General features: G+C 43.2%; 1 protein-coding gene across 5 annotated transcripts; it reads left to right on the top strand.

Annotated features, from left to right (window-relative positions):
- The first annotated feature begins 32,137 nt into the window (after positions 1–32,137).
- Positions 32,138–142,372, top strand: OTUD7A (OTU deubiquitinase 7A). Of its 5 annotated transcripts, XM_083412749.1 has the most exons (15): positions 32,138–32,234; positions 51,978–52,096; positions 83,563–83,632; positions 85,450–85,618; positions 96,154–96,308; positions 104,305–104,490; positions 106,979–107,197; positions 110,849–110,950; positions 113,361–113,488; positions 114,358–114,470; positions 124,110–124,237; positions 126,110–126,259; positions 137,777–137,891; positions 138,311–138,395; positions 140,752–142,372. In XM_083412749.1, the coding sequence occupies exons 5-15, from the start codon at positions 96,158–96,160 to the stop codon at positions 142,174–142,176; spliced, it is 2,802 nt and encodes a 933-aa protein (XP_083268875.1). In that variant the 5' UTR covers positions 32,138–32,234; positions 51,978–52,096; positions 83,563–83,632; positions 85,450–85,618; positions 96,154–96,157; the 3' UTR covers positions 142,177–142,372. The 5 variants fall into 5 exon arrangements, with proteins under 5 accessions (XP_083268875.1, XP_083268876.1, XP_083268878.1 ...); XM_083412750.1 differs by lacking the exon at positions 83,563–83,632; XM_083412752.1 differs by lacking the exons at positions 32,138–32,234; positions 51,978–52,096 and adding an exon at positions 82,857–82,914.
- Positions 142,373–144,179: the final 1,807 nt, after the last annotated feature.

The raw sequence follows: 144,179 nt of genomic DNA, 5'->3' as shown, positions 1-144,179 counted from the left end.
CTGCTAACCAAACCCAGTCTCCCACCTGTATGTCCTCCCCAACCCTTCTGTGCTTGTCAGCCTGCAGTTTGTATGCGTGCTTTGCTAGTTCTAACTGCCTCCGAAGCTGTTTGTGAACTTCCTGCAATTCTGACGCTAAGACTTCCGCTCCCTGTGGCTCCCCCTCCCCCAGGCTCTCTAATCCCGGGAAGGTTCTGGGATGCCTCCCGTTGTTGGCGAAGAACGGTGTCACCCCCGTGGACACGTGCTTCGTGTTGTTGTAGGCGAACTCAGCGAGCGGCAGGTAGTCCACCCATGTTGCCGGCTGCTGATTTGCATAGCATCTCAGGTACTGCTGCATGATGGTGTTGACGCGCTCCGCTTGTCCGTTGGTCTGCGGATGTCTCGCCTACGCTAGGTTGATCTTGACGTTCAGGAAACCCATCAGCTTCTGCCAGAAGTTCGAGATGAACTGTCGCCCCCTGTCGGACAAGATAGACCGTGGCAGACCGTGCACCCTGAAGACGTGGTCTATGAACAGTTTGGCGGTCTGTTCCGCCGTGGCCACCTTCGCGCACGGAATGAAGTGGGCGATTTTGGTGAACATGTCCACCACCACTAGCACTGCCGTCTTGCCCCTCGAGCTGGGTAAATCCGTGACAAAGTCCAGGGCCACCCTCTCCCACGGTTCACTCGGGGTCTGCAGCGGTTCGAGCAGTCCCGCCGGAGGTTTGTGCACTGACTTGGCCCTTTGGCAGGTGTCGCACCTCGAGACGTACTCCGCGACTTCCACCCGCATCTTGGGCCACCAAAAATCTCTGGCTACTAATTCTGCCGTCTTCTCTTTGCCAAAGTGCCCGGCGGTGGGTGCGTCGTGCAACTGCTGCAGTACTTTCGCGCGGAGGTCGTCTCCCGGTACGTAGAGGGCCCCTCTGCGGATGAGCAATCCGTCGCGTATCTGGAACTCGTCGTCCTTCGCCGTGCCCTTGTGCACCTCCTCCATCTTGGCTTGTGCAAAGGGGTCTTCCTGCAGCGCTCGACGGACAGCTTCCAGGTCCACGGTTGCTGAAGCGCACGCCCACGCTTCCGGTGCGAAAATGTGCTTGGCCGCTGCTGGTGCCGCCTCTTCGAGGTATTGCGGCTTTCTGGACAGTGCATCTGCCATGATGTTGTTGTCGCCTGGGATGTACTCTATCCTGAAGTCGAAATCTGCAAAGAACTCCGCCCATCGTATGTGCCGCTGGTTCAGGAACCTTGCCGTGCGCCAGTACTCCAGGTTCTTATGGTCCGTGCGAACCTGCACTGTGTGTTTGGCTCCGATGAGGAAGTGCCGCCACGCCTTGAATGCTGCATGAATGGCCAGCAACTCCCTGTCCCAGATGGTGTAGTTCTGCTCTGACTTGCTGAGCTTTCGAGAGTAGAAGGCGCACGGTCTCCAGTCCCCATGCGGGTCCTGCTGCAACAGTACTGCTCCCACGGCTCTGTCTGAGGCGTCCGTTTCAACTCTCATCGGTCTGCTGGGATTCACGTGCAGTAGTTGCTCTTCGGAGGAGAAGAGACGCTTGAGGTTCTGAAAGGACTGCTCCGCTTGCTCCGTCCAGATGAATTTCTTCTTCTTGGAGCTGAGCGTGTCTGTAATGGCCGCTGTCTGCATCGCGAACCCCTTGATGAACTTGCGGTAAAAGTTGGCGAAACCCACAAACCGCTGGACCTCCTTCCGGTTGCGCGGGCTCTTCCAGTCCAACACTGCGCGAACCTTGGCGCTGTCCATGGCGAGCCCCTTGTCCGACAACTTGTAGCCCAGGAAATCTACCTCCTTCCTGTCGAACTGGCACTTCTCCAGCTTGGCGTACAGCCTATGCTCCTGCAGTCTCTGCAGAACTTCCTTGACGTCTCCCTCGTGGGTCTCCTCTGATTCCGAGAATATCAGGATGTCGTCCAGGAAGCAGACGCATTTCTTGTAGAGGAGACCCGCCAGTACGTGATGCATGAAGGCTTGAAAACAGTGAGAGCCATTTTGTAATCCAAAAGGCATGACTCTGTATTCATAGGTGCCCAGGGGCGTGAACATGGCAGTCTTCCATTCGTCGCCCTCCCGTATGCGAATCAGGTTGTACGCCCCTCGCAGGTCCAACTTCGTGAAAATGCGTCCTTTCCTTACCGTTGCAAGCAGGTCGTCTATTTTGGGCATAGGAAAGGCCGTGGGCTTGGGCTTGGAATTCAAGATCCTGAAGTCTACCACAAGCCTCTTTTGGGGCGTGTCCTTCTTCTTCACAAAGAATACAGGACTGCCCCCCACTGCCTTCGACTCCCGGATGAAGCCGCGTTTCAAGTTGAGGTCTATGAACTCCCTGAGTTCTTGCAGCTCGTCTTCAGACATGGAATACAGTTTCCCGGTTGGCAGCGTCGCCCCTGGCAGGAGGTCAATCTTGCAGTCATAGGGCCTGTGGGGAGGCAGCTTGTCCGCTTCTTTCTCGCAGAAAACCTCCAAAAACGCTGCATACTTGAGTGGCACTGCTTGCAGCGTGCCTAATTGTAGCTGCTGGTCATCCTCTTCCCCTTCCGGGCTAGGCAGGATGCAATGTTCCGCACAGTAAGAGGAACCGAAGGTCAGTTGGCGCTGGTACCACGCCAAAGCTGGGCTGTGCCTGTGCAGCCAACTCATGCCCAATACTACAGGCGTGTCCGACAAGCGGGTGACATTGAAGCTGATGACTTCTCGGTGATTCCCAATTTGCATCACCATGGGAGGCGTTTGCTGCACCACTTGCCCCCCCAGCAATTCCCTGCCATCCACCGTGACAACCTGTAGAGGCAGCGTGGCTGGCAGTAGTGCTATGTTGTGCTGTTGAATAAAATCCAGTCCTATAAAGTCTGCGTTACTCCCAGAGTCAATGGTGATTGGCACTTCCATAGTGAGTCCATTGGGCAATTGGAGAGACGCTGTAAGCTGCACCACTGGTTTGGGTGGGAGGGGGTCTGTGGGCTGCAAAATTGCTGGGGATTGCTTCATTGACTTGTCTGGCTGGACCCCAGTGCCTCTTCTTCCAGCCAGACTCCGTCGTTTCCCTGCTGTGTTTCTCTGTGCTGAGTTGCGTCTGTGACTGTTGCAGAGGCTGCAGTGTGCTTATGGAGCCTCTGGGGACACTCTTTCGCCATGTGCTGAGCACTGTCGCAGATGTAGCACTTCCTGTTCCCTCTAGGAGGCTTCGTTTTGACTGCTCCCGGTGTTAGGGCTCTGGTAGCTGACTGAGCCCTGGCACCTCCAATCTCCATCGGTTCTTCTCCCCCTCCCTGCGAGGGTGTGGATTGCGCACGCGCTGCATCTTTGGGATAGAGGGGAGGTGCTCTGGCTGGCGCCCTTCCCCAACGTCCTTCTTCTCTGTTCCAAGGACGTTCTTCTAGACGCACCCCAATCTCCAGCGCCCTCTGGACCACTTGCTGAGTGTTCTTTGGTCTCTCCCCCCTTGCAATCTCAGCTTTCACATCTGCATTCAAGCCTTCCCAAAAGAGGTCTCTCACTGGAGCAGAATCTTTCTCCCATCCCAGCGCATGGATTAATCCAAAAAAGCGTGCATGGTACTGCCTCACACTGGCTCTGCCTTGTTTAAGCCCGTGTATGTCTCTTCTGGCAATATCAATGTCTATCTTTGATAAAAAACACGAATCCATCGCTTTAATGAAAGCCTTCGCATTTTGGAGCGCCGGATCATTATCCCTCCATAAATTCCTCAGCCACGTTTTGGCCTCCCCATGCAAATGGGACAAGATAAACCCCACTTTCTCTCGCTCATCTCTAAAGTCTTTTTCTAGCAGATCCAGCGCAAACAGCAGGTCTGCTCGGAAGTTAGGGTACTGCTGTAAACTCCCGTCAAAATGAGATACCAGGCTGCCTCCCCTTCTCCCCAGTCCAATGCCCTCTGATTTGGGTCCCGTTTGCCCCAGTGTAGAAAGCACTTCCAACCTGGCTCGGAGATCTCTGCAGGCGGCATCCATTTCCTCTTCCCTTTTCTTGGAGGCCAGCACCTCCGCGTTGAGTTGAGTCACTGCATTTCGCAGTTCTGTTAGTTGCTGTTCTGCAGTCATCTTGCCTGATTTTTGTGAGCTCTCGAAGCACCACTCCTCTGCCCTCGCTGCGTCGACTCACGTTGCGAGGTTCTTGGTGCCAAAACTTTTATGGAGATGGAGCTTACTGTCAGAGCTGGCTCCTGGTCCCAGCTCACAGAGGACCAACGCTAGCCGGTAGTAATGTACCAAAGTCTTTATTGAAGTATAGTTTCCATTTCCAAGCCTCAGAGCCCCAGCTCTACGTCTAGGCTCTAGACCGGCGAAGCTCCATCTGAATCTCCACCCCCTGTACACCAGTTTAAGACTCTAATCTTACTCCACCTCTTCCTTCTCTCCTTTCTCCTCTGGGTCCTGCTACCCCCCGGGGTCTCCTCCTTCCTGTACTCTTCCGACGCAGACGTTGACCCCCCTGACTCCTCCCGCTCTCTTCGGCGGGCTTTAGGACTTGGCTCCCTACCCGGGCTGCCAACTGTGCCGCCCTCCTGTATATTTGAACTTGGCGCGCGCGTGCGTTTTACCTTCCTCTTGACCGTTTCCTCGCTCCCTGACGGAGGCGTGGTCAATCCTGCCTCATGTTCTCCTGCTGGTAGCGCGCCGCCTGATCCCGATGCCTGGGACTCCTCCCCCCTACTGCACTCTGGTGTGGACGCTGGTCCGGATTTCCAACTGCTGCTCTCTGAGTCTCCTCTGGCCCCTTCTTCCCGAAGTGCCCCCCTGGGCACTCCCCTTGCCCTGACCATGGGAGCCCCCTTTTGTGAATCCTCCGATTCACTGGAAAGACTCAGAGACCGCGGACCGCTGTCATCGCTGACATTTCCTTCGGACTCCTCCTCCTCGCTCTCCATTTCCTCCCTATCCTGTGCCTCTGCTCCTGAACCCCTGACACTATGAATACAATTAATACATTTTTAAAATGCAGGTTGTTTACTCTACCACCTGCACCCATACACCATCCTGCCTGGTGTATCAGGGGTGTTAAGATCAGGGGGCGGCAACATTTTTGGGGCATGGGCCAGTTCGCGATCCTGCAGATGCCACAGTGGGCCAGTGTGTGTGTGTGTGTGTGTGTGCGCGCGCACGCACACATGCATGCATGCATGCATGCACAAACACCATTTCCAGCCCTCCTTCCAGCACGTAGGAGGCATGCACAGCTTCCCATTGGCTGGAGGAGCTTCTTGCAGCCAATGGGAAGCCGCCCAGCATCCCGGAAGGCAGTCCTCGCTCTGGTCCACGCGCGGGCGGCAGGGGTCCATGGGCTGGTTAAACAACCCCCACGGGCTGCTTCCGGCCAATGGGCCTTAGGTTGCCTGTGCCTGCTTAGGATGTGTTTTGAGGGCCCACCTCCTAGGAACGCGTCAGAGGAACAGGTGGGATTGGAGGATGGTTAAGCGGACTCCCTGCCCGCTCCTCAGCAAGGCCTCTCCTCTGTTCATGTTTGGTCTATCTAGCTCGGCATTGCCAACTTGAGGGTCTTTTCCAGCCTTCCCTGAATATGTCAGGATTTACACCTTGTATTGCTGCATGCAAAGCAGATATTCTACCAGTGGCCTACAGCCATTCCTCATATTGTAGTTGTAGTAGTATTATGACGTCCTTCCCTGCTCCCCTTTTTAGTTTTCTTCGTAGAACATTTTCTGTAGAATTGCACCATCTGGTGGTGGAAGAAACATGTTGCAGTCAGAGATGCAAAAATTGATAAAATCATGGAATTTTAGAACTGTAGAGTTGCAAGGGACCACAAGGGTCCAAACCATCTGCAGCGCAATGATCTTTTGCCTAACGTGGGGCTCAAGCCCACAACCTTGAGATTAAGAGTCTATTGACTGAGGTATTTTAGGACTGATATATTTGGCACAAGGTCACCTTTTTTTGGTCTAGGAGAATGTTTTTTAAAAGATATGGATGTGGCAAGGGTCACTTTCCAGTTGAGGCCGCATGGAATGTATAAGAAGTTGATGTATTCAAAAGCAAACCACGTTGCATGGATTTCTTTGTTTCTTTCCACAGTAATCATAGATGCAAAGTTAAAATTGTCTTAAGTTGGGAGGAATGGCCTGACTTGGAATAGGGAAGCTTCATATGTTCCATGATCTCTTGACCATGAGATCACATAGGAAGGGTTGGTTGTTGTTTTTTAAAAAGAGGTTTACAACTGTTTTCAGAAGCTTGTTTTGGGAAGAAAGAGCAAGATATAAATTTAATAAATAATGACAGGAAGAGACAAAAACAGGATACAGGTTTACATAAAATTTATGTGTGGCAATGGACATGTCCAGATGCCAATTTAGAAGTCATTAATAAAATTTTGCTGTCCACCACTTTGAGAACCTCTGGGCTAAAAAGCTGTAAAAAGAGACCAGAACATGATCCTTCCACCTACAGAAACCTTGTTACGGCTTTTACTTCCTCTAGATAGTTAAGTTTGACCGTCTTCGCAGCACTCCACCAGGACCAAGGCCGACCCCTGCGGGGCTGATCTGAGGACCTCACTAAACTAGCCAATCATAGACAGCATTAACACTTTAAAGAGTGTTCTCTCACCTTGGAGTGGGGAGAGAGAGACTGGGATGAGGTGACCTGCTGTGCGCCTGCTCAGTCTGCTGTCCAGGTGCTGCTGTCCATCGATGGGCCTGTTCATGGCCTCCACACTGCATTCCATTCTTCTTGTTCCTTATCTTTAAACTGGTAGCTTATTTCAAGTGTTCCTTTTCATGGAGGGATGCTACTTTGGGAACTCCACCAGGGATCCCAGCCATGTTAATTCAGCCTTGCCTGATCTTCTTCCCATCCCAGCTCCTAGCATTTTGAAATCCAAAGTTGCTGACATGCATTCCAGGATGAATGGAATGAAACACAGCAGCATATCCTGCACTAACTTAACATGCCCCTGATACAGGCTTAAAACACAACCTGCCAAGGGGATGTGCAAATGTCCTCCTGGTCGGGGCAGGCCCCCTTGAGCATCTTAATTTGCAGAAATTTGCTGGTGCAGATGCACTCATGGCATCCATCCAGCATATCTTTATTGGTGCATTTCCCAAGATCTGCTCCAGCTTGCCTAAGGTCTGCCTAGTCATTAGTTCATCATTAAAGCACGATGAGGCCTCGCTAATGGGTTTTTGCTGTTCCAGCTGCTGCGCTGAGAGCTTCTTACTAGGTTTTGCTCTTTCCACATCTACGACTGATGTGGCGATGCTCGAGGTTGAGAGGGAATGTTCAAAGGGAGCCAGCAGTCTTTCTTCTCCACTTTCCCCCATGCAATAATAATCAGAGCAGGAAGACAGGAAGATGTGAGCACTTTCCTTTGACATTAGCAAAATGATGGGTTCAGCTTGTCCTGGCATCCCACTGGCAAAGTCCCATTGGCATGAGCCAAAAGGGGTTTGCAGCTGATCACTGCCACTGCTGAGGCCTGTGCAGAGGGCATCTGTCAGAGATTTCACCTCTGACACACATTAAAAACCCTTTATGCCAGAACTTGTGAGCCCCCCAAAAAACAGATTTCTAATAGTTATAATACTTGAACAAAATAAAGTTCAGGGGTCTATTCCCTGCTCAGCCATGATCATGAGCCAGTCACTGCCTCTCAGTCTAACCTACCTTGCAGGGTTGCTGTGAGGATAAAATGGGGAGAGGGAAAAACATGTATGCTCCCTTGAGCAAAGTCACAGAATCATAGAGTTGGAAGGGACCCCAAGGGTCATCTAGTCCAGCCCCCTTGTTCCCAGGACACAGCCACACATGCACAAAAGGCCTGCAACTAAGCCAGCTGGAATCACTTTTGGGCACGGGAAGGGGCAGAGGAAAACATAGCTCCCTCAACCCTGTAATGGCCGCTATGAGCTGGCAGAGCTCTGCATATAGTGGTATCTGTTTCCTGAAGGGTTGGATTGCTCTGTTTCTGAGCATTTGATAACTATAAGGAGTCTATTCCACCCTTATAAGTAAATGGTTGCCATTCATGAGGCTTGAATGTGTGTGTGTGTGTGTGTGTAATATAGTTTGTGTACATACATACAATCTCATTTTCAGAGATAAAACCTTTGCACTGCAGCTTGTATCAGCGACGGGAATCCCATGGCAACCTTGTCCGTGTTCTCCTATGATGTTTTCCTTTAAGCAGAATGTAGTGGTTAAATATAGCTTGACAGTCACCTGACATTTTTATGTTCCGCAGTTGTTCATTGCCAGGGAGATAAATATATATGAATTTAAAAAGGTCTGGAATACATTTAATGACTCCCCTTTGCTGGCGCCTCCTTTGATTGCCTTCTGTGTTGGAAAGGACTTGACTTCTTATTCCTGATTTGACTGCACCTCCATGACTGTGGGAAATAGCAGGTTCTTTTGCTCCCAGCTGAGACTGTTCCCACTTCTCCTGAGTGTCAGAAAGGACAGACACTAAGCAGGTGAGATGATTGTTGCTTTCATGGAGGAAATGCCTGTGGGTGAAAATTAACAGGAGGGCTTCCGACCTTCCGTGTTCTGTCTGCAACAATTTTTGTCAACCCAAAAGAGGGAGTGGAAAATAGAAAGAGGCAACCAATGACAGAGGGCCTGGCCTGGGTCCTGGGTGCCTCTTATATGGCTCCTGGGTGCCTCTTCTGCAGGCATAGGCAAACTCAGCCCTCCAGATGTTTTGGGACTACAATTCCCATTATCCCTAGCTAACAGGACCAGGGCCAAGTTTGCTTATGCCTGGTCTTCTGCATAGCTCCATATTTCCTATGTTTTGTTAGGAAAGGAGTTGTGGTCCATCACAGCCTTCCCCAACTTGTGTCCTCCACAACTTTTGGACTACAATGGCCATACAATGCTGGAGCTGATGGGAGTTTTAGCCCCAAACTCTGGAGGACAGAAGGCTGGCAAAGGCTGGCCTTTGGGGCGCCCAGGAAATCCTACCGCTCCAGCCCTTTCTTCCTCGGACTGTGATCAAAACTAAACTTGCAGAAGAGTTGGGGTGCTCCTAGGCAGGTGCTTATTGTGGAATCTGTACTGCCATTGAAAACAGTTGATGCACTGTTGGGACTCCAGATAAATGGCTTGCCAATGTGAAAGCACCAGAAGACTGCATCCATTGTGCCATTGGATATGCAGGCTCTGCACCATACAGAATGTGATGATCTGGCAGCACCTCATTAGCACAGGTTCCCCTGCCTGAAGGGGCACTTTTCCTCCACTTGCAGTTTAAGTGACTGCACAAGTCCCTGCCTTATCAGCCTCCTAAAGGTGAACCATGAACCCTGATGATACAAGATATAGCATGGGAGCTGCTTCTGTAGGTCTCTTCCCACACTGATTCAGGAATATTTCGACACATGAAGCACATAGGCAAGACCAAGAACATGGATGCCTATGACGTGATTATTACTGGGATGAAAGTAATGTCTAGGTGATAAGAGAGAATTTCAAGAGTTGTCAGTCACAAAGAAACTCAGGAAAAAGTGAAGCCTCAACACCACTTCAAAAAACTTTATTTTCCACGGCAGGGACAAGAAATCACTTGACATTGGCTGTGTGTGAGTGTTGCTTTTTTTTCTTTTTCTCTACTTAATCTCCAGAGAAACACTGCAATGTTAAAGCCTATGATCATCAGGAACTCACAAAGGCTGCAGGTGAAACTCTGTGTGGTCTCTCTCTCCCTTTTTAGCCCTGTGCGTCTAAGAAAAAGGAAAGAAAGGAACTCCTGCTGACAAAACTACAAAACTTCTGGTTTTCAGTTCTAAGAAAGAGATGGAAATGAAATAACATTGAGAGATGAGTCATCAGTGAAGCATGAAGCACTGTGGAATTTAGCAGTCAGGCTTAACACTTTTTGTTTTTGAGTTATTGGGAAACTGTTATTTTTAGCTATCACTGATGGGGATGTCAGAAAAGTTGGCTTGCAGAAGACTAGATGAAAAGGAAACTTTTTGCAGAAGACAACACACCTGCTTAGAAACTCATTTGTGTTGACTTCTATATTCATTCATTTCCACAACACTAACCAAAAAATATAAGGCTGGCTCAATATATTTTGCTGCCTGAAGCAGGGTGGCAAATGGCACCCAAGATCAGCTAAGTTATTAAAAACTGGGTGTAATAACAATATTTAATATTTACATTTAATATTTATTTGGGAAACAACCTGCCCAACTTTTCTGTCAGCATTTATGCCAGTGGCTTACAATATAAACAACAAAACAGTAAAAACAGAAAAGAGGAGGGGAAACCAGTGGCCCTCCAAATGTTGGACTACAACTCCCATCAGCTCCAGGAAGCAGAGCCAGTGGCAAAGGAGGATGGAAACTGAAGTCCTGCAATAGCTGGAGAGATGCAGGTTGTGGAAGAGTAGGCCTGTTTCGTGATTAGCCATGTATAGAGGCAGTATCTCTCAGGAACCAGCAACAAGCAGTGACTGCTGCCACTTTCATCCACTGCTTGTGAGCATCCTAGAAGCATGGGTCTAGCCATCGCTTGATACAGAAAGTTGGGCTAGATCAGGCAGGGGAACCTGGTGCCTCCCCCTCAGATTCAGCCAGCCTGGTTGACGGTATCAAGAGATTATGGGAGTTGTGGTGCGGCAACATCTGGAGGGAACCAGGCTCCTTATCCCTGGCATATGTTAAAGTCAAAGGATCAGCTCTTAGAAATGCTCAGCATGAGCATCAAACTCCAAATCCAACTGCCTGTACTTTGAATTCATGACCTTTTGGTAAGGAGGTGGAAGCCAACTAGGCAGGTGAAAGGATGCGGCTAAGTAGCAAAACATCTGTTTTGCATGCAGAAGGTCCCGGGTTGAATCTCTAGGCAAGCATCATGATGGGTCTGCAGACAGACCCAGGAAAGTGCCAACCTCAGCAAGATTGGAAGGTTTGGGAAACAAAGTGCGCAATTAAACTATGGAACTCACTCCCACAGGAGGCAGTGAAGGCCACCAATTTGGATGGCTTTAAAGTCTGGTGTTTCTCTTCACAATCAGCAATATTTAATGTATGAGAGGGAGCAATGAGGAATTGGTACATAAAACATGAATATCCTTCATGTTACTGACTGCTCGACTAATCACTGAAAAAACCTCAAAGCTGGCAATTACCTTTCCACAGACTTTTGTATAATATAATTTATTTAATTTATATGCCACTCTTTATCCAAAGACCCTAGGGCAGTGTACAACATTAAGCATATAATTTATGCAGCATAATACACAGCATAATAATAAAATAATCACAATAACAGTATCCCTCCCACATTTAATGGGCCATCAATAATTTAATAAATGTTTTCACCTGGCGCCTAAACATATGATGGCGCCACGTGAGCTTCTCTGGGGAGAGCATTCTACAGTTGAGGAGCCACTGCAGAAAAGGCACATTCTGCACAATATGCTTGCAGAAAATTGACATTCAATGTAAAATTGGCTAAAGCAAAAGCAAAATAAAGCTCACTGGGTGACCTTGAGCCAGTCATCCCCTCTCAGCTTGAACCTGCCTTGCAGGGTTGTTATGAGGGTAAAATAGGAAGGAGAAGAACTGTGAACACCACTTTGAACTCCTTAGAGCATGGGTCGGCAAACTAAGGCCCGGGGCCGGATCTGGCCCAATCACCTTCTCAATCCCGCCCACAGACAGTCCGGGAATCAGCGTGATTTTACATGAGTAGAATGTGCCCTTTTATTTAAAATGCATCTCTGGGTTATTTGTGGGGCTTGTCTGGTATTTTTACATGAGTAGAATGTGTGCTTTTATTTAAAATGTACCTCTAGGTTATTTGTGGGGCATAGGAATTTGTTCATTCCCCCCCCCTGCAAAATATAGTCTGGCCCTCCACAAGGTTTGAGGGACAGTGGACCAGCTCCCTGCTGAAAAAGTTTGCTGACCCCTGCCTTAGAGGAAATGTGAAATATGAATATTAAATAGATTTCTTTTAACTTTTTTTTGCTACTCAAAGCCCACCTGTGGAATATGTTAAGGGACGTATACAAGGCCTTCAATTTTTTTTTAAAAAAATGGTTTTTATTAAAGATTTTTTTGAGTTACATAAGTACATATAGCGTCTCTGCTTTCGGTTCCTAGAGTCCTTTCTACACGTCAGTTATATTCGATGTAAGACACTAATGTTTTAGACAAGATAAGGTTGGGGAAGAAGAGAGGTGGGCAGAGAGAAGGGAAGAGAGAGAAGAGGGGTCGTGAACATTCGTTATTTTCATTCTTAGTGTACTGTCAGTGTCACATGAGTGTGGTGCTCTTTCTGTTCATTTATTAGAGAGGTGGGGGCCCAGGGCCTGGTTGCTTGCCTTCAGTTGACTGCAGGGAGTTTTGTTTGCGTGTGTGAGGGAGAGGGGTTGTTGGGTCAAGTTAGCCATATCAATTCATATGTTGTGGGTGGGTTCTTGTTGTTGGTTTGTTTGGCTGTGTAATAAAAAGGAATCACACTGGGGTGGAGGGCATCCCCTTTTGTTCGTCCCATGCTAGATTCAATTTGATGGTTAGCTTTTCTAATAAGCCTGTTTCCCATACAGTTTCGTACCACTGGTCCGTCTCCACTCCTGACAGGTCCCTCCATTGTCTAGATATGATGCTCCTGGCTGCTGAGAGTAGGTGGCTGTTGAGTTCTTTGCAGTGTGAGTGTGTGTTACTGTATTAGAAAATATTCAATAGGGCTAGTTCTGGGGTGGCTTCTAATACCTGCCTAGTTATTTTGCATTTTTCCTATAGGACTGCTATCCAAAAGGTTTGGATTTGGGGGCAATCTCACCGCATGTGAAGGTTTGTGCCTGTAGAGGTACAAACTCTCCAACATTTTGGTGATGCTCATGGTGCCCAATTCTGTGGTGTTCGGTAATGTCTATAGATAAGTTTCAAGGTGAGTTCCCTTCTTTTGGCTGACATGGATTTCAAGGGAGGTTTAGACCAGTTTAGTCCACTGAGCAGGGTTTATTTCGCAGCCTACGCCATGCTCCCATTGTTTTTTGATTGAGATGAGAGGGATTCTGGGATTCTGGAGCAGTATTTTGTATATTGTGGATATCATCCACTTGCCATGTGCTTTTGGTGCCAGGAGAAGGTTTTCAAAGGTGGTCAGGGGCCTAGTGGCTGCTGTTCCTACCGCTGGGTTGTTTAAGAAGGCGTACAGTTGGTAGTGTGTTAGCCAGGGTATTTGGGTGTCCCCTAGTTTGTCTTGTATTTCTTGTGTTGGTGTGGGTTTATTATTTTTGTAGAAGTCTGATAGGCGGTATAAGCCTTTGGCTCGCCAAGGTTTCATTTAGAAGTTTTGGGATAGTGGATAGTGGGCTGGGGGGGGTAGTGGGGCTGGGGACAGTTTACCTACCTTTTCCTTCCATGCTTTAAGCATGGACTGTGTGAACCTGTTTAGCACTGTGAGGATTTTCCTTACTTTGTTAGAGGAATGGGTGTGCTGTGATGGGGGTGTTTTCAATTGTGTCTCTCTCCAAGTTCCATTTTGTCTTCTAGCATGTATGGCCAGTGATGTAGTACCATTCTATGTTGGGAATAGTCAGTGGAGACTGAGGTGCATAGGATACATGGTTTTATTTGCACATGTATACAACCTGAGCATTGGATAGAGGGGCTCACATCATCAACACCCCAATAGATATTGCTTTCGTATTCAGTTTCCAGGGAAGCCCCCAAGCCACAGTGTTGGAGTCCAGCGCACAGCAAGATATGTCTCTGTCTCCCAAACTTCTAACATCAGCAAAACTCCCCCCCCCCCATTCTTGGCCTATTGTTCTTCAACCTAGGATGACACAACACCCAGCCAGGTGAGGTGAAAAAAGCCCCCCCCCCATTTGTCTCTATAAAGGTAAAGGACCCCTGACAGTTAAGTCCAGTCACAAACGACTCTGGGGTTGCGGCGCTCATCTCACTTTATTGGCCAAGGGAGCCGGTGTACAGCTTCCAGGTCATGTGGCCAGCATGACTAAGCCACTTCTGGTGAAACCAGAGCAGCACACAGAAACACCGTTTACCTTTCTGCCAGAGCGGTACCTATTTATCTACTTGTACTTTGACGTGCTTTCGAACTGCTAGGTTGGCAGGAGCTGGGACTGAGCAACAGGAGCTCACCCCGTTGCGGGGATTCGAACCACCGACCTCCTGATTGGCAAGCCCAAGAAGCTCAGTGGTTTAGACCACAGCACCACCCGCGTCCCCATTTGTCTCTACGGTGAATGGTAAATGGCAGTACTTAGCTGGCCAACCAAGCCATTACCTTCATGAAGGAACTGATTTGGTTGGTTTCCTCTAATAGAGTCTAACCTCATGTACACAACATCACAGGTTTGGGAGGCTCCTGCGGGTATCATCCCTCCTCCCAACTCATAACATAGCTTGGAGGATATAGTCTCTGTTGTAGATGGGGTTGATGCTGTTCAAGGGCTGTGATGTGAATGTTTCCCTGCTTTTATGGCACAAATGAAATGTAGCATGATAGAGTCACAGCAAGATTCTGTTGGGAAAAGTAAGCACTGAGCCCATTAAATGAATTGATTAGAATACTTTATTTTAGCTAAGTGGGACCGATAATGTGCAGAAACTCTCAGTCTGTGCAAGCTGTTAGGAAGACAAACATTTTGGTAATTAAATATTGTGTTGCGGTAATTGATTTTCTGATAACTGTGCCGTGCAAGATAAATTTGGAAATATAGAACCCAAGACTATTCTCATGGGATGTGGGAGAAGGATATTTATGGTTTGTGGATTTTGTTTTCCTGCTTAAAACTTATCAGTGAGGTTTGCATATTAAAGCTTCCCACCCCACCTACACACTCCCAAATTTAGATGAAGACATTATGAACACTGTTGCCTCAAAGGCATAAGCAAGGATAATTAACTACGAACCCCAAAATTTTGGTTCCCTTCCAAACCTGTGCCAAGGTTTTGCAGTTGTTTTGCAGAATTTTGCAGTGAAATCTCTTGTGTTTTGCAGTCATTGATACATCAAACCTGGGGTTCGTAGTTAACACCCAAAAATTCAGCATTATCTGATTCTCTCCAAACCTGTGCCAAAGTCTGGCAATAGTTTTGCAGGAAGCACATCAAGGCCAGATAACCAAACTTAGAATAATAGAATTGTAGAATTGGAAGGGACCTGAAAGGTCACCAAGTCCAACCCCTGCAATAAAGGAATCTCAGCTACAGCATCTATGACATCCCACAGTGCACCTGAACTATCAAAGGTTTTCTGTGGGTTTTAGGTAAGGAGGTACAGAATCCTCACCGCCATTAAAAAGGTCATTAAGTGGTATAAGAGTTGTATAGGGCATCTTCAGTTTCATTGTAGACAAAATCCTCCAGCATCTCTAAAGTTAGGTATGTGTGCTATCAGGGGACTGATTTCAGCTTACTCTCATCTCCAGAGATGGTTCAATTTTCAAGATTTCCCCGGTGCTGATTTCGGGGGCCCTGGGTGCTCCAGCCCCCACCAGCTTCCCCATGAAGGGGCTAGGCACCCACAGTTTTTTTTGTGGGGCTGTGTACACTGACACCTGCATGCCCATCAGGCACACACTCTGGCAGGTGTGCTGACATCAGATGCACAAGCAACAGCAGCGTGCGCAGCCCCAGGCACCCAGAGTCCTGGGGAGGCCTGTCCCATGACTTAGCTGGCTGCCAGGCTTGCCAATGCCCTTGTTTTTTAAAAATGATAATATCATAGACTCATAGAAATGTAGAGTTGGGAGACCCCAAGGGTCATCTAGTCCAACTCCTTGCAATGTAGGAATCACAGCTAAATAATCCCTGACAGATGGCCATGCAACCTCTGTTTAAAATCATCCAATGAAGGGGAGTCCACCGTCTCCTGAGGAAGTCTGTTCCACTCTCAAACAGCTCTTCTTACCACCAGACAGTTCAAATGAATGATAAATAGGCTGGGAACATACATTTAATTGATTTGGTCATTAGTTAGATTAATGGTCTTTAAAAAGCTTAATTGGCTAAAATGGTGACCTGTTTCCAGGCAGATTTTTTAAAAAAATGATGGAATGCAAGTGCTTATAAAAACCTCAGATACTTAAAAGAGGCACAACCTCATCTAAAAATAAAGTATGTTTCTTGCTTTGGAACTATTGTTTTTAACCATACAAAAATTTCATTGATAATCAATTAAGTGGCTAAAGATGCAGCCTTATACTAAACAACTTCTACCAAAGTTGATGGGACTTACTTCTCAGTATTCATGAACAGGGCTGCACAGTATGGTGGTAACCCTATAACACTTTCTTTGAAGTAAGTGGAACTCGATGAAAGGAGTATGAGTTCAATTCTGGTACTAAGTCCAAGGGTGCTTCCAGACTGTTGTCATTTGGTGGGGGGTGGGCAGATTCAAACACATACTGGCAATCTTAAACTGCATAATTAAAGTTGTTTTGGTGCTCTTGTGTAGCAAACCTGCTCCCCCAGCTTAAACGTTCTGTCATAAGGAAAATGTGAAGAAAATGCACGACAAAGCATGGGATAACAATTTTTTGAGGAATATCATGTAACCTCCCAAACCAATCAGAATGAATAAGTAGCTGCTGTCATCTAGCCTCCCCCAAACTCTATGCTGACAGATTATTTATTTATTTTATTTAATAAGATTTATATACTGTACTGCTTGATTGCAAAACAACAACCTCAGAGCAGTTTACAAAAAGAAGAAAACAAGAAAATTATATCAGTAAAAAGAAGTTATTCAACAATAAACTGAAAGCAGATTAAAACATGTATCAACATCCTACACATCTGGGGAGGCTTGCCCCAGCCAAAAAAGCTCAACAAGAACTTTGCTCAAAACAAGAAAGTTTGCTCAAAAGAAACAGTGAAAGAATGGTGTCTCCTAGAATCATAGAATCATAGAGTTGGAAGAGACCACAAGGGCCATCGAGTCCAACCCCCTGCCAAGCAGGAAACACCATCAGAGCACTCCTGACATATGGTTGTCAAGCCTCTGCTTAAAGACCTCCAAAGAAGGAGACTCCACCACACTCCTTGGCAGCAAATTCCACTGTCAAACAGCTCTTACTGTCAGGAAGTTCTTCCTAATGTTGAGGTGGAATCTTCTTTCTTGTAGTTTGGATCCATTGCTCCGTGTCCGCTTCTCTGGAGCAGCAGAAAACAACCTTTCTCCCTCCTCTATGTGACATCCTTTTATATATTTGAACATGGCTATCATATCACCCCTTAACCTCCTCTTCTCCAGGCTAAACATGACCAGCTCCCTTAGCCGTTCCTCATAAGGCATCGTTTCCAGGCCTTTGAGCATTTTGGTTGCCCTCCTCTGGACACGTTCCAGTTTGTCAGTGTCCTTCTTGAACTGTGGTGCCCAGAACTGGACACAGTACTCCAGGTGAGATCTGACCAGAGCAGAATACAGTGGCACTATTACTTCCCTTGATCTAGATGCTATACTCCTATTGATGCAGCCCAGAATTGCATTGGCTTTTTTTAGCTGCCGCGTCACACTGTTGGCTCATGTCAAGTTTGTGGTCAACCAAGACTCCTAGATCCTTTTCACATGTACTGCTCTCAAGCCAGGTGTCACCCATCTGGTATTTGTGCCTCTCTTTTTTTTTTTTTTTTTTTTTTTTTTTTGCCGAAGTGCAATACTTTACATTTCTCCCTGTTAAAATTCATCTTGTTTGTTTTGGCCCAGTTCTCTAATCTGTCAAGGTCATTTTGAAGTGTGATCCTGGCCTCTGGGGTGTTAGCCACCCCTCCCAGTTTGGTGTCATCTGCAAATTTGATCAGGATGCCCTTGAGTCCATCATCCAAGTCGTTGATAAAGATGTTGAATAAGACCGGGCCCAAGACAGAACCCTGTGGCACCCCACTAGTCACTCTTCTCCAGGATGAAGAGGAACCATTGATGAGCACCCTTTGGGTTTGGTCAGGCAGCCAGTTACAAATCCATTGAGTGGTAGCATAGTCAAGACTGCATTTTGCCAGCTTCTTTACAAGAATATCATGGGGCACCTTGTCAAATGCCTTGCTGAAATCAAGGTAGGCTACATCCACTGCATTCCCTTCATCTACCAGGCTTGTAATTCTGTCAAAAAACGAGATCAGGTTAGTCTGACACGACTTATTTTTCAGAAATCCATGCTGATTATTGGTGATCACAGCATTCCTTTCTAGGTGCTCACAGACTGTTTGCTTAATGATCTGCTCCAGAATCTTCCCTGGTATTGATGTCAGACTGACTGGGCGGTAATTATTTGGGTCCTCTCTTTCCCCCTTTTTGAAAATAGGGACAACATTTGCCCTCCTCCAGTCAGCCGGGACTTCGCCTGTTCTCCAGGAATTCTCAAAGATGACTGCCAGTGGTTCTGAGATCACATCTGCCAGTTCTTTTCATACTCTTGGATGCAGTTCATCTGGCCCTGGAGACTTGAATACATCTAGACTAGCCAAGTATTCTTGTACTATCTCCTTAGTTATTCTCGGCTGTTTCCTCTGCTGAACTACCTGCAGCTCACGGGGCTCTCGCGGGGCCCCTGCCTGGATCTCGGTATGATCATAGTGTGTTTTAGGGAGCAATTAGGCAGGCAAGGAGCGCTCTTGACTCGAGATGCAGGCCCTATGCATACATCATGGGCCTGACAATAAAATTCACAACCACTTTGTGGAGCTGCCAACATTTTAGAAAACAACTCCTTCAAGAAGGGGAATAAAAATATGGAGTCGGGAAGTTTTTATTAATAGACATTTCTGCACAAGTCTGCTGAATTGTGAAAGCATAGCACCTGCTTTCTGAATATGGCAGCTGAAATGTATGTGGGTTTCTACGAGATCAGACGAGAGCGATTACAGCAAGAGACTGTATTGTGCTGATGGCTAACAAAACTGAACTGAACTGCCAAACAGGGGCAATGCAGCTGCTTTTATGTATTTCTGAAGGCCTGGGCCACTCCCACCCTCAACGTGACTGGCTGTCAAAGACCCCAACCCAGAGCTTAAGAGCCTATGCCAGTAGCCCAAACGCTGACAATACTACGTGATCGGATATCCTTTACCCTTTATTGCAGGCATGTCCAAAGTCCATTTCGGGGGCCTAATCTGGCCCACTGGTTGGTTTAATCCGGTTCCTGTGGCAGTTTATTTCAATCCTTAAAAAAGCTCAAAAACTTCAATCCTAAAAAAGGGTTAACAACTTTGGTCGGCCCTCATGGCCCTTCACTTCATCAAATCTGGCCCTCTTTGAGAAATGTTTGGACACCACTGCTTTACTGAATCAAACACAGGGCTCAGGATCCTACTCCAGACTCCGGCTCAGGCAAACACAGAACACTGCCTGCATAGCAGTAGCCAGACATTTTGAAGAACAGGATCACCAAGGCTCTCCCCCCTCTGCTCTCCATCAGCTGCTTTGCCCCAGCACAAGATCTTTGTCATACTGGCCTGGCAAGAGCTGAACTTGACCAGGGCCTCTGGGCTGTCTTCTTACTGCGGCAGGCAGTGCTCTGAGAAGGAGCCAGAGGAGGGGATATAGTGACTGAGGAAGGGGGAGAGATGAGCTCAATTATTCCTCCCCCCCAAAAGATTAAGGAAACGGGGCCACAGGTCAATGCATACCCTCCAAGTGTCCCTATTTTCCAGGCACAGTGCTGGAATTACAAAAGCCATCTCAGCTTACGATTTGATCCCGGAATGTCCCTCTTTCCCTCGCCATGCTGCTGAGCTTGGGGAGCAGGATGAGCCAGCGTTTGTCCTGACTCTGCAAGGGAGCATCCTGTTGCCTCTCCATGGCTTCTTCATGGCTGCCACTGCCGGCCTCCTCCCTTGGCAGCAAAGAGTGTTGCGAACAGAAAAATCTAGCAACCTAAAAGCAACACAATAGGCTAATAATTTGATTACAACACTTTATATAGCTACAAAATTGTATCTTCATTCAGAGTCAAGTGGCATACAATATATATAAGGTAACACCAACTAATGTGACTTCAGAGAATTTCCCAAAGTACGACCTCTTACCATATTTTTCGCTCTATAACACGCACCTGAGCATAACACGCATGTAGTTTGTAGAGGAAAACAAGAAAAAAAATATTCTAAATGAAATAGTGGATGTATGATTTTTGTGGTTCATGCTGTGGCCACAGACATGTGATCTGACGGTGAGTTTGGGGTAGCCCAGTGCAAAAATCCTGAGGATCCATGTGGAACCATGCTTTGTAACCACGTTTTTGTGCCACTGCGGCCCCATGAAACAGTGGGTGCGTGTGTGTTTTTTGGTGCAGGCTGTAGCCATGGACATGCTATGTGATCTGATGGTGAATTTGGGGTGACCCAGTGCAAAAATCCTGAGGATCCATGTGGATCCGTGCTTTGTAACCACGTTTTAAGTGGGGAGGGAAGGAAAAGCACTCAAGGGACAAGGAGAAGGATGCTGCTAATAATGCAGAAGAGGGGTTTAAGGGGAGAAGAAGCACGCGTGCGGTGGGTGGAGAAGGATGCTGCTAATAATGAAGAAGAGGGGTATAAGGGGAGAAGGCTCCTCTCCTCTCCCGCTTTGCTCCTTTAAAACAAGCAGGCTCTGCTTCTCTCTCTCCTCCCCGGCTCCGCTCGCTGAAAAGCTTTGCTGCTATTTAGCGAGCTGAGTGGGGAGGAGAGAGGGACAGAGAGCACGGTTGATTTAAAGCAGCCAATGAGACAGGAGCCACTTACACCTGTGTAAGCAGCTCCTCTCCCGCTTTGCTGTTTCAAAGTGAGCCACGGAGGAGGGAAGGAAGGGGAACCATGGATCCTCTGCTCACGACTGCAGCAGATCCCCCCGCCATCCGTAGGCATTCACTCCATAACATGCACAGACATTTCCACTTACTTTCTAGGAGAAAAAAAGTGAGTGTTATGGAGAGAAAAATACGGTATTTGCTGAGGAAGAAAGTTTGAAACAGTCGGTTATCCAGGAAGTACTGTCCTGCTGCTGACTCTGGAGCTCCCACTTCTTTCAGCGTGTTCGCTGCTAAATACATGAATAAGTCGTGAATATAACCAGCCGCATCTGTGCTGCGGTTGGGACTTTATACTTATTTTGGAAGGCATGTTGCCTCGAGCTTGAATCATTCTGTTTGATACACCATTGAAAAAGTCCCCTACTTTGGGAAATTCTCTGAAGTCGCATTAGTTGGTGTTACCTTGTATATATTGTTGTTGCTGTTTAGTCGTTTAGTCGTGTCCGACTCTTCGTGACCCCCTGGACCAGAACACGCCAGGCACTCCTGTCTTCCACTGCCTCCCGCAGTTTGGTCAGACTCATGTTTGTAGCTTCGAGAACACTGTCCAACCATCTCGTCCTCTGTCGTCCCCTTCTCCTTGTGCCCTCAATCTTTCCCAACATCAGGTTCACGATCTGTCCTTCCAGTGAGCACTCAGGGCTGATTTCCTTAAGAATGGAGGCGTTTGATCTTCATGCAGTCCATGGGACTCTCAAGAGTCTCCTCCAGCACCATAATTCAAAAGCATCAATTCTTCGGCGATCAGCCTTCTTTATGGTCCAGCTCTCACTTCCATACATCACTACCGGGAAAACCATGGCTTTAACTATACGGACCTTTGTTGGCAAGATGATGTCTCTGTTTTTTAAGATGCTGTCTAGGTTTGCCATCGCCTTTCTCCCAAGGAGCAGGCGTCCTTTAATTTCATGACTGCTGTCACCATCTGCAGTGATCATGGAGCCCAAGAAAGTAAAATCTCTCACTGCCTCCATTTCTTCCCCTTCTATTTGCCAGGAGGTGATGGGACCAGTGGCCATGATCTTCGTTTTTTTGATGTTGAGCTTCAGACCATATTTTGCGCTCTCCTCTTTCACCCTCATTAAAAGGTTCTTTAATTCCTCCTCACTTTCTGCCATCAAGGTTGTGTCATCTGCATATCTGAGGTTGTTGATATTTCTTCCGGTGATCTTAATTCCGGCTTGGGATTCATCCAGCCCAGCCTTTCGCATGATGAATTCTGCATATAAGTTAAATAAGCAGGGAGACAATATACAGCCTTGCCGTACTCCTTTCCCAATTTTGAACCAGTCAGTTGTTCCATATCCAGTTCTAACTGTAGCTTCTTGTCCCACATAGAGATTTCTCAGGAGACAGATGAGGTGATCAGGCACTCCCATTTCTTTAAGAACTTGCCATAGTTTGCTGTGGTCGACACAGTCAAAGGCTTTTGCATAGTCAATGAAGCAGAAGTAGATGTCTTTCTGGAACTCTCGAGCTTTCTCCATAATCTAGTGCATGTTTGCAATTTGGTCTCTGGTTCCTCTGCCCCTTCGAAATCCAGCTTGCACTTCTGGGAGTTTTAAAATTTTTAATAGTTCAGCTGGAATATCATCACTTCCACTGGCCTTGTTATTAGCAGTGCTTTCTAAGGCCCATTTGACTTCACTCTCCAAGATGTCTGGCTCAAGTTCAGCAACCACACTACCTGGGGTGTATGAGACATTCATATCTTTCTGGTATAATTCCTCTGTGTATTCTTGCCACCTCTTCTTGATGTCTTCTGCTTCTGTTAGGTCCCTTCCATTTTTGTCTTTTATTATGGTAATTTTTGTACGAAATGTTCCTTTCATATCTCCAGTTTTCTTGAACAGGTCTCTGGTTTTTCCCATTCTATTGTTTTCCTCTATTTCTTTGCATTGCACGTTTAAGAAGGCCTTCTTGTCTCTCCTTGCTATTTTTTGGAACTCTGCATTCAATTTCCTGTATCTTTCACTATCTCCCTCGCATTTTGCTTGCCTTCTCTCCCCCACTATTTGTAAGGCTTCGTTGGACAGCCACTTTGCTTTCTTGCATTTCCTTTTCATTGGGATGGTTTTAATTGCTGCCTCCTGTATAATGTTGCGAGCCTCCATCCAGAGTTCTTCAGGTACTCTGTCCACCAAATCTAAATCCTTAAACCAGTTTCTCACTTCCACTGTGTATTCATAAGGGATTTGGTTTAGATTGTATCTTACCGGCCCAGTGGTTTTTCCTACTTTCTCCAGTTTAAGCTTGAATTTTGCTATAAGAAGCTGATGATCTGAGCCACAGTCAGCTCCAGGTCTTGTTTTTGCTGACTGTATAGAGCTTCTTCATCTTTGGCTGCAGAGAATATAATCAATCAGATTTCGATGCTGCCCATCTGGTGATGTCCATGTGTAGAGTCGTTGGAAAAGAGTGTTTGTGATGACCAGCTTGTTCTCTTGGCAGAACTCTATTAGCGTTTGCCCTGTTTCGTTTTGAACTCCAAGGCCAAACTTGCCAGTTGTTCCTTTTATCTCTTGACTCCCTACTTTAGCATTCCAATCCCCTATAATGAGAAGAACATCCTTCTTTGGTGTCATTTCTATAAGGTGTTGTAAGTCTTCATAGAATTGGTCAATTTCAGTTTCTTCAGCACCAGTGGTTGGTGCATAAACTTGGATTACTGTGATTTTAAAAGGTCTGCCTTGGATTCGTATTGAGATCATTCTATCATTTTTGAGATTGCATCCCAGTACAGCCTTCGCCACTCTTTTGTTGACTATGAGGGCCACTCCATTTCTTTTACGGGATTCTTGCCCACAGTAGTAGATATGATGGTCATCCGAACTGAATTCGCCCATTCCTGTCTATTTTAGTTCACTGATGCCCAGGATGTCAATATTTATTCTTGCCATCTCATTTTTTACCACATCCAACTTACCAAGGTTCATGGTTCTTACATTCCAGGTTCCTATGCAATATTTTTCTTTACAGCATTGGACTTTCCTTTCCCTTCCAGGCATATCCGCAACTGAGCATCCTTTTGGCTTTGGCCCAGCCGCTTCATCAGCTCTGAATCTACTTGTACTTGTCCTCCGCTCTTCCTCAGTAGCATGTTGGACGCCTTCCGACCTGATCTTCCAGCGTCATAACTTTTATATGCCTGTTGTCTTTGTCCATGGAGTTTTCTTGGCAGGGATACTGGAGTGGCTTGCCGGTTCCTGCTCCAGGTGGATCACGTTTGGTCAAAACTTTCCACTATGACCTGTCCATCTTGGGTGGCCCTGCACGGCATAGCTCATAGCTTCTCTGAGTTATTCAAGCCCCTTCGCCACGGCAGGGCAGTGATCCATGAAGGGGTGTATATATTGTATATATATGTAATTCCAGGACTGTGCCTGGAAAATAGGGACACTGGAGCCTGTCGTGTTGCTTTAGGTTGCCAGGCCTCCTCCCTTGGGCAGCTCATAGTGGCTGCTGGAGAGCAGGTGAGGAAATGGGGGGGGGCCTGCCACCACAAAGGCCCAGCCCCACGGGATGCACCAGCTCTGAGGGACAGGCGAAGGGAAGGGCTGCCCTGGGCAGGAAGAAAGGGGGAGCAGAGTGGAGCCCAAGGAGTCTTGATTTGTTTTGTGCATCCGTGTCTAATCTTGTCCCTTTCTAAAATGTATTTATTGATGTGTGGCTTTCTTTTTGTAAATCTACGAAGAGTAAAACGAATTCTGATCTGGATTAAGGGGTTTTCTCAGGACAAGGGAGGGTTTGTGTGCTGTGTTCCGTCCCGTGGGTGTAGGGGTGGGAGAAATGCTCTGGGGGTTGAGGTGAGGAGAAAAATGTGGCCGAGGAGGGTGAGTTGTGGGGGAGCGAGAAATGTCCCTATGTTCATCTGAGGAATGTGGGAGGTATGCCACAGGGTGGCTTGAGGGAGGGGGGAATGTATGTGCACAGCCCTAATGAGAATTGGGAACAACACTGGCAAATGCTGCTTTTGTATTATGTGACTAATTCAAATGGATCTGTATGCACTTTCTCTGTTTCCTTAAAATATGTGATAGCAGCCTGCTTTTTGCTTTTTTTAAATTGCACTGGAGATGCAAACCGTGGGATGTGAGGTGTGTGTGTGTGTGTGAGAGAGAGAGAGAGAGAGAAAGTCCTTGAGGCTCTGCTTTGAATGAAAGATGCTTCAGTATTTAGGGATTAGTTTGGCCTTCATCTCTGCCAGGTATGAATTCTAAAACAGCAAGGCTTAAAAAGAAAAGACAAAAAACACTTCCTTCCTCCCCTGCATGGACTAGTTCTGCTACTTTAAATGCAGAGAATTGTCACAGAGTATGTTTACATGGTTCCAGTGCAGTGATGGGAAAATGGCCTGTTCATTCATATAATTGCATTCTATCTCTGTGTAGCCTCTCTGCACTCCATTCGGCACCTGAGGTTCTGCACCGGGCTCCCCTGTCTAATGAGGTCTGGCAGGTGGCCACAAGGGGCAGAATGAAAACTCTCTAGAGTTTTGTTTTATCCACCTTCCCCCTGGCCTCGACATTTACAGACCACTTTTCTTTCTTCATTTATTAAATATATAGCCAGCTCTTCTCCCAAAGAAGCCCAGCAAAAAGCAAGGATAAAGCAATAAAAAGAAGGGGACTGCTGCAACCAGTAAGTTGTTTGGAATTAAGACTAATGGCTTTCAAGAAATTTATGCTAGAAATTTAACACTGTGTGTCATTTGCCATTTAACTGTACAGGCACTCCTAATTGCCTGAAAACCTCTTCTTTCTACTTAGTTTAGAGGCCATTCTTTTCCTTGCTAGGGCAGGGCTGACACCATGGGTGACTGGTGCCCATTGGCGCAGGGATGGGGGGGGCGGAGGGCAGAAGGCAAGGATAGAGGCCAACATTAGGTGGAGCCAGAGACAATGATAAGCAGAGCCAACCAATTCTAGTTTTGCACCCATCCTCCTCCACCCCTTGCTGAGTTCTGCAAGTGACAACACCTGACACTAAGGAGGAAGAAATGGATCATCAGTCCTGCCCACTGGCCTGGCTATAAGAAAGAAGGCAGGCAGGTGGGGGCTGGTTGTAAGCACACTGAGCTTGGTGGGGCAGTGCCCCACTTGCCCGAATAGTCTAGTAGGCTCCATTGGTTAGCACTGTTGCTGGGCTACAGCTCTCATCATCCCTAGCTGTAAACCATGAATAGGGTTTCCGCAGAAGAACTTTCTGGTGGATTGTGCCCTGCTAACATTCCAGGCTGCTGGAATGATTGTAGTTGTAATGATGAAGCTGCAAAATTAGTGTTTTGAGACCCCAACTGCTTTTTAAGGGAAAGCATTAGTCAGCCTACTGAGAGGATGCACAGTCCACTTGATTGAACTGGATTCTTTTGGCTTTGTTCATCCTTATCTCCTCAGAACAGCATGGAGAATCCACACTCTACCTGCCCTCTTTGCACCAAAAAGCATACATTTTTATTTTTTTTATTTTGCACAACTACTTACTATTTCTCTCTCTCTACATCAAAGCTTCTGGGATGACAGAGCTCAATTTGCTATGCAAGGATGAATTTATTCATCAGCTCTGCAGCTTTTTCCTGGGGGTCCATTTGAGGATCCCTTCCACTATCTTTCTGTGGACACCCCTTTCCGCTGCTTACCTCATGGAAGGAATATTAATCTCAAAATGCTGCCTGTGGACGTGAATCTTGCCTCACTTGGGGCAAGAGTACAAAAAATACCCTTTTACAGCAGCACTATTCTTTCCTTGACATTTCATCCATTATTATTTTTTGGATCCCTTAGAGTGGCAGCAATTTGACATCTGTGCAGGCAAGGAGATTCCCACCCCCAACTCCTATCTTTCAGGGCTGCAACACACTGTGGACTCACGTTCAGCTTCTGGTCCACCAAGACCCCTAGATGCTTTTCACATGTACTGCTAGAAAGACAGGTGTCCGCCATCCTATATTTGTGCAACTGGTTCGTCCTGCCTAAGTGCAGAACCTTACATTTGTCCCTATTGAAATTCATTTTGTTAATTGGGGCCCAGCTCTCCAATATGTTAAGGTCATTTTGAATTCTGATTCTGTCCTCTGCAGCATTAGCTCCCCCTCCCAGTTTGGTGTCATCTGCATATTGGATGAGCATCCCCTCAATTCCTTCATCCAAGTTGTTTATAAAGACATTAAACAACAACAGGCCCAGGAAGAACCATTAATGAGTACTTATTGCGTTTGGTCAGTCAACCTGCTACCAAACCACCCAACAGTTACCTCATTTTACCTCACATTTTACCAGCTTCCTCACAAGAATATCATGGGGGACTTTGTCAAAGCCCTACTGAAGATACACTACATCCACAACATTCCACTGATCCATCAAGCTTGTAACTTCGTCAAAAAAGAAAAAAGAAAAAAAGAAATGAGATTAGTCTGGCATGACTTGTTTTTGAGAAACCCATGCTGTTTCTTGGTAATCACAGTATCCTTTTTTTCTAAGTGATCACAGGCTGTCTGTTGAATTATCTGTTCTAGTACCTTTCTTAGAATCCATATCAAGGTCAGTAGTTACCTGGGTCTTCTCCCCTCCCCCTTTTTAAAGATGGGGACATTTTCCCACCTCCAGTCTGCAGAACCTTACCTGTTCTCCAACAATTCTCAAAGATAATAGAGAAAGGCTCTGAGATTACAATCGCAAGCTCCTTTAGTACCCTTGAGTGTAGCTCATCAGGCCCTGGAGATCTGAATTCATTGAAAGTAGCTAGGGGTTCCCTTCCTACCTCTTTTCCTATCTTGGGCTGCAGCTCCCTCCTTACACCATTTATTCTGTTATCACCAGGTTGGGCATCACTTTCCTTTTGGGTGAAGACAAGGGAAAAGTATGTAGGTGTTGAGTAGTTCTGCCTTTTCTCTGTCACCTAATAGCATTTCTCTGTGTTCCCCATGCAGAGGACCTTCCACTTGCTTGTTCTTCCTCTTCGGACACAGCCGAAGAAACCTTTATTATTATTTTTACCCTCTCTTGCAAGCCTGAGCTCATTCTGAGCTTTAGCCAGCCTGACTTTCCCCCTGCAACTGTTGGCTACTTGTGTATACTCCTCCTTTGTGATTTCCCCTTTCTTCCATTTCTTATACATACCCTTCTTAGCTCATCTGTAAGCTCCTTATGCAGCCACATTGGTTTCCTTAGATGCCTCCCACTTTTCTTTCTTGTTGGTATTGTTTGCATTTGGGCCTTCAATATTTCTCTTTGGACTCCCTTCCCTTTGAGTATTTCTGACCATGAGATCTCACCCAGTAGCTCCTTCAGGGTTTGTTTGTTTTTTTGAAACCTTCTTAAAGTCCAAGAGTGCATGTCCAACTACATTCAGCTTTTCCTTGCCTGTGTATCATGAAATCCATGTTTCTGAGTGCTTCTACTTCGTCAATCAGTTCCTCCTTGTTGGTGAGGACCAGGTCAACCACATTTTCCCAACTCTGCCACCTACATTTTTTATTTCTTCTGTTGTTTACTACACTATAAATCCTGGCAACCCATATGTTATTTCATAGTTGAAGTAACTATGTATATCTTCAGAAGGAGTGCCTTCCCAGCCTCAAGCCAGATAAGATCAATTGGTGACAGGAAAGACTCCTGTAACGCTAGGGAGCTGTTCATGGTGCTGGAATAAGATGCTTTCAGCTTTCAGTGCCAGTTTACTAGGTCTATCTTGCTCTATGACACCATGGTTTCTTTTCTCTGGCTATCAGTTATTTATTCATTCAAGTGCTTATATCCCACTTAATACAGCAGTGAACTGTAAGGGAGACACAGAGATCTAAATAGAGACCATTATTTCTGGTGCAACACTCCTTTTGCTTGTATTTATTTTTGATTCAGATTTGTCATGGCCAATAGCTAGGACAATAAAGTCATTTTGGTTGGATTTATATCCCACTTTTCAAGGCAAAAGACTTCACAAAGTAGCTTAGTATAGCTTAAATCCCATCCATAAATAATAATATTCAGTAAAATGAGCCTTTACCTAAACATAACCTTAATGCAAATATTTAAAAACAAGTTTAAAATAATACAAACCTGTTGCAACACTTTAAGAACAGGCTAAAACCCAGCACGGCATCTGAAGTAGGCCAGGGTGTTCAGATAGGAACATATAGTATAGGAAAAGCAGGCCACAGCCTTCCTTAGACTTTAAATAATGATGATAATATTGAAAACCATCTGACTTCCCCGTGAAATTTTCCCTAAAATGCAGCCAGAAACTGCTGGCTTTCATTACTACTGGCACAACAGCACTACAGATTTAAGCCATTTTCAGATTGGTTTTACTGTCAGGTCTTGCTTCTCAGCTCATGAGAATGATCCCCAGGAGCACCATTTCAGGTTTAAGTAAAAGGGTATGAAGAAAAGATTAACGGAAACCTACTCAGGGATCCATTCAAGATGAAACTGCAACATAAGCACATGTATTTTTAAGAGCATTTGTTGCATTTGCATTTTAATATCTCATTATCAACACAGGTCACACAGCAGCCTCCCCCTCCCCTCTGCTTGTTTGTTTTTAAATAAAAGGATTCATGCCTTTGGCATTCATACGTAGATAGTTCACAAGCCCCTCCAATGTTTATAACAGTTAGGGAGTATGATTGACTTGAGCAGAGATATAGATGCTCCTGAGAAACAATCACAGCTGGTCTAAAACATTTTTGAGGGGGGTTCCCCCAACTCCTCCTAAATGGCACCCCTTGTTCTGTTTCTTTCTTTCCCATTTTGCTTATTCACACAGCCACTTTTAGGACTTCCTCTGCATCTATTCAGATTACACAAATGCACATACAATTTGAAGAGCACTGGAAGACGCTCTGTCTGCCAGATGAGTAAATTCACGTGGACAATTTTTACCATGGCATTGAAAACTGCTAGAACTGGGGCAGTGTGCAGAAAATTTGTGTGCTGCCAGCAATAGCCCTATCATGAGATAGTGTGAGTTGGACTCAGGGGGTGGATTTGTGGCACCATTTATGGGGGCCAACTTGGAAACAAACAATTTACACTCACGGGGCACAATCCCCTGGGATGTTCTCCTGTCCAAACCTTGCTAAAGTGAATGGGAGGCAGCTTAAGAGTACAGTGAACCATAAAACCCCTTTCTCTTCTTTCAAATGTTCACTCTCCAACATTCCTACCTTTCAGGAGTGACTTGCCACAATGGAATCTGAAAGATCAAAGTTCAAATTCCTGCTCAGACAGTGCACAACTGCCAATGCCATCGATGCAGTATGGAGCAAAGCGTTTGTGGTCAGCATTGTTGCATCTCCTCCAAACCTCTGCCAAATGGTTTTTTCTTTCTTGTTATGTGCCATAAACCCTGGGTTTCTGACACCACCAGCAAGCATGCATCCCGTTCTCCCAATGGCCAACCAGATAACCTGTGAGAAACCATCAAGCAGGATTCATGCACAAGAACCTTCTCCCCTCCTGTGGTTTCCAGCAACTGATATTCAGAAAGATTGGTGCCTCTGGCTGTGGAGGCAGAGCAGAGCCATCAGGGCAGGTATCCCTTGATAGCCCTCTCTTCCTCCATGAATTTATCTAATCCTCCTTTAAAGCCATCCACACTGGTGGCCATCCCTGCCTCCTGGGGGAGAGGGACTGTCGGCAACATCACCTCAAGTGAGTTTCTACAACCAGGTGAAACCGTCAGGCTCCCTTGTTGTTTTTGCCATTGCCATGTGCCATGTGCTGAATTAATCTTGTTACATTTACATCCCTCTTTTTTTAACAAAGGAGCTATAATTTAGGTTTACCAGATGTCCCCATTTCCCGCGGACAGTCCCTGAATTTGTGAATAAGTCCCTGGACAAATTCCATCCCTGGAACGTCCCCGGATTTAATCTAATGTCCCTGGGAAATGCAGCAGCGGCAGTCTCAGCAGCCCAGAGCAGTTGTCTCTGGCTGGCTTCAGGAGCTGCTTGGAAGTCCCCATATGATGGTGCTGCAGCTTCCGGGCTGCCTCCACCTTCCCTGACCCCAGCAACCCAGCTGTGAAGGGAGTCTTCACGCTGCCTGCCTATCGGCGCAGCCTCCCAACCCCTACTTGTGTGCAAGCAGGAGCGGGACAGGCATCTCTCAGCTGTGAAGGGAGGCTTCACGCTGCCGATCAGAGCTTGCGTGCAAGCAGAAGGGGGCAGGGATCTTTCAGTTAGGCCAGGGGAAGCCTCCCTTCCCAGCTGAGGGATCCCTGCCCCCTCCTGCTTGCACGCAAGTAGGCATGGGATTGGGGCTGCTCTGATGGGAAGGGAGGCATCGCACTGCCCAAGCCTCACCGCTGCCACCACTCTCGGCCCTCCTCCGCCTTCCAGGCACCTCTTGGAAGAAGAACCAACAACTCAGGGGCTGCCCGGGCTCAGGGAGAAAGGAGCCTCGGAGGAAGGGGAAACATGGAGGTTGAGGTCAAGGCGCTGGCCGCCCCTCTGCCACCGCCATCCTTGCAGCATCAACATCCCAAATGTGTGGTATTTATTTATTTAATAATTAAAGTGACCCTGGATTCATTGGGAAAAAAATCTGGTAACCTTGCTATAATTACATTTTAATAATTGCCTTTTCCATTTTCTTTTTTTTAAAGCTTCCCCCCTATTTTATCTGTGGACACTTTACATGACACCACATGGCTGCCCTTTCCATGGACTTTCCCCCTATTTTCTGTGTGTAGGCCGCCTTGCAGTTTGTGCCTGCCGCCTTGGGCGCCTTGCCCTCCCCTCGGGCGCCGCCGCCGCCGCCGCCGCCTCCCACTTGCCCGCGCCTCGCCCGTCCTTGCGCCGGCGAAGGAGGAGCCCGCCGCCCCATCACCTCGGCGGCGGCGGGTGGGCCGGGCCTGGCTGGTGCGCCGCGGCGGCGGGCGGCGGGCGGCGGCGACTTCATGGGGACGGCGGCGGCGGCGGCGGCTGGCGGAGGCGGCGGCGGCGGCAGCCTGGTGGTGACGGGTCGAGCCCGGCCGGCCGGCCCGCGGCAGGTGAGGAGGGGCGCCTGCTCGGCCTCTGCCCTCGGGCTGGAGGCAGGTGACTGGGCGGCGGCGGCGGCGCGTCTCCTCCCCTCGGGCGCAGCAGCCTCCCGGGTCGCCCCCGCCGGCCTTCCTTCGTGGCCGAGCCCAGCAGCAGCAGCAGGAGGCGGCGGCAGCTGCAGCCGCCCGGCGGGGGAGGCGAGCGCGGAGCCCCGAGCGGAAGGCGGCGCGGGGGGGGGGGGTCTCCTTCGCGGCCGCCGCTCCTCTCCTCTCCTCCTCGCTCGCCTCGCCCTTATTTGAGAGAGAGAGAGACCGGGCAGCGGAGAGCGAAGCCGGGCGGGTTGGCGAGGGAAGAAGGCAGTGTCTGCATTGCAGAAGCTCCGTCTCTCTCTCTCTCTTTCTCCCCCGCCCCGCCCGCCTCTCGCAGCTGCTGGGAAATGCCTTCCTGAGCCGGGATGCTGGAGCTCGGCTCGAGGAGGAGCAGGTAAGGGGAAAGAGCCCGAGTCGGCTGGACCCGGCTTGCTTTTTCAGCAAACAAACAAATGGGTGATGTACCGAGGTGTGTGTTTGGGGGGGGGGGTGTATCTAGTAGGTTGCTGGACTGATCCTGGCTCCCCAGCATTTGAGAACACCCTCCGTCTAGTGGAGGGGGGCACTGGCAAAGAAAGGCTGCTAGGCCATCCTGCTGCTAGTTGCCTGCACAACCGTTGCGTTGGTGTGTGGGTCCCCATCCACATATGCACATCCTCTGCTGCCTCCCTCTGCTGCCTGCAAAAGACGCCCTGGCAAGGATCAGAGTGAATAAGCATCTGACAGTTATGAACAGGGGAGCAGAGTGCAATGAGCTATCATGTGCCTGTCGAACATGATTCATCCGCAACAGCAGCTAAGAGGGAAACTGGGTTTTTGGTTTTGTGTGCATGTGTGCTTTGGCATGATTATGATTTCTTTGAAAGTGCCACTGGATCACTGCAGAATGTCACACCTGTAGATGTTTCTATGGAGACCCTCCTGAAGCCAAAGGCTGGGGTGGTAGCCTGTGCCGTAGCTTCCCACCACATGCCATAGTAACGCCACAAGAGGATATGGCTTCACAGAAAAGGAATATGGTCCTATTTGCTACAGAAATGGTACTGGGCTCCTTGGTCTTCAGTGGTACTCTGGCAACAGAGTGTGGGAAAAGATGTTGTCACTTGACCCTTCAGATTTGGCCAGGGCCGATGATGTCATCTGGTAGCAAACTCCTGTGTCTTCATCAGCCTCTTCTTTCTCCCCCCCTCCCCCACAACAGTGCAGTAATTAGCAACACTTAACCTGGGCCTGTGGCATACATTTAAATGCAAATAGCCAATAAAATAGAAGAAAATTAATATGTGTCTTAAAAAAGGCATTTCAGAATGCTTAAATTATGGAATGGATATTTGGAATGGTCTGGGTAGTTCTGCATGAAACAACTGAAGACATGATTGTTTTAACCAGTTAGCTGTTGACGGAGGCTAGCATTCTTTCACCCTAGCAATATGAAAAAAGTAGGTCCATTCTATATGAGAACTCGTTTGTTTTTATATCTTGAAATTTTATTTAACTCTTAAATAAACTGGTACTTAAATGTTTGCTTGTTTTGCACTCAATCTAGAATTATTCATGTCTAATATTTGTTAATGTATATAGATAACGTCTCTCTACCAAAAGGCCAGATTCCAGATAAGGTATGGTGGGCAATTGTGCAGTGTAGAGGACTCTCGGTTCTTTTTCTCTCTCTTGACCCTTGTGAGATGCTTCTGGTAGGCCAGTGAATATAGTTGTTTGGCTTTTTTCCTGGAGGATATGAATTGGGTCCTGGCTCATTACTGGGTGTCAAGGTGCCTCTCAGGCTCATTTCCCACTCTGTTAAAACAGGGGTATTATGAAGAGGAACAAGAAATCTTATTATTCTTGAGTCTAAACATATAGCAGACGAGAAAAAATGTTACTTGCTCTTTTGATTTTTAAAATTATTTTCAGTGCAAATTGATCATATTGTTCCTTAATTTTTTTTAGTAATGATATCAGAATTTGACCTCCACGTGCATAAGTATTTTGCACTGTAATGGAAGTACAGTGGTACCTCGGGTTAAGTACTTAATTCGTTCCGGAGATCTGTTCTTAACCTGAAACTGTTCTTAACCTGAAGCTCCACTTTAGCTCATGGGGCCTCCTGCTGCTGGAGCACGATTTCTGTTCTCATCCTGAAGCAAAGTTCTTAACCCGAGGTACTAATTCTGGGTTAGCGGAGGCTGTAACCTGAAGCGTATGTAACCTGAAGCGTATGTAACCCGAGGTACCACTGTATGTATCTCTAAGTGTAATATGTGTGTTTCTGTTTTGTCTTGTTCTTTATTTGCAGTGCTGTCTATTCGTGTCATGAACATCATGCCTATAATCCTGTACCTGCTTACTTCAGAGTAAGCTCCATTAAACTCATTGAGACTTGCTTCTGAGTAAATGTGTAGGAGTGCTTTATGATTGTACTTCTGCTGTCTGTTTATGTCAGACAATATTCATGTATCTGTCCTATAGCTAGGATATTTGGGCCAAGAAGGAGATACACTGAGTTGCAATGGAGGCATTTAATTCAGTCTGTCAGAAGGCTTTTATATGTTACAGGTATTTGTTTTAAGGAGCATGTACATCCCATTGAATTCGGTGGTGCTTACTCTGAGGTAGGTTGTCGGATTGCAGCCTAAGAAAATAAGTTGAGGGGAAATCTGTATTTTATAATTTGTTTTTGTTTTTGTTAGACCAATAGGCCGGATTCTCACCAGCGTGTTTGGGTGTCAGACAGAAGGAAGTTGTTGTATCTTCATTTTTCAATCTGGTGGTATGAAATAAACTTTCAAACTGTGGTAGAGATAAACATTTTCTCAGATATTACATTAATACTTTTGTTTTTGTTTTAAATGACACATTTTCAGTTATTGATATGGCTTTAATGGTCTGCAGTGATGATTGTTATGAAGCAAGCAGAGTCCATTAGAAATTACAGTTGTATTTCATAGAAAGTATAGTCGCATAACACCCCCTCTTAGCTCTTTGTGTCTCTGTTTATAACATTTAAGCTTTCATATGGAAGGAGTCTGGAGCTGTGGCCAGTGTTAGAAAATCAAATATGTAAGGTAATTGCCAAATGGCACCATAAACCTAGGTTACAGTTGCCACAGAAGAATGTCTAGGTGCCATTTCCCCCCACAATGAGCCTTATTGTTACAATTATTTTTCATTTCATTTCTATACCAACACATTAAAAATCAAATAAAACAATCCCAAGTAAAACAAATTCAAGCTTCAAGGAAAATATTTCAGATGCTTCTCTAAGTGACATTTAGCTTTCCCCATATTTATTTATTTATTTATCTACTTAATTTATAGAGCTGCCCCATAGCAGAAGCCAGTGTGATTAGAGTGTTGGACCTGGGAGATGAGGGTTCAAATCTCCACTCAGTCATGAAGCTCACTGGGCCAGTCACAACTTCTTAACCTACCTCACAGGGTCGTTGTAGAGATTAACTGAGGAGGGAAGAGAACCATGTATTCCTTGGAGGAAAAGGTGGGATATAAATGCAATAAATAAGCTCTTCTGCTTACCTGCTTAAGAAAGAAGAGGGGCCAGCCAGGTGGAGATGTCCATTGCCAACCTGGCATCCAGGTATCTCCAGGTTGCAGTTGGACCCACGGCAGTTGCAAAACGTGCCCAGCTAATTGTGAACACTGGCTGGCACTCTCCGACACATCCTTGGGAGGTTTGAATAGGAGAGAGCATTCCTTTACATATGCCCTTTCATTGTGTAGTGATGGAAAGATCTCTCTTCCAGTCCCTCTTCAGCCAGACCTGAGTGGATAAATTATAGTATAAAAAAGCTGGGCTTACGTTCCACTCCAGCCATAAATATTCCATCCCTAGTGCTTTTCTGAATGGTGAAATTGGACCAATAATGACCTCACAGGCTTTTTTCTATTTGGAGGCTGATCCTAAGACTGAAGTACCTCACCAGACTCCTGTGTAAGCTTAGCAGTCGTGGGATAAATGGAGAAGCAGAGTGTAGAACTCAATGGAAAGTTCTCCCAATGGAGAAATGTTGAAAATGGAATCCTTCAAAGATTGATATTGGGACCTATGGTTTTTAACCTGTGCATAAATGACCTAGAGTTAGGGTAAGCAGCAAGATAACCATGCTTGCTACTGATACAAAATTGTTCAGAGTGTTTAATGCAAAAAGGGATTGCATAGAGGCCCAGCAGTAAAATGGCAAATGAAATTCAGTGTAAGCAAATGTAAAGTGATGCACATTGGGATGCCCATGGCGAATGAAGAGGAACAAGAGCTTGAGGTCATAATGGATGGCTCAATCATGATGTTGACCCAGCTGTGAATTCACTGTTAGGCATAATTAGGAAAGCAGTATATTCCTTTTCTTATCACAATCCTGTTATACAACCACATTTCAAATACAGAACATAGTTCTGGTTACCTCACCTCATAAAGGATATTGTAGAACTGGAAAAGTTTCTGAAGAGGGTAACAAGAATGATCATGGGCTGGGAGCAACTCTCCTATGAGGATGTGTGATAACATTTGGTTTAGAGAACAGGGAAGTAAAAGGAGACATAAAGGAGGTGCATAAGATTATTCCTGGTGTGGAGAAATAGATATAGAGAAGTTTTTCTCTTTCTCTCATCACACTAGAACACAGGGCCATCCAAAGAAGAAGAAAATAAAGTACTTCTTCACACAGTACATAGTTTGTGTAATTTGCTGCCACATGATTTAGTGATGGTCACCAGCTTGGATGGCTTTAGACAAATTAATGGAGGATCAGGGTCTCTTGCAAATGCCATCTTCTCAGGAGGTCCCTTGTGCACAATATAAGAATCAAGTCTTTAGTGCTCTATAACTTCCCCTTTGGAGTTCCCTCCTGTTAAATACTAGATAGGTGCTGCCTTCGTTGTCTTTTAAGCACCTGCTGAAGGCCTTCCTCTTTCCACAAGCATTATACAGTGGTACCTCTGGTTACGTACTTAATTCGTTCTGGAGGTCTGTTCTTAACCTGAAACTGTTCTTAACCTGAAGCACCACTTTAGATAATGGGGCCTCCCGCTGCTGCCGTGCCACTGCCAAGTGATTTCTGTCTCATCCTGAAGCAAAGTTCTTAACCTGAGGTAATATTTCTGGGTTAGTGGAGTCTGTAACCTGAAGCGTATGTAACCTGAAGCGTATGTAACCCGAGGTACCACTGTAATGGGAGATCTTTTCCAGTATGCATCTGTATTGGAATTGTTTTTAGTTTCTTTAAGATGTTTTGTTTTGCTGCTTGTGTGTTTGCTACTCTGGAATCCTTTTGGGAGGAAGGGTGGGATATAAATTTAATACATAGAATAAATAATCAAATAATAAATACGGCTATCAAGAAGTACAATCAAGGAAAGTATTAGTACTGCTCCATTCCTCCTTGGTTTAAGAAGTTTAAGAAGAATATGGACAAGAAGAATATAGACAAGTTGGAACGTGTGCAGAGGAGGGTGACCAAGAGGATTAAGGGTCTGGAAACCAAGCCTTCTGAGGAGCGCTTGAAGGAACTGGGTATGTTTAGCCTGGAAAAAAGGAGACTGAGAGGAGATACGATAGCCATCTTCATATATCTGAAGGGCTGCCACATGGAAGAGGGAACAAGCTTGTCTTCTGCTTCAAGTTATAAGACAGGAGATTCCGACCAAACATCAGAAAGAACTTTCTGACAGTAAGAGCTGTTCGGCAGTGGAATGGACTCCTTTGGGAGTTTGTGCGCTCTCCTTCACTGGAGGTTTTTAAGCAAAGTTTGGATGGCCCTGTGTCATGGATGCTTTAGCTGAGATACCTGCACTGGGGTCCCTTGCAACTCTACCATTCTATGATTCTACTAGCTATGCTGAATATGTTCTCTCTCCACTATTGGAGGTCGTATGCCTCTGTATACCAGTTGTATACTCAAGTAGGACTCACAAGTGGGCAGAATGCCACGGCATCCTACTTGTAAGCTTCCAATAGGTATTTGGTTGGTCAGGGCCAGTCTTCCTAGGTTCTTACCCACAGTTATGGTAGCACATCACAAAATATGGTGTGCTGAAGTTGTAGATGGTTTATCCAGTGCAAATGATTAGTGATGGAGTTGTAAGTATATAGTATAAGAATTTTTAAAAATACGTTATATTGTGTGTAATAACTTTATTGTACTTTTAGGCCTGCGGTTCAATCTGCATCTGAATGGTGCCGGATGGGGGAATTTTTAATTTTTCCATCTCACTGAATGCCCCACTTTAATAAGAATTTGCTTTACTGTGTTGCCTTAAGTAAAATGAATTAATGCTTTAAAACTAAAAATCAGTGGTTTTAAAATTCATTCTTCAAAAGAGCTGGTAGAAAGCAGCTAAAGCAGCAATCTGTATTTTTCTAAGGAGGAAGATTGGAACTTGGTCAGTGAATCTTTCATAACTGAAGGCTGCTGCTTCCCTTCTTCTTTTCAATTTTTAAAAGACTTTTTAGATTGAGATATTGGTCATGTCATATTGAACCACAGCTTAATTAAACTCTGTTTTAATTTGAACAAGACCATGTGGCAAAGACCGTGCTTTGCTCCCCTGTTCCATTTCAGCCCACTGAGAAGGAAACCAGAGACTGGCTTGCTAAGTGTGAAGCAGCACTCATGGTTTGTCTGCTAACAAACCACAATGTTAATTCAAGGAATGCTGGTTTGCATGCTGCTGCAGCTCCTGGCACACTGATGAAAAGAGTGGGGGGCGAGGAGCAAAGTGCACTTTTACATTATTTTATTTGTTTGCTGTCCTTAAAATGAGTCAAGGGCAATGAACATCAAACATATAAAATATACAAAATGTTTTATACAATACAGTAAACTAAAATTATATAAAACAAAACAGCACCTTTAAGAATTTTAATTGATCATTTAAAACAAATATTTGTAAGTTGCTGATGAGGAGCCATCCACTTATTTCTCAGATTGTGGCAGCCTGAGCAAATAACAATGTTTTCAGTTGGTGTATGAAACCTAACTATGTGTGGGACAGATACACTTCTAAATGTGGATCGTTCCAGAGTTGGGACCCTAAAACAGATAAAGCTTTTCTATGCATCCCTTCAACCCCAGACTTGGTGGGGAATGCAAGCAGAGCCCCCACCCCCTTAGGTTTTGAATTGGTTGGTAATGGAGGAGGTACTCCTGCAGATATTTGGGCCCCAAGCTGTATATCATTTTGCAAACCACCGTTGACACTTCTATCAAGCCTAGTAGCATACAGGCAGCCATTGCAGAACTTTGTAAGGTGATCCTGCCTCATTGAACCAGTTAATAACTTGGCAGCCACATTCTGTCATAGTTGCTGATTCTGGGCCATTTTCAAGTGTAGCTCCATGTGGAGCACATTGCAATAATCCAAACATGACGTCACTGAAGTATGGATTTCAGCTAGCAGGACCTCCCAGTCCAGGAATGGGCCTATCTAGTGAAAGGCTCTACCTGCCACCTAGACCTCCGATGACGACTCTTGATCAGTGCCCACAAACGGTGAACCTGCTCCGTACAGGGTGAGTGCTGCTCCACTCAAACAGAACATCTTACCAATTAATAGCATTTTCTGCTGTTATCCTTGCACTTTAGAATGCCTTTCCCTCTGCCATATGTAAAATATTATCAGTTGTTTGCTTCAGAGGTCTTGTAATACTGTATCTTTTTGTGCAGTTTCCCTAATTCCTAGGATTAGCACTGGAATTCTGTTTTTAACTGTTTTATGATATTTTACTGTGTTTATGTTGATTTGTATTTGAACACTGCTTGGAAATGTTTAAATCAGTAGCTTAAAAATAAAAGGGTAAAGGTAAAGGATCCCTGACAGTTAAGTCCAGTCGTAAACGGAGCCAGTGTTTGTCCACAGACATTTTTCCCGGGTCATGTGGCCAGCATGACTAAGCCGCTTCTGGCGAACCACAGCAGCGCACGGAAACACCATTTACCTTCCCGCCGGAGCGGTACCTATTTATCTACTTGCACTTTGACGTGCTTTCGAACTGCTAGGTTGGCAGGAGCAGGGACCGAGCAACGGGAGCTCACCCTGTTGTGGGGATTCGAACCTCCGACCTTCCGATCAGCAAGTCCAAGCCGCACGGTGGTTTAGACCACAGCGCCTCCCGTGTCCCTTAGCTTAAAAATAGATTTAAGTAAATAAATTTTAGCAGAGCAGGGATGAGGAACCTGTGGTCGTGCAGATGTTAGTTGGCAAACCCTAGAACCCTTAGATTGCTAAGATCTCAAGAAATGTCTTTTTATTTAGATGCCTCTTGTGCTGTATAAGCAAACCTTTTGGGTCAGGGTTCTTGTCTTTTTCTTTTTTTGTTTATGCAACTTTACAAAGCACCATTTACCTGGTTATGCTGTTTAAACAGTAATAGTGTCATTTAACCCTTTTTTAAAATGTAGCGTACAAAATTGTGTAATGAAAGTTGCTGAAAGGAAATGGTGTTAGTTGAAAGAGATTTGGAATGGAATGTACCAAAGTTCTTAAAGAAAGCAGCATTGCCTCATGGAGCTCTTTCTAGACATCTTGGGAAAGCTCTTCTGTTGCCTCATTCAAGGGAAAGAGAGAGGGCACTTTTTGCTACAGGGAGTCTGCCAAACTAATGTGCATCTCATTTAACTGTAGTACCTCATAGTTCCTTCCTCCATAAGGGAGGCCTTTGGGAAATGACTGTACTTACTGAGGTCCGCAATTCTTCCTGCTTAAAGTGTTTTGTGTTCACTTTAATTTTCAGTTGTAGTGAATGCCTTTCAGTGCTCTGTTCTGTGATGAAAATTGTCTATAGGATGGAATTTTGAAAAATACTTTCCCATTTGCTGGTGTTTGGGGAACTCTACTCATTTCCTTTCCTGCGGTCTCTGTCTCCGGGGGCCATGAGAATATTGAAGTTAGAAAATGCAGTCATCGCGGGATGTGTGTGTGTGTGTGTGTGTGTGTGTTGTTAATTAAATAGTTGGTATTACAACTGGAAGGAAATAAAGAGTGATTGTAACATAACTGGTCAAAGCAGACAAAAGGAAAACACCAAGTACAGAGGATATCCAGTAGTAACAACAGCTTGTCCAACAGTTGCTCCTTTCACCCAATCCTAGGGTGAGTCTATATGATCATTGCCAGTGGAGAAAGCATGTCACAAGTTGAGAATTTTCTAATTATCTCATAGTTGTTTGTTTTAATCAATATGCCCCACCCATGTGATGAAAATAATTGTGATGATTTACATTGAGACTTTATCTGTTCCTGGTGAGATGAATTTGCGTATTGGATTTACAGTACAATCGCAATTTATGCACATTTAACACGTGTGGTTTCAACTTTATATGGATGAAATCTGGCTGGTTGGAATCACACAAAATAAATGTACAGAAAGCTTAAAAGCTCCTTTTGCGCAGGGTTCTTTTAACACAGAAAGAGCTTTTAAGGTCTTGCTTCCTTAGGGAGCAAGGTCCGCTCAGCACACAGCTCCAGAAAGGTAAGGATGGTCACACAGGGCCATTCCAAGGTTTTTGTTTTTGCTTATACGGACCATCCCCGAATTGTAACCCCTGAACAAGACACAATGGTACTGTATTTGGTTTTTAGTGTATATGTGCGTGCTTTTAGAATGCAATGCATTTCAACATTCTTCTCTGAATGGAAATGCAGAATAAAAATATGATTGAAAAATAAGAGAGTTTTTTTAAAAAAACCTATTTTTTGTTATTGTTTATCTTCAGCTCTAGATAATCCCCATCCTGATCAAGAACACATGGGGAGACGGTCCAATGGCCATGTTTTTCAAAATTGTAGCTTAGTAATTCAACTTCCCTGAAAAATGAAAAGGCCCTTTTAAAGTTAGTTTACCTGGGATAGGTGATAAGTGTTCCTCAGGAACTTTGATTTATTTCAGAAGGTGAATAATATTGCAAAACCCTGAGAATTTAAGTAGTTTGCTAGCTTCTGAGAATTTGGAAATTATGAAGTTGATTTAAAAATCACATCTTCTGTTTTATGTGTTTCAGTTTTAATTCTTAAGGGACACTTCTCTGAACCTACCACTTAAATGTTAAGGGCCAAACTAAGCAGTTGAAGGCTGCAATCCTATACACTTTTACCTGGAATAGGATTGCACTGCAAGCAATGTTAGAAACTGAGATATAAAAGCTAGGTGCCAAATGGCATCTTAAACCTAGGTTTCAGTTGCCACAATGATATGGCTAGACATATATATTTTTTACTCAATTAGAAAAGCAAATGAAGAAAAGGTGTGGGATTTAGCTGAAGATGGAATAAACACTGTGCACAAAAGGCAAGTTATTTTAGAACAAAGAAGCAATCAAGTGGAAAAGCAGTCCAGAAGAGATGTGACGGCAGCTTCATTCTTTTACTTAATTAGAGCAGGATGTTTTCAAAAACCTGTATTTTTATAAATTTGTGAACAACTTTGCATAGAGAATTTATTTGGGTTGGGGTGTTTTTTTTTTTGCAATTTGTGGTATTTGGAAGGTTGAAACCAGCCATACCAAAACAGGTTATACAGTGGAACTTAAATTTAGGCATGTATAGGACAGTAACACCCAGTGAACTTCATGGCTGAGTGAGGATTTGAACCCAGGTCTCCCAGGTCGTAGACCTACAAACACTCTAACCACTACACCACACTGGCTCTCACTGAGGCGAACCTTTTTTCTTCTACATTTTGTAGAGTCGCAGCTTCTCTGATAGGTGGAGCTGTCAGTGAGGGACATTGGCTCACTGTGTCCACTCATGTCCACATGATTATTTGCAAAATGCGAATGTTTTTATTTCTGTAAAGCAAGGCTCTTCCCTGTAAATCAGTGGTGACCAAACTTGGCCCTCCAGATGTTTTGGGACTACAATTCCCATCATCCCTGACCAGTGGTTCTGTTAGCTAGGGATGATGGGAGTTGTAGTCTCAAAACATCTGGAGGGCCGAGTTTGGCCACCACTGCTGTAAATGGTACAGGAGCACTCCTGCAAATCTTTTTAAAAGAAGGGTGATGCTCCACCATTTCAAAATCATTGGTTTCTTTGAAGGTTTGCCCCCACCCCAAATTACCATTGCAGCTATAGTGTGTTAACTCCATAAGTGTGGATGGGAGGAAATCTTCGGGAAATGTTTGCACGTTGTTGTTTTTTAAAGCGACGCTTTTATATTGATAACTAGGATTTAGCATGAAAACCCTCATAGGTGGTTGATACAAACCCTAACATATCATTTCTTCTGACATAAAAAAAATGGAGTTTCCTTAAGAAGAGACACTTCTTTATTTCATTTTTCACTTCCAATGCAGAAATGCAAGTAATACTGACCACTTGTAATTTGAATTATAAAACATTGATAGGACATCCTGGCATCCCTTGCACTTACTTAAAAGATCATACAGTTACATCCCCCTTTCTTCTATTTCTCAAAGATTCAATTTTATAGCATGTGCGCCAGTTTAGAGGTTGTTTCCCACACTGCAAAACTATAATTTTCTCTTTGAACAGCCTTATCTCCCCTCCTGCTCCCCCCACCCCGCAAGAGAGAGAGAAGCAGTCCATTCGCTTGCAAACTACCTGCACAGATTGCTCTTTAAGGGGAGAGGTGAAAAGCAGGGTGCTCCCTGCCCCCTCCCCTCCTGCAAGAGAGAAGCAACCCATTTAACTCTTCCCAGTTTGCAAACCATTTGTTTGCAAATTGTACAACAATGGAAAAGTTCCCTCTTCAGCAAATAGGCTTCCTGGAGAGCCTTTGGCCCTCCTGCGCAGCCAGAGGAGATCTCTATTGCAAACCATGTGACTGGAAATCTCAATTTGGTCTCAAGAGGGCGGTTCTGAGTCAGGACTGGCAACTGGTTCATTTTGAATGCTGACTGCAAGACACAAAGATGCAGACCTACAATAAAATGTTGCAATGTATCCCCAGCCCAATTCACAGCTCCAACTAGCCTTGCAGTCTCTTTCGAGACCTCCTGAAAGCATCCCTCAGTGTGCTGTATAGTGCAGAGAGGAGCTCATGATTTTGACTGTCTCTCAGCCCTGAGCCAGAGCTCTCTATAGCTTGGAGTAGGAAAGTCCAGGGTAGAGTTTTTAAATCTCATGTTATAAACCCCAGACCTTAATGCTAATCACCAGGCTACTTTCAAAGTGCTAGGGGGTCAAGGAGGTTGGTTCATCCTTTCTTCCTCCTTTTCATCATACAGTAGATGCTTTAGAAATCCCCTGGCTCAGCTGCCCTTACTCTTTCCTAGGCACACACTTCCTTACCAGCTTCCAGTTTATTTAGACGCGATTTTTTCCTTCCATGTGGTAGAAATGAGAGCTGCACATAGAAAACAAGAGAGGAATCTAGGGCATAGACGCCTGTCCTGAAAAGGATGCACTGCAGTGTTGGGGATACACTGTACTATTTTATTCTTTGGATGAAGGGTAGTATATAAATTTAATTAATAATAATAATTTTTGTGGTGAGGCTTTACTTGTTTATTTTTTTAAAACAATCTTTTTGTTATACACACAGGCTTAGGTCGAGAGACAGCAGAGTCCACCTCTGGGGGTGAAGTCAAATTGCTGCGTTAGCAACATCCAAGTGACCTCCCCAGCATCCAGGCCTGGGTGGTGTGTGTGGCGGTGCTGGGCTGCCCAGAGGACAAAGGTCCTCACTGCTGTGGCCCCTAGGAAAGCAGAGCAAGATGTTTGGCACTAGCCTTGCAGGAGTGCCCAGAAGGAGGCATGCAGGGCACCATCCAACCCCCTTGGGGACTCCACTACAGATTTGTGTTGAGCTATTTCTTCTCCCAAAGATATCCCACAAAGCAGGGGACGTTTTGGATAATAGTTTTTCTTTTCCTAGATGGGCTACTTTCCCGGGACGACGAGCCGCATCTGCCCTCACTTCGCTCTATAGCACATGCAGCAGGGCTGAGCAATGTATGGCTTTCAGTTAAACCAGGCATAGGCAAACTCGCCCCCCCCCCCCGATGTTTAGGGACTACAACTCCCATCATCCCTAGCTAACAGGACCAGTGGTCAGGGATGATGGGAATTGTAGTCTCCAAACATCTGGAGGGCTGAGTTTGCCTATGCCCGAGTTGCAATATACCAGTATATCATGATAGAAATATGTAGAGGTAAACAGGGTAATATCCTGGCTATTTAGGGGTCTAAAACCGAAACATTTTTTCTTACCTTCAACATACTGCTGCAACTATTACAGTGGTACCTCGAGTTACAAACACCTCAGGTTACAAACGCTTCAGGTTACAAACTCTGCTAACCTGGAAGAGTTACCTCGAGTTGAGAACTTTGCCCCAGGATGAGAACAGAAATGGTGTGCTGGCGGTGCAGCGGCAGGAAGAGGCCCCATTAGCAAAAGCACGCCTCTAGTTAAGAACAGTTTCAGGTTAAGAACAGACCTCCGGAATGAATTAAGTTCATAACTAGAGGTACCACTGTATTTTATAGTACAGAGCAACAGGGGTGGCAGGAATCATGGGAGAAGTGATGACCAGATCCACATTTCCCCCCAGATAATGATTTTTTGTGTAGCACACACATACATAGTGACTCATGATGTATCACCATGTTGAATGTTATGAAACTGTTACCACGGTTTGGATTTCAAACAGATTTGGATGATGTATTGATACAACGCCCAGCCCTAATGTGCAGCAACTGCCTTCTTGACCTACTCTTGGGCTCATGCAGTCCATCCAATGGAGCCTGTCTTCACATGCAAGCGAAGTCCCTAACTCACAGAGGTTTGAGTCCCATCAGCTGCCCACACCTGGTTTAACTGGCCAATCAAAGCCATTCCTGGGATTGTGGCCACTGTTGCATGCTGGCAGTGCAGGGTGGGGATCAAAGCTGGGCAAACGACCCCAGAAGGAGCCCACCAGAGGTTCTACCCCTCCCCCAACACCCCATATACCCCTTAGAATCATAGAATAGAATCATAGAGTTGGAAGAGACCACAAGGGCCATCGAGTCCAACCCCCTGCCAAGCAGGAAACACCATCAGAGCACTCCTGACATATGGTTGTCAAGCCTCTGCTTAAAGACCTCCAAAGAAGGAGACTCCACCACACTCCTTGGCAGCAAATTCCACTGTCGAACAGCTCTTACTGTCAGGAAGTTCTTCCTAATGTTTAGGTGGAATCTTCTTTCTTGTAGTTTGGATCCATTGCTCCGTGTCCGCTTCTCTGGAGCAGCAGAAAACAACCTTTCTCCCTCCTCTATGTGACATCCTTTTATATATTTGAACATGGTTATCATATCACCCCTTAACCTCCTCTTCTCCAGGCTAAACATGCCCAGCTCCCTTAGCCGTTCCTCATAAGGTTCCTCATAAGGCCTTGTTGAGCAACAACAGCTCTAGCAACTTTTGTTGTTGTTGAACATAAAGTTGTTATACCACTGATTTTAAAAAATACAAGTGTTCATTATTTACTCAGATTTGTTCATTTTTAAATAATTGAACACAAAAGTCTTTCCTAGGTTTTTAAAAAATTCAAGTAAAACTAAGTCATGCTTTGAATATCAAACAGCATTTTTGAAGATCAAGGAAGCTATTAGTTTAGTCTTAATTTCTGCAAATAAATATAATTACAATAATTTTTTAACCAAAGTTTTAATGAATCTTGTAAGGAGGATAAAGAAAAACAGGCATTGAAGACTTTCAGATGCAAGTTTTTAAGAATAATTAGTATTTGTCACAGTTCCATGCAGCTGTTGCATGATCGGACACCTAAACTGTTGTAGTTGTGAGAACTGCAACAATCACATGAGAGCTGCTTCTGCAGATAAATGGTAAACAAATCAATTGGTAATCTCAACTAATGATGTGTGTTGGCCCTTTGAGGCTAGGGCAGGTACTAATTGCCCGTATAGCAAATAGTTATGGTTAAGAAGGTCAAGGGAGTGTACAAACACCACTTTTTTTTAGTAAAACAGTACTTTTACTAAATCAAATGTATTCAGTTTGCCTTTCTGGTGTGGAAATCCAAACCAGCTAAAATAACTTTAGTTTTAAATACTTTAAAATACTAGCCATACAAATCTGAACAATAATAAATACAAGCAAAAGGGGTGTCCCGCCACAAATAATGGTCTCTATTTAGATCTCTGCGTCTCCCTTACAGTTCATGGCTATATTGTCCAGAGTCTCATTTCTGATCTTTTTGGCCACCCAAGCAAAAAAGGCAAATTTGTAAGTCAGTGAAGTGATAGGACCAGGGCTGTCTTAAGCATATCAGGCGCCGTGGTGCAAATATCCATTCCCCCCCCCCCTTCCCAGAGTTGTCGACCTTTTCCCAAGCCCCTGCAGGGATCGCTCTCCTCCCGCGGAGGCTTGGGAAGGAAGCTGCACGCCCGTGTGTGGGGGGGGAGCCTCTTCCACAACAAAGCAACGGGGGCCCTTTCCTTTCATTTAAAGCATACCCGGCGCATTTGAAGCGCACACCTTCAAAGAATCCTGAGAAGTGGTGGTTTGTTAGAGGGCGCTGGGAATTGTAGTTCGGGGATTGTAGTTTCCAGGATTCTTGGGTGCTGGGCATTGAGCCATCTTCTTGTACTTGGTGACACCAGCCACTTCTTGTACTTGGTGGTGCGGCTCCGCATGTCGCCAATATAGAGCTGCCAGACCCACGCCGCACGGCCGCCCCTCGGCCGCCACACCCAGCGAGTGGGTCTGGTAGATGCTGTCCACCATGGCGAGCGCACAGAGGCTCCTGTGGGTGCGGACAGACGGGACAGCACGCGCACCCATGAGCGTGCACCTAGCTGCTGCTGCTGCTGCTCCCGCTGCCGCCAGCCATATAGTTGGAGGGGCAGGCACAGCTTCTGTCCTAAGCCTCTGCAGGGATCGCTCTCCTCCCGTGGAGGCTTGGGAGGTAAGTTGCACACCCGCCAGCCATATGGTTGACGGGGCACAGCTGGCGGGTGTGCAGGGAAAGGGGAGGCCACCGGCAAAGCCGTGCAGCTCCCTCACTTGCTGGGGTGCCCCTGAGAGGCCAGCACCCTGGCACAACACACCACTAAGCCCAGTTGGAAAGACGGCTCTGGATAGGACCTCCTCTGCCAGGGAGACCTCTTTCCTGTATGGATGGTAAGGTGAGAAATCGGCTCCTGGGTCCAATGTGTAGTAAGTAGTGCAAGATGTCTTCCCTGTGCAGTTGCTCACATAAACTATGTTGTATTGTCCATCCAGGACGGTAGAGGGCATAGCTTTGAAAACACAGCCTCAGGAAAAGTGAGGCTGGCCAGAGATTTGACAAGTAATTGGCTCTAAAATGGACCGTTTTTAGAAGGGGGAACCAAGGAGAGCATTTAGAGGATTTGATTGGTGCAGATCGTGTAGTGATTTTGTCCAGTGGCACCAATCTCTTAATTGATGTAAAAATGTAAAATCTTTTCATGTAGAAATGTAAAATCTTTTGAAACTTGGTTAAATTTAATACTGAAAAAAATTAATACAGTCGTACCTTGGTTGTGGAACGCCTTGGTACTCAGACGTTTTGGCTTCCGAACGCCGCACACCTGGAAGTGAGTGTTCTGATTTGTGAATGTTTTTTGGAAGCTGAATGTTCGATGCAACTTCTGATTGAGTGCAGGAAGCTCCTGCAGCCAATCAGAAGCCGTGCCTTGGTTTTCAAACAGTTCCAGGAGTCGAACAGACTCCCAGAACGGATTAAGTTTGACAACCAAGGTGCCACTGTACTGAAAAAATTGTTACTGTGACCCACCTAACCTATCGTATTTTCAAATCTGTGAGTGCAAAGGAAGTTGTGTGCATGTTGGACATTGAACATCTTTTGTAAACGAGGGCTATGGGAGTTAGTCAAAAAGTTGCTTCTTCTGGGTGAATGTAGTATGTCTGGGAGAAAAACCGTTTTCAGTACAAATGCCCTTTAATAGTAGTGGGTAGGTTCTCACACTGTTGGTGAGTCTGGAAGTTCTTGAGATTCACACTTTCACATTCATCATAATTTTTGATTTTGAGAGTGTGGTGACAAAATACAACTGTGATCTCTTTCTGTTGGTCCTGTGAATTAGGGATGCAATGATATGGCGCGTTCAGATTTAACAGCTTTGGTCTCCTCTCAATCTTTGCTTAGTTAAATTAGGTCATTGAATATATTGCTTTCTAAACACAAATAGAAGCACCAGAGATCCTTCAAATGTAGTTGAAATATCTTATAAAAACATTAGACTTCACCCTGATCTGTATTCAAGACTTTGTCCTCCCCCCTTCCCCTCCTTCCTTCCCTTTCCCTTGATCAAAGAGGGCAGGTTTCTTCTGAGCATTTCTCACAGTGATGAATGGCTGGTTCACATAACTTTGTGCTTGTGCGCAGTGCCAGCTGACCTTGGGCATGCCCACAGATGCATGGGAAATGAAATGTTATATATGAACCGGACAATCACAGATGTAGATCTCCAGCCATTCCTGTTCTTGCCACAGCCATTCAGTCTCATTAACGTCAGTGGATTGGTGAAATTGATTAGCCCAGCTAGCAATTGTCTTATATCCCAATCTGTGCCACTTTTTATGAAAAACTTCAAAAATAAAACTACCGTATTTTTTGCTCTATAAGACTCACTTTTTCCCTCCTAAAAAGTAAGGGGAAATGTGTGTGCGTCTTATGGAGCGAATGTAGGCTGCACAGCTATCCCAGAAGCCAGAACAGCAAGAGGGATTGCTGCTTTCACTGCACAGTGATCCCTCTTGCTGTTTTGGCTTCTGAGATTCAGAATATTTTTTTTCTTGTTTTCCTCCTCCAAAAACTAGGTGCGTCTTGTGGTCTGGTGCGTCTTATAGAGTGAAAAATACGGTATTCTTAAAACAAATGATATATTGAAACTGCATGTTTGTTGACATAATGTCACCCTAAGAACAGAAAAGGAGTTCTGCTGGATAAGACCAGCCTAGCCCATCATTCTGCCCCCTCTGTCCCTGGGGCTCCCCAACGACTAGTAAGCTGCTGCTGATCCTGAAAATAACATCTAGCCAACCTGCACAGTAACCATTGATAGCCTTATCCTCCATGGGTTAGTGTAGTTCCCTTTTAATATAAGCTACTTATTGCCATCACATTTTGGTAGGAAATTCCATACACATAAAATGTGTAAAAAGTACGAGGTCCTTTTTGTGGGATTGTTTCCCTTTATGCCAGAGGAAATGATTTTAAAAATGAGGGAATATGAAAATTGAGAGTGATGAGCATCAGTTCTTTTAGGATCCTTGAAAGCATTTTAAAACCACTGTAATAAAAGCTTAAATGAATTGCTGGAAAAAGTCTGAACAATTATAAGAGGATGCCAGTTTGGTTAACGAACAGAATGAAGGAAGCTGTAACAGGTAAGAGGGCTTCCTTTAAAATTAGGAACTCATAAGAGGAAAATATGAAAGAGCATGAATTTTGGCAAAAAAAAAAAAAAAGTTGACAATTTGGGAATAAAAAAGATTTTGGAGATTTATTACTAAAAAAAGCTACAGCAAACAAGAGCAAGAGCGAGAGAATCACTTGGAGAGAACTGGAGTTTAGGATGAATGGGAGACATGTCCATTGATCTTTCTAAGCTGCTTTTCAACTTCCCCCTCACTTTGTGATAAAGCCTTCTGCGCTAGGCTACTGTGCCTTGTTAGTGTGACTCTTGGAAGTGGGGCAGTACCCCAAACCTCTCACATGCCATTAGCTCTTCAGGTGAAATTTTGCTCTTTATGCCTGTTTTCAGACGTTGGATATTATTTATGTCTGAGGTCTTTTCTGTAGTGTGTTACTTGGAGGTCACGTGCTCATTCTTGATTTTAGAAAAGTAGTAAAGCAACCTTATTTAAAAGGCCTTTGGGGTTTTGAAGGAACTGCAGCCGTTTTATGAATTTCTGCTACAGTACTTGTTTTATTCTTCAGTAGACCATTGCCCTGTAGACTTCAGTAGACTTCAGTAGATACATCGCCCTGGACCGGTATGAGGGCCAGAGCCCGGGGGCTGCTTCACCCAGCGCTATATTGCGGCTGAAGCAGCCACCTCTCCTGAGTCCCTCTGCCACCGGAGGCTGAACCCCCCCCCCCATTGGCTCATGTGAGGCAAAGTGGGGGCTTTGTTAAACTGCTCCGCTGAGGGGCGTGCGGCTGCCCACACCCCTCAGCAGAGCAGTTTAAAGAAACCGGCCACCTATGTCACCTGCTTCAGTCCCTTAGCGCAGGCAGGCAAACGCCACTGGGCTCCTTCCGTGCACTGGGCGCTGGAGGAGGCTGCGGATTTGCCTGCCTGGCCTTGACAGGAATAGGCAGAAGCTGCGCACAGTGATGCTAATGGTTTCTTTGGCCGGCAACTGCCTTCTTCCTCCCCGCTTCCTTTCCGACATCTTAATATACGGCCGTATCGCGAAGTTTAGCTGGTGGTCTATTATGATGTTGGAAAACGGATATCAGCCAGCCCTATTCTGAATACTGGAATTTTAATACTATAAGCTATTGAACTACACTATTGTTGTGCATTTTCATTGATTAACAGTTGCATAGATGACCAGTGTGCTGGAGAGATAGGATATACTTTTTGGAAATAAATACATTAATACATTAATAGAGACTAAGTGGGAATGTGATGCAAATTGCCAGATGGAAAGGAAGAGGGATTGATTGTGTTTCTTGTGCGTTGTGTTCCCCTTTTTGTGTGTATAACAAGCAGAAAACTGATTTTTAAATTCTGTTGTTAGGACTGCTTTTTGTCTTATTAAGCCAGGCATTCCCAACCTGCGGTCCTCCAAATGTGTTTGGACTGCAACTCCCATGATCCCTAGCTAACAGGACCAGTGGTCAGGGGTGATGGGAATTGTAGTCCAAAGCATCTGGAGGACTGAAGGTTGGGAATGCCTGTATTAAGCTATAAGTGGCAGAAAAGAGAATGTTGTGGAGTTGAGTTCAGCTCAGTATGTAGAGAGAACACACTGGTTGAATTAGAAAGGGTATTAGGATTTGCATTAAACATTGTTTTTCATACCAATAACATAGCCTTAGTAGGACTTAAAAACAGGATTGTCTGAGCGTTCTTACTGTGCTGGGAAATATAACTCTGCTTCTATATTACTGAAGACTGCATAAAAAGTAAGTACTTCTCTTCAATGCTTCTCTTACAGGAAAGGGCTTTGACATCTTCAGACTCTGTGAGCAGCGTGTGAAAGCAGGCTTGTTCTTGTGCAGATCTCAGATGGATAGCTGTAGTTATTCAGTGACTTTTCCTCCACAATCCATTTCCGTAAGTGATGAACTCAATTATTATAACTTTACTCATTGTGTACCATTGCTAGTATATTAGTGTAACTGACATTTTAAATGCAAATAATAAAATCAAACAAAAGCTGGATCTAGACACATCAAAAAATTGTTTCAGGAAAACGTGTTGCAAAGCTTCAAGTGTTGGTGAAAGATGGAACTCCACAGCACTACTGGTGTCACAGGGTGGTAATGCAAATAAAACACTTTTTCTTTACTAATGTAGCTGAGTCCAAAATGTAATCTTTACAGATTGCCAGTAGTATGCACAGAGCTATTTGGGAGCACTAACTGGTTGGCCATTAGCCAACCAAGGAAAGAAACTGGTAGTAGTGATAACAGCAATTCGTGCCTTTAGAGATAGGCTTCTGATACTTCATTCCTAACAACCTGTATCAGTAGGGGATATATGTAATGAAGATCACTTTCACCTGTGGTTTGCAAAACTTCCATTGACATATGTATCAAATAAGTGTGCCTCTGTTTACTGCCTGCCCTCTATAATTGTATTTATAGACAGGTTTTGAAAGTGATAGTTTAGCAGGAATCTACTACAACTAACAACTCTTCAGGCTTCCCTACAGTTACCCACCTTGCACTTTCACAACCACCTCACTCTACAAAGGCCAGCTCTATCAAGGCCAAGATGAAGAAATTGAACACTAATATCCAGGAAAGGCTTGGTGCTGGTTCAGCAGTTGTTCACCAGAGATTCCCCTTTGACTTAAAGCTATGAGCAGCGTATAATAAAACCAGGAATGAATTGTACTGTTAAGAGTATTGCAGGCTTATGTTCTCTGTTGGGTTCCTGTGAATTGTAGACTCTTCACTGAACTTGAAAATGTGGCAATTTAGAAGATGACATTTTGTTAATATTTTCCCCGCCTTCCTTTCTCTCTGGCTTGTAGTTGTATTGAGCTCCTAGAATTTACACTGTGCAGTTGAACGCCATAATTTTCTGGGGTAGGACAGATTCTAGAGAATGGCCCTTAAATGTTCCTTTGTATACATTGATTTTCTTTTGATGACTAAGCATGTGGTGTTCACTTCTGGTTGTTGTTTTTTTGCCATTCCTGTAAGTGTGTGCTGTTTGATTGATTGTCCAAGACTGCTTTCCCCCTCATGTACTAAAGCAAATTACTATTGATGCAGTATTCCAGAAACTGCTGTGCTCCAGGAGACAATGTAATTCTACAAATGGCTCCACAGTTTGTCTTTAGGTTCAATTTGCTCAGGGACTGATGTATTTTACTTTTTAAAACTACCTCCAGCTTCCTGCTCCTAGATCTGTACCTGTAATTCTGATCCTTTCTGCAGATGCTTGGCTAAAGGGAAGAGAATGTATGCCCAATGTCTCAGGTTCAAGCCTCAACACCTCCAGAGAACTGCTAGTCAGAATAGACAATCCTGAGTTAGTTCAATTGTCCAACTTGGTCTAAGGCAGCAGTTTATCTCCTTATGATGAGTATAATTTCCCTTGCATATCATTTTCATTTTAAAACTCCATAAGATTAATCTGAAATAGTCTTGCTATTATTGGCCAGAATGAAATTAAATGAACTGAAGAGATTGGCTGGCGTGATGCTGATCTGCCCTGTCAGTGTATATCTCTTTAAAATTGGCTACAAGCCATCAGAAATATAATCCCTGATGGGGCCATAGTACATCTAGCCACCAAACACTGTCACTTCGTACTTATCCACAATTACTTCAGTTTTGGGAGAACTTGCATCTTCAAGACAGTGACACTCCTACAGGCACGGGCCTGACTCCACAGTATGCCAATGCCTTCTTGGTTGACTTAGAACAATGCTTTCTTGTCTCCTGTCCTCAAAAGCCTCTCCTGTATCTGAAATATGATGACATCTTTATCCTATGAATTCATGACGAGGAGACACTTGAACAACAGGACTACAAGAATATTAGCCACAATGCAAAGTGAGCTTGGACCACTCCACACAATATACTAGCTTTCCAGACACTTGTGTGCAACTACATAATGGACCTACATATAAGCATCATCTTATACAGTGGTACCTCGGGTTACATATGCTTCAGGTTACATACGCTTCAGGTTACAGACTCCACTAATCCAGAAATAGTACCTTGGGTTAAGAACTTTGCTTCAGGATGAGAACAGAAATTGCTCAGCAGCAGCGGGAGGCCCCATTAGCTAAAGTGGTGCTTCAGGTTAAGAACAGTTTCAGGTTAAAAACGGACCTCCAGAACAAATTAAGTTCTTAACCCGAGGTACCACTGTACTGCCAGCTAAACTTCATGATGTTGTTGTTGTTTAGTCATTTAGTGGTGTCCGACTCTTCGTGACCCCATGGACCAGAGCACGCCAGGCCCTCCTGTCTTCCACTGCCTCCCGCAGTTTGGTCAAACTCATGTTGGTCGCTTCGACAACACTCTCCAATCATCTCGTCCTCTGTCGTCCCCTTCTCCTTGTGCCCTCCATCTTTCCCAACATCAGGGTCTTTTCCAGGGAGTCTTCTCTTCTCAGGAGGTGGCCAAAGTATTGGAGCCTCAGCTTCAGGATCTGTCCTTCCAGTGAGCACTCAGGGCTGATTTCCTTAAGAATGGATAGGTTTGATCTTCTTGCAGTCCATGGGACTCTCAAGAGTCTCCTCCAGCACCATAATTCAAAAGCATCAATTCTTCGGCGATCAGCCTTCTTTATGGTCCAACTCTCACTTCCATACATCACTACTGGGAAAACCATAGCTTTAACTATACGGACCTTTGTTGGCACGATGATGTCTCTGCTTTTTAAGATGTTGTCTAGGTTCATGATAGGGTGGTATATGACAATGTCGGAAAGGAGGCGGGGAGGAAGAAGGCAGTTACTGGCTATGGAGATGATGAGTGTCACCATGTGCAGGTTCTGCCTCTTCCTGTTGACGCCGCATGGGTCGCGCTGCTCCGGGCGGAGTGCATCAGCCAAGGTGCCCCATGGCAGGGCACTGGAGAGCCGCTGGCCTCTCCAGAACTGCCAGCTGTGGCTTGCCTTAATGATCTCTTGCCTGCTGCGCAAGCAGCAGCTACCAGGAGTCACTGTTCAGCCTGTGGACGCGCCACTAGCTGCCCTGTGCTCTGGAGATTCCTCAGGCTGGTGCTGTTTGCATTTGTCTTGGGCAGCCACATGGAAATGCAGTGTTTGTGCCTCCCCTCACACTCACCTGAACATTTAGGCTTGGGAGGCGCAAGCCGCCATTGCAGGCTGCTGGGCCGCCATTGTGGCATGCCAGGAATTCTCAAAACATTGCCTGATCGGAAATTCTAACTTCGCCTCACCATTTTAAATTTAAACCGGTTTCAGGTGTTGGTGCTGACCTTTAAAGCCCTAAATGGGCTAGGCCCAGTACAGTGGTACCTCGGGTTACAGACGCTTCAGGTTACAGACTCTGCTAACCCAGAAATAGTACCTCGGGATAAGAACTTTGCTTCAGGATGAGAACAGAAATTGTGCTCTGGCGGCGTGGCAGCAGCAGGAGGCCCCATTAGCTAAAGTGGTGCTTCAGGTTAAGAACAGTTTCAGGTTAAGTACAGACCTCCGGAACGAATTAAGTACTTAACCCGAGGTACCACTGACACGGATGCGGAGGTCCAGCTCCAAGGGCCTTCTAGCAGTTTCCTCACTGTGAGAAGCAAAGTTACAGGGAACCAGGCAGAGGGCCTTCTCGGTGGTGGCACCTGCCTCGTGGAATGCCCTCCCACCAGATGTCAAGGAAATAAACAACTATCTGACTTTTATAAGACATCTGAAGGCAGCCCTGTTTATGGAAGTTTTTAATGCTTGATGTTTTATTGTGTTTTTAATACTCTGTTGGGAGCCGCTCGGAGTGGCCGGGGAAACCCAGCCAAATGGGCAGGGTATAAATAATAAATTATTATTTTTATTGTAACCCCCACCCCTTAAGTCTCTTCGCAGACAACATTGCTGTCTTGCTTATTGCTGCTGTAGTGAGTCTCCTCAAGGTCATGCAGAGATATCTGGCCTTCAAATTAATTACAATAAATCTAAATCACTCTTTTGGAACATCAGACCCCAGGCCCAATTGTTTTTCAGCATGACCTTGGGGATAAAGCTCAGGACTCAGACTCTGAGAAATCTGGGGGAATCTGTCTTACCTTTTTCAATTTAATATTCCAGGCCGTTCATATATTGTCTCCCCACCCCACAAAATGATCAGTGGGTGGCAATCAATCCTCAACAAGTTTGTTTTACAAGCTGAAAAGACCAGGGCTTCATCATTTATTCTGTACACAAAGTCCTGGTTGGAGGTTGGAGCCTTCCTCATACAGACAACCCCCATTTTGTGTGTGTTCAGAGAACATGTGAGCTGTGTATGTGCAGGCTGTTTTTGGATCCGGAAGAGGGCATAATGGGGGCCTCATGGGGCGGGCTTCTGTGTGCGCCACTAACATGCTTGATGACCCAGAAAGCAACCCCTGCACAAATCAGAGATGTCCCTACACACTTTTATTTTGAAGCTTTCCAGATCTATCAGGTGGTTCCAATACTGGCTTCCACAGTGGATAGCTGTGAAGGAACTGGAATTACCCTCCCCACACTTGCAGTAGAAGTGAACAGCAAAATAATCAGCATAGGCACCTTCAGAAACTGTAAGCCACACAGTGCTACTTGCTGGGGAGAAGGAAAGGATCTTTGCCTCCAATCTCTGGGGGGTTTTTTTGCTACTCAGACATTGGTCCCTGTGGGAAGCAGGATGCTGGTCTAGATAAATCTCTGCTGTTAATCCATCAAGGGTCTTCTTGTTTCTGAAAGAGAGAGTAATTCAAGGCCAGAAAAGGGTGAAAATAGGTCCCATGTTGCCTGGTGGAATGAAAAGTGGTCCCCAGTTCTGAAAAGGTTGCAGACTCCTGCTCTAGACAACTGAGACAATTGCTTATAGAGTGGACGGTCCCAGCAAATCAAGCTCTCTAACCCAGTTTTTATCTTCCGCACCCAGGAGGCTTTTTCTTGATAACACACATTGCAGCTGCATCCTTTCCTTTGTCTGTTTATATAATGCCACTTTTCTTCGTTTTCTTGGCATATTAACTGGGATTTTTTTTTTCATTCACTAATGAAACCACATCTGAGGCTACCCACTGCCTTCCAGTTTGGTCTTATACTTAAATCTCATGACTGTTTACTTGATCGCACAAGGTTGCAAGTCTGGAAAAATATTTACACAGCAGCATCATCAAATTGTAGAAATCAGTGACACATTTTAGATATGCATAAGACTGAAAAATAAATTGCATTACTATGGTATTTGGGTGGTTAGCTTGCTTTTTTTATCCCTTACTTGTAAAAAATGCATTTACAGCATTTTGTTTTCAACATCAAGTAACCATTATACTGGTTGTTTGTGTCCAAATGTATATCTGATATTTTAAAAAAAATCTTCATTGTGCTATAATTTTTTTAGAAGAGGAATTGAGAGAGGTAATGGCTTGCAAAGCAAAAGGAAGGACCAGAAAGATATGGAATGTCAAGGGTTATTAGCAAAAAATGGTTTTGTATTGAAAAGATTGGCAGTAATGGTTTGTTTCTTTAAGACTATATATGCTATCATGTCAATTCACACAAATCTCATGGGACTAATTGTGTAAGACCTTGTTTTTCTGTATACAGTCAAAAAAATGCTTATTTGACTTAAAATTATTTGTTAAGTTACATGGTGAACAGAGGGATATATATATATACATACATATATATATATATATATATATATATATATATATATATACCTTCAAAATGAAGGACAACCAGCATACATCAGAATTAGATTTTAAGCTTTGCAGGCTTAAGTTTCTCAAGAAGAGATTACCAGAGGCAGGGCTGTGTCTTTGAAAAGCTGTCATGTGCCATACAAATCTTGGTAGTGATTGTGGAAAAAGTCACATTAACTCTTATAACTCTGTGTTAACTTCTTCCTTCAGTATCTAGCTTGATGTTCATTTAACAAAAACTTACTTTCAGAAAAGATGTGTTCATTTCTGGTAAGATTTTTTTCTTTTAAAAAGGGAGTGAAGCTGAGTTGAACTATGACTCTTATATGTGATGAATAAATTTCCTTAGGAAAAGGTTTTACGAGCTCAGCAGTATCTCAGTGAGTCGAGCGAACTGTAAGTAAAAGCTCCAGTACTGATGAAATGGGTTTGGTTTCTTCTTCTGGAATAGTGCCAGGAAGTGACCTACAATAATAGTGGGCACAGTGGAGAACAAATGAACTAAGGATACAAGCTTGTAGCCAGTGTCCAACATTCAGATGAGTGCTCTCCACCATCCACCATCCCCAGCTCCTAGTATTCAACAGATTCAAAACCACAAGCAATTTCAGGCCCTGAACTCAATATCCTGTTTTTTATATATGCCAAGACAAATAAAATAACTACATTAGGAAACCGAAATATTGACCTCATGTGTATTAGTAATGCATCATTTTCTTCCCCAATACTATCTTTTATTTCAGGTGTCCTAACCATCCCCTGCCCCCTGGGTTATAACTGTTAAACTTGCGCACACAGAGAGAAAAAAAATCTGTTTATCTTTTGGTTGGAAATTAAGTGTACCAAAGCCAGCAAAAAATATTACCAAGATAATGGCACATCTATTGCCCATGGTAACAAAGCTTATGAATGATGAATAAATATTTGTCAGTTGAATTGGTTCTTGAAATCTAGAAGTGAAATAAGCTTAACCATTACGATATCACTACTACCTTTCATTGCTGCAATACTTCTGATAGTTCTGAATTGCTACATTTAGTTGCTGCAATAGTTCTGATGCTGACCTGCAGTCTGTCTTGGTGTCTACCTTCAATAGTCCTGCTTTGCCAATTATATTGTACAGTATACTAAGGATATACAGTCATACCTCATGTTACGGATGCTTTAGGTTACATGTTTTCGGGTTATGGACCACAGGAAACCCGGAAGTACCAGAATGGGTTACTTCCGGATTTTGCTGCTCGCGCATGCGCAGAAGCGCGTGAGCGCCAAATCGCGCCTGCACAGATGCAGCGCTTCAGGATGCGAACGCTGTGGGTTGCGGACGTGCCTCTGTCACGGATTACGTCCACAACCTGAGGTTCCACTGTACAGTGGTACCTCTAGTTACGAACTTAATTCATTCCAGAGAAACCTGAAACTGTTCTTAACTAGAGGCGTGCTTTCGCTAATGGGGCCTCTTCCTGCCGCTGCGCCGCCAGCACACGATTTTCGTTCTGATCCTGGGGCAAAGTTCTCAACTCGGGGTAACTCTTCCAGGTTAGCAAAGTTTGTAACCTGAGGTGTTTGTAACTTGAGGTACCACTGTATAGGAAAAAACACCTCTTACCAATTTCATATGATGCTGTCAGTGTCAGTCCTCTAGTGCCTCTTCCTTGTAGTTGGAGAGGTGTTTTTTTCTCAGGAGTCTGAGGAAATCATTTACATTTTGTTTAATAAGAGGTTAAAAGCATTCTATTTGTTGTTTTTACCTCCTCTGTGTGACAATGACTACAATGATAGCTGTTCTGCAATGTGATAGAACCATTTAAGGTTGTTGCTGTTATTATAATTTCTATAGTGCTTTAAGTGTACAGTATAAAATACCTTCTGTTTCTTAATTACAACCCCATTGCCATGTAAGGCAGCAGCTTGTCTAAGCTTAATGGCAGATTGTGGATGAATACCGAAACTGCATAACTATACAGTGGTACCTCGGGTTACATACGCTTCAGGTTACAGAATGAAAACAGAATTACAGGATGAGAACAGAAATCGTGCTCCGTCGGTGCAGCGGCAGCGGGAGGCCCCATTAGCTAAAGTGGTGCTTCAGGTTAAGAACAGTTTCAGGTTAAGACCGGACCTCCGGAACGAATTAAGTACTTAACCCGAGGTACCACTGTATGACATATTGCTTTTGAAAGTTCAAAGAATTGCTTTCATAAGGAAACATGCAAATATTTAGTAGTAGTAACATTTTTTTTTGCTTAGCTATAAGCTATAACAAAGAAAAAAGACATTCAGAGTTGAGCCCCATATTTGGCTCTTAATTAGCTGGTGTTAGGATCGTCCTACTTGTATGTAGGACCCCGGCAGAGACACATGCCCTACTGGCATGTTCTCTCCCTCCTGGTCGATCGTTCGGGAGCTTCAAAAGCTTTCTCCAGCCCAAACATCACAGCGACTGATACCAAGAGGCATCAGCACACTTACAGAACTTGCAGAGTATTAGCGGTTCGCATAACAAATGCAGCAGCACAGCATTTTGGCTAATCTACTTTATTTACATACAGTATAATACACTCGGAGCATTCTGACTTAGCTCCTTCCTGTTTCTCACCTGACAGCAAAGAGAAAGAACAAAAGACAATAGTCCTACATCACGGAAACACAGTAATCCAATCATCCTGTCTCTGTCACTTCCCACTATGTGACAAAACAATCCCATGACTGCAAGCACAGAGCAAGAATCCTAACAGCTGGTAGCCAATGCAGACAGAGAAGCATGCAATGTAATATACCGTATTTTTTGCTCTATAAGACGCAACAGACCATAAGACGCACCTAGTTTTTGGAGAAGGAAAACAAGAAAAAAAAATCTGAATCTCAGAAGCCAGAACAGCAAGAGGGATCGCTGCGCAGCGAAAGCAGTGATCCCTCTTGCTGTTCTGGCTTCTGGGATAGCTGCGCAGCCTGCATTCACTCCATAAGACGCACACACATTTCCCCTTACTTTTTAGGAGGGGAAAAGTGAGTCTTATAGAGCAAAAAATATGGTAATTTTCCTATCTGGCAGCAAAAAGCACACAAACTTAGTTCATTTAACTTTTTTTCCTGCAGCTAACTCAGATCATGAGAATGCTTTACAAAACATACAGAAACGCTGCTTCAAAGGATATTTCTTAAAACAGCCATCTAGAAGGGCAGAGGCCATAACTTTTCTTAATTCTGTAGAAGCAATTTTATGTGGAGCCAAAGTAATTAACTACAGATAGTTAGCTTTTTGATTGTCTTAATACCTGGATACAGTCTGAAAAACTCAAGGAATGAATAGTTAACATATAAATCATAGAAGCTCTCTCATATCCAAACATTTATACCTGAAATTTAAACACTGATTAGATCATAATCAGCTCACTATTAAGTTCACTGACAACTGTATGTAAAGTAGTAACTTGCTTTTGAGAATTTATGGGTATGCCATAACCTAGAGAAACTAGACATGAAGATGACAGAGTTAGCATTCTGTTACAAAAGTTTTAAGAGTCAAATTTGCATTCTAGTCTGGACAGAAAGCCAACCCACAGAAGGAATGCCAACAAAGAGGACCAATACTATCATTAGACATAAATGTTGAACATCCTTCAATTCCTGGACTAATGATTGACTGAGACCCCAAAGCTTTACACCATATAACATGGAAAGAATAACCTTAATGAATATTTTAAGGTCTGGCATAACTATTTTCCTTCCCTTTGTATAAGAAGAACTTCAGAACAGCTCCTACAAGATATCTTGCTTTCCTGAGATAAGCATCCTGATCAGCCTTCCAAGAGGAAATAACTGTGAAAAGGACCCCTAAAAACAAAATGATTTAGTCAATTAACTATTTAAATGTGGGAGGTTTCTTACTAAATACAACCTCTTTTGTTTCGGTAAAATTAATGCTAATTTGTTCTTCTCCCAGAAGTTAGTCAGCAAGTCCATCTGCTTTTTCAAACCACACCTGGTCAGAGATAATATAACCATATCATCTGCATATAGGAGTATACTGACCTTTCTATTTCCTATAGCAGGTAGGCATGCATTCACTTACCAAGCAATTTATCCTGATCATTAAAATAAAGACTGAAAAGGAGGGATGCACAAACACATTCCTGTTTAACTCTCTTCATAGTTGGGATTGGATTAGCTAAAAGACCATTCCTGTCTATACTGAATTTAACAGTAGTAATTTGAAGAAGCATGAGCAGTCTAGGGTCTATATCAATGGCATGCAATTTGGCCCACAGACAGTTTCTGTCTATTGAATCAAAAGCTTATGATAGCCCAACAAACACTGTAAAGAGCATTTCATTGTTTTCAACAGTTTTCCCAACAAGATGGGGCAAAGTATAGCAGTGCTCAGTAGTGGAATAGAAATTACTAAATCCAGCTTGCTGTTGACACAAAATATAATTGGAGGATATCTGCTGTTGAAGTCACATATTTTAGAAGAGATATCCAACATTCTGACTGGTCTGTAATTTTGGGAAAGAGAACATGCACATAAACAGTTTCCCCCACTTGTGCTTTCATATGCTTAATAATAATAATAAATTAATTATTATTATTATTTTATTTGTACCCCGCCCATCTCACTGGGTTGCCCCAGCCACTCTGGGCAGCTTCCAGAATATAAAAAATTAAAAACTTCCCTATGCAAGGCTGCCTTCAGATGTTTTCTAAAGGTTGCATAGTTACTTATCTCCTTGACATCCAATGGGAGGGCGTTCCACAGGCTGGGCGCCACTACCAAGAAGACACTCTTCCTGAGGTTTCCTGTAACTTCACTTCCTGCAGTGAGGGAACTGCCAGAGTGTCCGCTCTGAATGATGGGGTGGAGATACTCATTCAGATATACAGGGCCAAGGCTGTTTGGGGCTTTAAAGGTCAGCACCAACACTTTGAATTGTGCTTGGAAATGTATTGGGAGCCAATATAGGTCTTTCAGGACCAGTGTTATATGATCCTGGCTGCCGTTCCCAGTCACCAGTCTAACTGCCACATTCTGGATTAGTTGTAGTTTCTGAGTCACCTTCAAAGGTAGCCCCATGTAGAGCACATTGCAGTAGTCCAAGTGGGAGAGAACTAGAGCATGCACCACTCTGGCGAGACAGTCCGTGGGCAGGTAGGGTCTCAGCCTGCGTACCAGATGGAGCTGGTAGACAGCTGCCCTGGACACAGGATTAACATGCAACAGTCTCCAGATACTCACGCAGGACATTCACCACCTTCACTTGTTCCAATTTAAAGGAGAGGTGGAGCTGGATATCATCCGCAAACACACAGCCTCTGAAAGGTCCAACAGATCTAGGAAACAGCTTTCACCTCTGTCCTTAGCCCGCCAGAGACCAAGGCAGTTTCAGTCACATGATGGGGCCTGAATCCCAACTGGAAGGGATCCAAATGGTCCACATCCTCCAGGTGTGCTGCTCAATCACCTTGCCCAAGAATGGAAGATTTGAGACTGGGTGATAATTGACCATAATGGCTGGGTCCAAAGATATTTTTTAAGAAGCGGTTTAGTAATTGCTTCTTTAAGGGGATCCAGGAAGACTCCCTCACAGAGGGAAGCATTCACCACTCCACAAAACCCATTGCCCAGCCCTGCCTGGATCACTTTTATGAGCCAGCATAGGCAAGGATCAAGGAGATGGCTGGTTTCACTCATCTAAGAAGCCCATCCATATCCTCAGAGGCAACAGGTTGGAATTGATTCCATACAACATAACTAGACAGAGCTCTGGCACTCTCCCACCCCTGCCCTGCCCCCACTGTGGTGTTTGCCTCCTTCAGAATCTCAGCAATTTTATCTGTGAAAAACTTTGCAAAGTCATTGCAGGAGATCTTGGAGTCTGCGCCAGATGCTGATGGCGAAGGTGGTTCTGTTAGACTCCAGACCACCTGAAAGAGTCTCCTGGTACTGTTTTCTGCAGATGCAGTAGAGGTGCAGTAGAGGTTAAACTTTATCATATCCAATGACTTCCCTTCTTCTCTTTCCATGATTCATTTTGCATATCTTACATCCCTGCATATTTTACATTAACTATTCCAATCGGTTTTCCACCATTACATCCGTAAAAAAATATTTACTCTGTTGAATTTATCTTAATGTTACCAGTGTTTTCAGCTGTACACAGTTATTTCCCATATACTCAATAAACGTTTTCCAATCTTCTTTAAATGTATGTTCTTCTTGCTCTCTTATTCTATACGTTAAATCTGCAAGTTGTGCATATTCTGTCAAATTAAGTTGCCAATCTTTTTTAGTTGGGACCTCACTCACTTTCCATTTTTGGGCTAACAAAACACGGGCCACAGTTGTTGCATACATAAATAACCTTTTCTGACACGGGGATTTCAGTCTGAGTTATCGCCAGCAGAAAGGACTCTGTTGGGGGGGGGGAGTTGTTGTTTTTTTTAAAAAAAATCAGTTTATTAGAAATCATTTCCCAATACTCTCTTACATGTCCACCACATGTGAAAGAACGTTCCCTCCACCTCTTTACACTTCCAGCACTTACCTGATTCTGTCTTGTAAATCTTAGCAAGCCTACTCAGAGTTAGATACCATTTATGAATCATTTTCACATAGTTCTCTTTCAAAGAATAACATGCTGTAAAATTCAAGTCGCTTTTCCAAAGTTTCTCCCAGAGGTTAAAATCTTTTTTGTGTCCTATATCTATTGCCCAGTGTGTCACTGAGGCTTTAACTAGCTCGTGTTTTGTTTCCCATTCTAATAACAGGTTACATACATTTTAGACAAAAGTTTATCTTTGTTTTGCAAGAGTTCTTTTTTGAATTGTGAACTTTGGTCTGAAAAAACATTTTTTTCTATCTAATTTCAACATATCATGTTACTGATGATATCTGATATCATCAGATCCTTGCCATTTTAAAGACTGACTAAAATGTGTTCCCAAATCTATTTATAATATTTCAGGGTAGATACCCTGTCAGCAATTCTTACCTGGCCTATTATTATTTTTAAAAATACTTAATCGCACAAAGAAAGCCTAGATGAGAATAGTAGGAATACTCCTATTTGTACTCCTATACGTTGTGTATGGACTTGGGGGGGGGAAGGCTTTTTTAAAACTGCAGATTAGGCTTCCGTTGGCACTACTGAATAAGGGCTAAAATACTCTCTCTATCTCCTGGCATGTTCCTTTAGGTCTCCTGAGGATTGTGTGTGTGCTTTAGAATTCCATTTGTTTTCCTTCCAATTTAGAGACACTTCTCACTGCACTCAACATTTGACATAACCTGTAACGTGTAAATGATTTGTTTTTTCTTTAGCCAAAGCTCTCCTGTCACAATTGCTTGTGTGTGTGTGTGTACATGCATGCTTATTTTTCAAATCAATAGCAATTTTGTTCTATTTCTGGCTATCAGACATTCCCATTTTACACTCTCTATTGGTCAGCTCCTTGATACTGAATGAATGAATGAGGTCACAGAATGAAAGCCACGTCATCAGGGAGCTGAAAGCGCCTCAAAAGGCTGCCTCGTCCATCCTTGCTGCAAGACCTTCTGCTTAACATCTTGCTTCCTCAGACTGTGCCACATGCAGATCTTTAATTCTCCTTGACCTAATAACACATTTTGCCTTCTCCCTGCTTTCTCCTGTAGAACTGCGGCATATACAGAGTCGTGCATTAGGATATGACAGTTATTTATTACTATTATTATTTATTAATTTTTTATACTGACCTTAATTGGAAGACTGCAGTGTGGTTCACAGCAGTGTGGTTCAGAGCACAAAATACCAAACCAACCAACCAATCAACCAACCAATCCAGTAGCCCTCTCTCCTATAAACACATTTAAAAGACCATAGAACGTTTAATCAGCCAAGCACCTGGTTATAGAGAAACATTTTCACCTGGTGCCTACAGATATGTAATGAGGGGCCAGGCAAGCCTCCTTGGGGGGAGCATTCCACAAATGGGGGGCCACCACAGAAAAGGCCCTGTCTCATCTTGCCACCCTCTGGAGCTCTTGTGGAGACAGACACATGAAGAAGAGGCTCAGATGAGGATTGCAGGATCTAGGTCAGTTTGTATGGGGAGAGGCAGTCCTTGAGCTTTCCCTCAGATCTGGATGTCTATTAACCTACGTCCAAGCAGTGCTATCTGTACTTGCATGTTGTTCGTGTAGTTCTGTTGAACTTTAGGCCGATGTGTAAACAAGCATGAGCAGAAATTGCATTAGTGTTTTCCACTAGGGTAAAATGTGGCCCCATCCATGCTATTGTCTCATTTTTGATCATGACAGATAGTCCGTGAAAGACAAAGCTCTTTTTCTTCAGCTAGTTTGTGAACTAAGTTTCATAATAAGATCATTTTCGTTGGGATACATCTGTTTACTGGAAAGCAATTTAAAATTGTGAGCTACTTCCTGGCAATTGTGGTGTTTAAAGCAAGGATGCAATATTTAATATAGATACTCAGCTTGGTCTGCCTTGACAAAGTTCTTTTCAATGTGGTCAATGAGTAATGTGACTTCATTGGCATATATTTAATTGATGACTACGATAGGTTAAGACTATCAATAAATAAGAAGGGAAGTGTTTAGATTGTGATGAGCATTACTTAAATTTGTGGCTGATGTGACATTGGAACCAGGAGCTTCCTGACTCACTTTTAGCCATTACCCTATACCACCTCTAGTGGATTAAATCAGTGCAATTAATCAACTTGAGTTTTAGTCTCAAATTGCCACAGGTTTGATAGAAACTTTTCTGGAAACTAGTATTTGTACATTCTTAGCTGTTGTATCCATACTTGCTCTAAAAAAATAGTTTGAAATTACACCGGATTCAAATTTGTGCAACATTTATCCACAATATATATTTTTCATACCAACAAAAAGACCTTCATGTGTGATCAGAATCCTTTTCTATCACTGCCCATGCTCAGGTAGGAACCTACCTTTTAGGGCTTTCGTATTCATTTTCTCTCCTCCACTCTTTGTTAGAGAAATCAAGTACTGAGTGTTTTAAAATTGAAGGTCTAATCCTATTGCTGTTTTTAATTAGCTTTGCAAAGTGAACATAATAATCAAATTAGCATTGGACAGAGAAAGCTGTCACGTGGGAGCAATACCAGTGAAGGATTTTCAGACATTATTTTGATGTACATGTTGTTGTGTGTATATTTTTCTGCTGTATTTAATATGGAATAAATGCTTTTAGTTATCTGGCAATTGAGTGTGGTCTGAATACAGACAGCATTCAAAGCTCTCTTCATTTTTGCCCTGGCATTATCTTACCATTACTTTTAGCACCTGCTGCACTGTCATCACACAACACAAGCTGATTTGTTAGCTCCATTATTTCTGGTTATGGAGATGATACAGGAAAATAATTACAGGTCTCTTCCTGAGCCCAGTCCATACAATTCCATGCAGTCCATAAATGTACCCCACTAAAATTATACCTGTCACATACTAATAGATTTTAGTAGCCAGCTAGACTACAGTCTTGAGCCAGAAATACTGGAACAGCTAGGAAAATGTTTCCTAGCCATTTGGTTCCAGGCAAATCCCTCATGAATGCACATGAAATCACCTGCCCTTGATGCAAGATCCCACAGCAAGCATTTGAGTCATTCACCTCTTGGTTGTTTATGCTTTCTTGTCTATCTATTTACTGTTCTAGACAGTTGTCTCATTTATTGTTTGTATGCTGCAGCTGCAAAGCAAGAATCAAGCATCTCTTACTTACTGCACTGGACAGCCAAAGAAGCAAAGGCATGGCAGAGGATTGATTATTTGTATATGCAGCTGAATCCCAGATGCTGCTTGTCATTAATACAGTACATTCATTAAGCTGAATATGGTAGCGTGATGAATTTCATACTAACAGGCACTCTGTTTCCTTACAGATTTCTCAGGGGACACAACTTATTCACACACTCTACTGTGATAAAAATGAACTGCTGTCTTCATTGAAAAGAAGTGGTATAAGGTCCATCTAGCACATGCCGCCCAAAACTGTTACTTAAAGTCTACTGAAAGTAAGTCAAATGGACCACTTAACAATCTTAATAATCTCTCTAGCTATTTTGGGATGAAGAGCAGACAGCCTAAACAAGTGCACTAATTTTAGCAGGTTAAGACAGCTGCTGTTTATTCTTAAATAAAACATATTGAAGAAATAGATCCCAGAGAAGGAAATGAACATTTGCCCCTTGTGACAAGCATTGTCCCAAACCATGTGACTGTAAACCAGTGGTGGTGTCTCTGTGTTAACTGTTTTATTTTAGTTTTTATCCCCTGCTTTTCTTTCTGGGATTCTAATATGCTCAGTGCATTAGATTGATTATTTATTTCTGTATCATCCAATCTCATCTTAATGATTTAACACAACTTGCAACAGTTTGGGAATCCTCAAAAACTAAACAAAAATGATGTATACAGTTTTTTGTTTTTATCTCTCAAACTTATGCCATTTCTTACAGAATGAAAATGTTCACATGTGTGCATATGACACTCTTAATAAGGGGATGTGGGTGGTGCTGTGGTCTTCAAATCCCCACGATGGGGTGAGCTTCCATTGCTCGGTCCCAGCTCCTGCCAACCTAGCAGTTCGAAAGAACGTCAAAGTACAAGTAAATAAATAGGTACCGCTCTGGCGGGAAGGTAAACGGCATTTCCATGCTTCTCTGGTTCACCAGAAGCGGCTTAGTCATGCTGGCCACATGACCCAGAAGCTGTATGCAGGTTCCCTCAGCCATTAAAGCGAGATGAGCGCCGCAACCCCAGAGTCGGCCACGACTGGACCTAACAGTCAGGGGTCCCTTTACCCTTAATAAGAAGAATATATTGCATTGTACCCCACAGAGTAAAATATAGCAGAGAAAAAGAGGTGCATTAAGAAATGCTTCTTTGGAGGGAAAATTTTTGGTGGCAAACTTTATTTGATGTTCATTTACAACCAATTTATATTATATTCTTTCCAGACACAAGAGTTACAACCACATTTAAAGCACATCTATAGCACTTTAACAATCATAACTTCCCCAAAGAATCCTGAGAACTGTAGTTTATCCACAACAGAGCTATAATTCCCAGTACCAGTAATAAATTACAGTTCCCAGGATTCTTCGGGGGAAGCCTTGTGCTTTAAATGGATGTAGCCATCTCCTACGAGTATGAATTTGAACGGTTTATCTGTGCAAGCTCAGACTATCAGTGGGTTACACAAACATTGGGGCTTTTTGCACTGCAGTTTCTCAGGGAAGGAGGTAGGATTGTGTTCAGAATGGGTGGGATGTTGGCACTTCTTTATTTGGACAGAGAGATCAAGAAAGTGAAGAAAATTAAGCTCACATGGTGTGTCATATAAATCAGTAGTCAAATGTGTATATTTTACATTTCAGAATAGTAGTTTGATGCATTGTAAAGCAAAATAGCAGGTTATTGCCTTTAGCTGATGCTTTGAATCTCATATTAATTATCCCTCTGAAACAAATGAACTCTACTGATAATGAAGCACAATAAAATAAGCAAAAGGTTAAAATAAATAAATAAAATCCTCTCTTTAAAAACAAAGAAGTGATCAGCATGCAATCTGAAGAGCAATTTGCTCTCATCAGGGAAAGTAACTAATTTTGGAATATGGCTTTTTAAAGCGACTCTCCATCAATTTATAGTGTGTCTGTTTTTGAAAATGGATTAAATACCTCTTCAGATGAATAATTTGAAGAGAAAATGATTTACTTGAGAGCTAGGAGGAATTTTTTTTAGCTCCTAGACATTTAAAAGGGAAAAATGCTGTTCATTGATACTGAGTTTAATGTACCGTATTTTTTGCTCTATAAGGCTCACTTTTCCCCTCCTAAAAAGTAAGGGGAAATGTGTGTGCGTCTTATGGAGCGAATGCAGGCTGCACAGCTATCCCAGAAGCCAGAACAGCAAGAGTCATTGCTGCTTTCACTGCGCAGCGATCCCTCTTGCTGTTCTGGCTTCTGAGATTCAGAATTTTTTTTTCATGTTTTCCTCCTCCAAAAACTAGGTGCGTCTTGTGGTCTGGTGCGTCTTATAGAGCGAAAAATATGGTATGTTAGGATGAAACAGCATGAAGGTTGTAGCTCTACATTGCTCCTTTTCAGGGCTTATTACTCCACCAGCTCTTAACTAAGCACTCTAGCAGACTTCTCAAACTTATTTGCCCTACTGCCCTATTCTCGGGGGGGGGGGGGATTACTCATCGCCCGCCCCCCCAGAAATCTACCTTCTTTAAGCGAACAAACAGAAAGATGCAGTGACAAATGTGTGTTCTTTTATGTATCTAAAACCCACGGGGTGGACTGGAGTGAAGCCTGCCTGCTCAGTCCAATCTGCCCCAAGGCCAGGGCTGGTGCTGCAGCCTGCCTACCACTGGCTAAATAAGTAGACAAGCTGTGATCCACTTTGTGGGCCTGGGGTAAGCCAAAAAGGGTTCACGGGAAAACTCCTTGCCTCCAGCATGACCGCTGGATCCACAGGAGGCATTGTCGCTGTCCCACTACGGTGCCTGACCTGGCAGTAGGCATCATTACAGAACAGGTGAAGCATGTACAAACAGGTTTTTTTAATTCTCTTCTCTTCTTTATGCTTCCACCGCCCCCTTATTTTTATTCAATGCCCCCAAATTGCAACCAAGGCTGCTACTGTCCCCTGGATTATTCCAGCACCCCCTAGAGAACAGAATCACTCACTTTGGGAAACACTACACTGTAGTGTTAATGGCAATGCTAGAGATAGCAATGTAGCTCCCTAGTTTGGGACTTGCTAGTTTAGCATATCCTGCAACCCATGTAATTTTTGAAGGCTTATGGGCTGATTTCTAATCTGAAACCCAAATGATTTTTGTGCCTTAGAGTGCAAGGATTAATACCCCATAACAAAATCTACTCCTCCCCTCCTGCCAAATGTTGCATGAATTCTAAAGTGCTCAGGTTTGGGTCTGGTTGCCTTGGACTTTCCTTTAGCAGTGTTGGTTTGAGACATTAAACCTTGCTCCCTTTTTTCATAGGAAAGTTGGGCCTGGCTACCAGCCTTGAGCCTAAGCTCTTTGCTGCTTAGACATTTTGGGATGCAAAGGTGGCCTAAAATAATGAATAAAATGAATAAACATTGAGTGGGGAAGTAGAGGCTTGGGGAGAGTAAGAAATGACAAATTGTGTCCTTTTCCCATGAAATAAATATTTAATTGCCAGCCTCCTCCTCAAAAACGGGACCACCTGGCTGCTGCTCCTCCTATGTCTGCTAATACTTGCTGTGGTTTGTGAGTGCACACAATCCACCTCCTACTTAAATCTGGCCATGAAGGGCATGAGATACCTGTGGGGAGGCTTGAGTGCTAGGAGGGATCTTTCTGTAGCCCCTTTTGCTCCTGTCCTGGGAGTGATTCTTATGCCTTCATTCACATTTCTCCCACAGCATGGCCTTGTAAGTGAAGGACATGTTAAAGAGGTTGGAATGTGAGGTAGGAGACCCATTAGTGGAGTCACTAAATGGTCCTCAGCACATGAGCAAATGAGTGAATGAACTGTTGCTTGGCAACGGGGAGCATTCCTGCTCAAAATCAGAATACCTTTCTTATCTGTAAATCTTTCTGTGCCTACCCGTGATCACTGAGATTGGGTATCCCAGTGCACACCCCCCGTGGAACCTATTCCAGCCATTCGGTTGGCTGGGGCCCACAACATATATTCTTGTATAGTACTGAAGCAGCCATTTAGTATTTATGGATTTGGTGTTCTAGCTGGCATACATTTGGTTTATATCTTCAGAGCTTTTCAGCTATCAGTGTCCTTTTTCACATGTGCTGCTAAGGCAAATGTAGTGCAACTAAGCAAATGTTGCAGACTCCTGAAGAGAAGAATATGGCTACTTCGCTTATTTTTTGTTGTTTTGTTTCTTCAGCATTGAGCTAAGCCACGGCTTGAATTTCCATGTCATTCAAACACAGGTTTGGGGTATAGCTCTGTCCCAATAAACAACAAGTTGTAACCAAGGTTTGTCTTACGGTCTACAGCTTGTGATTTGTTTAGAAGAGCTAAACTACTAGCTTGGGTTCAGACAATACACTATATCAAACCATGGCTTGGCTTAGCTTCCAAAGAGAGGAGCAAAGCAGCCATTCTCCTTTCTGGGAGCCCACACCTTTTCTCATTCACACTAAGCCATGATTTGACTTTGGGAATGGTGCAAACAGGTCCTACGTCATCTTGCATTCCCCATATTGTGGGTCCTCCCTTTGATAACTCTAGTCACTAACTCTATATGATGAGGGGAACTGTTGCCTATTAAAGTGTTTGCCACAATGAATCAATTACTGCTGAGGTACCTTGGCAATTCTTAATGTTTTGTTTACAGGTGAATGTTTCTGATATAAAATGAGTACTCACCCCCCCCCCCAGTCTAAGGCCCTCTTCACATATTACATGCTATAGTTATACACTTGAAATTAAGTGTACACCTGAAAATGTAAAGTGAATGTGACAGACCAGAAATTTGACAAACGTCCCTATTTTCCAGGAACTAGAATTAGCTGTAGTGCTCTGCTGTACAGTGGTGCCTCGCAAGACGAAATTAATTCCTTCTGCGAGTTTTTTCATTCTACGAGTTTTTTTGTCTTGCTAAGCACCACTGTGTATTGACGGTTTCCCGTAGGAATGCATTGGCGGTTTTAAAAAAAAGGTGCAAGACGTTTCATCTTGCGAAGCAAGCCCATAGGGAAATCCGTCTTGCGAAGCAACTCAGAAAACGAAAAACTCTTTCGTCTTGCGAGTTTTTCGTCTTCCGAGGCATTCGTCTTGCGAGGTACCACTGTATATGCATTTCATTGCTGTGTTTACACTGTAGTTGCAAGCCTGGGTGTGCTGCTCTGTAATGCAGCAAACTATAAAACAGGCCTAATTGTATCAAAAGATACTGAGGTTAGAAATTGTTAGATTCAAGCAATACTACAATATGAGAATTAAAACATTCAGTTGCAATGTTTATGTAACTAAACACTATTGGATCTGTCTCTTGAGAAGACTTGCATAATTTTTATTTTTTATATAAAAATGGATACTGCATGGGACATCATAAATTGCTTTTTTACAGAGAAGTTTTTAATTTTATCATCTTGGTTCTGAGTGGCATAAAATTATGTTTCTGTCAGTTGTGATATGTCTCTGCAAAACTTTCTCTTTGCATGTGGTGCTGTGAGCAGCTGGACATCTTTCTACTATATTTGGCTACAAATCACAGAAGCACATACATTTAGAGAAAGAGAGATTGCTCTCCTGTGAGAAACAGAATACTTTCTGTTTAGACCCCATGAGCATTAATCAGACCTCAAGGACTTCAACATTTTTTTAATGAAGAATTGATATTTCCAAAGCGTTAAGCACACCAATGTTCCCACTGGATGCAGGTTCCATTGTCCTTTTCAAATAAAAAGCAGGAAAACCTGTTTCTGAGTTGTAGCATCCAGTTCCCTTCTGTGTTGTGTCTAATAGCTAAGGAATAACTTCATACAATATTAGGTTTATATTTGTTATTTTTTATGACATTGCTGTGAATGAGCTTGGGACAGTAATTCTTCAGCTGTGTTATTAAATGGACTTCCTGTCTTTAGTGCCTCATTATACTATGATGAGGGTCAGTCCAGAAAGCAGGGGACAGAGCTGCAAAAATGTTGAATTATAACATTTTTGTAGTTCTGTTTCCTGCCTTCCAAACAGGCCCTGAAAAACAGAGTAAGAATAGCAGGGGGGGGGGGGCATTTGTTTGTTTCAATACAATTGAAAATATTGATATTCCACACTTCTTTCACAATTCCAAGACAGGTATTTAGAAGCCATGGATGTGAACATGTGCCACAGGCACAAGCATTGTTTTCTGGTTTAGGCATGTATCATTTCCCATGTTTTTAGTGAGTCCACAGAGTGCCATGTTAGAGCTCCCCAAGTAGTACTTTTCAAAAAAGGAATCCAAAAGGAAAAGAAGACTCTCTCAGAATCATTATTCATCTCTAGCTGATATAATGATTGAGGTTTTCATCTTTTTGTTTTGCCTGGGAAGATATTTATTTACATACTTTCTATGTAAGTATGTGATGGGTACATCACAGCATCACCAAATTGACCCAGTTTAGGAACAAGCAGGGATTTCTGATATATAGAATCAGATTATGTCCTATTAAAATCAGCCACTTGGTTATTTCCAATGCTTTTTTTCTATAAAAAAAAAATGTTTAGGGATACTCTCATTTTCCTACTCATATTGGAAAGCTGCGCCTCAATGAGGCCAAACATAGATTCACAAAAATTTTAGGGGTATGCATCCCCCCAGAAAAAAAGCACTGGTTATTTCCAACCATCCAGTTGTTATTTATGCTCTTATCTACTACTTTAGTTTTAAGAGCATGTTATATACAGTAAAGTAAGAGCCTTTGATGACATTGTGCATCAAGAGAAATAATAATTAGGAATTAGTGGTAAAGTGCTCTAGTCACTGGGTAGTGTAGGAGGTGATCTGTTCATCCATTTTGAACAGACTGAATGCAGAGTTTCTCACTTAACTTATTTTTCTATGTTTCTTTCTTAGCTTAAATTCTTCCTCTTATCACCATTACTACCAAACTGACACAACCCCTTAGTGTGCTACCACAATAGCATTTGTAATGCATAGTGCCTTCCTAATAATAATAATAAATTTTATTTATACCCTGTCCTCCCCAGCCAAGACCGGGCTCAGGGCGGCTAACATCAGGTATAAAAACAATTGATTAAAATACAACTTAAAAACAGGATTAAAATACAATTTACGGTAAAATGCAGCTTCATTTCAGTGGAAGCCCAGATCAAAAACTCTTTGGGGGGAGAAAATGTCAAATCTTCACCAAGGTCAACTATCCAGACTGGTCCTACATGGGGCAGAAAAAAGACCCCAAATAGGGGTTCCATCCCAGAAGGAAAAGGAAAGAGGGGGAGGGGATCAAATTGGCTCCAAGCCAAAGGCCAGGCGGAACAACTCTGTCTTACAGGCCCTGCGGAAAGAAATCAGATCCTGCAGGGCCCTGGTCTCATGAGGCAGAGAGTTCCACCAGGCCGGAGCCAGAGTTGAAAAGGCCCTGGCTCTGGTTGAGGCTAATCTGACTTCCTTAGGGCCCCATGTAGGACCACCCATGTAGGGTGTTGTTATGTATGGACCTTGAGGCTCTCCATGGGGCATACCAGGAGAGGCGGTCCCATAGGTACGAGGGTCCTAGGCCGTGAAGGGCTTTGAAGGTCAAAAGCAGCACCTTAAATCTGACCCTGTACTTGAAAACTAATTTTATGTTCCGTTCCTCTGCATTCCCAGTCCTGCGTAGCACCCTAGAAACCTGCTTTGGTATACCCACTCAGTTCCTTTTTCTTTTTTATTCTCTTTATTAATTTTCATTGCACACAGGTACACACAAAACAAATTCATCACGAAAAGAAAATAATAAAAACAACGAAACTAAAAAGGAAAACAACAACAAACAAACAAAAACAGCACGTAAACAGCACATAACTAATTGACTTCCCTCCACCTCGGTTTTGGGTTATATAACAAAGGATTTTTTCCCGCAGTTTATCTTTAAAGCATCTGCACGTCGTAGGGTTATGTTGAGCCTACTGTGATCTTTATTTTTTTTTAATCTGCTTCGATATGTGTTATAAATTTGTTCCATTCCTTAATAAACTTTGTTTCTTTCTGATCTCTGATTTTTTTGTGTTATTTTTGCCAATTCTAAGTACCGTATTTTTCGCCCTATAGGACGCACCGTCCCATAAGGCGCACCTAGTTTTTTGGGGGGGAAATAAAGGAAAAAAATTATTTCCCCCCCAGGCGCGGGGTTGGGGAAGCCCGAGCTTCCCCCGACCCCAGCCCCCAAACAGGCAGCTCTCTGCAAGCCGTGGGAGCCCAGTGCTGGCTCCCGCAGCTAGCGGAGAGGTCCGCGAAGCCTGGACGCGCTGAGCTCAGCGCGCGCAGGCTTCGGCATGCAGGCACCTCTCCGCCAGCAGCGGGAGCGCTCCCGCTGCTAGCGGAGAGGTCCGCGAAGCCTGGGCGCGCTGAGCTCAGCGCGCGCAGGCTTCCGCATGCAGGCACCTCTCCGCCAGCAGCGGGAGCGTTCCCGCTGCTAGCGGAGAGGTCCGCGAAGCCTGGGCGCGCTGAGCTCAGCGCGCGCAGGCTTCCGCATGCAGGCACCTCCCCGCCAGCAGCGGGAGCGCTCCCGCTGCTAGCGGAGAGGTCCGCGAAGCCTGGGCGCGCTGAGCTCAGCGCGCGCAGGCTTCCGCATGCAGGCACCTCCCCGCCAGCAGCGGGAGCGCTCCCGCTGCTAGCGGAGAGGTCCGCGAAGCCTGGGCGCGCTGAGCTCAGCGCGCGCAGGCTTCCGCATGCAGGCACCTCCCCGCCAGCAGCGGGAGCGCTCCCGCTGCTAGCGGAGAGGTCCGCGAAGCCTGGGCGCGCTGAGCTCAGCGCGCGCAGGCTTCGGCATGCAGGCACCTCCCCGCCAGCAGCGGGAGCGCTCCCGCTGCTAGCGGAGAGGTCCGCGAAGCCTGGGCGCGCTGAGCTCAGCGCGCGCAGGCTTCGGCATGCAGGCACCTCCCCGCCAGCAGCGGGAGCGCTCCCGCTGCTAGCGGAGAGGTCCGCGAAGCCTGGGCGCGCTGAGCTCAGCGCGCGCAGGCTTCGGCATGCAGGCACCTCCCCGCCAGCAGCGGGAGCGCTCCCGCTGCTAGCGGAGAGGTCCGCGAAGCCTGGGCGCGCTGAGCTCAGCGCGCGCAGGCTTCGGCATGCAGGCACCTCCCCGCCAGCAGCGGGAGCGCTCCCGCTGCTAGCGGAGAGGTCCGCGAAGCCTGGGCGCGCTGAGCTCAGCGCGCGCAGGCTTCGGCATGCAGGCACCTCCCCGCCAGCAGCGGGAGCGCTCCCGCTGCTAGCGGAGAGGTCCGCGAAGCCTGGGCGCGCTGAGCTCAGCGCGCGCAGGCTTCGGCATGCAGGCACCTCCCCGCCAGCAGCTGGAGCGCTCCCGCTGCTAGCGGAGAGGTCCGCGAAGCCTGGGCGCGCTGAGCTCAGCGCGCGCAGGCTTCGGCATGCAGGCACGTCTCCGCCAGCAGCGGGAGCGCTCCTGCTGTTTGCGGAGAGGTCCGCGAAGCCTGCATTCGCCCCATAGGACGCACCCAGATTTCCCCTTCATTTTTGGAGGGGAAAAAGTGCGTCCTATAGGGCGAAAAATACGGTATTCGAATAATTTACTTTGCCAATCTCTTACCGTTGGGCTATTAATTGACTTCCAATTTTGTGCTATTAATATTCTAGCAGCTGTTGTTGCATACTGGAATAAAGTCTGGTCCTCTTTCTTAATTTCATTACCAATCATCCCCAGAAGGAAATTTTCAGGTTTTTTAACAAAGGTGTATTTAAACATTTTTTTTAAATTCGTTATAAACAAGCTCCCAAAACTTTTTAATTTTTTCGCAAGTCCACCACATGTGGTAAAAACTTCCCTCCTTATTTTTATACCTCCAGCACATTTTGTCTCCAGTCTTGTAATTTTTTTCTAATTTTACAGGAGTGATGTACCATCTGTACATCATTTTTTCCATATTTTCTCTTAGTGCAACAGAAGCTGTAAACTTCATATCTTTGTTCCAGAGCTTTATCCAACTATCATATTCCAAATTATATCCCAGATCTATCGCCCATTTCACCATAATTTCTTTTATCTCCTCATCCTTAGTATCCCATTCTAACAATTGGTTATACATTTTTGATAAAAGTTTTGAATTTCCTTCCAATATTTCTATCTGAAATCTAGATTTTTTTTTAATCTGAAATCTTCTGTTAATCCTTTCATTCTATTTTCTTCTAAATATTCCTTTATTCCTGTTATATCTTCTTTTTCTCTTTTGTATAGTTTTTCATAGAATTTAATAAAATTTTCCTTTATTCCCTTGGGGTCTTCCACAATTTGCTCTTCTATTCTTATTTTATTGATCACATTTTGTTTTTGCTTTTTCGTAATTGCCACGCTAATAATTTCCCGGTTTTGTTTGCTGATTCAAAGCATTTTTGCTTCCATGCCTTAATTCTCCATTCGACTTCTTGGCCTATTAAAATTGAATATTGTGTTTGTAATATTCTATAGGTTTGTTTGGTCTGCTCCTCACTTGGATTTATTGTTAGTTTTCTTTTGCAATCTCTTAATTGATTATTTCTTCTTTTTTTTGTTCTCTTAACTTTTTTCTGTAACTATTCTGATTAATTAGAAATCCTCTTAGTACTGCCTTACTAGCATCCCAAACTATATCGATATTTGTTTCTTTATTTATATTCATGTCAACATAATCTTTTAAAGTTCTTTTGGCCTTCTCAATTATCTCCTCATTTTCAAAAAGATAATCATTCATTCTCCATCTATATGTCCCTTGTACTCTACTTTTTAACTCCAAAGTTACTGCGCTGTGATCGGAAAGAGTTCTAGGTTGGATTTCGCATTTCACTGCTCTTGTTGTTATTTCTCTTGAGACCCATATTTGGTCCAACCTAGCCCAGCTTTAATGTGGTTCTGAAAAATGTGTGAATTGTTTCGGTATTGGATTTTTATGTCTCCAGATATCTATCAGATCTAAATTTTCCACCAGAATATTAAATGTTCTAGGTAACTTCCCTTGCTTGAGTTTTCTTCTCACAGCATTCAAATCTCCGAGTAAGATCAATTTATGATTCTCCAATTCTAATAACATTTGTTCCAATTTTTTAAAGAACTCTGCTTTATTTATGTTTGGCGCATAAACATTTATTACGTTAATCATAGAATCATAGAATCATAGAATCATAGAGTTGGAAGAGACCACAAGGGCCATCGAGTCCAACCCCCTGCCAAGCAGGAACCACCGTCAGACCACTCCTGACATATGGTTGTCAAGCCTCTGCTTAAAGACCTCCAAAGAAGGAGACTCCACCACACTCCTTGGCAGCAAATTCCACTGTCGAACAGCTCTTACTGTCAGGAAGTTCTTCCTAATGTTTAGGTGGAATCTTCTTTCTTGTAGTTTGGATCCATTGTTAAGTGTCCGCTTCTCTGGAGCAGCAGAAAACAACCTTTCTCCCTCCTCTATGTGACATCCTTTTATATATTTGAACATGGCTATCATATCACGCCTTGACCTCCTCTTCTCCAGGCTAAACATGCCCAGCTCCCTTAGCCGTTCCTCATAAGGCATCATTTCCAGGCCTTTGACCATTTTGGTTGCCCTCCTCTGGACACGTTCCAGTTTGTCAGTGTCCTTCTTGAACTGTGGTGCCCAGAACTGGACACAGTACTCCAGGTGAGGTCTGACCAGAGCAGAATACAGTGGCACTATTACTTCCCTTGATCTAGATGCTATACTCCTATTGATGCAGCCCAGAATTGCATTGGCTTTTTTAGCTGCCGCGTCACACTGTTGGCTCATGTCAAGTTTGTGGTCAACCAAGACTCCTAGATCCTTTTCACATGTACTGCTCTCAAGCCAGGTGTCACCCATCTTGTATTTGTGCCTCTCATTTTTTTTTGCCTAAGTGCAATACTTTACATTTCTCCCTGTTAAAATTCATCTTGTTTGTTTGTTTTGGCCCAGTTCTCTAATCTTTTCTCCCTGGTGATTAATTTGTACTCCCAAAATTCTTCCTTCATCATCCTTACATGTTAATATTGGATCCCATTTCTCCTTCACATATATCACAAACCCTCTTTTTTTATTAGTATCTGAATTCACAAATTCTACTCCTAACCTTTTGTTTGACAAAATATGTTTATGCTTTTTTGCCACGTGTGTTTCCTGATAACAAATCACATCATAATTTTTATTCTTTAACACCTTTTCAATTTTATTCCTTTTAGATTTTTCATTCAAACCATTCACATTCCAAGACAATACCTTTAACATTGTTATACTATTTGATTTTAATTTATATTCTAGTCGACCTCTTCTCCGTTAATTCTTCCTCTCCCTCCTCCTCTTCTTCTCCACCTACTGCTCCTTCCTCCTCCACGTCTTCTTCTTCCTCTTCTCTCCCTCTCTTTTGTTTCTCTGTATTTTCTTCCTTCTTTTCCTCCTCCCTTCTGTGTATCTTCCTCCTCCTCTGTACCTTTCTTCCACTTTTCCAAGGTCTTTCTCATATCTTCTCAATAATTTTTTCACTTCTTGTGTGTCTGTCAATCTGAATCTTTTGTCTTTGTAATAGAAGGAGATTCCTTCCAGAAACTCCCATCTATATTGTATAGTATTTCTCTGTAAAACACTTACTATTTGTCTATAGCCTCTTTTGCACAAAAGTCTAATTGGTATTTCTTTAAATATAATAATTGGTCTGTTTTCAATTATTTGGTGTTTTTTTTTTTTTTTTTTTGATAACTCGTTCTTAGTATTGTGTTTTTCATCTCAACTGAATTGAAAATCACCAAGCAGTCGCCGGGAAGTTTTTTTGATTTGAGCTCTTGTGATTTCAGCCTTATTCTGAATGCATTTTTTACCATACAGGCTACTTCTTCTTTTATTTCCAACCATTTTGCTAGTTCTTCTATCATTTTTTCTTTTACATTCTCGTTACTTTCTTCTATTACTCCTCTAAATTTTAAATTGAGTTGTTTCTGTCGCATTTCTGTAATAGCTAAACTATCCTCAATTTGTTCTTGTGATTTATTCAATTCTCTTATTTCCTCCTTCATTTTCTCTGTCTCCTTCTTATGTTCCTTCATTTCTTTTTGAATTTTCTTGTTTGATTCCTCTATTACTTTTGACCTGACCGATAGGTCTTGTATTTTGTTAATGAGTTCTCCTACAGCTCCTTCAATTTTTTTATCTATCTGTTCCTGCACCTCTCCTAATTTGTTTTCCATATGTAATTCACTCTGTTTAAATTCCTCTTTAATCTTTAACCACAAAATGTCTAAATCTTTAATTTCATCCTGTCGTGAGGTCTTTCTGTCTCCAGGAGTCCCTCCTACCTTTTTTCCGGTTTTCCCTGACATTTTGTGGTTATTTAGAATGGTCTATGTTAATTTTCTATCTCTCCCCAGGAGGGCGCACAATCTCTTTTTGTTACTCTTATTTTTCTATATCTTAACCACTCTTCTTTGATTTACCTTATTACTCCCATGCGATTTTGCTTTTCTTGTTTTATAATTTTGCAATTTCTTTTTTATCTGATGTGGGGGCCGTAGTTCCCTTTTTAGTTAACTAATTAATATCCAGTTCCGATTTCTTTCAGTTTCTTTAATCTTCCGCCACTTGTCGGCTTAATACATAATGAGCAAAGGGTATTCTATAACTTAGTCAATGTCCTAATCCGAGGTCTAGTAGAACTAATAATTCAGGCTTTAGTCCACGATCTAATACGTTAATCTAGGTCAGGTCTGGAAACCAATGAGCACTACTTTCAGTCTCTGTTGCAAAATCGCTGGTCCAGGTTCAATCCCAATTTCTTGTCTATATTTTCAAGTCCCAATGAAATGTAGCTGTCCAATTCAGAATGTTGAGTATATCAAATTATAGTCCACTGAGGTATAAAAACCCCTGTTTTTAACAATTAAGGTTGTTTTCCAAATTTTCCCCAGATTTATCGGGTAATGTCCTCCGATTTCCAACTATTTCTGATATTTTCTAACTCCAACGTTTAAATGTAAGTCTTTTCCAAAAAAGAAAGTCTTCCCAAAAGAGAGAAGAACAGAAAATAGACAAACGGAAGAAAGGGGGTTAACTTAAGTCCAGTTTTTCAGCAGTAAGGAACAGTAAGGAACAAAAGAGTGCCAAAAATCATTGCAGTCAAATATAACCTTTTTTCTTAATCAGTTCTCATTTAAAAGAAAAGAAACATTGCTGTCAATCTTCCCTTTTCTTATCTTTACTGTGATTTTCTTGTCTTTAATGCGGCTTCCAAGCTTTCCCGTTTTTTAAAAAAATTAGACTTCTACTAGCCATCTCAAGCTGTTCCTCCTTCTTTGGAGGTCTTTAAGCAGAGGCTTGACAACCATATGTCAGGAGTGCTCTGATGGTGTTTCCTGCTTGGCAGGGGGTTGGACTCGATGGCCCTTGTGGTCTCTTCCAACTCTATGATTCTATGATTCAATCAGCTCTGTGGTTGTTACGTTTCGGATTATCTCTATCCCAGAAAGGGGACAACAAAGTTTCTACATAGTCCTTTATCTGTTACTTTGTTTTAAGAGTTCCAAAGTCTGTTTGCCTCGACAGAAACTGCCGTGAACTTTTATTTTGTACTCACGCAGTCAGGCTACAGGCTGCTTCCTTCCTCCCCCTGCGACTTTGTATCCTGCGCCATTTTAACTCCTCTACCGGGATGGATTCCTTGATTTAATCCTTCAACATCCAGCGTTCACTTAGTGTGTTCTTCAAAATTTTAACTTTAAAATGCTTCTCTCACACTAAGGGTCCGTTCTTAAATTTTCGGAGATGCGCCGCTTTCTCTAGCGAGAGCAGAGACATCGCAACACAGGGTACCTTCCTTTTGCACTTGCGATCCCGTCGTCTTCAAGCTCTTCAGAAAAAAAAACCCCGAAAAAACGGCCGGACCACTTCCCCGCTGCCTGTTAGCCATCCCTCAAGAGTATCCCCCTTGAGATTTTTTGGGGGTGCAGTGCCTTTGCAGCTCCCCCAAGCCCCTGTGTTGTTCGAAAAGCCCCAGCAAGGCTTTCCGCGCTCCCTTTCTATCCACGGCGGAAACCGGAAGTCTGTACAAGCTATACCCACTCAGTTCCAAAACAGATGCCTTCTGCCACTTCACCCCATTATAGAAATGCACCACTGGTGATGTGGCCTTTTGGTCAGTTCCTACAAATATAGCCTTTTCTGCTAAATATGGTCCCACACTTCAGAAACATTATCTTTAGCTTGAGCAAACTCGATTTGCACCAGTCAAGGATTTGACAAGTGACAGTCTACTGAAGGTGCCCCTTCCTACACATGCACATTCCCTCTCTCTCTGAAGTGGAATCAGTTTCGACAAAGTGCTGCAGTCCCATCACTGTCGGTATGAATTAAGTAACCATATGGGCAAGGATAATTGCGTGTATCATTCCCAGCTGCCCAGGGGAGGAAAGGATGAGTGGGAAGGTTCCTCGTGACTGGCTCTGCCCACAAAGATGCTTCGTTCACAGACATTATTATTGTTTATTATTGATTAAAATTGTATGCCACCCTGTGCCTGCAGGTCTCAGGGTGGTTCATACTTTGGGAAGCAGATTCCACATTGTTACTTATGGTGTGTGAGAGTGGCCACTAAATAAGAGTGCAGTGAGGGTGAACTGGAGTTAGAAGAAAAGATGTAATTGGAATGAAATGACATGGGTGTGTAGGGTTTTATTGTAACTAATATGCAGTGCCTTCTCTCTCTTTCATCATGCACTTTCTAACAGGCTGGATAAAATTGATTTTAATTGTTTTAAAAATGTTTTTTTTTTCATTCTTAAATAATAGCTAGATAATTAAGTAATCTTGACATAAGCATGTTAAAACCAATTTGATCATTTCTTAAATATGAATATTTAACTTGTACTTTCCAAATGCAGGTATTTCATATTTACCTTGAAAATAAAATGCTCTACTTCATCTAGCAATTGTCTTGCCTTGCTTAAACCTGTCAGTCATGGGCATTTTATTTTGTGTGATTCTTAGATTTTGTGGCTGGATAAAAGCAGAAAGGAGGGACACTTGAAAGAAAAACAGAAGCAGGTCCAGTAAGCAGGTATTAAAGCTGAAACCCTATACCCACATGCCTGGAATCACTCAGTGGTGTTCACCTAACAAACCAGCATGGTTGCTTGTCCACTATAATGGACTCTGTAAGAAAGAACCAATATGGAAATGGGAGAGAATGAAAACTTGCCAAACATACAGTATGACAAAGAGATGCAAACTTGGTTGTAAGAATTTAACATTCTGATCGGGGAGGGGGAGCCACCATGTATGAAGCCCACAGTGCCTTTCCTTCTCATTTCCCCACAAACAGATTTCTCCCTTTCCCCCCTTTTTGCTCTAATCCTAATTGTTGCATGGGGGAGGGAGAGATAATGAATGAGAGGGAATATGGAAAAGTTATGCCGCCCCTGGTGTAATTAAATATTGAATGGCATTCAACCAAATTTTACTCTTAGTAGACCCATTTCAATGATGGGCATGACTAAGGTCAAATGGCCATTTGTACGGGCCATTCACCACACAAAGCTTTTCTGCACTGGGCTTCCCATCCTCAGTGATTGAATTGAGGGTTTCACTGACAAGAAATCATACTAAATACATGATGATGTCCTAGGACAGGGGTCAGCAACCTTTTTCAGCAGGGGGCCGGTCCACGGCCCCTCAGACTTTGTGGGGAGCCGGATTGTATTTTGAAGGGGGGGAAATGAACGAATTCCTATGCCCCACAAATAACCCAGAGATGCATTTTAAATAAATGTACACATTCTACTCATGTAAAAACACACTGGTTCCTGGACCATTCGCGGGCCGGACTGAGAAGGTGATTGGGCCGCATCCGGCCCATGGGCCTTAGGTTGCCTACCCCGTCCTAGGATTTAGATCAGGCTTCCTCAACCGCGGCCCTCCAGAGCTTTTGAGACTACAATTCCGTCATCCCGGACAACTGGTCCTGCTAGCTAGGGATCATGGGAGTTGTAGTCCCAAAACATCTGGAGGGCTGTGGTTGAAGAAGCCTGATTTAGATGCATCCTGTAGTTTAGGAGATAGATTGCCCTGAGTTCTTTCAAAATCTTGTGTCATAAGTTTGAGATTGGGTAAGAGATTGAAGAACTATTGGGCCAAGAATTTAATCATGTTTTGCCCTTTCTCCAAAAGTGTTACTGCATGTGCCCCAAGATTTAAGTGGCACGTGTCATTTTCCAAATCCTCCAACTGAAATGGCGTCTCTAGTGTCTCAGCGCCATTGCCTCCACATCCGGGTCAGCAGCAGCAGTGCAGCTGTCAAGAGGGCAGAACCACATTGACCATGACTGTTGTGCACACATCTGGCAGGAGCCTCCTAATTTGCTGTCAGACTTCTATAAACAGTTAATAAAAAATAATAAAATTTTATTTATATCCCACCCTCCCCAGCCAAAGCCAGGCTTAGAGCGGCTAACAACAGTAAAATAATACAACATTCTCAGTCAAGCCATATAATTGGGGGAAAGTAAAATAATTGAGCTTTTTTTATTTTTTAAATTATGCCACCTCCATTTGATCTGAAACTATATAAGAAAATGTGGAACAAGGTGGAGCAGATAAATGTGAAGGAAGGAACTATGTTGGGATGGATGAACAAGGCAACTTCTGGAAGCATTGGCCACACAAAAAGAAGTCATGTTGTTCACCTGTATTCTATTACTATTATTACTATTATTATTACTATTATTATTATTATTATTATTATTATTAATTGAATTTATATGCCACCCTATACCTGGAGGTCTCAGGGCTCAAGACTTGTCACAGCTCTCTAAACTTCAAAATAAGATTGCTCTGTATCCTAAATAAGACATTTAGATTTTTATTTCTCTCTTTTAGGTTTAAGATGGAACTATGGCTGCGTTTTATGTAGCAGAATGAGGAGCTCTGAGACTAAGCTGCCACTGCTGTCTGATGATGCCACCACCATATTGAAAACCAGAAGAAGTCTTTGAGCATTTTTTTACAGTAAAAAGTATTCACCTGCAGATGGAAGGACAGTAGAAAGGTGATCTAACTGGCCTTAGTTCAGTGGTGGAGCACATACTTTCTTTCACTTTAGCTTATATGCTGCATTTGATAATGTTAAACCAGGCTTTCATTGAGCTTGAACTGATGCTTTTAAAAGTGCAAGCCAACCCATATATTTTTTTTAGTTGTAACTTATACTCTAGTTTTTTTGGGGGGACGGGGGAGGAGGGGGACGGACCAAACTGGCTTTTAGCTGGTTTTAAGCTGAACTAAAAGCTGAAACTTACACCAGTCTGATTTTACAGTGACTTAAATCTAAACACTAAGCTTCTTTTTGATCCCAAACTGACTCTCCCACTAGCCAGGCCTGTACATTGTGAAACTACATTAGCAGAGGCTGACTATTCTTTTGTATTTACCCCTTTTCCAAAATTGGGATTTAATCTAATTTCCTGGTTTATAACGTGGCTGCTCAGGATCTCTCTGTTTTGCTGAGCTGAAAACTAGATTTCTACAGGCTTTGTCTTACTGAGTTCACCACTAGGATTAAGCTACATTTATAGCTTCATTATAGCTCCTCCATGATAATATGACAGCAACAATCACAGATAACAATGGCTCTCAAAGTGAACCATTCACAGTGGGATCAGGAGTTAAACAGGGTTGTGTTATTGCCCCAACGCTCTTCATTATTTTCATTGCCATGATCCTACACTTTGTCGAGGGGAAACTCCCCACCGGAGTAGAAATCATATATCGAACAGATGGAAAGCTCTTCAAACTGAGCAGGCTGAAAGTAAGGTTACCGTAACTTCCGTCATAGAGCTTCAGTATGCTGATGACAACGTAGTGTGCGCACACTCAGAGGATGACCTCCAAACCATCCTAAATATCTTTGCAGAAGCTTACAAAAAACTTGGCCTATCACTCAACATCCAGAAAACCAAGTGCTGCACCAACAAGTACAAAATAACCCCTCTGCAGCTCCACAAATCCAACTCAATGGTGTAACGTTGGAAAATGTTGATCACTTCTCCTACCTGGGCAGCTATCTTTCCACAAGGGCCGAAATTGATGCTGAAATCCAGCATCTCCTGAGCTCTGTGAGCAAGGCTTTCTCCTGACTGAAGTGCAGAGTGTTTGAGGACCGGGACATTCACATTGTTTACAAAGCTATTGTACTACCAACCTTCCTGTATGCTTGTGAAACATGGACCACTTATAAACGCCATCTCCAAGTCCTCGAAAGATTCCATCAAAGGTGTCTCTGAAAAATTTTACACATCACTTGGGAAGACAGGCGAACAAAGATCACCAGTGCTGAAGCAATGATTCTTCAACATCAACTTCGTTGGACTGGTCATGTTGGGCGGATGCCTGATTATCATCTTCCAAAGCAACTACTCTATTCTGAACATAAAAATGGAAAGCATAATGCTGGTGGTCAACAAAAGAGGTTTAAAGACTGTCTCAAAGCAAATCTTTAAAAATGTAGTATAAACACTGACAGCTGGGAAACACTGGCCTACGAGCGCTCCAATTGGAGAACAGCCTTTACCAAAGGTTTCATGGGCTTTGAAGACACTTGAACTCAGGACGCAAGGGAGAAACATGCTAAGAGGAAGGCATGCTTGGCAAACCCTCATTGCGTGTCGAGACCCCACAGTCACCCCCTCGTTGAGAAATAACTCACACAACGACACGGATATTAGGTTTATGTTATTGGGCAAATTTGGCCACAACTTTATTGAATTACAGAATGTGAGCAGTATTGGCTTAGGCATTGATTGGACCCGACTATATCTGACTCCTGCCCGCTGCGCAGGAAGTCCGGTAAGGGTAAACCACCGGTAGGAGGAGCCCTGTCGATGCAAACCAACTCGAGCTCCCCCTGGTGTTACCGTCGGAGTCGTGTCATGGCCCTAGCCCCCGACCCGGTCTTTGGACAAGATCAACACCCCCGGATTACTTTAACGGAATACCCTTAAGCATGGAGGGACAGGTGATGGCCACACCTCACCTCCCCCACACAAGGTCAAACAATGCCTAACCACAACCCTAACAAAGTTGTGATGATTGCTATGAGGTAGGTGAAAACCAAGTGACCAGTGTCAATTTGCCAAGTGGAAAAATTCCTACCAGGCCTCTTGGACAACCAAGGCCACCAACCGAGGTCCATAGCAAGGCCAGTGCCTAACCTGCAAATAGGGAGGGGGGGTGGGTGATTGAGGAAGCAAGCCAAAGAGGAAGTCCTCTGGCTCACTCCCCAGTTTAAACTGTCCCGGCCACACACCCCCAGCAAGCGGATTGGCTGGCTGGGCTCTGACATGGCCGGGATCCCCCGGGCAATGGGGGACAAAGTCCCCTGCCCCCGGTGGGGAGTGGGTGGCCACACGGTCCACCACAACTCCTCCCCACTGGGAAGTGGAGCGGATCTGTGATCAACTCCCACCTGGAAACCAATGTCCCCACTGTGGAAGGACGTGTGGATCCAGAATTGGCCTCCATAGTCACTTACGGACTCATTGTTAAAACCATGTTTATGGAAGACAATCTTACTCGGCTACGAGTGATCGCCAAAGAAGAAGATAGCTTCTTTGCTGAATAAGTAACTAAATGTGTGGTACAGTGGTACCTCGGGTTACATACGCTTCAGGTTACATACGCTTCAGGTTACATACGCTTCAGGTTACAAACTCCGCTAACCCAGAAATAGTACCTCGGGTTAAGAACTTTGCTTCAGGGTGAAAACAGAAATTGTGCTCCGGCAGCACAGCAGCAGCAAGAGGCCCCATTAGCTAAAGTGGTGCTTCAGGTTAAGAACAGTTTCAGGTTAAGAACAGATCTCCGGAACGAATTAAGTACTTAACCCGAGGTAGCACTGTACTTGTTCAGCTGTTTAACTTGGTTTGTACCTTGACCGTTTGTTACTGAACCTGAGATGCATCATCAACTAAGGCTCTTCTCTTGCTAAATTGCAGACCCCCATCACTAAATTTATATCTCTGACTTGTTTTCCACAGCTGTTCACTTGGCCAATTAGATCTTGGGAGATCCTGATCTATTGCATTTCTTCAATACACTTCAAGGCAACATATGTGGATTTCTAGGCAGTGTCCAATCCAGGCACTAGCAGAGCTGCTTAGTTTCAGCAGGTCCGCACTGTCACATGCCTTTAAGTTTAAGACATTCTCCATGTAAAATTGATCTATGAAAAATGCTAGTCCTTGGACTTTTAGTTTCACATTTTTTAAAAAACAACAACCCATAATTCATTTTGACTACAAAAAGAAATTTAATTTTAAATACATTATTCAATATTAATTTAAAGTTTAACATGTTCTTTAATATAGTTTATTATTATTATTATTATTATTATTTATTTATTTATTTATTTATTTATTATTTTTGTCTTACTGTGTTCAAGGGATAATCACGTTTACGGAGAAGTAAATGGAAAAAATGGCTACAATAAAAGAAGATGGCAGGACTTCCTTTTAAGATTTAAAAGATAATTTTAATATGCACCAGACCACATTTTCCTATGCATTTTGATATACATTTCATTGTAATATGTAGGAAACTGAAAACCTATCAAGACCAGAAATCTAGTCTAGACAGATTAACCTGCTTTGACTTTTCAAGTTGCTCAGTGAAATGTCTTCTCCCACATTCCCATATGTAGCCAAAGGCAGATTGCCTCCAGTGTCCACATTGCTGTGGTCTCTTCTACCTTTTTGTCTAGTTCTCTCTTGAGTTGCCTCAAATAGAGTAAGGCTGCCAGAGAGCTAGATGAATAAATGGCCTCCTTGGGTGCTCACTGTCTTCACAGGAGAAGAAGTGAACCAGTTTTTCACTTATTTGCTCTGAGAAATGGCAGAATGATCTCACAATTTCTGTCACAGTTTCTCTACTTTAAGCTTCCTTCTCACCAATTCCTTCTAGAGACAGAGCAGACAGGGCCCCAGTAGAAGCTAACCTTAAAATAGGAGAGGAAACACACACTATCCATTCATGCTTCTTTAGCCCCATCCTAACCACAAACCAATTAATTAGATAGAGTCTCTCAAAAGCTGTCTAAAACTACTTTAAGGAAAATGATGTGGACAACATAAAAAAACCCTTCTCTGGGACACAAAGCTGTCACCAGAGGAGCCTGCGCAGAAGGGAAAGCATCCCTTAAAAAACAAACCTCCTCAAAAATTAGCAAAATAGAACAAGATATCTTGGCCCTCTCAATATGCTGCAAATAAACAGGAGCCAAAACTCATTACTGATTCACTAGAATTCAATAGAACAGTGATCAACATCCTATACTCAAAACATTTTTGCAAAATGGAGGGAAGAACTCCAGACTATTAACAAGCATGTGCAGGAAACAATCACTCAAAACAAGAATACACTACATCACCAAAAAAAGATGGCAGCATAACATTCTCCAAAGAAATGACCTCAGAATTTTACTCCAATCTATACACCTCTCACAATCTGTCTGAGCAGGAAATTAGAAATTTTCTAGCAAGACTGACCATGCTAACCTGAAATGCAGAGGAACAAGAATGAATGGACAGTCCTATCACCCTGGAGGAAATAGAGATGGTCCTCAAAAACCTGAAACCACACAAAGCTCCAGGCCCAGATGGCTTTACAGCAGAATTCTACAAGAAATTCAAAGAAATCCTTATGCCTTACATGATCCGCCTATTTAATGACATCATAAAAGGGGCCCCCATCCATAAAACCTGGACCTCCTCCAAAACAGTCTCTATCCCAAAACCACTGAAACATACCTTCAAACGTAGAATCATACCATCCAATCTCATTGATAAATCAAGACTACAAAATATTCACATCAATCTTGGCTAACTGCCTAAAAAATTTCCTACACAAATTAATAGCCCCAGACCAGGCTGGGTTTGTCCCTGGTCACAAAATAACAGATCCCATTAAGAAACTACTGAATCTGATTGAACACACATCCTCAAAGCCTTTGATTGTTTGGAACGGAAATATCTATAATAGGAGTATTAATGACCTTGAAGCCTCAGCAAAATGCAGAACCAGCAGCATGGACTCATATACCACAGCAATCCAAAAAGGCACAAAATAAGGATGCCCACTGTCTCCCTTCCTATTCATCCTGACTCTGGAACCCTTAGCAATTTGACCCTTGGCAGCTCCCTGACATCAAGGGAGCTGAAATAAAAGGTAAAACCTGTAAATTAAGGATATTGGCAGACAACTGATGGTAATGGCACCAGACCCCATAAACAGCAATCACCCTAACCAAAGAACTCAATCCATTCACAATGGTGTTGGGCTCACAGGCAAACTTTGCAAAATCTGAGGTTATGTGTGCCAACATCCGCTCCTCATGTCCAAAAAGAATGCACCAACATCACAAAGATAAAACTTTGCCCCAACAAATTCAGATACTTAGGGGTATAAATAACCAAAACCCTCAACAAACTATACCTCCACAACTACAACTCCCTGGGGTGAGAAATTAACAAAAACCTGAAAAAGTGGAACAATACCAACTTCGCCTTCTCTGCCAAATTAGCCATGATCAAAATGATCACCCTCCAAAATTAACCTACCTATTCCAAACCTTCCCAATTTTGATTCCCCCAACCCTACTTTGTAAATGGCAGAAAAACCCACACTTATTTATTTTCTCACACAAAAAACCAAGAATAAGCCCCAAATACCTGCGCCTCCTCTCCTCAGAAGGAGAATGGGGAATTCTCAATATAGAACTGCCCTACATCGCCAGCCAACTGCAGCACATAATTCCATACATGCTAGAAGACAAGACGGAACAATTGGTACACTTGGAGAGAGACACAATTGAAAACACCCCCATCACAACACACCCATTCCTCTGAAGCAAACTAAAGAAAATCCTCACAGTGCTAAACAGGTTCACACAGTCCATGCTTAAAGCATGGAGGGAAAAGGTAGGTAAACTGTCCCCAGCTCCACTAACCCACCCCCCAGCTCACTCACTATCCACTATCCCAAAACTCAATCAAAAAACAATGGGAGCATGGCATAGGCTGCAAAATAAACCCTGCCCAGTGGACTAAACTGGTCTAAACCTCCCTTGAAATCCATGTCAGCCAAAAGAAGGGAACTCACCTTGAAACTTATCTATAGACGTTACTGAACACCACAGAATTGGGCACTGATACACCCAGGAACATCACCAAAATGTTGGAGAGTTTGCACCTCTACAGGCACATATCTTCACATGTGGTGAGATTGCCCCAAAATCCAAACCTTTTGATAGCAGTCCTATAGGAAAAATGCAAAATAACTAGACAGGTATTAGAAGCCACCCCAGAACTAGCCCTATTGAATATTTTCTAATACAATCACACACACACACACACACACACACACACACACACACACACTGCAAAGAACTCAAGAGCCACCTACTCTCAGCAGCCAGGAGCATCATATCTAGACAATGGAGGGACCTGTCAGGAGTGGAGACGGACCAGTGGTACGAGGCTGTATGGGAAACAGCCTTACTAGAAAAGCTAACCATCAAATTGAATCTAGCATGGGACAAACAAAAGGGGATGCCTCCACCCCAGTGTGACTCCTTTTTATTACACAGCCGAACAAACCAACAACAAGAACCCACCCACAGCATATGAATTGATATGGCTAACTTGACCCAACCACCCCTCCCCCTCAGACATGCAAACAAAACTCCCTGCAGTCAACTGAAGGCAAGCAACCAGGCCCTGGGACCCCCACCTCTCTAATAAATGAATAGAAAGAGCACCACACTCATGTGACACTGACAGTACACTAAGAATGAAAGTTTATGACCCCTCTCCCCCTCCCCCCGCTCTTCTCTCCCCCACCTTATACTATCTACAGCATTAAAGTCTCACATGGATCTGTAGAAAAGACTTTATGATCTGAAAATAGAGACGATGTACGTACTATTGTAACCCAAGAAAATATTTAATAAAAACCACCGTATTTTTCACTCTATAAGACGCACCCGACCATAAGACGCACCTAGTTTTAGAGGAGGAGAACAAGGAAAAAATACTCTCTCCCTCTCTGCGCAGCGCCTCTCCAGCAAAGCAGGAGGAGAAATGGAAGGGGCTCCGTTTCTCCTCCCGCTTCGCTGAAGAGGCGCTGCGCAGAGAGGGAAAGCTGCGCAGTGCCTTTCCAGCGAAGCGAAGTCAGAACAGCAAGAGGGATCGCTGTGCAGCGAAAGCAGCGATCCCTCTTGCTGTTCTGGCTTCTGGGATAGCTGTGCCAAGCCTCTTCAGGGCAGGGGGAGTGTTCCTCCCGTTGCCCTGAAGAAGCTTTGCGCGGATATCCCAGAAGTCAGAACAGCAAGAGGGATTGCTGCTTTCGTGATCCCTCCTGCTGTTCTGGCTTCTGGGACAGCTGCGCAGCCTACATTCACTGCATAAGACGTGCACACATTTCCCCTTACTTTTTAGGAGGGAAAAGGTGTGTCTTATAGAGCGAAAAAAATGGTAATGGTAATAGTAGTAATAATAATAATAATAATAATAATAATAATAATAATAATAATGCTAAGTTGTGTGTGTGTGTTGTACAGATGGGGTGGGGGTGGGGTAGAGAAGCAGGTAGCTCTTGCTTTACAGCAATATCGTAATGGAAAAAGATTGTGCTTGCATTTCCTCAGCTGTGACTATTAGTTCCATTAGCTACCTACACACTAGCCCCTATTCCAATGAGTCACTGTCACGTACTGGTGCGATTGCTGCTTTTCTCAGCAACTGGATGGTACAGACAGCTGGCGGTAGTTGTTGAACACACATTGCATCACTTAAGTTGAGAACAACTAGATCATTGTGCACAGGAAACAGGACTTCCTACCTCTTCAGAAAGAACTCTGTGCACAGAATTTATTATGTGATTAACTTGATATGTGCACAGTCTGCACTCTTCTTATAAGGTGTTCCATTTATTTTAGGTTATTACTGAGGTTTTATGCTTACTTAAGGTTTTCTGTTCTATTTAATATGATTCATGTAAGTTCAGAGTTATACATGTGGGATTTTGGAAGAAGTATAGTTGGCCAGTGTGGTCCTGTTGGCAATTCTGGCCCGTTGTGTGATGACACAGGATACAGCCTTTTCTGTTGTGGTGTCCACTTGTGGAACTCCCTCCTGCTGGAAGTGCAGTCGTTTCCCTTGTTGACACTTTAAGATCAAGTGAAGACATCTTGGTTTCTCTTTGGAGCTTTTCGGGGGAGGTGAGCTAAAAAGCTGTCTGGTCTACTGCAGTGGTAATTTTGTGATAATTTCAGTTTTATAGTTTTAAAGTTTATGCTGTTACATGGTATGTTTTATTGGAGCTTTGTATACCTCTGTGGGATCCTTTGGGGAGGAGGAGAGTCCACCCCAGGATGCTGGACTACATAAACCATTGGTCTGATCCAGAAGAGGTTCCTACTAATTTGCTCTAGAAGTGGAAATTGCTATAGATATTATTTCTGTGCATAGTGGCAATATGACCACCAGTTTTATTTGCCTATAAATTATCTTAATTGAAAAACACATGCTATCTGTTATCAGATTTTGAACAGCTTTGTGTTTGAGAAAGAGAAATAATTAATTATTTGGTTTAGCCTTCATTGTGTTTTATTTGTATTTTTATAATGTTTCTAAATTATGAAGATATTTATAGCTTACATATTATATATTAAAGGAATATTAAGGGTCCGCCCTTGGTTGTGGTGAAGAAAAGCAAAATATATAATCAATAAATTACTCCATATATAACAAAATAAGCATTAAAATAAACACTTATGTGTTGCCATGGGGATTTCACTGAGAAGACAATGATATGACCTTTATTGCAAAAAACCATTTTTGATCCATCTGATTTGAATAATTATTGCCTAATATCCCAGATCCAGGTGCTCTTGGAGGAAACTGATTTTCTAGATCTGTTTCAATCAGAGTTTAGGCCCGATTTTAGCACAGAACCTGCTTTGGTTGCCCTGCATAGTGACCTCTGTCAGGAGAGAAACAGGGGAAATGGGTATTTGCTAATACTCCTGAGCAGCTTTCAGTACCATTGACCACAGTATCCTTCTGGAGTGACTGTCCAGTTTAGGGGTGGCTGGCACTGCTTTGCGGTGGTTCCAGTCCTACTTGGATGGACATTCCCAGAGGGTGTTACTTAGGGAATGCTTTTCAGCCCCATGGAGCCTTCAATGTGGAGTTCCTCAGGGCTCATTCCTATCCCCCATGTTGTTTAACATCTACATGAAACCGCTTGGTGGGGTTATCTGGAGGTTCGGAGTACCAGAACTTCATTCTTTGTGCTTAATAACAAAGCAATAAAATACATTACTGTTAATATGAACTGGGCTACAATGCTTGGCTGTTGCTGTTTTGTTTTGTTTTGGTTTGGTTTTTTTTAATAAAAAGGAAACCTTTCCCCTAAATGGGTCTACAGTTTCACTCTAAATACTAGAGTGTGACAATGACTAGTTTTATCTTGAAAGTAGTTGGTTTCACTGGGTGGTTGGGCCATGCCTTGGTGGAGAAGCAAAGCATAGTATCTTTCATGTACTGACATGACATATCATCATATTGCTCCTAAACTTGATTGTGATGCAACAAGGGGAGTGCAACAATGAAACAAGGACTGCTACCATGAGATAAATATCATTGTATACAGCATTGGGCTCTCCAGCTTGTCCTCTCAATTACAAAGCCACCTCACACTTTTAATATGAGAAGCAGCAATCTGGGAATTGCTCTGGGAATAGTATTCACCATTCTCCTGATGATTGCTATCATTGTTATACTCAGAAGAGATTCCCTAACACGGCTGTATAGGAGTCTGGTGAATCTGCGCTCTCTGACAAAACAGACATCACCAGTTGCTTCTGAGGAAAACTCTAGAGAGACAGAAAGGCCTTGCGATGAAAGAATCAGTAGCTCTGCATTGGAAGAGAAAAATGATAGTGGTCATCACACTACAGCAGAGGTGGAAGGAAACTTGGAATCCAATGCAAGCAAAACATCCAGGCATGGACTGATAAATGAAATGATAAGATTGTGAGCCTACGGGCAAGGCCTGTAATAGTAGTAGTAGTAGTAGTAGTAGTAGTAGTAGTAGTAGTAATTTTGCCCGTTTTAATATTTCAGTAATCCCTACAAGAATTATCTAAGGTTGTATATGGAACGATAACTGTGGAACTCTTTCTGAATTGATTTATGCCTATGCTGCTTAAGTACAGGTATAGAGCAATCTTTCTCTGCCCTGCTGCCTTTAACTGAGACCTGTAAATAGAGTGTGTATTTCAGAGCAGAATTTATTTTTGCAGTTTATTTTAACCAATCAATAACAATCTTGTGGGGTGGAAGATGTGAGAATGTGTGCATGATGGGTTTGGGTATGATAACATTGGCTAGAAATGGAAGAATGACAGCGACTGCAGCAAGAATGCTTGAAAATGTATAATGATTGTCAGCATTCCAAACTTAGACAGTTGACGTGGCACCTTTCAATAACCTTTTCTATATAATGACTTTATTTTTCTCTTTCTAGATGGATGTCTTGTAGCCTGTTGCCAAATCCTGCCACTGCTGCACATCCAGCAGTACTCCTACATGATCCCATGACTCTTGATATGGATGCGGTCCTGTCAGACTTTGTTCGGTCCACAGGGGCAGAACCGGGTTTGGCAAGAGACTTGCTAGAAGGTAAGCTCAAGACTAATGGATCTCAGGAAATGATTCTTCATTATCGCCATCATTTATTAGTGACTTTAATAAATAATAATTCATAAATATTAGCTTTCCTTACAAAAGTGACACATTGCAACTTACAACAACAGTATAGAGACTAAAATCGATTGTAGCAGACAAAACCAAATCAATAGGTTTCCTTCTCTCCATTCTGTGGAAAGATTCTTATTTTATACACTCCTGATCCCATGATGTAGGACTTTCCTTCATCAGGCCAAGATGGAAGTTGGACTTTTATGAAGGATAGCTTTTTGGTTTTCATTCTGTTATCTCAGAGATCTCAGGAAGTTTCTTGGTTTGTTTTTTCACTTTTTTTGCTATGGAATGTGAATAGGTTCCCTGATTTAAAAAAATTATGTACAAGTTTTAGCATTGATGGGTTTTGCTGCTCTGCAAGGGCTGAATGGCTGTTCCCATTCACTGTGTTGGGACTTGCACAGACGATCTTTAAAGTAAGCTCTGTCCTCGTTTGGTGAGAAGTGGTGGTAGTGTGTAGACAACACTGGATCCCCACAAAGAACATCATAGATTGGACTCAATATTGGCAGTCCACTTCTGAAAAAGTATAGACTGCTACAGAAACTCTCCATAGCAATTTAGGCAACCAGTTCATGTTTGTGGCAAAGTGGGCTCTCACCCATTAAAGAGGCCCAATACTCTGTTGTGTTAGTACAGTGGACTATTTTGGCTACCCTTCTGAAATATTTGTGGTGCACCTGTTTAATGTAACTATTGCTTTTATCACAGACTCTGGTAGATAATTATTTCAGTATAAAACCAGATTATTTTATCAAATGTGAATAAAATTTATAATTTTGAAAACTTCATATAAACTTTGCTGTGTTTTAGGAATTGAATGTGGCCCCTTAATGTCTTCAAGTTTAATCATTCAGGCTTCAGTCCTGTACCTTCTTGCTTAAGAGTAAGCCCCATTGAACTTAGTGGGAGGCCACTTTATGGTCACCTACAGAATGTGATGGAAGGTTGAAATAAAAATGAAAGGAAATGCAAACTGAATATTGCAATTTCTGATGTCAGATTTGTGTCCTAAATTCAAATTCCCAGTGGGGGGAACATTTCAACTTCCCAGGACAGACTTAACCTAGAAGTAACTATCTTTGACATACCAATGTGTCTGACTTATTTGTTTTGTATATTATTACTGTTAGTTATGTATAGGCGACTCCCCACTTACGTGGGGGTTACGTTCTGGGCCTCCATGTACATCAGTGAAATGCACATAAGTGGGGAGCACCCTGGAGAATCCTAGTGGCTTGCGAGGAGACCCTCCGTAGAGGCAATAGAGGATGCAGCATGTCAGGGCTGGAGTCAGATGCAAGTCAGCAAGCAAGGAGCAGACTTTGTCAGAGAAGTTAACTCTTTATTCAAATAAATGGCATACAACTCTGCAACACTTCCCAATAACTCTTGCCCCTATAGAGCAATTGCTAGGACTGATGGTCCTTGCTTTCAACCCCCTCTAAGGCTCTTCCTCTGCTGGATGTTTCCGAAGCAGTCTTAAACTGTGCCTGCACATCTCTAATCTCTGCTCCCCTCTACACATCACTCCGTGTGACCTTGGAGACAAGGAAGGAGAGGAGCTTGTCACAGTAGGAGAGGCAGGCTCCCTGTATTCTTCTGCAGCCTCTTACCCCATCTCCTTTGCTTCAGCCCCTGAGTCAGAACTGCTCCTTGTCACAGGCTCTCCCTGCTCACTAAATCCTGTTGCTCCCTCAGTATCTCACAACTCCTCCCACTCTTCTCCCTCTGACCTTTCCTCGGTGTCCCACCACCAATCCTTGAGCTCTGAGCCTTCCTCCTCTGGGGTTTCCCTTGACGGTTCTCCAGCTGGTTCCTCCCACCCCTCCTCCTCATCCAGCCAGTCCCTGACGCAGAGGGCTTTGTGGAGGCTGCTCAGCCTCCCCACATAGCACAGCAGCAGCCGCCTCCCTGTGCGTCAGCTGAGCAGCCAAACAATGCCCCACTGCGCCTCCAGCTGGCATGGAAACCCTCCCCAGATCCCAAAGAGGACATCCTCTTCCAGCTCTGGGGAAGGTCTCACAAGCCAGGAGGGCTCTCCCGGGTGCTCCCCAGTTCTGGGTTCCACTTCCAAGTTCCTGGCACTGCAAGTGTGCATGGTCGCAGGCAAGTAGATTATGCACAAATGGAGAATTGCCTGCAATCAGCACTCTTGGTAATTTTGCCCCTGATTTAAGAGTTTACAAATCCTCTTCCCAGCATTTGTATATTGACCTGTAACTCATATATCCTCGGCAGAGTAATTGTGGTATTGGCACTTTGAGTCTGGTTATACTTTCTTGGGTTTTGTGAGGAAAGTCACATTCTAACAAACTTAGTGAAAAAATCACTGTGATATTGCAGCATTTTATTTAAAAAAAATAAAACATTAATTTTAAATGGCAAAAAGAGCACATTTGTCTAAATCAGCGAATGATACATTTGTTCTTTTTTGCGCTAAGCCATCTGTATCAGAACTATATCACCACCTGCTACTTGGAATAATTATCACCCACCTCCAGCTTAATATATTGCTTAATTGAGGTAGGTTCAATTTGCCACAAGGGAGCCTGAATGACCAGTCTGATGAACTGACTCAGCATTAGTTAATACCTAGGTAATCCATCTTTGTATACCCCCAATGAGCACACCCTTGATAGGCACAGGCCCAGTTTTCCACCTACAGGTAATGGTGCATACTACCAAACTTTTCCGTGTATAAAACTAGGGGTTTTTTTTTTTTACTAAAATATAATGTTAAAAGGGGGGGTAGTCTTATTCATGGGGGCAATCTCCCCCATTTTCTTAATGTTGAGTCCACAAAAATAGAGGGTGTCTTATGCACGGAGGCGTGTTATACACAGAAAAGTATGGTAAATCATGCCCAACATTCTTCTGCTAGCTATTCAGGTGATACAGACATCTTCTCCTTCTTAAGAAATGAATGTTAAAACTTGGCTAGAATTTGAACATTTTAAAGAAATTTGAGGAATGAAATATTTGCTAATAATCAGAATGTACACATTTCTAACATCTTAATGTGAAATGTTCCTTTTTGAATTGTCAGGAAACCTGTAGTTTGACATATATGTCAAAATTTCTACCTCCCTCAACCTACAGAAGTGGTTCATCTGTTTGATTGTTCACAACCATAGTTTGTGAATTGTATCTTCATTTACAAGCCATTAACTAATGCTCTTTTCTTCTCCCGTATTGTCAACACAACACTGGCTTTCTGCCAGTCAATATCAATGAGAACTAAAAAGTGTGTCACCTTTCCAACATTTCCATATTTCATGTTCTTTTTCTGGACAAGATAAATTGAAAATGCAGCCTTCCTGATTATTTTCGTAACCTGCCATCTGAAGACTTTGGGAATAGAATTTCCATTGTATTTGTCTAATTTGCGATCAAAATAAATTTAAAGTATTGAAATGAATCTAAATATATTAAATGATTAATCAAAACATGTATGTAAAAGTGTGCTTCAAAATTATCAGATGCAAAACATTTCTACTTTTATTTTTTGCTTTTTAAGATGAAAATGTTCATTATAAAACCCAGAGCTCAGGCCATGTTGTACACAAATATGTTCTGCATTTACTGTTCTCATCTCTTTATTTATTTTTTAAATTAAGCAGGTTAACATTTTAGGCAAAAGTTTCTGAGTCATAAAAAAAAAAAATTGAGCTGGAATAGGTGGTACAGAATGTTATACTTCTGTTTTTCCCCTATTATTCATTTTGACTGTCAACAATAACATATGTTGTATTTGAAACTGCATGTTCATTCCATTTAAACACCCTGCAAAGTAATTTGGGAATAAATGTGCCATTAAAAATAAATAAATCCTGAGCTAATACATACTGAATACTAGGACTGACTTCTGCCATAACTGAACAGGTTTTACAATATCAAATAATGTTAAATTCTAACCAAACAGAGCCAGATTGAAATAATAAAAGAAAGATGGTTCCTCTTTTCGTCATAAAATGCAGAGGTGACTTATTATTACAAGGCCCGTCAGTGTCGCATTTCATTCATACAAGTCTTACACATAGAATATTCTCTTGCTGGTGCCAAGAAAAGTCCTATGCAGTCCGTAGTGTATGTGCTTTCCCTGAGGTGTTTCTTTAAAAATAAAAATCTGGAGTGGCTATTAATATCTCGCGTTAAGATAATTCTAGAATGAAATGAAAGTAACACTTAAATAATAGTGACTTGGGGGGGAAAACAACCTGATTGCCTGACGTCAGCCAGCTTTTTAAACATTGCCATTTAAAATAAATGTCAGCATCTAAACTAGTGTTAAGGATTGTCTCGTTGTCAGCCTGTTTTTGAAGATGGTGTTCTCAAGAGCCCCCCTTGAGGGAGTCTGGTGATTTCTGACTGTGCTTTGGAAGATGGTTAAGTGCTTTCATCCTTCTGGTGTAAATGATGCCCTAATTCAATAGAGGAAAATGAGAGGCATTATGCTTTGATGAAAACGAATAATCATTGTATGGTTTGAGAGCCAAGGATTACTCATATGTCCTTTACTCTGACTGCTTTTTTGGCAGAGGTAGCTTCTACCATGCAACTCTTTGCATCAGCGTCCTGTTCAACTAAATAACAATGCTACTTGAGTTCTTTCCTTAGGAATAACAAAGCTTTTGCTATGATAAAAAATAAAGTGTTGTTATTGCTGCATGTTAAATAATTATATAAATGCCATTTTCCCCTACAACAAAAAAGTCTCTCAGGGTAGTTGGCTTAGGCTCCAGTGTATTTTTAAACCTACTGTATTTTTCGCTCTATAAGACGCACTTTTTCCCTCCCAAAAAGTATGGGGAAATGTGTGTGCATCTTATGGAGCGAATGCAGGCTGTGCGGCTAAGCCAGAAGCTAGAACAGTGAGAGGGAGCGCTGCCTCTTGCTGTTCTAGCTTCTGGCTTAGCCCTTCTGTCCCTTCACCCATCTCCCAGAAAAGCCCCCAAGAGCCGCGCTCCCTTTAAAGAGCCGCGCAGAGCGGCTCTTGGGGGCTTTTCCCTTGGGGCTGCCGTTCTCCCGCCTCGGGGAAAAGCCTGCAAGTGCCACACACATGCTCCATGCGGCTCGTGAGAGGGAGCGCTGAGCAGAGCCTGGGATGCATACAGGCTCTGCTCAGCGCTCCCTTTAAAGAATATTTTTTTCCTTGCATTCCCCCTTGCATTCTTGAAAAGTTCCATTCTCATTATTAAAAGAATTGATGATTTTTAAAGAACCTTTTGAAAAGTCACACATTTTCTGTTAAGCAGTTTTGTAGTGCCATTCCCTAACAATCTGTACTCTAGAAATGCTTTGCAGAGATATAAACTTGCTTTAGCGGTGTGCAGCCTTAAAGGCACTCCTACCTGTGGTTGGCTTCTGATATTTCTATGTGACTGCTGATACACAGCAAAAACAAACTCTTGAATGTTTCAACAGGAAATGTGGTAGGAAGTGGGGTAACACACTAATAGATGTATAAAAATGAGCATGAAAAACGTCAAATGTTTTCTGTCTTCTACCTCCATGATAACAGAATCACAAATATGGGAGTGGTTAAGTCATAACCCCCAATGCCACACAGAGAGTTCTGACTGCTAGGAATAAAAAGGTCCCCCTCCTTCATTATAGTTAGTCTGAGAATTCTTCTTCCTTATTCCAGGAGAAAAAGTGTGATGGTGAGTTTTTCATCTTCTAAAATGCTGCCATGGAGACAAAGAGGGTTTCCCCCACCTTTGCGATCAGATATAAACAGTTTCCTTCAGGGAATTTATGTCTATGCTTGTTTTTAGCTGCTATGCTTGTTTTTAGCTATGTCACAGAAATCCAAAATTAGATTATTTTGCAGCACAAAAGAACATGAATGTGCAAGGCGTTAATGATCATGGCTCATCAGAAACTGCCACAATACTCATGGGTGATTGTTCAAGTTAACAACCCGGCCACGTAGTGTTAAAAATTATATGTACAAAATATACATCCAGTGAAACCATATTTAGTACAGATCCCATTGAAGTGAGGCAGTCTTGTACAATACTGAGAACTGCACATCCTCTGCAAAATAGCAAACTCCACCTAATAAAAGGAGCATCCTGTTGTCTGCTGGAATGTTGTTTGAAGGGCCCTCCAAATTAGTTTCCATGAAAGTCCATTGTTGTTCTTTGAACCAGTTTGTCAAGGTAGATATTAAGATAGCATTTATTTGTTTTTAAAGAAATGATCTGCAACGATAAAGAGAATTTAATGAAGTTTTGGTTGCTCTTTCCTTATTGCATGTATTAATAACCACCATCTTTTTTAAACACATCCCCTGCTGCAGCTTCAGTTATCTTCTTTGTGCTTATTTGCAACTAAGTCTGGCCAACAGTTAGACCACAGCGCCATCCGCGAATCCCCATGATGGGTCCCATCTCCTGCCAGCCTAGCAGTTTGAAAGCACGCAGTGCAAGTAGATAAATAGGTTCCGCTCTGGTGGGAAGGTAGACGTCATTTCCATGCGCTGCTCTGGTTTGCTGGTCATGCTGGCCACATGACCCAGAAGCTGTACGCAGGCTCCCTTGGCCAGTAAAGCAAGATGAGCGCTGCAACCCCAGAGTCGTTCACGACTGGAGCTAACGGTCAGGGGTCTCTTTACCTTTTATGTCCAACAATTAATTTAACTGACAGATAATTTGCTAGTACTGCACTAAGTATTTATTGTAAATATTACTCATTGTACCTCTTGTAAATATTTTCTCCTTAGGGCATTCACTATGTAGCAGAGATTCTTATCAAAATGTGTTCTAGGACTTCTAGGTGAATGATGGGCAACCTTCTCAGAAAAAAACATATCACCCATTGCTACCATTTCCCTCCTGTGGTGTGCAACTATAGAAAAGTGTTGAGTCTTTTCTGGGTCACATTATCAGCTTAACCAGAGCAATAGCAAGGCCCATCATACTCATCTGGGGCTGTTGCAAATTATGTGTTCACCTTAGAAATTGCCCTAGAATCCTCTTATAAGACACCAGGGAGTGATCTTGACAAGATGATGGGCAAGGGGTTCTCGGAAGGTAAAATGTTTGAAAACCATGGGCGTACAACATAAGCATGGCACTTTGCTCTTTGACATATTAAAACACTATTATTATTAAAACATAACATTATTTTCATGGCTACAGAAGTAACCAGAAATAACTTGAAAAATCATAGCTACCCGAAAAGCTGAAATATGCTTAATGGTGTGCAAAACATGCTCATCATAATTTGGAATGTACTGAGTCTTCTAAGTATTTTTTAGAGAAGTCTTATAAAAAGCTTAGACTTCTGACAAGAATTCTCCAAAGCCTGAGAAGATGCAGCCAAATCCAGAACCACAAAGCTGGTAATGGTAGAGATGCTATATTTCGTCAGCTTTCCTTCTCTCTCTCCCCTACCGCTCCTTCCCAAATGTATCATTTTAAAACATTTAGGAGAGATAAAGTCCTTGGATTTCTCTCATACTCTTCTTTCTTTAAATAACCTGTTACTGGTGTCACCAAAGCTCAGTTCCTGCACCTCTTAGGTGGTCTCCATTGCCATTATGAGAGAACAAGGGAGGTGCTCATTGTGAGTTCCAACCCCTCTTTTTCAAGAAAAACAGCACTGGTAACAGCTGTGTTAATTCTGGTCTCACTAAATTTAGATTTTCTGGAGATGACATCTTTAAAGGCAGGGCTCTCATATTCACTTGTTACTCCAATTCAAAAGAGAGGTTTTCAGTAGGATGATAAAAGATGAAGCTCCACAAGCAGACACTGTCTTTGGTGTGCAGGCAGAACATGGCACCTTTTTACTCCAGATTAATTAATACAGAACAGTTGCCACTGCTTTGATACTTGCAGACACCAGTCACTCTTCCATGCATGTTGAAGTTGTTAACAATGCTCTTATGATGTCTCATTCTTAGGCAAAAATTGGGATTTGACTGCCGCCCTGAGTGACTATGAGCAGCTTAGGCAGGTTCATACAGCTAATCTGCCACAAGCGTTCAATGAAGGGAAGTATCCTAAGCCGCAGCAGGAAACGGATCCTTCCCAACAGGTGAACAAGAGTGAACGACCATCACTTCAAAGACAGGATGACATTGCTCAAGGTAAAGGGCTTCTAGCTCAGACTTGGATTGGCTAGCTGCTGTTGTAGGTTTTCTGTTACCTAACACAGGTAAAAGGTTTACTACTGAGATGCCAAAAAATAAAATAGGCAGGCCCACTCCAAAACTATCCTGCCCTTGATATACCTTCATAGATTCAGCGTTTGCAACATACAAGTTTGTCAAACCTATGGATGTTAGGTTTTCATGTTGTTGGACACATGTTGTAAGTTAGGACTCTCTTTTTCTCCATTACCAAAGAGTTTCAGATTTCTGCCAAAGAGAGGGTGGGCATAAAAACTCAGAACAAACTATTATGTAAGCTAGCGATTACGAAAGACATTTACTAGCTTCTGATGCCATTTACTGGGGTATTAATAGGAACAACTTTTATTTATATGAGCCTAATTGGCTTATATAAGTAGAATCCTGACTTTTTTTCTATCAACAAAAAAGCAGCAGTAGTGGTCTTTAACAATAGTACTAGTAATAATTATTTATATAGTTATATTATTAAATACCTGTTGGTGTTCAGGGTATTTTATAAAAAATAGTGAAATTCAACTCGGCTGGTATGTGTAAAATCTACTCAAAGCCAAAAATTTTTAATTGGGGAAGAAAAGAAAGAGGGATTCTTTAGAAGCTGAAGTGAAGAATTCACATGCTTTTGTAAAGATAAAAAATTTAGAAGTGGAAACCAAGTGTCACAGTGAGAAGCCCACCATAGCAAAGGGTTAATTAACTACCTTAATATACAGTGGTACCACGGGTTAAGTACTTAATTCGTTCCAGAGGTCCATTCTTAACCTGAAACTGTTCTTAACCCGAAGCACCACTTTAGCTAATGGGGCCTCCCTCCGCTGCCGCGCCGCCAGAGCACGATTTCTGTTCTCATCCTAAGCAAAGTTCTTAACCTGAAGCACTATTTCTGGGTTAGCGGAGTGTGTAACCTGAAGCGTCTGTAACCCGAGGTACCACTGTACACTGCTAGGATTCTCAAACAGCAGGCAAGGTCTGAGTGAACATGGGAGCTTTAGAGCAGGGATGGGGGACCTTTGACTTTCCAGATGTTGGACTCTGACTCCCATCATCCTATATTCCTGGCTCTGCTCATATTGGGAGATGGAGCCCGACAACAGCTGGAGGGGGTGCAGCTATGGAGTCAGAGGCAACTGAGAATTCCTAGACCGACAGGCAACTTTGCACTAAAAAAAATGGCACTAGACGGTGTTTATGCCATGGGCTTTCAGATCCTTGTGAATAAAAATCAGTTGAGCAGGCTCAGAGCTTTTCACTAGAAAAGGTCACACAACACTTGCTGTGGATAAGATGCGATGTACAGTATTTTCTGATAGTCATGTATGTGCCAATGTCATCCGAGTCCACAGCATCAGGCAAAAAAACAGAACCTGCCTTCAAATTTGAGCACGATTGTTACTTCTACTCAACTATTTGCAGATTAAAGCCAGCTTTGGTCTATTTGATGTTGTGCTGGGGTGCCAGAGAGTGACTTTGTGATGAATTTTATTTGATCTGTTAGGAAAGTTGAAAGTGAATTACTGAATAATTATTTAATATATTTCATGATCAGCTATTTCTTCCAGAAAATCATGATAATTCTGAAGCCAGATTTTGCAGAAGCAGACTTCTTTCACTATCTTATATAAAAACAGGATCCTAACTAACTAGTGACATTTCAAGATAGGGATTAAGGGAGCAGCTTCTCAGGATTTCCAGTTTGGCTTACTGGGAGGTGGGGGACTACAGTACTTGTCTACTGATTTTCCACTGCAATTTATTCCAGACTGGAGCTGTGACAGATGAAATATACTCTCAGGGAACATAAAGAAAGTGATGATTCATCATAAACTTGGGACCAGGTTACAGGAGAGACTGCACTCTCCTGTTCAGACCTGCTTGGTTGCCGATGTAATCTGAGGAGGTCTTCTTAGTGTTGTTGCAAGCCTTTGAAATTTGTATTGTGGCCACCAAGAGCATGGTCTTTAAACCTGCATTGTAGAATGCTCTACCCCTTGAAATAAGGCATTCACCGATATTCCAGTTTCTTTCCATTTCACACAAACCTATAGCTGTTGATGATGTATTTTGTGATATCTTACTGGTCACTATGAAGTTTTAGCTGTATTTTATGCTGTTTTATTTTTGTTGTAGGCATTGTATACATGCCTACATGTTAGAGTATACATTGTACACTCTAACATTGTATAGTCCTTTTAATAAAACAGTCCTTTTAATAAACCTACAATCAAAGGTCACGGGGTTCTATTTCATCTTGCCTTGAGAGCAAGAATGTAGCACAGATGAGAGAAGAGATCATTGTCTCCCTCAGGGTAAAAGTACTTTGGGAGTACAATCTTAAAGGCACTTGCTAGGGAGTAAGCCCCATCAAGCTCATTTACTTCTGAGTAAAAACATTTAGAATTGCTTTGGTTGTCTCATCCCCCCCCCCCTTTCTTTTGTTCCTGCACAGAAAAGAGGCTGTCTAGAGGAATTTCTCATGCCAGCTCAGCCATAGTCTCCCTTGCGCGGTCCCATGTGGCCAGTGAATGCAACAATGAACATTTCCCTTTGGAGATGCCCATCTACACATTCCAGCTCCCTGACCTCAGTGTTTACAGTGAAGACTTTAGAAGCTTCATTGAGCGGGACTTGATTGAGCAAGCAACCATGGCCGCTCTGGAACAAGCTGGTGAGTAAACACTTAAGACAAGAGAGTCTGGCTTGTTTGACCTTCTTGTTGGTGTACCACTCTTTTAAGCCCATATTATTGTTGGAGCTGAATGCTTACATCTTAGATACATATGCAATACTGTAGAGTTGGTGAAAGTAGAAAACAAAGACAACTAAAATGTGAATGGGCTAGATCACCTTTGCTACATGTAAAGGGTATAGAGATTGATTTTTTTTTATTTTGACAAGAGAGTAATACAGACAAGGAATGTGAGATGTGAATGTATGAAGACAGTGGGGAGATAGAGTTTCTTTCTCTTCCTGGCCCCCTCTCTCATAATTTAAAAGTTGCCCAGTGAATCAGATTGACAGTTAGGACAGACAAGGGGAGGTGTTTCTTCACACAATGATTAGCACATTCCTAACGTTCTGTGGCGAGTGGCACTGTGGTCTAAACCACTGAGCCTAGGGCTTGCCGGTCAGAAGGTCGGCGGTTCGAATCCTGGTGATGGGGTGAGCTCCTGTTGTTTGGTCCCAGCTCCTGCCCACCTAGCAGTTTGAAGCAGTTCCAGCGGGAAGGTAAATGGCATTTCTGTCCACTGCTCTGGTTCTCCAGAAGCGGCTTAGTCATGCTGGCCACATGACCCAGAACCTGTCTGTGGACAAATGCCGGCTCCCTCAGCCTATAGAGCAAGATGAGTGTTGCAACCACAGAGTAGTCTGCGACTGGACCTAACGGTCAGGGGTATCTTTACCTTTAACATTCTGTGGATTGGCAGGAAAGGATCAGTGTTGCTTGATTTCCCCCTTCCCTCCCCTGTCAGAATATTAAGATGTCACTCAGGAACACAACACAAAGTCTGCCTTGCAAACCACAGTCTGTGTAATGGCAGTTGATGCGTGCCAACTATATATGCTGCATTTAGGTTGCGTGGCATCTTGGGAATTATTTGTAAGCTGATTTTGAGTGCTGTGTGGCTACATATAGAATTTCTTAATAATATTGTATGTGTTGTAACCCAACAATTCAGATGGCTTAAAAAAGATTAAACAAATGTGTTTTATATGACAGCAGAAATAAGAAATCTCTGAAATAACTGCAGTAGCATGCAGATTGGCTAGTTCAGTCAGGGCCATCACAAATTGCCTCAATTCAGAATGACTAATGATACATATATTGTTCAGTTGTTGTTAGCCATGATAACTGTGAATAGAAACTTCATTTTCAGTGGAACAGCGTACCTTGGAGTACTGGATGGGCCACTCCAGTGGGTGGCCATTGCCTTCACACCCTATTTGTCCCCAAAGCACCCCTCCCAACCAATTGAAAATTGCCAGTGGTCTTGACAGACCGCTTAAGGATTTTTCTGCCTGTTGTAGCCATTGCAGTGGGCTGTGCTTGATGCTGTATGGTTTTTAATTGTATTTCTATTGCTTCTTTTGTTTCTTACATTGCATTTTAGGGTAATGCAATTTGCAATCTATAGAATTCAAGCTGCAATACAATGCAATTTAAGGAATTAAAAACAATAGAAATACAATGTAAAAATCGATGTGAATATATTATGTGGACATGCAGTGGATGACCTGAATGAAGATTGTGAACCACTGCTGGCCCACATACCACCTTTTGGGAATGCCTGCTTTAGAGCTTCTGTGGTGACTATTGGAGTAAGAAAATTCTTATGCTCCTGCAACCTCACTGTAGAAGAATATCTAAATAATTTAATTAGACAGAATAATAGATTAAAAGGCTTTTATATAATCTATATATATCTATGTTGTTCTGCTGTCTCAGCAAAGTCTCAACATGCCATAGCAGCAGGCATTGGCAACACCTCTGCACTCTCCATCCCCGGAACAATTCTTGAATACATAGGGACTGTTTATTGAAAGTCCAGGCCAGGGCAGCTTTCAACAGATGAAGATGATGGAGACAGGATGGATTCCTGCACAGCAGATGAGTTCCTCAATTCCCATCATTATTATCTGGATAGATTCCAGTCAGCTTTGAATAATGTCAATGGTATATGTTGGTCTTTGCTTAGAAGATGACCTACAATTGTGAAGATGACCTCCTTCATAATTTAGGGTTTATATGTAAAGTGCTAACTTACTGAACTGATGGCATTTTAACTCCCATTATGAATATGAAACAATGTGCCATGTAAACCACAGCCTGCACAGAGATTCTTGATGTTTCTGCCTATGTATTTTGCATGGCATAATGGGATATGTAGTTTGCATGAACGACACAACTCTGAATGTTATTGTGCATATGTAGGACCATCAAGGCCACTCTCTACTGTTCTGAAGAGTCATCTGGGGCAAGTGGGGGGTGTAAAGGATTCAACCTGAATCCAAACCCAGGTCAGCATTTTTCCTGTTGAATTCAGATGTTATTCTGAACCCTAGGGCCAAACTCACTCTCAGGGGTAGTAAGCTGCCTCCACTCCTGTTTCTGTCCAGTCAGCCTGAGCCAAGAGATAATTAGGTTGTACACTGGACATCCCCAAGATTCCAAGGAGAAAGAGCTTCGTTGAGTATTTGTTGTCATCAGTGCCGGATTTATGTATAAGCTAAACAAGCTATAGCTTAGGGCCCCACTCTCTTGGGAACCCAAAAAAAAAAAAAAAAAATTAAAGGGGAAAAAGCTGGAAGTACATTTCCAATTGTATTTCATTTCAACAATTACTTTGATAAAATACACATCTTGCTATGTGCAAATGGCTTTAGATACCTATTAGGTCAATAAATTACCATATACTATAGCATATATTAAACACAAAAAACAGTGACAATTTGTTGTTGACAAAGGACAGCTGGACATATAAAGGGCCCCATTATATGTCCAGCTGTTGTCATGTTTATGCTTTTAAAATTGGGAAGATTTGCTATAATGTAAGCACCACCATTTACTTTGAAACCATTTTTGGTAAGTCAAAGAAGGAATCGACATTGCTGGTATGACCTCTTTGGAAAACTATTTCTTAACACAAGAGAATTGTGCTTTATATTGACTCCAGGCAGCCCACCTTGGATCTGTTTTCTTAGCTATTACCTTATTCACTATAAAACTCATATCAAGAAATGTATAGATTTTATATGGATTGTATACGTCTCCTTTATGCAGCACCCTTGATTTTTCTTACCACACCTACATTATTGTCAAAATCTTCTGCATGGTGCAGGTGATAGTCTGTTATTTCACCATGCCTGCAAGAAAGGAGTTGAGGATATGTTACTTCCAGTTTTATCACTCCCAAAGGCAGCCCAGCCCACTTTAAATTATGCTTCCCTTGTGCACTCTTGATTTAGATTTCATAAGAATGGTTAGGCATGTGAAGTGTGTGCCAGCTGCTGCTTGTTGAAGACATGTGGCGATTACCAAGTGTTTTTAATAACCCAACCTATTAATATAGCTACAATTTATATGCTTTTTTGGATATAGGGAAAATAGACTTCCAGTAGGATCTGAAATTCCCCTGGGTTTAAGTATAGCCACACATTTTCATGTTATAGGTTGCTTTAGCCTAATTTCAGTTTATTATGACCACAACCATTGATTTCAGTTGAAAAGATTAAGCTATTTGTTTTTAATATCAACAGGACTCCAAAGTGCTTAATGTTGGCAGTGTCCTTACATTTTAAATTAATTTTCATTTTTCAGGTCGTCTTAACTGGTGGTCCACAGTGTGTACAAGCTGTAAACGCCTTCTCCCACTGGCAACCACAGGGGATGGCAACTGCCTCTTGCATGCGGCTTCCCTAGGTAGGTCTTCTGGTAAATGATGCCTTCTGAAAGAATAGGACAACTCTCTGTCTTGCTTACAATGCTTAGATTCAATCTTTCTCCTTCAGAAGGATTGAAAGAACCTCACTTGAACAAGACGTGGACCCCACGGTGTACAAACACAATGTTGGGGGAATCTCCTCTTATCCATGTTAGCAAATGATACCACGATTATAGTGACTATTTGGACTGGGTTCTGTGAGATCTGAGTACTCATCTCTGGCGGTCCATAGGCTTGCTGAAAGCAACACCGGACCTCTCAGCTTCAGTTTTCTGTTTCACAGAGCAGTTGTAAGGATCAGTGAGAGAAGGACACATTAGTTTTCTTTAAATTTCAAGATAGAACTGGGCTACTTTGAAATAAAAAGGTGTTCTTCTACACACACGTACACACACGAGTTACATTGGATATGTCACTGGTCAGTACAATTTTATGGCTGAGAAATGCTACACCACTTTGCTGGCACTGATGAAGGTACAGTAGCAAATTAATTTTTTAACCTGTGGGGCCAGCATTTGATATTCATAAAGTAGTTACCTGATGCGGACAAATATTCCATTTATTCTAATAAGATTGTGTCAAGAACAGAATTGCAGGCAGAGGCCTGAATCTTCTAAAATATTTATCATAGAATTTCAAAGTTGGAAGGGACACCAGTGGTCATCTAGTCCATCCTCTTGGACTAGAATTAAAGCTAAAGAATCCCTGACAGATGACCATCCAACCCTCACTGAAACACCTCCAACAAAGGAGAGTGGAGTCTGTTCCACTCTTAAACAGGTGCTAAAGTCAGTAAGTTCTTCCAAATGTTTAGTAGGAATCACATTTCTTGTCCGTTCTTAAACCAAAACAGTTCTTAAACCGAGGTGCACTTTCCCTAATGAGGCCTCCCAACCGCCAGTGACCTTCCACCATTCGGATTCCGTTCTTAGACCGAGGTGGACACCAGGACACTATTTCCAGTTTTGCATAAACCAAATCATTCATAAACAGGAATGTTATTAAACTGAGGTGCCACTGTAATTTGAATCCATTAGTTAGGGTCCTATCCTCTGGAGCAGAAGAAAACAAGCTTGCTCTGTCTTCCATGTGTCAGCCCTTCAAATATTTGAAGATGGCTGTCACATCACCTCTCAGTCTTTTCTTCTCCAGGCTGCTCCTAAGGCATGGTTTCCAGACCCTCTATCATCTTGCTCACACTCTTCTGCACCTGTTTCTGCTTGTCAGTATCCACCTTATATTCAACTTATAATTCAAATGGACTTCATATCTGTTTTGTCTCATTGTTTGTTTTGCTATTAGTGTAAAATGTAGCCCTATGATCATTAACAACAGAAAAAAAGGAAAAGCGTCAATATAAAAAAAGAAAGTAGATTTCAAGTTGCAGAAGAAACATGTTTGTCACACCAACTGCATTCTTAATGAAGATGCTGTTTGTCATGTCCTCTCCCCCAGCCCCCAGTGCCTCTGGAAACTTCTACTGCTGGTAACACGGAGGGAGCTCCCAGCACATACCCCTGCATCACAACATGTAGGATGACCCCACAGTACCTCAAAGACTGCCCCACCGCCAGGCCTGAGGCAACCTTACAGGCAGTTCAGTCCCCCTTATGCTCCTTCCATCCATTGTTTTGGAGCACACAACATGCACAGAGGAGGAAGAGGAAGGCACATAGCATGGAGCCCTGAGCAAGAGACCTGCAGAGAGTACCCACAGCCCCCCCGAGACAAGCATTCAAGACTTTAACCCAAGCTGCCATGGTGAAGGGCCAGGACACACAACAATGTCAGACACAAATTGACCCCGGCTTAAAGAAGGACATTCTTTGGTAAAGCAGCAATCAGAATATTATTTATATTTGAATTAAAATAATTTCAGTGCATTAAACACAAATAATTTGCTGATTTTTAAGCTTGCAAGCCTATGGCTGGTAGTATTTTTAGGATTCAAATATAGCAAATTCAAGTTCTTTTATAATGAACTTGGATTCCAGGGGATATTCATCCCTCTCTTGTGCAAGACAGCCAGCCCTTAGGTTTTTGGGTCATTATTTCTGAAACAGTCAAAAGAGCCCCCCAGTGATCATTAGTCATTCAAGGCCCACCAATAGTACTCCAAATTTCTGAGGCTAAAATCAAGAACATTTGTTTCCTTCCGGCAAAGTTGTGCATCAGTCAACTCAACTCTTCCATTGTTTCTAAAGAACATTTCCTAAAACTTGCTTTGAATTCAGTATTGCCCTATATTAACTTATTTAATGTTTGCACCTATTATTTGAAATGCTTAAACATAATCAAAGGGAATTAAACTCCAGTTAGGAGAACCATGCAAATGATTACACCTGAATGTTTTCATGCTTGCTCCTGTCACCTCTTTTTTGCATTTAGGAATGTGGGGGTTTCATGACCGGGACCTTGTATTACGGAAAGCACTTTACACAATGATGCGAAGTGGTGCTGAAAGGGAAGCCTTGAAGAGAAGATGGCGGTGGCAGCAGACACAGCAGAACAAAGAGGTTTGTACAATATGAAGAATTTATCAATCTTAATTTTGAAGCCATACTCACTATGGCTTCCTCATAGAGTCCCTCATTAGTGCCAGGCCACATGCCTGATGCTTGTGACAGAATGATGAAGAAGAAGGACTTTGAGCATGGACAGAGTGCTTTCCCCACCCACTGGATATCTTCAGTTAGTCCTCATAATCCATGGAGGGGGGAAATGATTTGGAGGACAGCCTATTACCTTGCATCTTTTACTTAACATTGAGACACTTAATTTATACCACTCAACTTTCAGTGTCAGAAATGTTCCCTCTCTGTTCTGTTCTAAATTGTTTTGTATGATGTCATTGTGCTGTTTAAACAAACATTTTGGGAGGAACATTTTGTTAAACACTTGGTGCAAATAGGCATTTTTGCACAGCAAAGTCTGGTTTGACAACCATTGGAAGTCCGAGACACTGACAACACAATTCTATGCATGTTTCCTAGGATATCAGTATCACTATAGGACTTACTCCCCGTAGTGGAGCATAGGATAGCAGCTTCCACACATGCACACACAATTTAACCTTTTTTATTCCGCCCTCCTTCCAGAAGAATATTTGTAAGAGAAACCAAATAAGATTGTTTCTATGATAACTTAATTCAAAGTGGGATGGCTTACTTTGGTCATTAAAAGCAGCTGAATTAATGTATATTGGGGGGGGGGGAGGGATACTGCAAATGAGCCTTAGCAATAGTGCTCTCAGGTTCCAGAGAACTTGGGCATACGTGAGTTCGGAGATCTCTTAACTCAAGAAATAAACATACAAATCAAGGCACAATGTATAAGTTACAGTTGTCTCCTTGTTTCTTGAACTGCCTTCTCATCTCTCTCCTAGTCAGGGTTGGTTTACACAGAAGAAGAGTGGGAGCGGGAATGGAATGAACTGCTGAAACTGGCTTCGAGTGAGCCACGAACTCACTTCAGCAAAAATGGAGGCACTGGAGGCGGGTAAGTGGGGGGTCGCCCTGTTCCTTTTCTGATTTACTAACCTACCATAATATAATTTGTGATATAATAGATAGGAAAGGAAAGTTTTGTATCATCAAATCCTGCTTCCAGAAACGTATCTGGAGTAACAGGATGTGTTTCTATTGGTGGAAGTGATGTGTTGTAGTTGATAAATGTCCAGTAAACTGAATACACCTAAATATTGTCGCCGTTTCTGATAAGAGTTGAAGCACCTTGCCTAAGATGAAGTGTTAAGAAACAAGATGACTTAGGGATTCATAAAATTATGAATAGCATGAAGAAAATATCATAATTAAACTTGCATAATGTACAACAGAGGCCCTCTTCAAGCAGCTGCTTGCTCCAACTCCCAACAGGCAGCAAAACAAACACAGCACTAAATGGAGAATTTCCATGCTTCTTTGCCTGTCCCCACCTTTTTAAAAAGTTCCACAAGCCTGCTGACAGGCAGAAAAATGTGTGGCAGGCAATTCCTGCGCTTCTTCCACTATTCCAACACACATGTTTTTTAAAAGCCTCTTAAGAAACTGCCTGAGAAATGCTCCACGTGGCTGATAGGCAGCTAAATGGTGAATTCTGTGAATATTCACATCATTGTATTTCCATATGGGAAAATGCTTCACCTGTTGAATTTCTGCCGGCCATACAGCTGTCATAGAATCCTGTTTTCCCCTAATGCCAACCCTAACCCAAAGCATAGGTTGCCATGCTATACCCACTTACCAGGGATTTAGTCCCATTTAAAACAAATATACTTAGGAGAAGACATGCATACCACTGTACTATAGTCCCCACCTGCACTACACCCCCAAATAATCGTGGCAACTGTTGTGAAATATACTCAGAGTCGCAAAGTGATTTCATGCTCTTTATTCAGCTCATAGTGGTGAGGAGGAATGAATGAATGTCCCCTCAAAGTATCTGCTTTATATACATTATTTACACAATGGGCTGCACATGATTGGCTAATTCTGGAATTCTACTGTAAGCCAATCAGGTTGTGGATTCACTTCTATCTGGAGCATGATTGGGTGGTTCCTGCCAACTAATCATACTGATGCATTGTTCTAGGACCAATCAGACTGCTGCATTCTGAATCCTATTGTTCTAGGACCAATCAGACTGCTGCAATTTGGATCCTATTGTTCTAGGACCAATCAGACTGCTGCAGTTTGGATCCTATTCAACTCAGTACATAACATGTTGTTTGTGAAGAGTGCTGAGAGTTGGTAGGAGGCTTCTGTTCTCTTCGCAGAGCTCCAGTTGCCACAGTTCCTTGGGAAGAGGCACTGGCTGCTGAAGCACTCTGGAATATTCTTTGTGGGATGAGACAGTGAATTACTAATGAGGGTCTTTAGCCCCTGCAGAGACAGAGACATACCCAAACCTTTTCCCAAAGATTTTTTCATTTGTCCATTTTGGGGAAGAGGGATTCTTTAACACCCACCCGTACTTACTTTGTAGCAATATTTGCAGAAAATAACTTTTAGGGACAACCTGATCTCAGATGAACTCACCACAGGAAAGATGCATTCTATTTGCTAGGAGAAAAGGAAGGGGAAACTACCGAGATTTTGAAGACTGGGAAATACAATGGAAGCAGGAAAAGCACACTAAAGAGAAGGTGGAAAGAGCAGCTGTTTAAGACACCAGGGATTCCTATTTCCTGGTGTCCAAAAAAGTCACTCATCAGTGACAGGTGTGGCATCACTCATTTTAACCAATACTGACAGAAAGAAGCAGCTCAGCTGGCTCATTTCACATAAAATTCTAAGAAGGGTACCTCTAAATTATGCTTCATAACTTTCTTTCTTTGAGGCCTAGAGACATATTTTTTAAACATTATGAAAACTCAGAGTCTGAAGGCCCTGCAGGGGTGTCAGTGAAGGGCATGGTGCCCATGACCACAGTGTTGGTGACCACAGATGTAAATAATTTTAGTTCTCTCTCTGTGGGGTTGTGTGTGTTAAAAAATAATAATACTGTGCTGTTTTTGCATTTACTTAAATTTCTTTTTTTTTAAAGTGTCTTAATCTGCACTACTTTTGTATTCAGGTCCTTATTAGTAGTTCTTGCAACCTCATTCTGTCCTTCTCAGGCGGTTTATGCCTCATGTTTTTGCACAGCTCAGTGTACTCCAATTAGAGATGTGCTGAGATGTATTTGCCAAAATAAAAGAGCTCAGTCCTTGAAGACGTCACTTTTGACAGCTTTGCTTCTCTGGAAATCAAAACAAAAGTACCCATCCAACTAATAAATATTTTAGATGTCCAATACCACAGTTTTCAATGTGCAAATCAATCCTCCTTACGTGGAGCTGCCAGTCAACAGGGTGGGATGTTGGCTCCCCCCACCACCCACCCACTGCCAGAGCTTTCTAGATCTTGATCTGCAGGGAGTATCTCTTACACAAATGTGAAAGACAATGACTTTAGTAAATATAGCATGGAATTAAAAGACCATTCTAAAAGCAGCCCAGTGGCTTAGAGCAATTGGGGGGGGGGAGTGCTGACCACACATTATTCTCTCGGAATAAACCTCAACTGGTGAGAGTCTCATGGACTTACTTATCCACCTCCTTATGCAGGGGTCAGCAAACTTACTGCGCCTCAGGCCAGTGTCTCCAGCACCGATCGCGCGGCGGGTCAGAGGGCAGGGGAGTGCGTGCCCATACGTGTGCGCACACGCTATTTCCAGCGCACTTCTGGGTCGGAGGAGCACCGGAAATAGCATGTGCATGGGCCTCCTCTGACCCGGGTGTGCACCAGAAGTAGCTCTTGCACATGCGCAAATTACACATGCACACAAGCTATTTCTGGTGCTCCTCTGACCCGGAAGTGGGCAGCTGCACAGCGCAGCGCCAGTAAGAGCGGGCGGTGGGGGTCGCCGCCAGCCAGATAAACGAGTCCCTCAGGCCTTATCCGGCCCACAGGCCTTAGTTTGGGGACCCCTGCTCTTATGCTTCTTCCATATGGTGTGGAGAATGGAAATAGTGAACTGTTCTGTACCTTGTTCATTTGAGTTTAGGAACGTTCTGACCCTGGGGTGTATCCCTAGATTGAAAGGATTACAGGGCACCCAAGGAGAGCCCAAGGTCAAATAAAATTTGGTGCAGCCAATTCATGTGGTGGGCTCTGGGCTGGAGGAAGGTGCAAGGGAGCCTGAGATTATAATAGGGTTGAGATTTCTCCCCAGAGTTAACAGCTGATGAGGACTTGACAGTGGCAACCCAACTGGAAACCATTGTAATGTTTCTGGGTCCCACAGCAGGCACCAGTAATAAGGAGTAGCTTTATAAAAGAAGCTTTATTCAGAGGAGGCTCTAAGACCTTCTGGTAGAATTGAAACTCAAGACCTAAGGAGCTGCCCAGTTCATGTGATTCCAGGGGAAGTCCTCAAATTTCCAAGGCTTAACACTGACGGAGTGTCAACAAATTACGAGCTCTGCCATTTCACATATTTCTACTGAAAACCTAGAGAGAGCTGAGCAGCACTTCAAGTAAGGATTTTGTTTGAAATATCATTGATCAGCAAATTAGAATATTTCCTACTTTGTGCAAAATTCTCAAATTTGCATTTGGATGTAATTTTTTTCACTGGAGCTTTTTCTGTGACAGAATTGAACTTTAAGTTACAAATATGCTGTCCCTGGAAGATGGTAACCACGTGCATAATTTACTTTAAACCTCTTCTCTCCCAGTGGCAACACTCTGGTTTTGCTTAAAGCAGGGACAAATAAACTTTGTTAAACTCAATGACCACATAGGAAAGCATGTGCTATCTCTCTGTTTACTTATGGTGAGGCAAGATGGGGAAGCATCCTAGAACAATGTCCCTTTCCGTCTGTCAAGCCAGCTCCTTTCTTTCTAGAGACCAGGTAAAGTCTGTGGCCAGATTGGGATTTTGGTTTGGCACCACCCAGTGGTCAATAGGCAACATTGCAGGCTTGAATAACAACAACAACAATGAATTAAAACAGGAAGCTGTCATCTAAGCTCCTCTCTGCTTCTTCAGTTTTTAAAATTTGCATCACATACTGGTGTTCTCTTTTCAGTCTGGTTATTTCCTTGCTTCTTCTGCCTTTTGCTGAACTTCTCTGTGTGTTTAGCCTCATCAGCACTCCTTCTCCCACTCGGATGTTTTCCTGGTCATTTTTTGAGGCCTGTTCAGTTGTTGGTTTCTTTATCTGCAACCTCTTGAGTCTCTGTCTTGTCCTTTGCTTTGCTGACAGTGGTCATAGTAGATTCTGTATCCCCTTCTCCCCGCCCAGCTCCAGCCCCAGCCATTTGCTCAGTACAGCTAAGGTTTTTCAAACCACTACTCATCAGTCAGTTACCCAAGTTTTTCTGCTAACGATCAGTAAACAAAACAGCTTCTTTGCCTGCATTTAAATGGAAAGGCGCAGACGAAATCCACACTCTCCCACCAGCAGCAGCAAAATTACAGTGTGTAAAGGCAATAGACATTTTTACAGCTAGCTCTGCTTCCACTCAAGATTTGGCTGCAGCCCTCCCCAGCTCAGTTAAATGGCAGCACCCACCACTTACAGCTATGGCAGATCTTCCCAGTTTGCTACCTCTCCTGCCCACTCGCCAAGGGAGTTCTATGCAGAGCATCTCAGAGGCAGATCAGGTTTGAGCTGAGGCAGTTTCACCCCAATGCCTCGCAGGGCCGGAGCCGAGGCAGCTTGTTCCTCGCTTTCAGCACTGTGATGTTGGGCTGGTGATCCATCGTGATGTTGTAAAGCTAACATCCCCTAGCCCTGGTGACAAGTCTTTCTCACAACATCATTTCCATTCCTACAAGCCAAAGTACTCCTGTCAAGACTCAAGGTCCACCAGAGTTGGGGGGTTTTGGTCCTCCCAGCCCACTAAAACAGGCAGTGTGGAGGACTCGAAGAAAATCAACAGTCTTGCTCCTGTAATGCCCAACAGAATAAACCCTCTCTCAGCAATGTGGGCACGATCCTCCCACATTTGGCAGCAGACCATGGCAGCCCTATGGTTGCTGGACATTTTCTGCAGTGGTCTCCACCTGGAATTAACCTGAACTCCACACAATTCTTACTGTTTCCAGTCTCATCAGATCCCCACAAGAGGAATGTACTTCTGGATGCTTTAACAGCTGCCACCAGAGTCCACCTGAGCTGTCAGCTGCTGTTTATTCTGATGCGCCTCATCACTTGTCTACTTTTTCTAATAGTTTCTGCATTATACTTCTCTACCTTTCCTACCAGAGAGTCTCAGTGAATTTTTAAAGCATCCTTTCTGTTGAAATCCATCTCCATGCTATACTAGTCACCTCACTTTCTGGCTTGTTGCTTAAGAACTGAAAAGGGAAGAAGCTAAGACGACAGCTTCCTGTTTGAATTCTTTATTTTATTTTTTGCAATCTTGCTTTGTTGCCTGTTGACTGTTGGGCTTCGCCAAACCTAAATCCCAATCTGGCAGTAGCTTTGATAGGATCCAGAAATACCGTTCATGGTAAGTATAACAGGTTTTCTCTTTTAAATCTGACTGTTCCTTCAGAAAAGCCTTTTCAGTATCATACCAGCCACAACTAACGTGCACACCCACCGCCTATGATTCTCCTCTAAAATCTCACTTGCTGCTCATGTGTCAGTGCTTGACCTCTCCCTTTCACCTCTGCCTCTGCCTTGCTTGGCTAATAAAAGGGCAAAAGTAGGTATGATTTGAGAAATCAATGAACAGGATCTCTTACCTTTTCTGTAAGATCAGGGCTACTGTGGGACAGCATTGGTGCTGTGGCATGGGCCACGGGTTCTTCTTCCATTGTCCTCTGCAGCATATTTCTCAAAATTGCCACCCAAAGCTGCTGTTTGCCCAGTGGGGGGGGGGGACATAAGGGTACCTGCTTTCCAACAGTGTAAGTGCACTAATTCTATTTGCAGATCAAGGTTTTGATCTGAATTGCAGGGCTCCTCACACATTTTTTTCATAAACTTGCTCAACAATGGAAACGAAATTAGTCTACACTGGGTTGGGCTTTTCTCTATTAGCTACCCCTAAAGCTGTCCATGTGTGTGTTGCTTGGGCGGGGGGAATGGCCCCTACATATGGAATTGATTCTGCAGCCCCTTCCTTGCCGGGATCCAAGGTGAAAATCTGTGGCGTGGGGATAGAAATGGGAGTTCTCAGTCCTTGTCTCTTTTTAGGAAGAGAACATTCCAAGAACCCTTCTGAGCCCAGAACCTCCCAGTTATCTCACTGTGCTGTTGCCAAGGCCAATTTGCATGATGCCCTTTGAATTATAGATGAGCCAGTTTTCTTTGGTGCCAGAACAAACTTGAAGCATTCAAAGTTGTGTCAGCTTCAAAGCAAACTGTTTTAAAAAGAGGAAATAATGGGTTCTCAGCTAGACTGGGCTGCTGCTGGTTGCATCTTAGGTTATTTATTTATTTATTATTTTGCAAGCAAACATGTTCTCTCTTGAAAAGAAAAATACAAACATTGTTAACTTTCAGAGTTCTGAAGAATTAAATCAGGAAATATACAATGACACAAAACTGTCAGCAAAGTTTCCTGGTGGGAAGTTCCCATAGTGCCACTAGCAAGGTTTATTTACAGGTAGCATAAGGCATCTAATCCAGTCATTTCATTGCTAACCAGTTAGATGCCGGAGAAGGTGTGGTGATAACCCCCTGTTGTTTCCCACAGTATCTGGCAGTCAGAAATCCTGCATAAATACTGCATCTATGTTCCCTTGTTGGGTGGTGGTGTCTGACTGAACCATCACTGATCAAACACTACAGCTAGAACTTTCACATCACCTCAAACATAATGTTTCTCAGCAGAGTGAGTTCACACATTCAGTTGTCAGCTAGCAAGTGATGAATAACCAAGAGACGTACAGCCCCGTGTGAACCAGCCCTGCCTCTTAACACAGAAATGCCGTTCTTGGTGTGACTTGAGAGTGTCAGCAGTAAGTGTGTGGTAAGGCTTCGTGACTAAGCACATCCTAAAAGATATGAGGGACGTAGGTGGCACTGTGGGTTAAACCACAGAGCCTAGGGCTTGCCGATCAGAAGGTCGGCGGTTCGAATCCCTGCAACGGGGTGAGCTCCAGTTGCTCGGTCCCTGCTCCTGCCAACCTAGCAGTTCGAAAGCACGTCAAAGTGCAAGTAGATAAATAGGTACCGCTCTGGTGGGAAGGTAAACTGCATTTCCATGCTTCTCTGGTTCGCCAGAAGCAGCTTAGTCCTGCTGTACGCCGGCTCCCTCGGCCAATAAAGCGAGATGAGTGCCACAACCCCGGAGTCGGCCACGACTGGACCTAATGGTCAGGGGTCCCTTTACCTTTACCTTTAAGAGATATGAAAGCTGAAATTCTTAAGGTGCTATTCTTGTTTCAAAGGGAATTTGACATATAACTTGACTTTGAAAAAATGTTTGTTGCAAAAACAAAGACTGATGCAAAGCAGGAACCACATGAAATGTTATGGCTGCGGCATGAAGTCTGCTCCACATGGAACTGTTGCTTTGGCAGCAGGTGGGCCACAGTCCTAACCACTCAGTTTAACCTGAGAGCAACTTTTCAGACTAGGTTATATATTTGGATGTAGATAACTAGATTGCGGCTCTGTGGGTAAAAGCCTCAGCGCCTAGGGCTTGCCGATCGAAAGGTTGGCGGTTCGAATCCCCGCGGCGGGGTGCGCTCCCACTGTTTGGTCCCAGCGCCTGCCAACCTAGCAGTTCGAAAGCACCCTCGGGTGCAAGTAGATAAATAGGGACCGCTTACTAGCGGGAAGGTAAATGGCGTTTCCGTGTGCGGCTCTGGCTCGCCAGAGCAGCGATGTCATGCTGGCCACGTGACCCGGAAGTGTTTCCGGACAGCGCTGGCCCCCGGCCTCTTGAGTGAGATGGGCGCACAACCCTAGAGTCTGTCAAGACTGGCCCGTATGGGCAGGGGTACCTTTACCTTTACCTTTAACTAGATTGCAATATACACAGAGTGCAGCAATGGAGAAGGGGGGCACACATGCAGTGCTGCTTTTCTGTTTTTGTTTTAAATAGAGGTGCCAGAACTCAACATGACAAGCTGGGTGCCACATGGCACCTGAAAAGTAGGCTATGGACACAAAATTACAAAGCTGAAATGACTGAATTCCGGCTAAAATGTTTATTTTCATATGGTCTAGTCCTCATCTGAGACTGCAAAAAACAAAGCCATGCTTCCCCTGCCTGCCCCCCTAATATTCTTACGTGATCCCGTCTCCCATCTTCAGAAAGTGGCTGAAAGTGGGACTGCAGCAAAAGGTTCTTCTTTCCTTCTACTCTGCAGAAGATTTCTGGATTCTCCGTAAACCCCCTTTCCTTCATATTAGATTCTAGCAAACAACTAACACATATTACAGGCACCACTACAAAAATTGTTTAGATTTTAACCATCACTGAGAGTCTGAGGTAGATAATGTTTTGAAATGCACTACTTGAACCATCATAAACTAACCGGCTAATATATTTCAAATTAAAAGCATATCATACATTATAAGTACATTAAACACGGCAAATAAAACCTAACCAAAACATGTTGGGTTTGAATGAAAAAAAGAAAAAGTTCTGGAAAACACAAGCTCGAGGAAGTTTCATCCCCAAATGCCTCCCCTTCTCTGTACAATATCTGATATTTCTCCAACTTCTTGGACTCACCAGCCATCCTAACACTGGGATGTTACTACCAAACACAGCCCATGCCGCCGCCTCCCTCCAGGGACACACAGCTTTCACATGCCACATCATCCCCAAGTCCACTCCTAACTTTTGCTTCTTCCAGAAGATATTTAGATGAACTCTTACTGGCTTCCCACCTCAATATGACTCCCAACATCCATCATGCATGTCCATTTACACGTTTCCTTTCCCCAAGCTGACTCCTGGAACCAGAGGTGCTAAGTTCTGCCCACCATTGAGGGAGCTCATTGCATGCATGTGATGTCACATCTGCAACATCATGCATGTTGGGAGGAGGCGCCGAGGTCCGTTGCCACTGCAGAGAGGCCCAATGAGGCTCCTCAACATTGGGGTGGCGGGGGTGTGTGTGGTCTTGGTTAAAGATTGGAACCCTTTTGTGTGAAAAAGAAAAAGAAATAATGACATCGGATTTTAGGATTGAAGATAATGTCTGTTTATAGAAAGTGGCTTTGTGGGGCGTTATATTGGATTGGACAAAGTGAATATTGTTATATAGCGGACAGATAAAGAATCAGAAGTTCTTAACTTTCTGAATCTTATTTTTCTATCTTTCTCTTGTAACCTCTTTATTCTTTTTATTCATTTATTTATCTCTATTTCTCTCCCCTTTCCTGCCGCCTTTTTGTGTTTTTATGGTGACTATATAAAAGTCTTCGTTTGGTTAAAAAAGGGAAACGATATTAAATTTTGTATATTTCTCTGCAAACCTGAGTGTCTTCTGGAAACTAAGCATTTATTTTTATTTACATTAGCTGTTAGGAATAAAAATGGCTTCTGTGTTTTTCATTATATTTGAGTTGAGCTGGAAATGCATATAACCAGTTTTGCATGAGAACAAGTAACTATAAGGAAAGGGGTGAAAACCTCTTTAGTTCTGACTTGTGTGCCACTGCACTTGGTTTTCTAGAGTTGACAACTCTGAAGATCCTGTGTATGAGAGCCTAGAGGAGTTCCATGTTTTTGTCCTGGCACATATATTAAGGCGACCGATTGTTGTTGTGGCAGACACAATGCTACGAGACTCGGGAGGAGAAGGTGAGTCATTTTGCTGGCTTAAATTATTTATTTAAAATGTTTTAATACCACCTTTAATAAAACCTTAGGTTGGTGTATAGAGTTAATATTAAAAATACAACAATAAACATACATATGTAGAAACAGTAAAAAATCCAACCTGGGGTAAATTAAAACCATTTGGCGCTTAAAGCCAGAGAAGCCCTGGAGAAAAGATGCTTGTCTTCAGCAAGCATCTAAATGGCGGGTGCCGGACTCAGTTCATATTACACACACACACACACAGAGAGAGAGAGAGAGAGCCATGTCTGAATAGGCCACAACCAAGATAGCCCCCTTAGTTGACCTCAGTGGCCAGGCCAGTTGGTAAGGGAGAGGAGTGCCTTCAAGTATCCTGGTCCTAAGTTGTTTTATATATCTACAAAAGCCTTAAATCAGGCTCAGTAGCATATTAGCAGCTACTGGATATTAAGGGATATTAAGTAAACAAAATCATTTCAGTGGAAACTGTGTTAAACTATGGTACCTGGTAGGTGTGATATCTACTCTTTTAGAAATGAAATATTTGTCTAGAATGGCAAAAAGCACAATTTAAAGGCTTCATATAAGTGAACAGGAGTTTTAGTAGTGGTGGTAGAATTCCACTGCTGGTGGTTATTACTTTTATCTCCTAATGAAAAGAACCATTTCAACGCCTGTAATGGCTGCCAGTCCTCAAAGGAGCTATAGGCAGCCATGCCTCAGTATTCCCCTTTCAGCCCTCTCCCTGATCAACGGTTAGGGAAAGGGGAGTGAGAGGTGGCAACTGTAGTACTTCATTCCACCTTTTGTCTCATTAAGAAATTTTGTCTCATTGAGATTATGACTGGTTAGCAGTCATAAGCAGGAAAGGTGCAAGCTGCTTATGTCACTTGTTTTGCAAAAACCTGAACAATGAATTTCTCCTTCTCTTCTGGATATTAGAAAATTCTTATCTAAGAATCAGTCATTTATGATGCGTAGAAATTTACACATTTCACCACAAAGTGTATTTGTGCCTTGGGCTGAATGAGAGATGCTAAATAAGTTCTAAGTGCATCCTCTTTGGAGTAATCGTGGAAACTCTGTGTGATAAACTGAATAAGCCAAAAGAATGTAAGATTCAGTGTGCACATTTGTAGCCAATAATAATTTTTAAAATTGCTGAAAATATTTTGATATCAGATATTGTTCACTATACTTTGTGTGTCTTATGAATACAGTAAAGAGAGCAACTATATACAGATGATCCTGGTTTAGGGAAGGCCTGCACAATTTGCAACCCTCCAAGATGAGCACAGTCCAGCAGCAATTCATTTTGGCCTGTCAGCTGCTAAGCAAGCTCTCTTGTGGTTATAATCAAACAGCAGCATTCCCAATAGGCCACTTTGCATGATTGTGATGTGATGGGAAATGAATGAAGTAGTAAGGTAAAGGTAAAGGGACCCATGACCATTAGGTCCAGTCGTGGCCGACTCTGGGGCTCATCTCGCTTTACTGGCCAAGGGAGCCAGCGTACAGCTTCCAGGTCATGTGGCCAGAATGACTAAGCCACTTCTGGCGAACCAGAGCAGCTCATGGAAATGCCGTTTACCTTCCCACCAGAGCAGTACCTATTTATCTACTTGCACTTTGACGTGCTTTCAGACTGCTAGGTTGGCAGGAGCAGGAACCGAGCAACGGGAGCTCACCCTGTCGTGGGGATTCGAACCGCCGACCTTCTGATCGGCAAGTGCTAGGCTCTGTGGTTTAACCCACAGCGCCACCCGCGTCCCAAGTGAAGTAGTACATCAATATTAAAATACATTGAGGGTGCTGAGGCTGCCTATTCCTAGTTTCACAACATGTCTGCAAAATCTTGGTTTCTCTTCACAGCATTTGCACCAATTCCATTTGGTGGAATTTACTTGCCTTTGGAAGTCATGCCTAACCGATGTCATTGCTCACCTCTGGTCCTTGCCTATGATCAAGCGCATTTCTCCGCTCTTGTGTCTATGGAGCAAAAAGATCAACAAAGGGAACAAGGTATGTCAAGTAGGAAAGAAAATTGTTTTCTCTTAGTGGAAAGGAATGCAGAGCTACTGTCTATGGGCATGCTATCTGTATGTGCCTATCATAAACACTGTGCTGAGTTAGAAATGATAGCAGCCAGCGGCCCGTGTTTTGTTAGCCCAAAAATGGGAAGCAAGCAAGGTCCCAACCAAAGAAGAATGCCTACTTAAACTGATGGAATACGTGCAACTTGCAAATTTAACATATAGAATAAGAGAACAAAAAGAATACTATATACGTTTAAAGAAGACTGGAAACTGTTTACTGAATATATGTATGAAAATTGTGTTCATTTACAAATTCTGGTAGCATTAAGATAAATTTAACAGTGTAAATAAGTTTCAGTGGACGCAACAATGGTTTACTGAATGGTTTAGTTCATGTAAAATAATGCAGGGATGTTTGGTGTGGAAAATGAACCACGGAAAGAGAAAAAGGGAAGTCATTGATTTAAGGTTATTTAAATGAATATTGTGAAATGTAAATCTGTTCATATGAATCTCTTGAAGGTGTTTTTTATGGGTCACACTGTAGTATTTTGAATCATTGCCTACATAGCTTGTAGAAGTGGCAATTCCAAGTTAACATTGTACTCATCCATTGTTGGTGGTGTGATTGGGCAGCGTTTGGTTCTTCCATCTCCCTTGCTTTCTTCTCTGATCTGTTTTCTGCATTCTGCCTTTCTAAAAAGTGAAAGGTATACCAGGTAAGTCATTGGTGTTCCGAGGTACAGCACCCAGACTCCAATTCCAAACCATGGTTTAAGACCCTGTCTTGTCCTGAAGCTGGCACATGTGGTTTCCTGGTTCAGATGAAATATTGAGCCAATATATGGTTGTCTAAATGTGGCTACTACCTACCTTTCCCTCAACTTCTACATTTCTTTATTTAATGGAACCAGAAATCCTCATTAATCCAGCATCCATGCCAAATAATTCCAGAGAGTTATTGGATATGCCACAAGTTCTCCTCCGCTATGGTTAGGGAAGACTGGTTTAGTCTCTGGACCATATTATGCAAAGCACTGTGTTAAAATACTAGCACCTTTGGTAAAGGCAACTAGGTTATTTTGCACATGCCTGGTCAACAGACTGGGCTTAGGCTTGCTGTTAATGTAGAGTTGAAGCTTCTGTGTAATCTATGGCACATCATCTGTATTCATCATGTGGCACTGGAAAATGTATCACTGAGATGATGGAAATGTGGGAAATGTGTTCATTTGTCTTGAGTGCACTGTTTTTTCCTTAGTGTTTTGATGTTCAGTGGAATGGCTCTCACGTCTGCATGGCAAGGCAGCCTGCACTTCCACTAACTGCAACTCACCGTGCAAAGGAAGGAATGTAAAATAGTTAAGACGACATTTTAATTGGAGCAGCTTCGGTTGGTGCAAGAAGAGAAGTATCTTCTTCCCAACATTCATTTCTATATAAAAATGCCTATATCTCTTTGATATTCAAAATATTAAAAACAGTGTACTAACTCTATAAAAACAAATTTAAAACACACTAGGAAAAGATTCAAACTATGGAAGATCCTCAAAGAATCACAGCATCTTAGGATGTGTAAAATAAACAAAAAACCTTGGCAAAAGTATTTTCCAGAGATTAGTTAATACAGTGGTACCTCGGGTTAAGAACTTAGGTCCGTTCTGAACTTGAAACTGTTCTTAACCTGAAGCACCACTTTAGCTAATGGCGCCTCCTGCTGCCGCTGCGCTGCCGGAGCACGATTTCTGTTCTCATCCTGAAGCAAAGTTCTTAACCCGAGGTACTATTTCTGAGTTAGCGGAGTCTGTAACCTGAAGCGTATGTAACCTGAGGTACCCCTGTACAGGCTAAGAGACATGCCTCATAACTCCACCAGTAAAGCCTCGTGGGGGAGCACCTCCTGTAGCAAGGACTCCTTCCCATAACTTAACAATTCACGTTCCTACGGGGACTGTCACTTCCCAATTTATTCTGGGCCTTCCACTTTAAATGAATCCAGAAGCATGACAAAAAACTATGAGCAACGTTGGTTAAAGATTAAAATTATTTCCCCCAAACACTAATGTGATGGAAATGTAGTGGGCAAAGATATGAGACAAACAACATCTTCCAGGGCTTTAAGAAGTATGAATAACAGGAACACAATACTTCTACCCGGCACATGAATAAATGGTTCCCTCTAGTGTTGTTTTCTGGTCTGAATCCCCATCACCACCACCATGGCTGCTATTTAACTTTTTAAAAATGCATGCAGTCAAGATACCCTGCAGCAGGTCTACTTTGGCCTTTGTTCTTTTAGCCACAGGTGTATTGGAGACCATGGGAAAAGCCTAGCCCAGACTTTGGATAAGTGCCTCCCAATAGTGTCAGGCAAAATTGTTAAGCAAGCAAAGAGAAGAAAGTGGGAGGAGTTTGGCATTGCTAACTAAGAGAGGATATCCTCCCTGGGGCTTCATGCATGTGATGGAACACAGGGATATCGCAAATTAATGTCCAGAATGCAACAATTTGTTTGTTTTGTGTACTCCAGACTTCTGCTTTTATATATCTGAAAATGCTGAATTCCCACATGGAGACATTTTATACCTTCTAACAGATCTTTTTTATTTCAAGATCCTTTTTCTGGTCAGAGCAGAACAGCTAGAAGCAGGCCTCTTGATTTCTAGATCCTGCGGTATAAAGTAAGCAGCTGTTGTGCTGATATTTTTTAAATCATGAGTTTTTAGCTGCCTTTATTCATGGATTTGTCGGTTCAAAGGCACAAGTAACTCTTTCTGTCAAAGGACTGGTTTCCCATAAATGGATAAGTGTGGTGGCTTTATTCCAGTGTTGCTCAAAGCATGCTTTGATTTCAACAGTACAAGGAGACACTATGAAGGAAAGAAATGCTGTGATTGTGGGTGTCTACTCAGTAGATATTTCCAAATACATTTTAAAAGATTAGATGATATTCCCTGGCAGGTTGTGGGAAATTGCAGCAAAAGAACAAAGATAGAAGAAAAATTCATTCTATGTTTTTATTTGATCTGGGACCATTTGCAACCCCCTTTCCATGTAGGAATGTGGGCCGAGTCCGCTAGTGATTGCAAAGGTGCATCTCTTATTGTTAAAAGGATGTCAGTCCTTTCCATGTTTGAATACCACTTTCAAGTAAAAATTTCAAGCTATAATCTTCCTTCAAGTGCTGTAGATTAAGCTGACAATATTTTTGCTGCTGCTTTTTTGCTAGAAGATGTGTAGCCCTTCCAAAATTTATCTCCTACCTAATATCGTTTAGTTCTGCAGCATTGCTCTCTATAGCTTTGAAGCTATTCTGACTTTTGGCTAATTCTCAGAGATGAAAAACCCTCTAGCCAGCTGCATCTTACTGATTAGTGTAATTACCTCTGTGACGGCTCTACTGAATATGTATAAGATACAAGGGTTGTTGCCATTGAATTTCCACTGCTTCTCAACGGTTCTTACCAATTTTCAATCAGACTCACAGATGTGAAGTTGCCACTTCTTTTACTGGCTGTTCTCATGCACATTTTAGTAGCTGCCTCATGCACAGAAATTTACTGGTGAAGCTTTTTTTTTTTTTACTACTTCATGTCACAGCACACTGAATATACAGTGTGGTTCATTGAGAACAACTCAATAAGAGGTCAGATTTTCATTCCTGCCCTTTCATTCTCTTTGGTTTTTAATCTCCCAACAGAAACTCAGTATTCTTTTCTCATTGCACATGCTTGGTCCTAATTGCACTGCTTTTTTGGGTGGGGGTTATCGCTTTAGGGGTTCCCCTCTAGTTCTGCATATCTTGTGATTTCTTCAAGCATTCTGATACTTACCTTTTTTCCTCAGCAGCTCCACCTTAGCTACATTGACACTGCCTTCATAACTAGGTAAACTGAGTTAACTACTGAAGAGTCTTCAGAACAGCAATAAAACTAGATACACAGGGGAAAGGAAAAGCACAAAGAGGCAAGTAAGAACAATAGAGGATGAAAGAAAAAAAGCAAATTAAAACATCTCATTTAATTAGGGAAGGAGTAGAAAATTATATATTTCATGAAGTGCTTCTGAAAGAGTGGGAGGGATCAAATCCTATGAATATCTAGAGGCAACGAGCTTCAAACTCTGCACTAAAGACTATTTTTTAAAATTCATATTTTGCCACTAAATCTTGTTACAGAGCAGATTGAACTAAATGAATCTTAATGCCTTTCCCATTTCAGAACAGCCTCATGGGATGCCATTTACTTGCTGGTGTCAAGAGCAAGTAAGGCAATGTGATCTTGGAGGCTTTTTAAGGTAACAGAGATGGAGACAGGCATAAATTTTACAATTATGCCATGCCAAGCACTTTCCCATGGTTTCATTCCATGCTGCTAGTGTTGTCCTTTAACGGTCTGCAAACACCCATGTGACCTGGTCTTTTAAATGTTATGAATGTGAAGATCACCTCCCACAGTGTTCCAGTAATGTCTGGGGTACACTTATGATTGGGGTGTGGGGAGAAACAGAAGGCTTTCACCTAGAAACTAGGGCTGGGGTTGGGCATCCCTCAGTGGGAAAGTGTGACAGAGCCTGCAACCCCCCAGCTCAGCAGCCTCAATCCGGCTCCTGCTTGCAGGGTATTTGGAGCTCGCTCTGCGGGGGGGGGGGGGGGGGAGGGAGCCTTCCTGACTTCTAGCTGAGCGTCGCAAGGGAGCCCAATCTCCCCACTGCTCACCAGGACATCAGGGCTTCCACAGTGCCGTTTCTCAGCATTGTATAAGACTCCTAAAACACTCCTAGGTTTAAAAAACAACAACTTGCTGGCTGGGGTGGGGTTAATAGAGAGCTGCTGTTTGGGAAAGCCAGCATAAAAACCACACATTATATCTGGCAACCCATGCACCCTCTTATGAATTGTTAACAGCAGGCTGTTGGAGCAATGTCTGCCATATTAAAGGTAAAGGTACCCCTGCCCGTACGGGCCAGTCTTGCCAGACTCTAGGGTTGTGCGCCCATCTCACTCAAGAGGCCGGGGGCCAGCGCTGTCCGGAGACACTTCCGGGTCATGTGGCCAGCGTGACATCGCTGCTCTGGCGAGCCAGAAACGCCGTTTACCTTCCCGCTAGTAAGCGGTCCCTATTTATCTACTTGCACTTAAGAGTGCTTTCAAACTGCTAGGTTGGCAGGCGCTGGGACCGAACAGCGGGAGCGCACCCCGCCGCGGGGATTCGAACCGCCGACCTTTCGATCGGCAAGCCCTAGGCACTGAGGCTTTAACCCACAGCGCCACCCGCGTCCCTGTCTGCCATATTACATTTTAGATATTTAGGATTTTATTTAATTTATTTTTGTTGGTACAATCATGCAGAATACGGCCTCTAATGAAGAATGCAATCACTTATGTTTTCCTTGGGAGAGAGAAATAACTTGAAAATACATTAGCTGTAGCCACTAAAAGAAAATAGGTTGTTTCAGTTTCTTTTGTTTTGGTTGTCTTGAGATGGAGAAATCTGTTTTTGCTTATAAACCTTTATTATCTGTTCTAGGAACTAGGAAAGGTCCTAGAACAGATAATTCAACAGTCGGTCTGTGAGCACTTAGAAAAAGAGCGCTATGATAACTAAGACCCAGCATGGGTTTCTCAAAAATAAGCCATGCCAGACCACTCTCATTTCTTTTTTTGACAGAGTAGCAAGCTTGGTGGAACAGGGAAAAGCTGTGGACATAGTGTATCTTTATTTCAGTAAGGCTTTTGACAGAGTCCCCCATGATATTCTTTGAGGAAGCTGGTAAAATATGGGTTGAATGAGGTAACTGTTACGTGGATTGGTAGCAGGTTGGTGGAATGAACCTAAAGAGTACTCATTAATGGTTCCTCTTCATCCTGGGAAAAGGTAACCAGTGGGGTGCCGCAGGATTCTGTCCTGGGTGCATTGTTGTTGAATGTCTTTATAAACAACTTGAATGAAGGAATTGAAGGGATGCTCATCAAATTTGTAGATGACAGCAAACTGGGAGGGGTAGAATCAGACAGAATCAGAATTCAAAATGACCTTGACAGATTGGAGAACTAGGCACAAGCTAACGAATGAATTTCAGTAGGGACTAAAGTTCTGCACTTGGGGAGGAAGAACCAGATGCACAAATATAAGATGGGGGACACCTGGCTTACTAGCAGTACATGTGAAAAGGATCTAGGGGTCTTGGTGGACCACAAGCTGAACGTGAGTCAACAGTGTGATGCAGCAGCAAAAAAAGCTAATGCTATTCTAGGCTGCATCAAGAGAAGTCTAGTGTCCAGATCAAGGGAAGTCACAGTCCCACTCTCTTCTGCCTTGGTCAGACCACACCTGGAATACTGTGTCCACTTCTAGGCACCACAATTTAAGAAGGATTTTGGCAAGCTGGAATGTGTGCAGAAGAAGGCAACCAAGATGATCAAGGATCTGGAAACCAAGCCTTACGAGGAGTACTTGAAGGAGCTGGGTATGTTTAGCTTGGAAAAGAGGAGACTGAGAGGAGATATGATAGCCATATTCAAATATCTTAAGGGCTGTCACCTTGTTTTCTCCTGCTCTGAAGGGTAGGACTTGAACCAGTGGCTTCAAGTTGCAAAAAAGGTTCCGACTAAACCTCAGGAAAAGCTTTCTGACAGCAGGAGCTGTTCAACAGTGGAACAGACTCCCTGGGAAAGTGGTGGACTCTTCTTCCTTGGAGGTTTTTAAGCAGAGGTTGGACAGCAATCTGTCATGGATGCTTTAGCTGAGATTCATGCATGGCAGCGGGTTGGACTAGACAACCCTCGGGGTCCCTTCCAACTCCTAAGATTCTATGACAACATTGCTTTTGTGCATGTGAACTGGTTCTGAACGCAGGTGGCAACTACGGCTGTTAAAGGATTTGTGCTACATGCTCTCTGAATCAAGTGGGTTGCTGTGATCTGGTGCCACCTGGTGAAACTTTACCAATGTTACAATCTGCTGCATTTTTACCCGTGACTGCTATCTTCACCAATCCTGGAAAAATGCTTTCTGTTGCAAGATGCCTTTCGGTAAACTCTTATAGTTTTCTGTTTCTTAAGATTCTTGTAACCAATTTCTATATAAATGTAGCCCTGACATTCAAATATGTACATCCCAAAAATGTGTAACCTTTTGAAATGGTTTATTTTGCATAGTGACTAACAGACTGAGCTGCAAGTCAGGAAGATCCTAGGTCAAATCTCAACTCTCCTGTGAACGTCTTGAGGAGCCCTAGGCAAGCCACTGTTTCTCAGCCTGTTTCCCCATCTGTAATATGGTAGATAATACTGCATACTTCCCTTGTAAGAATTGCAGCCAGAAAATGAATGTGACATGCTTTGAACATTTGAAAGCAGTCTGCTCGTGTTAAACATTATTTTCCCTGACATTTAGTGTGTTCTCTCATTGTAGCTTTCTTACAGTAAGCAGGATACCTAATTTACAGCTATTCAGATACTTTAGTCTTTGCCTCCAAGTTTGTCACCAAAACTGATCGTTGGGGGTCGTCCCCCCCCCCCCAATATAGCCTTGATGAATTACTTTGACCTGCATTGCCTGTGATTTTGCAAATCCAAAGATTCTGGAAATATCCATGGCCGAGTGTTTGCACAGCAAGAGCGCCTATAGTGGCTTTTAATGTAGCACAGCAGCAACAGAATACATAAGAAAGCTGAGTCTTTCATTCTTTTTTTAAAGGCAGTTGTACAAAAAACCTCTAAAATGTATGTGGTAGTTTCTGCAAAGTGCCTCAATATTGTTGATAGCTGTCACCAGTGTTATGGAAATGTCGGCTTGCCTCCTTCCCCAAAATGCATTCTAAAAAAATTGGGGAGGGGGATACCAGTTCCCAGAAATAAATGGGAGGTAAAATGAGGATAAATAATTTGAATTAAACACATTCTTTGCACATTTATATATCATTTTCATTGTGGCACAAATTGCTAGAGGGCATTATATTATTTTTCAACACTTGAGGCTTGAAGAATTGTGGTATTTCTGGTTTCAAAATGCTTGTTTTTATTGAATGTTAATTAGCACAAGGAAGAATACACTTTCAGTGTTTTTCTTCTCCACTGAACAAATTGCTATTACAATTACATCTGCTTTTTTGCAATAATGTTTTGGCAATCATTCTGTTTTGCCAGTAAGTATGTAGTGGTGCCAGTTTATAGTTTAACATTCTCCTTCTTCAGCCCACAGTTGCAATATACAGGGAAGTTTGTAATCAATTTCTGTGTGATCTGTCAGCCCTGCTCCCAACACTCTGGGGTGAGCAAGGACCAAAGATGAGCCTAGTTCTTGCAGTCTGGCTGCTCTGCCCTCTTGCTAAGTGGCGGCGTTTGCATGAATGATACATAGCGATGTTTTGAGAATGCTCTGCCTTCCAGAATCTGGCCTGATTGCCTTTCTCTCAAGCAGGAGTTTGACCGTTCTTTCAGGTGTAAGGTCGGCATTGTCTTCTCTCAGATCCAGATTTAGAAACATTTTGAGATTCTTCCTCTCAAGTCAGACCAGTACACTGCGACATTGCTGGTGATATCATTTATTTGGGTGGCCATACTATTTAATAACTGTTCTTTGGAGCAGATCCGTACTATATAAAGGAAAAACTAAAGTTTTTTTGTGCACTCTGGGCAGCTTCCAGCAGAATATTAAAATACAATTCACCAAATATTGAAAACTTCCCTGAACAGGGCTGCCTTCAGATGTCTTCTAAAAGTCTGATAGTTGTTTATTTCTTTGACATCTGTTGGGAGGGCGTTCCACAGGGCAGGCACCACTACTGAGAAGGCCCTCTACGTGGTTCCGTGTAACTTCGCTTCTTGCAGTGAGGGAGCCGCCAAAAGGCCCTCAGAGCTGGACCTCAGTGTCCGGGCAGACAGATGGGGGTGGAGACGCTCCTTCAGGTATACTGGGCTGAGGCTGTTTAGGGCTTTAAAGCTCAGCACCAACACTTTGAGTTGTGCTTGGAAACATACTGGGGGCTAATGTAGGTCTTTCAAGACCGGTGTTATGTGGTCTTGGCGGCCACTCCCAGTCATCAGTCTAGCTGCCACATTCTGAATTAGTTATAGTTTCCGGGTCACCTTCAAAGGTAGCCCCACAAAGAGCGCATTGCAATGGTCCAAGCAGGAGATAACCAAAGCATGCACTACTCTGGCAAGACAGTCCACAGGCAGGTAGGGTCTCAGCCTGCATACCAGATGGAGCTGGTAGACAGCCGCCCTGGACACAGAATTGACCTGCGCCTCCATGGACAGCTGTGAGTCCAAAATGACTCACAGGCTGTGCTTCAGGGGCACAGTTACGCCATTCAGGACCAGGGAGTCCTCCACACCTGCCCGCCCCCTGTCCCCCCAAAACAGTACTTCTGTCTTGTCATGGATTAAAGCTCAATCTGTCAGCCCACCATCCATCCTCTGATTGCCTCCAGACACACACAAAGGACCTTCACCGCCTTCACTGGTTCCGATTTAAAAGAGAGGTAGAGCTGAGTATCATCCGCATACTGATGAACACCCAGCCCAAACCTCCTGATGATCTCTCCCAGCGGCTTCGTGTAGATGTTAAAAAGGATGGGGGTGAGGAGGGATCTGAGAGCCCAGGGATCTGAACACTCATCCCCCAACACCACTTTCTGGACACGGCCCAGGAAGAAGGAGCGGAACCACTGTATAACAGCACCCCCAGCTCCCAGCCCCTCTAGTCCAGAAGAATGTCATGGTCGATGGTATTGGAGGCCGCAGAGAGATCCAGCAGAACTAGGAAACAGCTTTCACCTTTGTTCCTAGCCCACCGGAAATCATTGACGAGTGTGACCAAGGCAGTTTCAGTCCCATGATGAGGCCTGAATCCCAATTGGAAGGGATCCAAATGGTCCGCATCCTCCAGGCATGCCTGGAGTTGTTCATCAACCACCCGCTCAATCATCTTGCCCAAGAATGGAAGATTTGAGACTGTGCGATAGTTGGCCATACTGGCCTGGTCTAAAGATGTTTCTTTAAGAAGCAATTTAATAACCACCTCTTTCAGTGGGTCTGGGAAGGCTCCCTCACAGAGAGAAACATTCACCACCCTGCGGAGCCCATTGCCCAGCCCTTCCCAACTCGCTTTTATTAACTAGGATGGGCAAGGATCAAGGAGTCAGATGGGCCGTTTCACTCGTCCACATCTTCGGAGGTAACAGATTTGAATTGATCCCACGCAACTTGACTAGATAGGACCCTGGCACTCTCCTGCCCTGGTCCTGCTCCCATGGTGGTGTCTACCTCTTTCCGAATCTGAGCGACTTTATCTGCAAAAAACTTTACAAAATCATTGCAGGAGATCTTAGGGCGCTTACTGAGCCCCGATGACACAAGTGGTTCCGTTAAATTGCGAACCACCTGAAAGAGTCTCCTGCTTCTGTTTTCTGCCGATGCAATAGAGGCAGTGAAGAAGGTCCTCTTTGCCGTCGCTTTCGCCACTTGGTAGGCTCGACGTTGAGCTCTAACCCTTGTCCCGTCAGATTCAGAATGTGTTTTCCACCACCAGTGCTCTAGCCGTCTCAGCGATTGTTTCATTGCCCTTAGCTCTAGGGAAAACCACGGGGCAGTCCGGGCTCCATGCAATCGGAGAGGGCGCTTCGGAGCCAGACAGTCAATAGCCCTGGTTAACTCTGCATTCCAGTGGGCCACGAGGAAATCAGCTGAGAGGCCATCAACGTGGGATAATTTTGCTAGATTTGTGGTTGCAGCCTGAAAACTGAGAAGAACATTCATCAAAGACAATGTGGTGGACTGTAAAGTCTGATCGACAATGTAATATTAGAAATTGATTTGTGGAGGTCTGCACTTCAAGGTATAGATGTATAACTTGCTTATCGCTTTATTTTAACAGTGTACCTATGCATATTCTGCACAGGTTGCATAGAACACTTTTATTTCCTTTTTGGTTGAAATGACCAGGATGGTCACAGCAACTAAGATTTAGTGTTCAGTGACTGGTATTATGACTCAGTAAAATCTGGAGTCAATAGCCTACTAATTATTTGGGGTTATATTCCACTTTCCTTGGAGGTTGCAGGTGAATGACAGTATATTGTAAATGAAAGTGAAAGCAGAAGCGTATAATTTCAGCTTTCAAAACATTTGCTTTAACCCTGTCCACCACACCAAAAGAAAAGTGTTCATTTTGTCAAATGCTTTGGCTAGAGATGTGGTCAGTCTGAGATCTACGAAAGAGGCTATGGTTATCTCATATTATAATATCCTAATTGCCATCTCTGAGAGCTGGTGACTATTTTTCTTCATCATGAAAAAAATCACATGATATACAAAGGTGTCACTGTTTGCAAAATAAGCAATTTCTTATGAAAAATGCCAAGATGCTATATATTTAACACAGTGTCTTGAACAAATGCTTCTAAAATTCTTTCCCCCTTTTCTTCAGCCAACTGTTGTTTCTCATCCTTTTCCCACCTAATTTCTTCACTTCTGATCTTTTCCTCTTTCCTTCAGCGGTGATCCCTCTGACTGATTCTGAACACAAGTTACTACCTTTGCACTTTGCGGTTGATCCTGGGAAAGATTGGGAGTGGGGGAAGGATGACAATGATAACTCCAAGCTGGCCAAGTAAGATCTCTTTTAAATAATTAACACTTCAGCACCTTGTGGACATCTGTGTGCCTAAAATGCTTGGTAACCTTTGATTAGCCTGCCCTTTTAAAATCAGTTTTTAGAACAAGTAACTATATCGTTTTTGAGCCACATGCATCTCTTGCATAGTTCACTAGCTGGGTGTGGAGTTTTGCCATCTACAAAATGCCAGTTGGTTGCCCCAGTCTGGCAAGAACAATGTGAGGCTGCAAATTTCCCATAGCAAGGACTTTTCTTTTCGCCCTAGCTTATTTCCTTAAGAGAGCATGGGGATCTGTAACTAAAAGTACTCTTGTTAAACCTGATGTTTTTTTCTGTTTCTGTTGATTGAGTATATGGCTGTAAATTTTCAGTGATTATATGGTATGAGGTCTTTCCTCTTTTTCCTTTCTTAGTTTGATTCTGTCTCTGGAGGCAAAGCTTAATCTTCTGCACAGTTACATGAATGTAACCTGGATACGCATACCATCGGAAACACGGGTAACCCTTTTATTCTCCATAAGTAGCTTGAGAGAAAGAGGCCCCAACTGTGTCATCTCATGAAACAGATGATCCTGGGCTAGGCTCCCATCACTAGCGCAGCAGAATCCACTGCATCCTTGCTGTGTTGGGCTAGCGGTTCAGGGAAGCTCCTTTGGGAGGAGGGGCAGGGAGAGGCAAGGTCCAGGGCCCTGCCTCCCTAGAATTAATGCAGCACTTTCTGACACAAAAAATGGCCATGCACTACTGTGACTGTGGCAGCAATGGATTAGACGGTTGTTATGTTTTTATCACTGATGTTTTGTAATGTATTTCTAATGTTGTACACCACCCTAAGATCTTTTGATAAAGGGTGGTATATAAATTGCTGCTGTAGTAGTAGTAGTAGTAGTAGTAATAGACTGTACTGTGCATAGATTAGAAAGGGAAAAAGATGCAAGTAAAGCAGCTGTCCTTCCTGCTGCTTTTGGTTGGAAATTCTGCCCTCTGTCACAGCATATGAGATGGTCAAAACCAAAGAGTAATTGACCAGCCTGTCTATCCATTGTCTGGGGAAAAGGCTGAAAAGCAGACTTTGTTCTGCTCCTTGCATTTGTGCAGTTCCACATTTGAGCGTGTGGATTCTCAGGTCCAAATATCAGAACATTCTAGTGGTTTGACAAAAGTATAGGGACTATCAAATGTGAGACTGCAAAGTTGATACCCAAGGTTGTCAGTCAGGGGTAAGCAAATTAAGAGTTCAGCCAAATTTTCATGTGCACAACAGGGAGCTTTGGGGAACTGAATATGTTCTCTGAAATATCCCACTTAGCTTATCATACTTGTTAATCATGCGTCTCAGAAACTGCTCCAACACTAGTTTTTTTCATAAAGAAGGAAGTTATTATTGCTCAGTCATACTCCAGCCAATCATGAATTGGTATGTGCTTGAAAATTTATGTGTTAATTCAATGTCCAGGACCAATTCCTATAAAGGTTATCATGTCTCAGTTTAGCTCCTGGTGATTAGTAATACTTTTTATTTTACATGATAGGAAGGCTCTCTTGCCATTTCTATATTAGCCTTTTCCGACTAATGAAATTGTCAAGAAATCGCACACATCATCCAGTGAGAAATATGGTCAGGTGAACTGGTTTTCAATCATTGCCCGTTGTGAATAATTTGCAAGATTAATTTCATAGGGTTGCCTAGTTGTTCAAGATGATCTGCAAGTTGCTTCCACTTCGTATTTTCTTAAAATATATCATGGCAAGCACAATCTTTTGCTCAACTGCCCTTTTTCATATATAGGGATGGTAATCTGAAAAAATGTTGATACTTTTTTTGCCTAGCATTGACTAATTTTCTTGCCCCAGAAGAGTAGGTGAGCAGAATTATCGCAAGTAAAAACAATCTCAATTTCTTTGAGATAGGAGTCTTGGAAACTAATGTTTTGAAATGTACTTCTATAGTTACACTGAAAATTACTTGCACTACATCCTATATTTTCAGGTATAAATGTGAACAGCATTGATAATTGAATTATTGCACAATTTGCTTTTTAATCCCAGATCAATTATTGCCGTCCTAATCATTTTTAAAAAAATCCCTTGCTAAATACCCAGAGATTGGCTTCTGTGTTTGTGTTATCTTTCATTTTGCATCTCTGATGCCATTTGTACCGGAATGTATCCTACAACGTAGCCTTTCCACACAGAATGGTCATCAGGACTGAACTTTACTATTGCTATCCTCCATATAATCCAAAACAGTGTCCCATGAACACTGAGCAGGAGTAAGCAAGAAACAACAGATCAGATTATTTCAGATATGTTGAGCAAGAGAACCAAGCATACTGCATAAAAAACTCCAGGAATACTAGCTGATCTATTTGAAGAGAGAAATTCCCTCCTAACCCATCACCCATCAACTTAAAAATCAGAAAACTTGTAGTGAAGAGCAAATCCATTCTATCTAACATCATATTGCAATGGTTCCTGATGTTTCAGATATAGAAAAGCATACAAAAAGATGCGCTGTTTTCAGATTTGGCTTTTACCATCTTGAATATGCTGTGGAATTCACAGCAAACACCTGAAGTTTCAAGAGAATGACTTCCCAAAAGGACCGTCAGAGAGATCTGACAAGCTATTATAAACCTGGATCTAGGAAGTTTCTTCCAAAGATTAACCATCTGTTAATGTAATTGTGGCCCCTTAATGTAATGACCTTATGTGCAGAACCATTCTTTTGAGGACTTGCATTTTTCAAATGCTAAATATCCTGAAAAACTGCATTCAAATGTAGAGAGGATCTTACTGCAGGAAATCATTGTGTAAGAATAATTTCTAACTGTTAATTTACTTCTCTTCATAGGCTCCTCTGGCTCAGCCAGAATCTCCCACTGCGTCAGCAGGAGAGGATGTTCAGTCTCTCGCTGATTCCATGGACTCCGACAGGGATTCCATCTGCAGCAACTCTAATGGCAATAATGGGAAAAATGGGAAAGAGAAAGAAAAGCAAAGGAAGGATAAAGAAAAAAACAGGGCTGATTCAGTTGCAAACAAACTTGGGAGTCTCAGTAAAACTCTAGGCATCAAGCTCAAGAAGAACATGGGTGGGCTTGGGGGACTAGTGCATGGCAAAATGAGCAGAGCAAATTCAGGAAATGGGAAAAATGGGGAGATCATTGAGAAAGTCAAAGAGAAGAAGTCCAAGTCACGCAAAGGAAGCAAAGAAGAATCTGGCCAGTCTGCAAGCACTTCTCCATCTGAAAAGACAACCCCCTCTCCCACTGAAAAGGCAAGCATTTCGCCTGTTGAAAAAATGAATTCTAAATCCCCTTCAGATAAACAGTCAGACCCATGGAAGTACAGTACTGATGTGAAGCTGAGCCTCAACATCTTGAGAGCTGCCATGCAAGGGGAACGGAAGTTCATCTTTGCTGGCCTCCTCTTGACCAGCCATAGACATCAGTTCCATGAGGAGATGATTGGCTATTACTTGACCAGTGCCCAGGAGCGCTTTAGTGCCGAACAGGAACAGAAGAGGAAAGAGGCAGAGAAGAAGGCTACTCTCAATGGATCGTCATGCAGGAAACTGGAGCAAGAAATGTACTCAAAAGAGAAGTTGGAAGCATCTCCTCAGGGAAGGGCATCACCAGTCTTGCCTCAAAGCCATACGACTCAACTGGTTTTAAAGTTTAAAGACCGTACTAGTCCCACACCAGGGTCATTTTCGTCACCTAGCAATGGTGCCAAGAAAAGTGGACCCATTCCATTGTCTGCCCACTATAGCCATACACCCCCTGTTCAGAGGCAAAGTGTCATCCACTTGCACGATGTCAACTCCAAGCCATCAAGCTTCCAGGATGATACCTACAAACCGGTGGTTGGCACCTTAAAAACATGTGCCACATATCCCCAACAGAACCGGTCATTGTCTTCACAGAGCTATAGCCCAGCCCGAATAGCAGGCATCCGTACTGTCAACACAGTGGAGTCACTGACCTATGTTATGCCTACGGACCACAAGTCACAAACATATACCAATGGGTTTAATACCAGTGACATCAGAGACTGCTTGGAATATGCCGATGAGGATGCACCGCAGACCTGGTTGAACAATGACAAAAATCGAGGCAGGAGCACAGTTAGCCCGATATATTCAATCCAGCAGAACCGCTGCAAGAAGGAGAACTGCTCTTTTTATGGTCGCCCCGAGACTGAAAACTATTGTTCCTACTGCTATAAGGAGGAGCTGAAACGCAGGGAGCAAGAAAGTAAGGGGCACCGACATTGAAGGTGATGGAGCTCTTCCCATGAATATTTATTTCCTCCATTTTCTTACTTGTAAGGTATGTGGCAATGGATTACAGGAGGAAGGAAAAGAGAATCCTGCAGAGGGATCTGTGGGGAGAAAGGTCCAGCTTATTTGTTTTTCCCCTGCAGCAATGAAAAACTAAGAATTAATTTATCATAAAGAGTTTATTATTTTCCATTTTGTCAGTGTCTTTTTTACATACACTGGTAAGCTGAAAGGTTCTTTACTCCTTTGTCAGTGCTGTGTATACGTTTGGTCAAAATTTACTAATGGTGCCTGAATTTACACTGACATCACTCAGGTAGTAGGAAGATAGGGAAAAAGTCATAATAACTGGAAATGTGGTATTGTAATAAGATGTGTCTGCTTCATTCTTTAGAGCCATCTCATCTGAAGAAATATAACTTTTTCATAGCTCTTTCCTCATCCTTTAAAAATTGGGGGAAGAATAGTAATTTGCATATAGTTCATACTAACATGCTAACATCCTTGCTTGTATTATTTTAGTAGTCCTGTTTTCTCCACAGATACACAAATGAAAGCCTGGATTCATTAGCAAGCTTCTCTTACAAAACGCAAATTCTTGGTTTTATTGATGTAAGCAACTCCAGTTTTGTACTGCACAAAATGTCCAAGAATGAAATGCTTATCCTCCAGATGACATATCTATTTTATTTTTAGACCGGGCTCAAGCCCTCATGCTTGAAAATAAGTACTTTACAATTCAACAGTTGGGCAAGTGGATGACTAAACAGCTGCCTCAGTAGCTTTGCAGTCCTGTCTTACACCTCATTCAGTGCAACCACATAGCCAAGTGCCCTCTATCTCATTGCTCATATCCTTTCCTTGGTCGTTTTGACCAGTTCATCAACACTGCTTATTAGAACCACATTATTTAGCTATTAATTCCCAAGAATTAAAGAATTAAAATATTGGCATATGCAAGACTTCATATTTTTATTATTCATATAGCACAATGTAGATTTGCTACCTCTTTGCAGAGAAGACAAAAAATGTTACTGTTAATTTGCACATGTGTTGCAGGCAACTCCCTGTTTGCACAGGAGTTGTATTCCAGGTCACTGCGCACATCAGCTGAAAACGAAACATCGGCAGTCGCTCGTCAATTGGACATGGGCAAAATGGTCTTAAACACTTACAAGGACAGCTCATGGATTTGTGTTTAAAGTCTGCTCTCAAATTTGGCCCTCTGAGATGAGTACTAGACAGTGCAGAAGATGAAATCTAAACACCATTGCAAAGACAAAAATGAAGCAAAGATTGTAATAGAGTTCAAAACTAGACAGAATAATTTCGATAACCTCTACGCCTGGTGCCCTTCAGACGTTTTAGATAAGAGCTGAATGTAACACTGGTGTCTACAGTAGGGCTTCAGTTGGCATTGATATAAACATGTTTGCCTTCTATTTTGTTTCTAGCAAACCACATGCTGCCAGCTTGGGCACCAAATAGCATACTTCATAATTTATTACAGCCCTCAGCCCTCCGGTGTATACTCTGCATGAAAGTCTGCTCTCAGTGCAAGATTCAAGAGCACATTTAAGCTGTGAGAGTAGAGTATGGTGCCATTAAGAACCAATATACCCCGATTATAGAACAATCCCAATGTTGGCTGGCTCCCCCAGTCAGCATTGTTGCTTTGTATGAATCATAGAATCATAGAGTTGGAAGAGACCACAAGGGCCATCGAGTCCAACCCCCTGCCAAGCAGGAAACACCATCAGAGCACTCCTGACATATGGTTGTCAAGCCTCTGCTTAAAGACCTCCAAAGAAGGAGACTCCACCACACTCCTTGGCAGCAAATTCCACTGTCAAACAGCTCTTACTGTCAGGAAGTTCTTCCTAATGTTTAGGTGGAATCTTCTTTCTTGTAGTTTGTATGATCTGAATTAAATTTCAGTTTACTCATCCATCCCTTTACTGAGGCTCCTGTCACATCTAATGAAAAGGGAAGAAGAA

This window comes from Podarcis tiliguerta (genome assembly GCF_965153285.1).
Source record: "Podarcis tiliguerta genome assembly, chromosome: 14".
NCBI classification, from domain to species: Eukaryota; Metazoa; Chordata; class Lepidosauria; order Squamata; family Lacertidae; genus Podarcis; species Podarcis tiliguerta.
The sequence above is the reverse complement of the archived record's forward strand: the minus strand, read 5'-3'. Positions and strand labels throughout refer to the sequence as shown.

Coding starts and splice junctions, on each gene's coding strand:
- OTUD7A (XM_083412753.1), top strand. CDS start 95,332: ATGAGAAGCAGCAATCTGGGAATTGCTCTGGGAATAGTATTCACCATT. Junction 104,491..106,978: donor ACAGGATGACATTGCTCAAG/GTAAAGGGCTTC, acceptor GTTCCTGCACAG/AAAAGAGGCTGTCTAGAGGA. Junction 114,471..124,109: donor AATGGAGGCACTGGAGGCGG/GTAAGTGGGGGG, acceptor TTGGTTTTCTAG/AGTTGACAACTCTGAAGATC.